The sequence below is a fragment of the Bombus bifarius genome, unplaced genomic scaffold (assembly GCF_011952205.1).
Source record: "Bombus bifarius isolate JDL3187 unplaced genomic scaffold, Bbif_JDL3187 scf7180000008169, whole genome shotgun sequence".
NCBI classification, from domain to species: Eukaryota; Metazoa; Arthropoda; class Insecta; order Hymenoptera; family Apidae; genus Bombus; species Bombus bifarius.
Window position 1 is genome coordinate 646,479 of NW_022884490.1, and position 144,179 is coordinate 790,657.

Below are 144,179 nucleotides of genomic sequence, written 5' to 3' on the forward strand. Positions count from 1 at the left end.
TGGTCCTAACAATAAATTTTAAGTACATATAACATCAAAATTTTGATTTTGTTCTTAAAAGGAATATACTTATTAACATCTTTAATACCTATAAGATTATTTAACATTAATACCTATAATATTATATACATTTTTCTGTGAAATGATTTTTAAATTGATTGATAAAATTGATGACATTGATTTTTAGTCGTTTTTATCTAGCTTACTTGTCTGTTTCTCTATCTGGTTGGTGAAATTTTGTAAGCAAAATTTCATCCACTTCCAGACCAGTTAGAAAACTGATATTTGGAATATATTTGGCGATTAATTTCGATGGCGATATATTTTAAAAAATTGACAATTTTTTTATTGGAAATCTTATCGTTCAATGTGGTTCAACGCATTATATATTGTCGGATGACATAATAATAATATACAGCCAAACTTGTGTATGTTGAGTATACGCAGAAATCATATAATGGGGTACTGCTCAATCGTTGAACCCATATCGCTGAAAATAAAAACCTGTTGGATTCATATTAGTTTTGTTGGAAAGTTTTCAGAATTTTAACACTTTCAAAAACTATTCTACTACTTTCTATTTTCTATTCGATTAGATAAATTTTGGATCCATGATTTGAGTAAAATATTTCTCCACTTTTTATCTCGTAATCATCAGACAATCGTCTTCCTTGTCTTTATTTGAAATTTCTTCATCAAAAAGATTCATCCAAGAGAACAAAGGACGCGTTGGCCGAATGGAAGATGCATCGCAAGGTTAATGCGACGAACCCGCCAGGTTTCATTTTTCGTAATTCGAGTTCCCCTGTGTATATTATTATTACATTCAATTAGCCAATGATACCTGATTAAGACTATCGTTTTCTTCCCTTTGATAGATTTTTAAATAGAAATCTGCAGTCAGGCATCATTTTCTAAATTTTTTCATTTATTTCATATCTTTACTTTTATATATATTATCTCCCACTTTGTAGCCTTTATTCGATCAGATATATTATTTAATACCCACGAATATAACGTTTGTCAAACCTAACAGTCAGTTATCGCACTTGATTAAAAAATATAAAAGATAGAAAAGGTTTCTGACAGTTGCAAAGCATCGAGAAAATCACATTTTCGCAGGAGTATTCATTCCATTGTCTTAAAATCAAATTTTCCGTATGTATCGTTTGTTCTTTCGGCAACTATCAGCGAGACAATTGTTTTAAGGTCTTGTGGCGGATGAAAAGAGAGTCATGCGTTTCGTCCCGGGACTACCGGTGGACTCGTCAGTAAGGCTATACCCGGTAGTCCCTGCCTCAGACGTGGAGGGAGTCTCGCTAGGTGCGATATTTGTATCAATCGCTCGTATATTCGACCGCTAGCGAGTTAGACAGACTCGTTGTCGTCGTAGCCCTCTAGTGTTGGCGGTTGGTACCAGCGGATCGCCCGGGAGGTGTTGCGCCGCGTTGATGCCTCGACCTGTCTGCGTCCTATTGATACCGATCCGCCACAGTTTTAATGACCCCTTAGAAACTTCTTGCTTCTCAATAAGGATTTATTATAAAATTTCCTACGGTTTGCTGAGCTCACTATGATGATGTTACCTAACGATAATTAGGGACTTTGTTGCTTTCGTTATCACTTATTGATAGGAACTACCTACCCAACCTAACCCCAACCTAACCCCAATCTAACCCCAAACTTTTAATAATATCGTATAAACGACTAAGAGAAGGGGTGGTGTTTTAATAAGTTTTACGAACGAAGGGTATGAGAGAATTTCCTTATATAAAGCAGCCTGCAAGGATCATGGTTCACAGTATCTTGAATTTGCAATATTGTGCTCTTCGAGGTGCTTCCGGTGTTTGCCAGACGTTGGGACGTTGTATCAGAGCTTTTAAGGTAACATTAGCCCTATCATTTCTATCGCGAATACATTTTCCATTTATATTTGTTCAATTTTAAAATATCTGTTTCGTGAGAACGTGGTATTTAAATATTAGAATTTTGTTTGCCTGCGTATTTCGCACTTTAAATAATTCGCAAGATAACATCTACCTTATCTCATAATGTAAAGCAAACGAAATCTAAATTACAATTATATGGGACGTCTACATGGTATTTCTATCGCGAATGAAACGATCTGGGACTTAGTTATCTGTTTAGTCTATGTTCTATCCATATTGCGTAATAAGAATACGGCCACATTTTCGTTGTTTCGTCCGCATCGATAACTCGGTTATCGCGTGCAACAATTATACGAGATCTCCTAATTTCCGACAATGGCAAAGAACATCCTTTAAAGACCGAGTTATTTTAATTCATTCGCTTATATCGATTAAGTGTTTGTAATAAAAATCAGGGACTCTAGATATTTGTGAAAAATTTCGATGAAATATAGTCGAAATGTGTTTCATTTATCGTTATCGTTACTCGTTAGTAAGAATTCTTCGAAATCGAGCATCTTGATCATACAAGTTTAACTTCGCGATAAAAATGAATCTCGAATGAACACAAAATTACTTAGTCTTTACATAATTAATAAATTACGTAAAATTATACAAGGTAGTGTTAGGGAAGTGACACATTTACACTGTACATGAGAGTGTGTGTGTAAAGGTCACAGAGGGCGTCCAGGTCTTAGTTGAGACAAAAGACTGCCGTTAGAAGATTCTGGATAGTCGGTTGGTGACAAGCGTGCGTGCAAGACGTTCTTCAGAGTATAATATAGATGTATAGCTGTTGTGTGTGAAATATAGTCAATTATTTGTATTTCCAAATCCTTGAATTTCCTTAACAGGTAGGATAGAAACGTTATTTCAAAACAGCTTTTTGGCGAGATACAGCGAGGTAAGAAAAAGCAAGAGGGAATACAATCAAGGAAATTGGACTACGTTTCTCGTGAAGCAAATTTAAGGAACCGCGTGCGGATAATAGAGCCGTCAGGATGCAAAATAATACGTAATAAATGTACTTTTATTGAAGCAAGACGAGCGAGGCTAATGATCGTCGAAACAATAAATTGCACGCGATTGTAACAAAGAATAATCTTCGATCGAGCCAGACAGATGTAACGAGAATCCTCGAGATTGTCGAAGTAACCAGGAGAGTAGAAACATTTTTGTAAAAGGAAGAAAATCAGTTGCGAAGAAAAATAGAAATGCTATTTATCTCTTAAGATATCTATCGTAAATATCTAATGTTTGTGATCGATTTCATTCAAATTACGCTATACCCGACTCTGCGACGCAAGATCCTCCATAAACAAATAAAAAAATCAATTTTTCCAAATTTTTGAATTTTATAATCAATTCATAAGCAAGGGACTCGTGGCAATTGAATTCTCACGGGAGAATCATAGACACTCCCCGATATTCCATTTATCTGAATGCGTCGAATAAGAAATACGTAAGCACCTGGTTTACTGCTAGCCAACATACTATAATTTCCGGTTTATAAGTAGAGCGTGAGTTCATCGATTCTCTGCTCTGCTTAGGGTTTCTCGTTTAAATGAATTCATATTCGGAACAGCTTAATCGGCCACCAAGTCCTTCGCTGGAATAAACGTTCCATCTGTGGCGGATAAAAAGAGAGTCATGCGTTTCGTCCCGGGACTACCGGTGGACTCGTCAGTAAGGCTATGCCCGGTAGTCCCTGCCTTAGACTTAGAGGGAGTCTCGCTAGGTGCGGTATTTCAATCGCTCGTATATTCGACCGCTAGCGAGTTAGACAGACTCGTTGTCGTCGTAGCCCTCTAGTGTTGGCGGTTGGTACCAGCGGATCGCCCGGGAGGTGTTGCGCCACGTTGATGCCTCGACTTGTCTGCGTCCTATTGATACCGATCCGCCACACAGCCTCCCCCTAGCGCTATAGCGTGACCCCAAAGCTATATAGCGCGATACAAGTTAGAGGGAATGGCTCGTCGTCGATGATGGAAGGCTGATCGTCGTGGGGACGAGATGGTTGTCTCTTTCTCTGACGTGCTGCTGGAGGTGATGCCCATGAACTATTGCAATGGCTACATTTCCTGGCTTGGTCGTCGTCTCGTATCCGGTCACCTGCTTGGCGTGTTCGTCGTCGGTGGTTGGCTCCTTCTTCTCTGACTCCTTCTCCAAAGGTACGTGTTCGTTGTCGGTGGTTACCAATGTGGCGGATGAAAAGCGTTTCGTCCGGATCCCCTGGGAGAAGATGCCTCGACCTGTCTGTGTCCTATTGATACCGATCCGCCACACATCTTATACTCGCCGTCATCGTGCAAGATCGAACAATGCGAAACACGGGGACCTGTTTCGCGTCGTTTTGATGACACGCTCGAAAATGGCTCGTTTCTATGCGACAGAGATGCTGGTCACGTCTCTTATCCACGGGACACTTAGTAGCACTTACTCTTATCTTAATGACCGGGGAAGCGGGTAGCGTTAATGGTTCCTTTAAAATTAGCACGTGGAAATGTACGAGGGTACTCTAAAATTTTTCGAAAAAACCTCACGTGACGCCGCGTGTACGTAGATGTCGGCGAACGGCCAGATAAACGACTGGTTCTTCTTCGTTCTCTTTCTTCCACGGGCCTTCCGAAGCGTTTGCAAGAGGAATCGACTTCCAGACGAGTAGCCATTAAAGCAGTTTCGATTGAGACGCGTGAATATTAAGTAAATGCACGGTAACATTCGACAGCCGTCTTTCTCCTTTCACGTTTATCATTTCGCGAGATTAACTAGTCGATTAACTAGCAGCAGTCGGTCAGCTAATTTGGAAAACGACGAATGGAATGAGTTCGTTGTGCGCGTAGTCATCGAATATTTTCAAAGTTCACCTTCCCATATCGAAGTTTCCTCGTAAATTTACAGAATCGCGTGTACGATGAGAAGTTTCGAATAAAATTCAGCGACCAAGTAGCCGGTCAGTAAATTGAATGGAGTCGCGACACGACGATTAGGATCCGGAAAGATGCATCGTAAACTGTATGCGAACATTCTGTGTATCGATTAATCAAACAGAAAGTGGAGGAAAATTTCAAAGCTCTGAAAGAACAAATCGAATAATAATAAAGAATAATCGAATAATTTGGTATAAGAAGATAAAGTATATACCGGTCGAATATCTTCTATTATTCGGTCAATCACTTTACATTATTTCTCAATAGGAAAAGCGACGAGCCAATCGTTTGTCCTACGATTAAAACGCTACGACGAAAATCGACATTATTTTCCGATAAATCATAGTAACAGCATAGTATTATGCGTATAGCGATAGAATAAAAATCCTGCGATAGCGCGGTACCTGGAAATAAATGTTGCAGAGTGGTCGTTAAACGAACAAATTAGGATGTCGATAGCAAAAGATTTAAGCGAAGATATTGCAATTAAATCTGCGCGCTTCGTAATTAAATTTCCATCGTATTCAAGTTGTCCCGTGCACACGACCACGTCCATTATACTTCGCGACGTTCCATCGGCGATTTCGTTTGCACGGGGCGAAAATTGCGCCGGCGAGTTTCACAATGGCCAATTGTTCCGTTTAATTCCTCGTTGCATCACGTGCAATACCATGTTCGATTGTAAATCGTTGCTTAAGAACTCGGCATTTTCCTTCTGTATTTCGTCGATAGCGTAAAAACGTGTGCAAAATGTCGTAAAGCGTGGTTTACGGCAATTTTCTGAGAGAAAGATAGAAAGTTACGGAAGAACGTTGCCTCGTTTCGCTAATAGACAGCCGATACCGATTCGTGAAATGAAATCTCTCTCGACGCAACTATATTTATTTCGTTGATAGCGACCACGTACGCCAATTCGTGCATTCATCAAAAAGCATTTTACAAAGTTTTCTTTCTTTCGTTTAATTTTTAATATTTCGATAATAAAAAAAAAAGAAGGATGGAACGAGAATTTCAATTGAAAACTAATTTTCTTCTCGCTCGTGTACCAGCTACGTCGCATTCGTTGCGTTATCAAAGTAAATTACGTAAAAGTAAAACAGGTGATCGCGGGCATCGAACAGTCTGGCCTATGGGACTTTAAATTGTCGGACGTGGAACGGATCGTTGATCCAACAAGTCATCCGTGACGCTTCGACTGTGTCCATTGTTTTACGTTCGCGCTCGCTGCACATCGGCGGATAAAGCTGCCTTTTCCATTGGCTGGATCGTAGAAAAAGCAACTAATTCGAATCTGCCGCCAAGAAATAAGCCCGATAGCGATCCATAGTCTATAGTAGTACGCTTTCGTTTCGATTTATGAAACGGTACAACAGTATTTGGTTTACGCGATACAGCAACTTTCGTGGCTTCGATTAAATCCGTAACGATGTCAAACTTTCATCATGTTCGTCGTATGTTTCAAAACTCATATTCGCAAGGTTCTTTCGAAAATAAGAGCGAAAAGTCCGACGAAAATAAAAGCAATTAACTATTGTACATATCGTCATTTTGAAATTCTCCGTTTTGCAGATGAAATATTTTCTCTCTATAGTTTGACGAATGTATTTTTCTGATTCTTACAGATGGGTAACGCTCGTGTTTTAATTCTGTTCATCTTGTCGCTGACCGTAATGACGGTTACGTGTCAGTCGTACCACTTCAGTATTCCTGACTGGACAAATGAAAAGACATCTATATTTAAGGAAATAGTAAATGCGATCAACAAGTATATAAGCCAATCGAATAACGTCCTTGCTAATTGCGAGCTACAGAAGCTGAAATTGCTGCTTCAAGGAAATATTAACTACCAAGTAAGCGATGTCGGAAAGGAGGAAAAATCGAGCATTGTTTAGCAACGAAATTACTCGTGAAATATTAAAACCGTGATATATTCTTGTATTTGGATAAATTTGTTGCAAATGAATATTTCTATATTTATCGCACTAGCATGAGTTTCTTAATGAACTATTTTGTATCATTAACGAAAATCTGAATTCCTTACAGCTGTTTCAGGTACCTTGCGATCTGCTTGTTTCTGGAAAAAAGGGCTTCTCTGAAAATACAATCACCGATTATTTCCATCGACAGCCTACTCCAGTTAATAACAATTACTAATTATTGATGTTATTCTTGTCGTCGTAACAGATTTTAATTAATTCCGGATTATACGTATTATCGAATAAAGAGCGACTCTAACCGAGACCTTGCGATCGCCTCTTTAATTACCTCTACCCTAATCCTTTAATTTTCTTCCTTTCGAGAAACGTAAACGCGCGATCCACGCGTGACTTACGATCCTCGAAGGCGAGGACCGAAATAATCGCAAATAATTCGTTTGCTCGATCTGAATTGGACTCGGATAAATCGTAAATAGAAATTAAGAAAAATACAAATAGAGAAAGTAGAAAAGATCAAATAACAGTCTATCACTTTAACGTGTTTGTAATTTGGCCTGCTGTGACTAACATTAAGGGTATGCTGTATTTCTGGAAACGGAACAAAATCGTGTTTTGTCTCAATACGCGATAATAAATGGAACAAACGTCAAGTCGCAAAAGATACATATTTATTTTTTTAACCAACCTGACTAACACGATCAAAAACTCGAAATGGAAACCAACCGATACCCCGCTCATTTCCAGGATGCGCTTCTAAAACGTCTTACTTTCGTCCTGTTTTATCTTGCCGAATTCTAAATTTGATTTGGTTCCGTTTCAAAGTGCGAAAAGAACGGCGATGGTGTTTGTGGAATCGAGTGTCGCTGAACTTTGCGTGACGCGCTTTTTCTTGCCTCGTCCGTGCTATTGCTTCGGTACAACTTGTCTTCCGACGATTTTCATTCGTATCTATTTCCGCTGGTTCGATTACAGCCGGTTCCTATCGTCGATCGGCATCAATTATTCAATCCCGTGTATAGTTCGCCTCCGCGCTGATATACGGCTCGATTTAAAGCGTAATCGTTCATCAATCATGGTTAACGGGCAAATTGTTTTTATTGGACCGCCAGCATATCTGGATTTGTATTAATTATCGAGTTCTCCTCGCGGGCATCCGCGGCGCATCCAGTTTTCATCGGGCCCATCCGATCGGTTAATTAAGTTTTCGCTGTCCTAATTGGACAGACGGTCAATAGGATAGATCGCGGTGGCCTGGTACTGCACGCCGTAGGGGATTTTGTCTGTCAACGGAAGATGGAGTGAAACCCTGGCGAATAGAGACACCTGCTGAGTCCATGGATTATCCCTATGGACAACTTATCTCCAACTGCAATTCACCGCCTGAATTTGGAGACTTTCTATTTTCGCTATACACCGAATACAAGATACGAAACATCGTCGCCAGGAACGAGGGGAATTACTGGTTTCGACATTACGACTGTCGAGTTCGACGATACAGGGGATCTTGTATTTTCGTTGACCAATTAAGGCTGAATATTTATTTGACATAACAGATAATAAGATTTCTTCTTTCTCTCGTGAAACGAGAAATATATACACAAGGTGGTGTCTATGTAGAGAATTTTTCAAATAAATTTCTACGTCTTTACGCGTAATATCATCTATCAAAATTTAGCTAGGCCGAAAATTTCGAATCGAAGATTTTTTGTTCCCGTCTTTCTCGAATCTGAAAATCAAAATCGATATTTCAATGAAAAATTGCGCAACCGCGAATATTCTGTTAATATCTGTGTGTCCTTTGTCGCGAAATTGATTATGAGCGTATGGTTGTTTTCCGAAGCTGACCAGCCGACGAAAGAAAGAAATAATCGATGGCTCTGTGTCAATTATTTGGCCGATTGGCGTTAATCGAAAATTTCCCCGCTAATTTTCGTGGGCGAACACGAGCCAGCGGTGCAATTAATAAAATGCAAGGCTAATTATAAATGCAAGAATAATGGCGGTTCACGTGCGAGCGTTCACATTACAGACAGGAGAGCACTCACGGTTATTAGTTGATAGCGTCAGGACGCGTATAACTATCATGCACGGGCAATGCACTTAAAACTTGGCTGTTAATCAGAAACCAATTACGGGAGGCGGGTCGAAATGAGTTTAATCGCATTAAATATTAAAGCGTCGTCACCGTACCATGGGACTGGGTGTACCAGCAACCATAGGTGACCCTCTTCCTCCAACCAGTCATGGAGCAACCACACACCGCCACGTGCCCATGCGAAACGCTTTTCTCTCTTAATACCTCTGGGAATAACCGAAGAACCCTACGCCAATGTCCTTTATAGGGTGGTGCCTGGCGTGCCTGCAATACGCATGCACGGCCACTGTATTTCCTGATAATGCTCCTTTATACGGACGCGTGTGCGTGTATAAGTACGATTCCTTCCTACTTTCCGTCTTACCGTGTATCATTTCTCTAATTTTCACTTTCCTTGAAATTTATTCCCAATTAAATTCATTCAACGATCGAACGTCTATCCCAGGAAAAGAAAATCTTTTTCACACGGGAAGCTTTAATCGCTGACATTTTTACGATAAAACGTATAAAGGTGTGTTATGTGGATTAGCGCGTAAGATCAAAAAGAAAAGAAAAGATCGATAAATACGACGGATCTGCCGGAAACAGCGGTTCTAAATCCATCTCGTGATTTGAAAGGGTGAGGAGACCGATTAACCGCTCAGCCGTTGCCACCTCTTTGAAAAGCGTGTAGCTAAAATGCGACGAATATACTCGTCGAACGTAGAGTACGCGTGACCGTTGTAATACAGAGTTGAGTCGTAACGAATCGACTGCTTTATTTTTTCATTTTCTTGAACCGACAGGGCTCATCGTGACACGAAACATCGCCATTTCTTCATGACGAGTATACTCGTCAAAAACAGCCAATTGCTGAAAATCACCGAGTCGCTGTACGAACGTGAAAGAGTCCTCTGATAACACTTGCGTTCAGATTCTTGTTCCGCGTCTCGTGCATATTTCACATCGGCTTGTTTCGCAATGGATGGCAGCGCGCGGAAATCCGGCATGATATTTCAGCGGGCTATCGCGTCGCGTTAGGAATTTTAAACTCGTGCTTGACCCGCGCCACGGAAACGAATATCAGCTATAGAAAGCGGCGTGCTGTTGTAACAGTACGCGTATAAATACATAAAATCGGGGCAATCATCCTAAATGGGAGCGCCTTCTAGTGCGTGGTAGGTCGTCTTTTTCGTGCTGTCGTCTGTCGGCTGTCGTTTGTCGCCCGACAAGGGAGCCTTCGTGGTACCGAACACGAAAAAGCGCGAAACCACGCGGGGGAAAAAACCGTTTGACGAGCCCAATTCCATCCTGACGTCGTACTCGCTCGTTGCCTTTATTATTTTCACGTTGGATGCACGGTTTTTCTCGATCCTTCAGAGGTCGTGTTAACGGTTTACGTTTCAGACGGTCGAAAGATAAGTCGTTCGGGAGTGGTTGATTTTTCGATTCCTACGACAAAATTTAATCGCAGCTATCGTTTGTGGAGCGAGGGGAAGAAAAAAGGGACACGAGCGTTCTCGATTTTTTAACACACCGCCTGTGCTCGCTCTGTCTACGATGTCGACCGCAAACGATCGGAAATAAAGACAGCGACGAAAGTTGGCCACTTTTTATGGGCAGGAAACGAACACCGTTTAGGCACAGTGTTTTAGAAAATGCTAATGACTACGAAAATTGATCGGATCTGGCGTGCAAGCCGGTTAATCGTTTTTGTAGTGGATAGAGACGATCCTGTCTCCCTCGTGTATGCTAAACGTTACGTACCTACGTGAACAGGTTGATAAAAAAGGAACAAGTTAATATCCTTCGCCAAAGGATGAAAATAAGCATGCTATGCCTACGTTATTAATCCTTAACGCTTTTGCCAATTAAACGACAGATTCGCGAACGAAGTGATAATACGATCTTCTTGTCGACAAGTCAAGACATTTTCGTTAACACGCTTCTGGCGATGAAAATGTACCGGAAGTACATTATTAGAGGCGAAACGATGTTTTTGGTGTGTTGTAAAATCGTCGAATCGATTTCCATTCATTTTTCATAAAAGTGATCAATTTCCACGAAGCTCGTCTGATCGTTTTCATCCGGGATCAGGCGTCTCCCTGGACGACCGGAAAAAAAGCGTTCTCCAACTCGGTTTCCGCGACTCCGCTAAAGCGCAATCGCAATAAATTTACGCCGGTTGCGTAAATATCCCGTGCAGCGTACTCCTCATGATTTTATAAACGCGTTTCACCCGGGTCTCGCGTATATGTGCGTGCCCGTTATGATCTATGCACAGTGTCTACCCGAAAAAAGGAAAGAGAAAGAGAGAGAGAGAGAGAAAGAGTAAAAAAAAGATGAGGTTGCATGATGAGTGATAAAAATTTCAACCCCGCTAGAGAATTTCGAGCCGTTCCGATATGCGCGACAGTCTTCTGGCAGGTTAATCTCTCGTGCCTATATCGGGATTAATGCTTTTATCCAGCATTTATTGAGCATTAAAAACTGAAGATTTGCAATTTTTATTCTTGATCGCTGCATTTTGTACACATATTGTACTGGATCGCTGTGACCCGTATCGGCTTTTTCTTTTCTTCGTTAAACTTCAAGTTTTCTATAGTAAACCTTCTGTATATTTGATTCTTGCGTTTACGATATGCAAATTTGTAATTCGTATCTCTCGTTATTAATTTTTGCGTATTCACGACGCGAAATTATATACGCGTGTATTATATATCGCGTATAAGATAAAATTGACGAAACAGGTTGATAGATTAAATGTAAACTGGGGGCAATTTTGCGAGCAATCTATTTATGTTTTATGTTTCAATTATGTTTATCTGCACACTCTTGACGGCGACGAGGTAATTAATATCTTTGGACGATTCGGAGCTGCCGACTGTCCTCTGTATTGATAACAAAGATTAACGTTTGCAAGATTCATCTTGCTTAGAACTTCATTCACATTTCAGTTTATTTATCATGCATAGCTTCGAGTCATATCCTGCGCACGTTACGTTATATCATAGTATCATCCATTGAATGTACCAGTTTTTAAGATCTGACTGGTATTCGTTTGCAAATTCAGCTTGTCGAAAGCCATTGCTTCAACGAAGCCTCGAGGTTTCCGATTAAATTTGTCTTTTATTTCCAACTTTCCTTTTCGATATTGCAAGTATCTAGTCGGTCTCGGTTATGGTATTCTATACAGTTACACGATTGTCGATCAGAAAAGAATTAATCAACTCGAACGTCGATATTAAGGAATGCTTTACCGTTCATCCAGAATTCATTGCTCTTGCTATTCTTCTTGCCAATAAATATACGTATGTATAAATAGAAGATTCTAAAGATGTAAACGCGTAACTATAAATCGTTTGTCGTAAATACCACCGATCGCATTTTACAGATGAATAATTCTCGCAACTGCTCCCTTCTTTGCGGCCAACGATACATATAGGCGGAGCTGAGGGGATGGTTTTGCAGCGTGCGTGGAAACACAGGGGAGGAAATAATTGTTGAGCATCGTATCGCCTCGCCAGGCCGAAGCTAATATTGGATTAGTTTTTAATTCGAGCCGCCCCTCCAATTTCGTCTGTAAAATACACACGAAATAACGCACGCGTACGATTGTATATGCGTATACGCGTCGCTATGTTGCTACGATTGTACATATAACGGACTATTCTATATTTCTAGCTTTGTTTGAAGTTTCTAATTTCGCAGAATTGAACCTCTTTCGCTTTATCTTTCGAATAAATTCTTTTCTTTCAGATTGGACGGGTTGTTTCGATGCGATCGAGTTTTGGAATTAACTTTGTACACGATTATTGGTAAAAATAATTTTGAATATCGTTTTTGTAATAGAAAGTGAAAGATCCATCTGGATTTTGAAAGTTTCGCGCACCGCTGTGCATCGATCATCGTAGTTACAGGTACAGTGTTTCGTTTGAGAGAGAAAATACAATTGCATATTTTAGATACATCTGTGCATGAAAGTAAATAAAATGAATTATAAAAGCTATATTTTATTCCTTACCAGGGAATTATTTTGCCTTGCAAGGGAGTTTATTTCGATCGTGCATGATATACATACATGTTAATAAGATTTATATATACAGGGTGGTTGGTAACTGGTGGTACAAGCGGAAAGGGGGCGATTCTACGCGAAAAAATAAGTCGAAAATATAGAATAAACATTTTTCCTTTGAGGCTTTGTTTTCGAGAAAATCGACTTTGAATTTTCGCTTGGTACGCGCGCACTTTATCGCGTCTCGTTATAACGGATCTCACTGTAGATCGTTGTCTCGATGGAAAAATTAAAAAAAAAAATGTTTATTCTATATTTTCTACTTCTTTTTTCTTCTTTCTGCTTGTACCGCCAGTTACCAGCCACCCTGTATATATATAAATGTATGTATAAATAGAATTGGGAATATCCTTGTATAAAGTTCAGTTGGATACAATTTTGCTGTAATTGGTAACGAAATTTTCTGATGTTTTTTCAGATTAATGTCAATTTAGTTCTCGTGTAACACTAATACCTATCGGATCTTTTGGTTTTTAAAAGAGACTTTGTGGAACCGCGTAATTGGATACCGCCGACTACGTTAAAAACTAGAAAAACCACAGGAATATCTCGGTGGACAAGATTACAGGGCGCTTGACGCACAATCATGAGAGTTTCGGAAGACAGAGTCAACGATGACCGACCGGAAACGATTCACTTTCAATTTCCTCTGTCAAGACGAAATACGTAAGGCAGTTACTACACGTTCCAGTATCGTTTAAAACGCATTTTTACTTTTCAATATACACATATATTAATATCTCTATTAAATTTACAATTCCACTTCTCTCGTATTATTTTATATCGAAATAAATTTTACTAGTAATTTATCGTTGGTTCAATAGTACCCAAGGAAAGTCATTATTTTTTAGCTCCTTTATTAATCTCAATATCTCGAGCAATTTTATTTATCCGCAGAAGGCTGTCCATTAAGATCATGCGTACAACAATACGCAACAGTTTATCATTAAAAACCACTACAGACGTTCCTCATTTATCAGACATTCTTTATTTCATCATATTCCTCAAGGAGACCAACATTCTCACGAGTATTCTCTAGGTATATCGGTGCAAGTTAAAATAGTCGTATCTGTCGTCTATATGTGTGGAGCAAATTAAAAGAAAATAAGAAATAGGGGGCGGAAAGTAAAACGTACCGGCAATTATTTTTCCGTCATAAATAATTTTCTGACGATCCACCGAGAGACGTCCTTAGCCCGGCGGACGAGTCGAAGGCTTCTTTTTTGGCGGGCATTTGTCCCCAAATAATTGGGCGGAACGGCGCGCCGCGTCTTCTCTGCAATTATAGGCAGTAAACGTGGCCACATCCGGCACTAGCAGCTCTCCTAGCTCAAGTGGGATAATTCGCTGCGGAAAGACAACGATTAGGGTGATCAGAGAGGACGAGAAACAGAGAAACAGAGAAAGAGAGATAGAGAGATAGATAGATAGATAGAGATAGAGGGGGAGAGAGAAAGAAGCAACTGTGTACGTGTTTGCTGGATATAGTTAAGGAACGACACAATGAAAATGGAGAAGAAATAAGAGAAAAATTAATGATATCGAATTTCGGAGATGTTTAATATAAGAAGGATGAAAATTTATTTAACGTTGCCGAATCAGCTTTATTACGACTCATTTGCAATGGATGAGCATTATGTGACAGCTTCGGGCGATATATAATTCCATTAACGATCGCAGATTAAAGCTGAAATAGTTTTGTTGTCGAGCGTGATTCCTGATTCGATTTATATTTCACTGACGCTCGATCGTAATTAAGTTTTCCATGATCAATGGAGCTCACTCAGCTCTATGCGATTCTTCTCTGGCGTATATCAAAAACGATAGATGGTAAACACTATCATCCGTGAAAGGTAACAACGAAACGTAACTATTTTCTTCGGCGAATTTAGGCAAACATTGACAGGACACGAAGCGGACAAACTGCACCTGTAATTCGAAGTGGAACGGTAAAACAGAAAAATGGAAAAACACGGAGATCGTATATGTTTTATAACCGAACAAAAATAGAGCCAACGTTGATCCATCGAATCGATCTGAGAAATACACAACTGCGATTCACGTGTAAGTGACAGTTCGAATTCTGTAGAAAATGAATTTCACGGAATCGTTTTTCAACGAGCGTTTGCTACTCTGTCATTTAGTGGCCACTCTCTTTTTCTCTCTCATGGTCGATTTACAACGAAATTGCACCGTTTTACCGTGCAGAGGGGTGAGAGATGTTACAATGTGAGAGCAATCCGTGACGCCTGGTAACACGCGAAACTTCCGGTTCTTTCGTAACGTCGATCCTAGGGTTCCTCGATCACGAGAAACAAACATCGTGATCGTGCAGGACCTTCTCCCTCTCACGAAACGGGTTCCATACATACAAATGATTCGTCGTAGCAGAAAACTATTCGCTCGTTCACGTTGGGTCATATAAATTTATTCTGTGCGATACAATTGAAAAAATATATACAGTCTACCTTATAAAATGTATCCAGGCGTTGAAGAAATCATGAGTCGTGTGTCGCGGGCCGGACGAGATGCGTTCAAGCGGAGAAATCTGAAGAAATCCAAGTGCCAAATGGACAGAAACGATCATCTTTTTGCGAAAAAGAACGATTTATTCGGATCATTCGTGGTTGTTTCGCTGATTATTTCTCTTATCTTACATTAACATGGTGTTACCTACGAAAATGAAACGTACGTAATCGGTATCGGCGTTGAACGATTCAACGGAGAACGGAAAATTAGACGGTAATATCATCAACAATCGTATGTTAAGAGTCGGTTGTTTAACAAATAAATTACTAAGCCAAGGATTTTCTAATATTCTATCATGTGTTCGCTTATTATGATTTCGTGAAGTTTCGTACAATCAACGTATACGCGTACCAGTTGAATCATTTTATGTATAATATATATATATGTATATGTATATGTATATGTATTACTTCTATTTGTCAATTATATACAACGTTACACGTACTTATATAACATCACATCGTTCTCTACGATCGATAATTCTACGGTTGCTCTTAACATAAATATTACGTATCTAATTAGACGGCTTACACGCTCTATTTCGACGACGAACCTTAGTGGTAGCGATATATATAGATATAATATATATGATATATATATCATATCATATATACATATATATTATACATTATATATATATATTTATTTATAACTTACAATATCTTTTCGCGATAGTACATTCTTAATTACTCTTTACGATTTTTTGTATTCCTAAGAAAATAATATTGTACAGGGTGTATGTGTTTGTATAGTTGCACAGTTGTAGGATATAGCGGTCACACGAGAAAAATGTGATAAGTCCATTCTTTGTTGATTTTTTTTCCACGTTTACGCTGTTTGATGACTAAAAGGAGAGAATTTTGACACGACGCGGTTGAAGAAGATGATGATCAGCTAGTTTGACGGATACGTATCTTCCAGAAATCGGTAGAAATAGATGGAAAATAGGATTTATGAAAGGTAAGAAATCAACAACGTGGCTGTGTTATGGAAATAAATATTTTTAGAACTTTTCGATATCGGTCCCTATAAAAAAATAGAAAATGTGACCTATAGTTTTCCCATGTGATCTTTACATACACGTACATGGTAATTTGTGCATTAGACGTAAGAAAGAATTTTTTCGCTCTTCAAGTGTTACAATTTGTAGGATTGTCTCGGTTCGAGACAGTGCGACCCGTTCCTCGGTAATTCGAATCTTTAAAAAATCGAATGTCGTTCACAATTTTCCGTGTGGCTTGGAATGGAAGCAAGACCGAGGATGTAACTTCGGTTGAAAGATAAGAAGGAAAAAAAAATGCGAGGAACGTTCATTTTCCTAACACTTAATTGAAATATAAATTCCAAACTCGATGCTACAAACAATACGCTTAAACTCATTCAGCTTTGTTCCCTTACTGCCGGATTGAAGTATTAAAAATTGACTTTCTTAATAAAGTTCTTTCCACGGTTGCTATTTTTTCTTTTTCGCTTATTTGTATGGAATAAATCGTACAATAAACGCTATTGAAGCTACCGAACTAATTTCTTTCGTACTTGACGAGAAATAACAAAAATTTGTCAAAACAAAGGCCGTGTAAAGTTTGTGACACAGAAATAAAAAAATTCATTGGGTCGAAACGCGCAAACAACGATATTGAGATTGTCGTCAACGAAAAATCAAAGGGAACGTTCTCTTCGTAAAAGCATAAAATTCTCTCGTACACCTAATATCTAATATCTTCTTCCTGTATTTGTATGATGTGTAAGTACATGTGTGCACGTCTAATGTTCGAAACAAAACGCTGTCGCCAAGTCGATCGCAGAAACGGATTAATATCGTACATACATCGTAATGTTTTTAATTACAAACTATCGCGCTAATATATACACAGATATGTCGTGCGGATCTTTCAATTAAGCTGCGTCGTTCGAAAGATGCACCGAGGAGGAGGCTTCCGGTCAATGATATTGCATTGTATACATAAATCGTGTTTTGCGACGCCTTCGATTATTGCTGCGTTAAAGTATCGGTAAGACGAAATTCTTGGATAATATAGTTTCAACTCTTTTAACGACGAGATCTTTTTGTTCTTTCCTTAATATCCTACCTTTCAATTTCTTTTTCGTCTTTAATTTCAATCGAATGCGGTTACAAAAGTTGTTTGACATTGAGGAACAGGACATCGTACGGTGTACGAGATCTCTTCGCAAGCGGAACGACGCGGACGAGATGTATACTCTAGGAAAAAATGTTAAACGAAGGTAAAAGACTACGCTGATATTCGTTAAACCTCGCCTCCTTCTACGATAGTTGCAATTTCCGAATTTTGAAATTTTTTAAAATGCGTACGTACAGCGCAAAATGCGAATCGCTAGTTAGCAGGTGGCGATGATCTAATTGTTGATATCCGATGACTGTACCATTTTTATGTTACAAAAGATAAAAACAAGATAAAAAATCTGGTCCTAAAAGGGATTAAAAAGTGTCGACGTACTGCAGAAGATGGCCATCAGCCGTCGTCGAAAGGGTTAATTCCATCGCCTATCGAAGAATTTCGCGAACTTCGGAAGCTGTCCGGATCTCACTCTTCGCCTTTCCTCTTCTCCTTTCTATGTTTCTACTTTCTTTCGGTGTCCCTGCGTATCGTGTCTGTTTGACGAGGGTAAATTTCCGCGGAGCGAGCTCACAGGGGTGGCGATGGCGAAAAAACGAGAGCAATCCGTAATTATTTAAGTTTCTTTTTTAGCTCCCTATCAGTCCCCTCGGTTCGTTAATTAAGTACGTCGATAAAATTGGCCGTCGTGACGGTAAGACGTTGATACTACCTAGAAATAGCGCAATTAAGACGACTGCTGGCCTCTGATGCTCTTTTTCGTTCGATCTCTCTGACTTCTTCTCTCTGTCAATAATGCCACGTCAAATTAGCGCACTGCGATTAGTTGTCGTTTTGGAAAATTTTTTAAATTCCCGTTACACGTGTGAGTGCGCGTGTATTTATACGACTAATAGATTCGTAATAGAGAAGAAATTGTCGCGTGTTAAACTCGAGATTGATGGAATTACAGTGACGATTCGCCTTGCCATTTTATCGTTCATATTTGATACAGGTCGATATAAATAAAGTGGAACATATTCCTGAGATCTCAGAGATTCGGTTTGAAATCGCTCGTTGCGTTTGTCGATTCTTTCTATACATTCTCAAATTGGAGCGTGTTGAACGTCACTGTGACATTTCAAAAAATATCGTGCGTTTTGATATGAAAATAAATGAAAAATATATCGTTATTCGTCGAGCTATCTACTATGAAATTTCGGAGGCTCTAATAATCTCAGTATGGTTTTCGTAATCCGCCGACTGAAGAAACGTTGTGTATAAAAGGACATTTAAACATGCGGATACAGAGATCGAACGAAAAAGGACAGGTAATATCCAACAACATTCGCGATATATATTTCCACGTTATCAACTATAATTACATTTCAAGTTTCCATCTTTCCCTCACATCAAATACTATCGTTTAACAACAAATCTTCGTTCGAAATTAAGCAAAAGCTACTCGCTCCATCGTTTCCATCGAAAACGTACTAAATCAAATTTAACAGCAAATCTCACTACAAGTTTCAAACACGTCTAAAGAAAACTGGAAGGAGACGAAGATAAAAATACGAATTGAGTAAGCTATTCCAGCCCTCTTTCTGTTAACGTTTTCAAGTGTGAACGACTGCTATTTTCGCAATAAGGCCCGGTCGCAGATGCGCGACTTTTGTCGTTGCCATCTCGCTGCGAAGTCTGCTTTGTTATTCTGTTATTCCTTCTAAAGCAATTGGCAAAACATAACAGAGATGCGAAGATAGGGTGCGCGAACGCTGCATAGAGGCTGCTCGTTCCTTGTCTAACAGCTAATAAAGCATGCACATTCGTACAGTAAATATGTAAGTGAAACACCACCGATCAACGAACGGACTGATGCATGTCTGATTAGACAAGAACAGAAAAGGCCTGTACGTGGCGTTCTCTTTCTATTCTCACATCGCACGGTTAACGCATGACTCGCGTACTTCGTCTTCGTATCTCTACGGTGGAAACGAAGAGAGACACAGTGACGTGAATAATTATAAACGCGAGCCTATTTGTAGATTTTTCATCGTATTGAAAGAAAATCGTTGATATAGTTAGAATGTAAAGCGAAACTGAATGTACAAAACTTGTGTTTTCGCCTGTGAAAAAATACAAATTCGATGCTAATTTCGTTACGTTTCCATTCAATGGATTTTTCTTTACTTTTGATTGCTACTAATTAATCCTCTAGGTACACCGTCCGCTAATTTATCGAAAGTTTCGTCTCGAGTATTCGCCTACGCTGATTTTATTTCTCTTTCCAAGTTCGCTGACGTATTCTATCGGCGACTCCTGTTGATCGTGAACTTTTCTTCCCAAAACTGCCCACAGGTTTTCGATCGGATTCCGATCGCGAACGCTGGCCATGGTAATTCGATTCTATTGCGAAATCTTGAAACCGCTTTCTCGTGCTTCGGCGTTGTCTTTTTGAAAAATCGTCTCCTGTTTCGACAATTCGCCGCGCAACGTCTCCTGATATCCAAACAGCGTTCGATTCGCCCTTTACAAGAACGAGTTTTGCTTCGCGTTTCCAGCCATGGTCAGTGGTTGTTCTTTGGAAATATCGAGGAAATAACGCGGGGAATGTACGATCGTTCGAAGCACTGCACCACGGCAACGAGACTGCAACGACAAGAGTCGCACCGGTCCTAGAAAACGTACAACTATTCTATCGTAGAAATGTGACACGACTGATACGTAACAAGTTTCACTCGGCAAGAGTCTTTGAATCCGCGTCGATTATCCTGGTTCAACAAATCGGTTCGGCTAGAGGCTGTGGTGGACCGTACGGCGAGGCCCACTGACCCACAGGATGGGTCAGAGCAGTGGGTGCTTGTTGTCTGTCTAAACTGGGAACGGTGGTTCCCGCTGGATGGTTCGGCACTGTTGCGGGATAAGCCACTTTTCCAAGCGCCTCGGCTTGAAGGGACAGCATCAACCGATTCGCTGCCTGCCTCTCGGCCTCTCTTTCTTCCGCCGTTTGCCTCCTAAAACAGATGGAAAGATTGAAAATGATCGAGCGTCCCTCGTGGAGACAACGGAAGAAAATTGTGAACGTTCGTGAAGTTCGTACAAGTATTGCACTTGGTTCTTAGCTTTAATATGAGATATCCTCGGATATTTCATACAAACTGACGCTCGTTTAACGTTATTCCTACTGCCGGAAGTATTTCACTTATTATTTTTCAGTACAACGTGGTGTTTATTGACGAGATGATGCTAAAACGCGTATTAAGCAAATTATGGAATTAACTTTTAGGAAGCTTTCAACTTGCAACTTCTTAGACTTCCAAGTTGCGAAAGGTAAACATTCTCCAGCTCCTAAATTTTCGAATATTAAATCTGCGAGCTGTCGAGTTCTCGAATTCCGAAATTCCGAAGCTTCACGGTTTGAAAAGTTTGCTGATCTTTGAAATCGTCGAATTTTTTCATACTCTCGCTGCGATATTCCCATCTTGCAACGTGTCAAGTCCTCCGAAAACGGATAAAACGGAAGATTAGGCAAAGCTTTAAAATCAAAGTTACTGTCGTTACATAGGTACATAGTGTATCGAATTATGCTTGCGAGATCCAGCCAGTTAAACGATAAGGTGGCGGGGGTTGCTGGAGTGTTGTAGAAAAGACGAAACGAGATCGGAGAAACGGCTGCGAGGAGAGCCGGGACAGTGGAAAGAGACTGGCGGTCGTTGGAGCGGAAAACAGAAGACAAACGTAATAAAGTTAATTCGATTCGTCGGTGGTGCAGCGCCAGCTCGCTCAGGGGTGGCTCGTGAGTGTCTGTTTTCTAGCACTAAGTCTATTAGGGTAGCAGAAAATGGTCGACTTGTTGGCAACGTCACTTAGGTCGAAGCTTTTATGGAAATCTTTTATTTTCTTCTTTGGAAAATTCTTGCGTAATTATCGACCAAACTCTGCTCGAACCTTACCGCGTAACAGACTCGTCTAACAAACAACGAGGATCGGAAGAATCGCGATCGAATTGCCATAATCGGCCTTTTACTCATCGTCGGTTCTCCAAGTCCCAAGTATACCTTTTACGAATTTAACCAGCCTATGGGCGATAAATTCTCCTAGCGTTGAAAGATCTTCGTTCGGCAACGAGATCTGACCGAGAATGTCCCTGAGTCTGAAAGGCGCCAGACTGGATAACGCGGCCAATCAGAGTGCCGCGATGCCGCTTCCATACGAGCCACGAAACACCGTCGTTCCATTAGAGTTAATCTCCGGTCGTCGGTAATTAAACGGTTTCGTTGTACCTTTGTTTATCTCAGCGTGGAACGATCTCAGCTTCTTCTCTTTCCTCGTTCATCTTTCCGTGGATAGAGAACGGAGGGCGTATAGAACTCCTCGGTAGCCCGTGTATCACGGAACGAGTCGGTTGAATCGGGACACAACTCGATCGGTTGTTGCACGATTAACGACTAGCACAGTCGACGATGTCGAGCAGAGATTCCAGATAACAGCACTTCTCAGCCGCAATCAACATCCGATCGAGTTCGTTTATTTTCGTCTCGTTAATACCCGCTCGATAATTGTAGGAAAGCCTTGCACTCGCGTTATCTCTCCGCGTTCTGCCAGCTTTCCAAACGATTTGCAATTTCACTCTTCTGAAAGTTATTAAATGCGTGTGATAGGATATCGGGGAAAACGAAGGAAACAGGAGCAACGGGACAGGACTCGGTACAGTTTTGACCCGAGTGGGGAGAAAGTAAATCTCGTAGTTACATTTTAGACGGCCTGATTCCGTGATATTTATCGGAGGGTTTAAGTATCAAATCGTTGAAATATTATCTCACTATTGAACGCCAGAGATACGTTTCAAAGTCGTTGCCGATACTGTTACGAATGGAACCGGGTACATTGGATTTTTTTAAAAGCTCGTCAGAGTACGTACGTTAAAAGATAATATAAAAACACGGTTGTCAAATGTTGGAGACGAAGCCTGGTGTAATTGTGATCTTGAGCGAGCAAACGAATAAATTTTTAGGGAAATTTCTGTTGTATGTTGCGTAACACGTGTTGGAGAATTTAACGAAATCGTTAAACGATCAAAAACAAATTTTAGCATCGGACCTGGTTTATTATTCTCCTAGATGTTAATTCAACAATTAATCACGAAAGAATAGATATATAATGTCCGCAAGACGATTGCGATACTTTGTACGGTAGTTGAAATTTCTCAAAACTGGTTTCCTTACGCAATCCGTGCACACCTCTAAAGACCAGTGGCAGTTAACTAACGAGTCTCCTCGTTAATTATACCGTGATTCGATCTATCAAAGATCGAAAAGTATCTCGTTAAGTTCCATCTTTTTGCTTTTGTTCCCGGATTCGCTCAAGTCCACTCGCATTTCCAGTAATTTTCTTTTATCACGTATCAATTGTCTCCTTTATATCAATTTTCTCCATACATTGGTTTCGCGGAAATTCACGAGATACAAAAATTAATGAAAAATTCCATTTGAGCTTGAGAAACATTGCAACTAAAGCGAGCAATCTTTCAGAAAATCGTCTTTTCCCAATTTTCGTATCGAACGTAAAAGAATGCAGATCGATTATCATTGTTGTCTTAGAATTAAGGGAAAATTTCAGCTAACGAAGGGTTAACGGTCGACGAACTCGATTAACGTTTGGTTTGTTCCCGTTGGAAAATCTATCCGTGGCTACGCCGTTGTTCCAGTGACAGTCGCGCCTACACCCGTGCAAGTAATTAACGCGGTTAGCAATTAATAATTGAGGGCGCCGTGCCGATTACATTTTGCAGCCCCGACGCAGCCTCGCCCCATTCACTGCGGCCGGCATAACTGTATTCTCTCGCAACCTGGGACACATTACTCTTATCGTTATCCCCCTATCGTCAAGTATAACTTTTGGCCAACACTTGGCGAACAAGTATTCTAAACTTGATTTTATCGTTCGTCGCGAATATACCGCGATACGATTAACTTTATCCGTACGCGTCTTTTCCATTTTCAGTTTCATCGGCAACGAGCAATTGCGAATCTTGTGATTAATTTCTCTGATTATTCGTCAGACGTGTGAGACCTGGAGGAACAAGTTTTCCGTACAGAATCGCACGTTGAACACCGAATCGGAGGAGAAATAAATTTGGAAAATCCGCGTATGCAGTGGATGGAGCATAAATACACAGATCCACGTGGATAATTTATCGTCGATATTCCTGAGAGCAAAGCCTCGTACGAACGAGTCTCAGTGTATATTTTCTACTTTATTTTTTTGTATAATATCGTCTGTTGCTGATTGTATCGTCAGTTACCATCGGAAATCCTGTAGCGTTCCTTATTCAATTATTTCGTATGAAATTGCGCAAATGCAAATAGCATCCCATTTAACGCGACACCTTTAGTTTAAACGATTTGAAATGTTTCTCACGTACGTTCCCTTCGATGTCGAGCAACGCGTTACGAATTGCAGATATATCGATTCCGTAGTGCGTTGTTTCTCTTAAACGGTTTTTAAGAACGTTGACTTTGAGCAAATTTCGTCGTTGCTTTCTGACACGGTCGTAAATAATTCCGTGTTCATCGTCAAACTTCGCTACACTGCCTCAGTCACTTTTACGACATCCTACGCCATAGAAACCATAGAAATAATTTTATATACATGGGAGAAATCGAAGGACTCGAAGCGATATCAACCAGTTGGCTGTTGCGACTCGTTTGAAGACACTGAAAGGCGTGTACGTAAAAGGCGTCGCAAAAAGCAAGCGACGACGAGTATACTCGTCAGACACAGAGTACGCGTGGCTGTTACGATACAGAATTAAGTTGTAACGAAACGACTGTTTTATTTTTTAATTTTACTACCGACAAGGCTCGTCGTGACGCAAAATATCGTCGTTTCTTCACCGCGAGTATACTCGTCGAATACAGCTAACTGGTTAAAGACAGTACTCGCGACGGAGGTGTTCTCGATCGGATCGACGAAAAACGATTCGTGGAAGAGGCACGAGAGCAGAATAGAAACACGGGCGTTCTTTCGTTCCGCGAGGATTTCCATCCGGAAAAGGAAACGAGTCGTTTTCGCAATGGCGCCGGTGTTCGTGTTCGTGTTCGACCGGTTACAGCCGTGATCCAACACAGGGAACGATGAATGTTTAACAAGGTGAATGGCGGTGGGACGGAGTGCGGCGGATCGAAACGATTCAAATCGCGGATTCGAGGGTTTGACACTTTAAAAGCCGTTGCAAGAAGCCCGAGGAAGAGTCTGCAACCGGACTGGTTCAATGTGAGACGACGAGGGGGTGCGATCCACCAGGAGGTGGGGAAGAGAGTTGGCAGTCAAAGCAGGGGCGGACGAGGCAGCACGATGGGGAGGATAGACTGCATTATGTACGGGACAGGGCTAAGCTGTTAGGTATCTGAATTATTGAGACCAAGTTATCTCATCTCTGCCTACAGTCATCTCGTTACTTTAAACGCAGCTGCTCGCTGGACCACGTCGCGGATGTGCTGATCCAAGGGTGGAGGAAGGAACGTGAATTTTTTCTCTTTTATGTCTCCTTTTTTCTCTTCTTTCTTCGTTTCGTTACGTCGATTCGTAATTGCAACATTATGCAATTAAATATATTTTCGCCTCTTTAGACACGGCGACCTATTCGTACGTTGAATCGACTGTTACAGATACAGCTTGTCTTTTAAATCAAAGGACAGGCGCAGGTTATCAAACTCTGCAAAGTATCCTCTCGAGGAAAGGAGAGTTTGCGTGGACCAAATCCATCAGCAGGAACGTTCAACTCGAGTCGTTGCTATTTTCTGTGCGCATTAGTAAGTTTGCTCGCTATCTCTCAGGCTCGTAAATTCGGTCACGTACAAGAATTGTCAATCGTGAATAGTTTGCGGATGGTCGAGTTAAAGGTAGTTTAGTCCGAGGAATTGCACAGTTTCAAGATATTACAACGATTCCCTATAACGAAGAGCATTGATAGAATCGGTGTTAATAGCGTTTCTTTATTCGATACGAAATTTCACTGTAATATCGTTAATTCTCTGTTGGAGGCACAACGTGTATATCTTGCTAATTAATTAAATTATCTTTGTTATTTATTTATCGATGTTAATTAAACTTAGGAAGAAACCTGTATGTCGAACGACGTTTGCTATAGTTTTTATTCAGACGGACGTCCGAACCACGTCGCTCCTCGAAATGTCCCAATTTATTCAACGGCTGTTCCGCCATATAATTCCATGTTCAAGATTAATTATGATTCGCTTGTCGTTCAGATGTAAATTTAATTTGGCGAGACATCTAGACGAATGTATCTGTCACTGCGTTACCATTTCTGAACACATTGAGACAGATAACACACATCGTCGCCGTATAAATTGAATTTCGTGCTCGTTCCTCCAACGACCACGTCGACTACGTAATAAAAAGACTTGTAAAATTTCAACTCGTACCTTTTAACGCAACTTGTTGAACGAATCGTTGAACCAGGATGGAGATCGTACGATGAAACGGAAGAAATTATTAAGAGAAGCCTATCGTATTCGCAGAAGAAAAAAAAGACAGATTCATTAAATTTCATTTCTACGGTCGGAAAACGTGTTTCATAAGGAGGATAAAAAATGTTTAATAAACGTAAAAGACTTGACCAATAGATTGGCAAGCACCAGTTACAGGACAGAACGTAAAGGATAGAGAACAAAATAATAATCGTATAAAAATACACTTTTTTTTTTTAATTACTTTTCTTCGCGGATTTTTGTCAAAAAATGAGCAATCATAAGCGACCATAGAATCTTACATTCTCTTTTATCAACGCCTTGTAAGATATTGAATTACCAGTTTCGTCGAATTCCATTTGAATTTTATCGAATTCTTCACGAAGAATCTCAAACTCTGTCCATTGAAACCGCATTCCAAGTGACGTTCCCTGCGTTCTCTCGAAAACCATCGATCATCGACAGAAAAATGACTACGAAACCCGTGAATTGAAATTCGTCTATCGATTGCGATATTTGTTTCGAATTTTTCGTTTCTTCTATTTCTGCCGTTCTCTGTCCTTCTTGTCGTAGAATAGAAATAGGAAGACACGTTACAATTCACCGTTTCGCGATCGACGATACTCGCGTTCTAGCGAGAAAGAAAATTACCATCGCCTGGTTTCCGAGTAAGAAGCGTAATTTTCATTTCTGCGCGCTTTACGACAAATGCAATATCGCTGGTAAGGACAAGAAACCGAGATCCCGATGCACAACGGCATCGAACCGTTTTTGCAGCGAGTCCTGTTATCGATCTCTTATTAGATCGTTATGAACCTTCTGAAGGCGTTCTCTTCCGCTTTTTATCGGCCGCGTTTTACATTCCTCGTTTTTACCTATTTGCCCCTTTATTGCTCTATGGCTCCTGGAACAATGCGAGAGGTAACGGCACACAAAACTCCGTGGATCGTTGGCCGTAAAACGGCGTATAAAACTCTCGCAGGAAATTTAGATCATTCGGTTGTTACACTCGATATTTTTCAAGATGAAGAATTTTATCGAGCTTGATGAAAGTAAGCGGGACGATGGCACCGGGCGTCTTGAAGTTTCGCGGTTTAATAAATCGTTCGCGTACATAAATATCGCTAGTACGCGTTCCTTCTACGGATTATTCTATAAATGTACTCATAAATATATATATATAAATGTAATAATATACTGTATTTTACGTCTATTTAATGTCTGTTGACTTCTAACCAAGATATACGCGATAATCTCTTATCCCTTTCGTCGTAAAACGAGACTTCAGAAACTCGCAATCCCATCCATCGCATATACAACAATCGTCGTTGGATAAAAAAATTTTACCGATTCGACTGTGTAACACCAGCGATCGTAAATAAATGCGCGAAATACTGAAGCTCGTTACGCGTAGAGGAAACCATACCTAAACGCAATAAAAATGTTAGAAAAAACCATTTTAAGAATGTCCCATTTTAAGAGTGTCCCATTTTAGAAATGTCCGAACTAACTAGAAACTTGAAACGACCTAGTGCACACCTTGGAATAAGTGGCGTCCTTTATCAGCAGTCTCGTTCGATGACAGATCGAGTAGAACTAAAAGGCACCAGTCCTCGATCCTTGCTGGTTCCTTCAAAACCTGCGCAGACAGAGACACCGTTGTTCGTCTAAACCCTCTAAACTACTCTCAAAGTATAGTCATCTTTCTATCCTAATACTTCCCGGAACGAGCCAAGGACACGGCAGCGGGATGCTTTTAGAAATCCTACTCGAAGAGGAGCGACTATTAAGGAAGGAAGAAGAGGAGAACGAGTCGCACCCCCGGAGAAATGCCTCTGGGCTCGTCTCGCCGCGTAGACGCCCCTGATATCGGGCGACCCGCGCCACGAACGGGCCTCGTTTTATCTAAATGACGTGTTTTCGTCCTCCGTTATCTTGAAGAGACTCCAATACACTCGACTTTCGATGCGTCCTCGCCGATACGCGGCCGCAGAACGCTGCTAACCCGCTATTAACATTCCGAGGTTTCCACCTCGCGTTTTCACTTTCGGTTCGTCTCGAACGCCGAGATTTGATAAATCGCAACACCAACATTCGGCTTCGCCTATTCGACGTGTTAGAAACCGGAAGTCAGGTAGTTTCATCGGTATCCTGCTATTTATAGCGGTACGTTTGTAGGGACAGTTTTTGGAACTGCTACGATAGACTGCAGTCTAGACTCCTTTTTCTTTCGAGGGGGGAAGGAGAGTTCAGGTCGTGCAAGGATCCAGAACGAGCAACAATTTGTCTAAGGCGTAACAATTTTCGATCGACCTGTCGACGCGCGACGTACTCATCGATCTTGGCGATACCTTTCTTAGAATTTGCTCGATGCTCTTAAGTTACCGTGTCGCTTACTCCCTGTGCATCTGAATCGCGAGCAATGGATTAGGTTCGCGTTATTTTCCTAAGAAGATAGACGCCTCTGCTAAGCGGCGAAATTGTCTGTCGGATGTTCGCAAGCAGAATTTTCAGAATCGTTCATTTCCATCAAAAAATGGATCCGACTTTCGTCTTTACAAAATATCAAAAAAGGAGAAACGTTTAGCAGTCCGGGTACGATACCTAATTCCAGCTTTTCCTTCTTTTTCCGTCTTTAATGATTTGCATGTCGAATTTGCCACTGACCTGTCTCTTTCGTCTCGGGCGATGACTCGTTTTAAAGTTCGTTTTGTACTCGGTTAAGTATAACAGAGCTACAAATACCTACGCTATGAATGTCGAGAACTCACCTCCACTTTGTCCGCCTGTTCTGAAACCAGGTTTTCACTTGCGCATCCGTCATTTTCAAAGTTTTAGCCAAGGCTGCTCGTTCGGCCGACGCCAGATACTTCTGTTTGTGAAAACGTTTCTCCAGTTCGGCGATCTGCAACCTGGTGAAGCTTGTCCTCGGCTTCTTTCTCTTCGGTGGCGTCCTGTTTTGGTATGGATGGCCGATCCTCCTTGGAAACGCTCCGGCTACTGTCGGAAACAAAAATAAGAAAGAGAAATGAAAACCAACGATAGGTAATCGGATTTCCGCATAATTAGCGTCTGGATAATCGATATTCGAATAACTGACGTTTCCTCGCGATTCGATGCTTGACATAATTTTGTATTTTAACTGACGGCGTGACACTTTAGAAATTGCTCGCAACGTTTAGCTAATAATTGCTTTATAATTTTCTTTCAATTACGAACCACTGACACTAGTAGAGTAGAAAAGAAATGTTAACGACGTATGATTTATAACGACCCTGTTACGGTTGTAAACGATAACTAAGCAAGAGAGCAAAATGTTATCGTAAAGCGTCAATAAATCCGCTTTAATGCGATTTCGTATCATAGATCAGGGACGTTCCAAAAATAGAACGAATTATGATCGATCACTCTATACAAATATAGGGAATAAGATAAAAAAACGTCGCAAAATAGCTTCGTAAAGGGAATCAATTTTTCTATATCACAATATAGCTATAGTTTCGCTCAATTTCAAATCATGCTATCGTTCAACGAATATTCTTTGTTCCGAGAGCTTTAGTTCATTAGACGAGTATAGCTCTTATCGGTTTGACAATTTTTTTAAAACGATATTTTTTCCCTATAACTGTATTTTTACGATCATAATTTCTGATTAAAATACAAACGTAAATAGGTTGAAAAATGTACATTAAGTTACCGCACAGTGCAACCTTTCCACGCGATCTAGTCTTCTTTTTAAACTCCAGTCTCAGTCATTTTGCGTTTATAAAACATTTAACAGAAATTTGCAAACGTTGTCTCCGTTCGTGTTTCGTAGTTCAACGATCGTCCGAAAGTTCCAACAACGTTCCATCGTACTTTCTTCGAAGCGCCAAATGCAAAAACACGATACTCCGATTACTTTGTAACGATATATCTCCATAAACCTATCTAAACTGCCAATGAAATAAACAGCGTACGGTTAACAAATTTCTATGGCAATTGGCAATAATTTATTGCGTATCGGTTAAGATGCTTTCTACATTATCCGACAAGATTTCACTTCGTAATAAATTATACCGAGACCTTTTATCCGTGGCACGACGTTTTCTCACCGAGGAGTAAGCCTCCGAACGAACGCACGATTCGCGAAAAGCGTCGATCTCGAAAAATGTTAAACGCCAACGCAATTGCACCGTGTAAACGGCCTGAAAGCGTATGGTCCAGGCATCGTTCCGACCAAGCAAAACAAGCGTTGAAATTCCAGGATAAAGTGGCGACGTCGAGTTACGTGGCTCCGCGCGAATTACTTACGATAGCGCGCGCGCGTGAACGCCGGGCGCAAAAGCAATGGCTCGCTCGCTTTGGGTAACGATTATAAAATCGTAAAAAGCGAGGCTTACGAGTTACACGGAACGATTTGCCGGCCGGTGCAAATTGTAACGCGATCTTTGTAGTCGGCCGTGGCAGCAGGTGCATTGCAATTCAGTGGAAGGGTATTAATAAAATTACCGTTAGACCGATAGCATCGCGCCACTTCCATTACTGGACCCGCGCAAACATACCGTCGAGCGCACGAAGGTGAAATCAAAATGAAGCTTTATCGTCCACTTATGCGAAACTAGCCGCGTAAATCGCCGCTGAAACTCGCACACGAGATTCCCGCTTATCGAAACGCCGTTCATTCTGGTTAATTATTGTACGCGTCGGTTGGATCGGAAGCAACTCGTAGAAATATCGCTTTCTTGCAGAGGTACACGCTGATTATAAGGTCTTGGTGTATTTTTAAGAAATTCTATTCCAATGTACAACGGTCGTTGCTTTCGATCGATCGGATGTGCATATTAAGCGGATGCACAGGTTCTGTCGGGTTTTCACCTTCGCTGTCAACAGCATCCACTTTTTTCAATAAATTATCATGCACTTTGCTAGAAACTTCGTGTAGTAGCTGTAGGGGTTGAGAATGTATCGGTAGATCAAATAGAGGCGAAGTACAGTAGGCAAAGTAAAGAATAAAATAAGATATAAAATAATATACAGGGTGGTAATTGGTGGTACAAGCGGAAAGGGGGTGATTCTACGCGAAAAAATAAGTCGAAAATATAGAATACAAATTTTTCGTTCGAGGCTTTGTTTTCGGGAAAATCGACTTTGAATATTCGCTCGGTACGCGTGCACTTTATCGCGTCTCGTTGGAACGGATCTCACTGTAGATCGTTGTCTCGATTGACCTTATTTTTTTAATTGTTTTAATCTAAATTTCTTAATTTTTAAATTTTTATTCTATATTTTCGACTTCTTTTGTCGCGTAGAATCACCCCCTTTCCAGTTACCAACCACCCTGTATAACTAAGTATGCGGGTAATTTGCACCTGTAGGTCGAGTTACGCGAGTAAGTCTCGAAAATAATATATTCGAAAGACAATTGGAAAACGAAGGAGAAACGTAAACGAATCTTTTAATAATCCACGATGGTGCAGAAATAAAGCTTGACGGAGGAGAAGACTGAGATCGGAGACAAGTCGATAAATCGTATATGCACGTATGCGAAATTAATCAAATTATCATCGTTCATCGGCTTGTCAGATACAAACTAGCTCGATTGAGTTGAATCGAATAATAATTCACGTCGAGTGAACGTTAGACCCGGTTTGCCGCGCGGTCGAATCACTCGAACGTGGCAAAGACGCTTTCGTACGTAATGTCTTTCGCATGGTTGATTTCCATATTGACGATCTACGACATTAATAATCCGCTATGTGTAAGATGGTTTCGTAAAATATCGTTACACAAAGAAACATCCTGTTTTATTAACGTAATATACGTTGGGCAACAGATATGCTCGAAAGCAGAGATTACCACGGACGGTAATAGCGTGATAAATAAATGACAAGTAAATAACAATAATTGGATGAAAACACGAAGCGAAAATAGCAACTATGAGGCGAAACTCAAATACAGGGTGGTTGGTAACTGGTGGTACAAGCGCAAAGGGGGTGATTCTACGAGAAAAAAGAAATCGAAAATATAGAATAAAAATTTAAAAATTAAGAAATTTAGATTAAAACAATTAAAAAAATAACGTCAATCGAGACAACGATCTACAGTGAGATCCGTCCTAACGAGACGCGATAAAGTGCACGCGTACCGACCGAAAATTCAAAGTCGATTTTCTCGAAAACAAAGCCACAAAGGAAAAATGTTTATTCTATATTTTCGACTTCTTTTTTCGCGTAGAATCACCCCCTTTCCGCTTGTACCACCAGTTACCAACCACCCTGTATATCAAGATCGATTTAGATTTACGTGTACAGTTAATACGTCACGTGCGCCTTTTTCTTCATTTCTCTTCTTTTCTTTCCTTCTTTTTTTCCCTTTGTTTTTATTATTTTGCTTCAATTTAGCTTCATTAGCGAAATTCGAATACACGCACTGGAACATTGTATCGTTTGCCGTACTTGGTTCGCTTTGAAGCGTGACTATCGACATCATTAAGCATTTATCTATCGTAGTAATAGCGCATGAATAACAGAGAGCGTATTTAATGCGATATGCATACCCGTAGATTTAATACGTCGAAACATGATACGCGGTATGTACATAGTAACGAGAATGAAGAATGTGATAAATACATTACAAGATTCCAAGTGGAAAAGTCGCTGGTCGTTTTCTTCCGATATTTTTCTCAGTTATAAATTAGAGATACTTTTCTTTGCGCGTCCATCGCAATTATCTCTTTCTCTTTATCCTACGAGCATGGCAATTTCTAGATTGAAAACGGCGTTCGGTTCTTATCACGTGTCAAGGAAGCGAAGGATGCGACGAGATGTAATTTATCGATCGATTCGTACGCGTTAGATGTGATAACAAGGAGAAGATGCCGAAGATTTTCTTCTAATGTTCACGGTTTGCGGACTAGCGTGCAAGATATGGCATATTGAACGAAATAAACCGCGGATACCAGAGGGAAAGAGCCGAACAAGCACGATAAAAGTGCCACTAAACCGAATTAGACTTGTGACACGTTTATCGAAACAGCTTTCTAGGAAAACCATTTCGACAAAGTCTTACCCCTGTTATTAGGGTAGTTATCCAGCTGAACATGGTTTACAGTTTACGCTTCATTTCTTTTCTTCTGCTCTACAAAGGATTATAAAAGAAATCTGAGATACTGCGATCATAGTGTGTTACATAGCAGGCAGATTCTTCAGATTTTTCGACCGAGAAAGTTTTTTTTTTTTGAAAATTGAGAATTTGGTCAAAAATTCTGGAAAAATTCCCAGGCATGTAATTCTTATTGTTGTGGTATTTCGGGTTTTCTGACAATTTTCTATAAGGTAGAACAAAAGAAATCAAGCGCAGACTGTAAATCGTGTTTAGGTCAACAACTGTCGTAATGATAAAGGTAGAGGGTTGAAAGTTCGTCGAAATGATTTTCCTAGCGCAAGCTCTTTCCATGGAACTATCCGCAAGTTTAATTTAAGAATGTACAAAGATATATAAAATATCCAAAGTAAAGTACTCTAATATTCAAAAGGTGAGATGAATTTCCATTTAATTTCCATTCCTCTAGACGTGTTTATAAAAGTATGAATTTGTATAAGCACTATGTACGAAACTAATAATTACTAAATCGTACGAACCTATAAATGAGATTGAATACTCTACGATTACGTAATTCGATTCTGATTATTGTTAAATACACCTGTCTCTATCTAACCATAGCAGTGGAAGATGAAATCCTTGATTAGGAAATTCGTGATATTTATAAAATATGATCTTTCGTCGAAACAGAGATGCCCAATGTCTTTCGCTTGTCTGTCCATTCGATCGTTGATGTTCCGTCCAACTATTTTTTATTCGTCGGAAAATGAAATCACGCTGGACCATAATAAAACGTCGATTCCGTGGAACTGCAGATCCGACCTCTGGAATCGCCCTAAGGCGCGCAGTAAATCAAATTATAGCGTTCACCGCGCCAATAATTTTTCATGCCAATCTTCATTCTCCTATGTAAAGTAAGCAAAAATGATTTCCAATTATCCCGCATAATCACTGTTCCCGTAATTGCAGCGGCCGTGTAGTGAAAATCATACGACAAAATCGCGTCAAATCTCTCACATTCATCGAGCATTCGTGAGGGAGAGAAGCCTGGCCCTGGTATATTCGCGGTGTGATTAAAACGAGCAATTTCATCGGTTCGATGAAAGGATCGCGTGCATCTAAACAACGTTTATCTGCGCGGAATCGTCGCGTTTTAATACGACCTTCCAAACGATCTCTGCAATTGCATTCGTCGTAAAAGGTGTCACACGAAATACCGTATACGGGCAATTATTAAAAGAGCTGATAAACTCGCAGATACAGAAGAGATAGGGACGCGTAAGCTTTCCGTAAAATCGCTCGGAATAGCTCGTATACAGGGTGATTGAAAGGTGGAAGCGAATCGCGCACACAGCGGTAGAAAATAATCCGAGCGACTTATTCGTTATCCGATAAACGTACGTGTTACACGCTTTGCTTTCTTTCGTTTCTTTAGTCGTAGCTTATGAAAATACGAATTTGCATAAACATCCGCGGTGTACGAAGTAAGGTTGACACGTTCAAATCGATTAACTCGATCCAGCTTACCATCCTTCGAACTGTTAAATATGTATAGATGTATATTGGAATAAATATGATGTAATTGAAGATTAAACGTATTGGCTTTCTCGTTTTATACATGTGTCCTGGTTATCACGTTATTTATCTATAGAATACTCTGCCACTGTTTGCTTGATTGACGTGTAATTCGGAAACACCCTGTATAGCGTGGCAGAGGGAGAACGTGGCCCAGATGTTGCTAAAATATGGAAAAGATTGCGCATTTTTACGGAATATCGCGAAAGCCACTCTTGACAACGAGTTTCCGTCACAGATACGTAATAAAGATAGCGGCCGATTAAAGCACCGATATCCTCGATTAAATCGTTACACTCCGGCGTAATAAAAGAGAATTAATAATCGAAAGTGGTAAAATGTGGCCTGCTCTTTCCACCAAATTTATTCTTTGTTTCTTTTTTATGGATGAACGGACGTAAAATGTAGCCGAATAAATAAGATAATTCGAGGAGCGTGTAAATAAAGTAATTGAAAGCGAGTACGGTGAAAGAATTTTCTATAATAATTTTAAACGTTTATTTTTATAACGACTAACGTTCCGTTATCGCGATAAATAAACCTCGATATAAACACGGATATATCAAACGCGAAATAAAATTTAATGAAAAGTGAAGATATAATTTCTCTCGTGTTGGTATTTTTGCGCTCGAGATGGCAGAACAAAAATTACGACTCTGTAAAAAGAGAAAATTATTAGTAACATCGTCCAGCCAAAAACGTAAAAAAGATACGCAATCTTCAAGTTATAACGAGTTCGTAGGAGGTTTACGAACGTTTCCAGTTAATGCAAACTAGATATCGATCGTTTCTCGCTGAAAGTTTCTGCTTTACGCAAAAAAAAAAAAAAAAAAGAAAAAAGGAAAGAAGAAGAAAATAAGTGGCGAACAACTAACTCGATCGGGACCGTTGTAGAAATTGCCAGCGACGAGATCGAAATTCGAAAATTTAGTAATTTGCATGGTAACACCGGCGCGATGGTAGATCGCAGCGGCCATTGAACATCAACGTGAGAAGCTCGGCTTTGAAATTAATGATTAGTACGATAATGATCCTAGCGGTGTTCCTACGGCGGAGAGGCAGAAAATGGCGGGACGCGGAAAATTTCCCGTGAAATTCAATTTGACACGTAACTGCTCTCTCGCAGTTTGCTCGAAACCCGAGGAATCATCGTTAAAGGGTAAACGGCCATCAGGTGGATATTATTCCATTATCCATCCCTTCTTCTCCGTCACCTAGAACGCTGTCCTTTTACCGACGCTTCAGCCCCGTCCAAAAATACGATCCGGTACGCGCAACTTCCGAACGAGACACGAAATAATCTCGTCGATAATGCCTGCTCAATTAGAATATAAATATACACAGCGGAGAGTGCTAATTGAGACACGGATTGCCCCGATGCGCGTCTCGACAGACATGATAAACTGATTTCCATAGGGGCGGAATTTATCGCAGTTATTTAAAGCAGAATTCGATCACCGATGTTCCTTTTTGTATAATCGTAACATCGAATATCAGGTATTAGTAGGAATTATTGGAATTTAATCAGAGAATCGTCATGAAAGTATTGGAATATTTCGCAAATGCTCAAACCTGAACGCTAGAATTATCAAGTTCTAAAGTACACACTAAGACAGATAGATATTAATCGTTTAGAAACATAATAATATAAAATACGATATAATATAACACGATAAAATAGTAATATAACGTATATATAGTAATATATAGTAGTATAACGTATAATGTAATAATATAACGTATATACAGTAATATATAGTAGTATAACGTATATATAGTAATATATAGTAGTATAACGTATAATATAATAATATAACGTATATATAGTAATACATAGTAATATAACGTATATATAGTAATATATAGTAATATAATGTATAATATAATAATGTAACGTATGTACAGTAATATATATTAGTATAACGTATAATATAATAATATAACGTATATATAGTAATATGTAGTAGTATAACGTATATATAGTAATATATAGTAGTATAACGTATAATAGTAATATAGGAGTAGTATGTAACTAAAAGTGACAATTAGTGTAAGAAATTAGCAATAAGAATCTAATAATCTCGTTGTAATCCAGGCAATAAGCCTAAGGTACGAATAAAATTATTATTATTACTATTGTATTATCAACCTTTTGCAAATTTCTAATCTAAATTGTATTGTAATCGTTTGTTTTTATTGTGTATCTGCTTTTTCAAACATTGCAATTTCTTTATGTCTTTATGTTTAAGTTAGAATCGTTTATGTATGATGATTGTATCACGGCTTATCTCAATCAGAGTCAATATCAATTTTATAAGAAGCACGCGTATGTTTCTAATAATCATGAGAATAATTATTGTAATTAAATAATCTTGAGTTGATTTTAGAGTACTCGCGTGTTAACGCAATTTTTCCCTACGTACTTAGAAGACATCTTTTCATTTTATTTCTAGAGCATTAGACGCTATTTTCCCTTTTGTTTTTTTTTTTTGGTTGTTAACTATCTTTTTAGTTTTACGTATTACGATCAACTTCATCCTAGTTAAAAATACTTTTTTCGTTTCTTCTAGCTTGGCTTTTTGAAATAGAATGACGAGAATTGTAGTAACTCTAAGAGAACACTTTTCCTCTTATGACAATTTTTTCCCGTAAAGAAAGTCCCAAAAAATGCTTTAAAAATCGCGTGTTGTGGCGAAATATCCCACCTATAAATATTCCCTCGTATCCAAACATAACGCAAGTTTATTCCTCAAATTTTCTAAGCGTCGAGTACTTCCGAACGAAAGTGTGTTAAATATACCGGCAATAATTTTTACGTCTCCTCCAGGACAATTTCATTTTTTATTACGGTAATATGAAAATCGATCCGGTCGAATTCCAACAATATTTCTCTTTCGACGGTATCACAAAAGTACACGGTGTTACTTTTATACGTGTGCTTAATGTGTCTCGGGGAAGAGGACGAAGCAACGAAACTTTCTTCGTTTCAAACGTACAGTTGCTACTCGACTCGCTCGGTTTTACGATCATTTCACGAATTACTTTCCATAGATACAGTCCATGGACACCGGTTAAATTACAAAAGATTCACACACACACACACACACACACACAAAAAGAAAAAAAGAACAAAAGAGGAAGGAAGACAAGCAGGCAAAGGGACAAAGTAAGTACAGTCGCTGAAAAATGATCAACCAAAGACAAAGTCTGAGCTGCTAATCGAGCTGCTATGGATGGAGAACGTAGAACTCGGCATTAAGCATAATAGACGAGGGATAATAATAAACTTCTCAAGTTCATTTCACGAAACCTAATTTCGAGCATCTATGGGAAACCGTGGGCAACTTTGGCCGATGGTAGAAGGACAAGATCATTCTTCGCGCCTTATCCAGCGTCTCGTCTCCTTTTTCAAAGGACTTTGCTCAACCATCTGACTTCTGTAACCGCTCATTGGCCTCTCACGTTCTTGTTCAACCAGCGAAACATAGCAAGATAGAGAGAAAGAGAAAGAGAGACAGACAGACAAACAGATAGACAGAGACAGACAGAAGGAGACTTTCTTGCGTCACTCTGGCTTATTAGGACGATAATCGCGTACCGGTCATTATACTCTCCGTTACATTATCATGCTGTGTACTGGCACACGGTTTGCCATCTCTCTTGTAATTCATTCGTAATTACTTTCGTAGAATAGCCGGACGCACGCACGCTACCGACGATCGTTGCTCCTACCACGATAGGGAACTTCGAATTTACGAATTGGAAAGCCAGATCGAGCCGGGACGACTTGTTACGATAAATCCGGAGGCCTAATGAGACGCTGGAAATTATCGGGGTCGAGGGAAGGATTTTTGTTGCTCGATTAATAAAAACGGGGCCCGAGCGGTTTTTCGGTGAGAAACGACTTGTTCGCTCGTTTCGTGTGTCCCTCGTCTTGTCCACCTCTTGACGCAGGTGTTGCCGATGCTCCGTGTCCTAAAAGACAGTTGTTTTCTTCACTTGTATCTCGCTGCTCAACATTTTATCGTCGTTTAAGTCCGCCACGATCCTCCACACCGTTTATGCCCCAATCTCCTTCTCCTTTTTATTAAGACGTAGAAATTTCTTAATTCGTAACTCGGAAAGCCGATAAGAGGCGAGGGAAAAGGAGAAAAGAAACGAGGACTTTTCGATATTACAAAGAACTTTTCGCATCGGACAATATCGAGACATCGATCGAGCCCCTACGTTCCTCCAGTTCCGGACAATTAAACGACGAAAGATTCGAGCATTTCGCAGGGATCGTTGTAAACATTGAGACAGCGATACGGAGAAACGTCGTACGGATACAGATACGAATCGACCTCGATGAGACCTTACGATCGGGCGACGTCGAAAGCTATTGCAGGAAGCAACTGTACGAAGGCGATCGAGATTCTGCCGAGAGGAATCGCGCGTCCGTTCGAAAGATGCAAAAGCGAAGAAAACGAGGAAGAAACAGAGGGAAAAGGGAGAACGAAGGAAGAAGAAGCGAACACGTTTGTTCGTGCGTACCAACAATAATCCGTCCGGTGTTGTTTTTCGTGGCTCCGCCGGAATATCACGTACCGAGTCTCGTCGTTAGCGTGTCTAACGACAGTCTGGCTGCTAAAACTTGTCCGATAGTTGTAGCTGACTTCGCCTTGGCAGGCCTGTTACCGCGCAATTTTGGTTAAAATACCACGACGACGAGTCTTTGCGGTCGAAGTATTTACCCTGACGATGTAACCTTACGACAGCGTTAAGTCGTAACGTGGTAACGTTCGAACGCCTCTAGAAAGCAATGGTTTTAAGCGACGACGAGAACCCATTACCAGGAATAGTAGGAAGAACGACCGAGAAAGGGAAAAGGAGAGCGAGAGCGAGAGAAAGATGAAAAAAGAAAGGAGAAAGGAAAAGGAAAATTCGCGTACGTTCGAATAAAAATATGGCAAGAAGCACGCGAACCGAGGGAAACTAGGGTTGCAGGGGGTTGACCGTAAGTTTAATCGTAAAGTTGACGGTTTATGGACATGCGTAAAATGTTCGTAAAAGACGGCCTCCGAGACAGGCTAAATTAGAGTTGATCCTTGGTCCTGGCTGAATTCTTTACACTTTGCGGTTGGCGTTAGCGAGCCTTCGATTTCTTTAAAAACGGGCTGAGGCGCGGACAGGTTTCACAGTGACGATCGAAATCTGTGAAATCGACGAGCGACGAGCTCGCGAAACGCGCTTCTGCGTTACACGTTAGCGTCATTTTACGATGGTAAAAGCGAAAGTAATAAATTTTCATTTTTCTTAATCAACGTTATAAATATTTCATAACCGAGACTGAAAATTAAACCGTATATTTACATGCATAGGTGTTACGTAACACGGTACTGCGCGTAGCTAAGTGTGTTACTCGCGAACACCTCGGAAACCACGTTTTTCTCAGATGTTTAACACTAGAACTACCGATAGCTAACGCGAAACTGTTTCTACCAAAACCAGTCAAAATGACTGGTCTTTAAAAAATACGTAACAATAGAATATTTTTATATTTATCGATTTATTACTTTCTTACAGAAGGAATTCTATGCTATGTAGTACACTTTTGGTATTATTAATCCATCTGAGATTACGATCCCTAAACGACGGTTGACACATTTATTATATAAAATTGTAGAACCAGTCATTTCGACTGGTGCGGTATTTCTAGCGTCAAACAGCCCTAAGTTACCTCGTGTTCTTGAAACGTTGTTCTTCCGTAATTAGCTATTGGCAGTGGCGCTTTTCCTTCTATCAATTAGCTCAATTGTTTCACGGGAACGAAATAATATATTTGACCTTTTGGATTCTAGTAGATCGAAAGCCGGTAAATATCGGATAATATTAGGTTAAGTAAAAAGTTCTGAGCGTTTTTCGCTAGATGTCTTTAGTGAGCCATATCTCACGATGTGCACATCGCATCGAGTCATAGTATACACCGATTTCAAGGTGATATTACGCATCAAAAAGGTTCTTTGTCAGTTTTGTGTTCGGTGAAGCCAGTTGTGTGTTACAGCGTTCGAAAATGGAGATAAAAAAAGAGAAAATTCGATACATTCTTCAGTACCACTACGACCAAGGTGAAAAGGCGGAGCAGGCGGCCAAAAAAATTTGTGCTGTTTATGGACCCAGTACAGTATCGAATGCAACAGCAAAGCGGTGGTTCCAACGATTCCGTTCTGGTAATATGGACGTCGAAGATGAGGCACGCTCTGGTAGGCCAATCGTCGAAAATGTGGATAAAATCATGGAAATCGTCGAGTCGGACCGGCATGTGAGCACTTATTCCATTGCCCAGGAACTGAAGATTAGCCAGAAAACCGTTTGGAACCATTTGCATAAGGCTGGTCTCAAGAAGAAGCTCGACGTATGGGTGCCACATGAATTGACGCAAAAGAACCTTTTGGACCGAATTGATGCCTGCGATTCTTTGTTGAGACGTAACGAAATCGACCCATTTTTGAAGCGGATGGTGACTGGCGATGAAAAATGGGTCACATACGAGAACAACAGCCGAAAAAGATCGTGGTCCAATCGCGGTGGGCCGGCCCAAACGATCGCCAAGCGTGGATTAACGGCCAAGAAGGTTTTATTGTGTGTTTGGTGGGATTGGAAGGGAATCATCCATTATGAGCTGCTCCCATCGGGGCAAACACTTAATTCGGACCTCTATTGTCAACAACTGACCAGACTGAAGCAGGCGATCGACCAGAAGCGGCCAGAATTGGCCAATAGGAAAGGTGTTGTGTTCCATCAAGACAACGCCAGGCCGCACACATCTTTAACGACGCGTCAGAAGCTCCGAGAGCTTGGCTGGGAGGTTCTATCGCATCCGCCGTACAGTCCAGACCTGGCACCAAGCGATTATCACCTTTTTAAGTTTTTGCAAAATTTTCTTGATGGTACAAAACTGGCCTCAAGAGAGGCTTGTGAAAATGAGCTGGTCAAGTTTTTTACCAATAGGGACGAGGACTTCTTCAACCGCGGAATTATGAAATTGCCTTCAAAATGGACAAAAGTAATCGAACAAAACGGCGCATATTTAATCTAAATCGAATAATCTTGACTATGTTAATTTCATCGTCGAAATAAAGCGAAAAAGCGCTCAGAACTTTTTACTTCACCTAATAATTTCCAGTTATCGTTTTCATCTTTCTTTCTTCGAAGCGCATACGAATACGTCGTCATAAAATAAAATTCAATAGACATAGCTGAGGCGAGCATCGACGCAAGGGTGTCGCGTTACATAATTGCACTGGAAGACACGAGTAATCATGTAAACGAGTACCGACTGTATCAACGTACATCGATGTTCTATTTAATGGAAATACAATGTTCCGTATTCTATGAAACCTACATACTCTGACAGACGTTGTTAATTAGAACATGTAGCATGTTCCTAGCTTACACGTATTTAGATCATACTTAATAACGAGCATAGCGTACGATAAGATCTGAATTTCAAAGTTTAATAGCTACATGAATATAAAACGCCATAATTCTTATTGCACACGCGACGCGTTCGTTCACGCGCGTCGCTCGCAACATTTACAACAGTCGTAAATGGTACTTGATAAAAATTTCAATTTCAAGGGTTATCGTCTGAATTCAACGGCGAGACGTGTACTTCGAAAGCGTAGAGAAACGGAACGCCACGAATTCTCCTGAAACGTAAAACACGAGTCAAACGACTCGCTATTAATAAGCGCTTTTCTAAACAATTCCTTTTACCAGCTACCTCCGTCGAGGTTACCGTCGTTGCAAATTACCGTGCGGGCGAAACACGCAGGCAGATTTTCGTGCTCGAAGAAGGAAGGAGGCACGTCGTAGCGCGATCATATTCAATTTTACCCGATCGTATACGAACAAGCGAGATAGGATCAACGACAAAGGAAGATAACGAGCGAGTCCTTGGAACACCGTTACTTTCGTAACCGCGATGCTAAAAATCACGCTGTCGAAACTCATCTCGTGGAACAGTGGCTGCTCTTGAAAGGTGTACGTTTATAGAAGTCCTGGAAATACGGGAAACCGTAGTCGGCGAGGTGGAGGAGCAAGAGAGGGTGGGCTCCAACCTTAAGAGTAAGTGACTCGCAGGGAAGCAAGAATGTCTTTAAAAATGTAATCAGGACAGATCGACGGATCAACGGTGAATAAAACAAAGGAGAGCGCTCGTTTTCATCCTGTTCCATCTTCGCGGACGATTCTTCCTGGAACTTGTAATGGAGGACGGCCTTGGTGAAGTTGAATTCGCAGGTCTTTCCGGTTGGTCCGATGAACAACGACAAAGGCTAAAACGAGTTTCGAAGATAAAATGCCGGGGGATTCGTATCTGCATGCGGATAGAACGAGGGTTGGACGACGTTGCCCGAGGGGTGGCCATAAAAACAAGATGGCGTCTCGTCGTGCCGCAAAATGGCCGGCATAAATAAAAAGAGGCAAGGAGCGCGCGCGCGCGCGCGATGTTCTCAGAGAAACAGTGTACGCCTTCGTACCAACGGTGAAGTTTTGTTCGCGCAACGAAGGTACTTAACTTTTACCCTGTTTCCAACAATCGTTATATTCGTCCTTCCGACATATTGCTGGTTGAAACGTTCTCGATTCGAATATTTCCAGGTATTTTGTACCTTGTCCGTTACACTTTTTTACTAAGCGATAAGCGCGATTAACGAAAAACAAGTGAAATTGGAGGCGACGATGACTCTTGTTTGATTTTTATCTCGTTTGAATTTCTACGCGGTTTTATCCTCTCTACGGTTATCGAGATTCTATTCCGAGAAAAATGTTTACTATAATACAGGGTGGTTGATAACTGGTGGTACAAGCGGAAAGGGGGTGAAAAAAGAAGTCGAAAATATAGAATAAAAATTAAAAAAAATTTTTTTTTTTAAATCTACAGTGAAATCCGTAAAGTGCACGCGTACCGAGCGAAAATTCAAAGTCGATTTTCTCGAAAACAAAGCCTTAAACGAAAAATTGTTATTCTATATTTTCGACTTCTTTTTTCGCGTAGAATCACCCTCTTTCCGCTTGTACCACCAGTTACCAACCACCCTGTATATTATAATAATTTAATAAGAAATTACGAATCTTGAAATACCTTGTTCGCGTACGTTTGAAATTTTACGTGTATACGTGTATTTTTGTAACACGGATATACCGACTCGAAGGTAGCACGTAAATAAGAAATTACGACGTTTTCTTTCTGTCATCGAACGACAGGAAAGTCGCAAAGATGAACTTATCGCATCGTACACCCGTGGTCTTCGATTACGATCCTTCTTGTTACCAGATGACGACCGGTTGCCGCTACAGGAGGCGAACAAAATTCTGATCGTTGACGGTTAACTACTTGCAGTTTCGATCGTGACGAAATATGGCGATTCTAAAAGAGCGATACCACTTAAATCGATTGCATTTCGCAAGTACGATACTTCTGATAAGGCGAGGTGAAAGGAGACTTTGCGCGTGTTCGACGAACGATAGACGTAAAAGAAGCTTAACCAGATCTCGGTTTCATCCTCGATGACCTACTGAGCTTGAGGCACAACCTTTGCCCATGCACCGACGACCAGGAATGAGTCAAGTTAAAGCCATTTGATGATGCAATGGCGAGCTGTGACACCGGGCTAGAGAAAGTCATTATTTTACCGAGCACGTTTTGCTCGGTAATAGAGTTTGCGGCCTTCAAAGTAAATTGTTTTCTGCGCACCGCGGATTCCTCGCAGTGACAGTGGTCACTGCCGTCGCTGCGAGAGAAGCCAGAAGAGTTTGAACATCGAATTCGAGTACGATTTCTTTAAAGTATCGTTTTCTTTCTTTCTTCCTTTTAATTAGATCAATTTATGAACTTTTCGATCGATAAGAACGATCCCCATTTATTTGACAAAGTCCTGCTTAAACAGCAGATTGTAGAACTTTTAACATTCACTTTCCGTCTCCACGAACTATCTCCTCGTTTCTTACGTTAATTATTCGCGTCGAAGATGTCCACTTTCGATTTTACCATATTTACCATTTGCACGCGTGCTATTTCTACGAACTATCGTTGCGTTTCTTGTTATTACAACGCGCCGTCTTACATTGTATCGTCGTATCAAATTAAAAAAGAAGAAAAGAAAAAGGTGGAAGAAAACTCATCAACGACGTCGATTCGATCAAAATGCTTTCGTAAAGGAAGAATACAATCAGTTTCAGCATCTGGTGCGCCAACCTGATATCTCTCGTTGCATCGAATTGCAAGCAGCTCTTCAGGAGCTGACAGCGAAGAAAATTGAAACGAATCCGTCGAATTCGATTCGCATCGGTTGCCGGGACAAAAATACGCTGGAGAATCCTGCTGGAACAACGGCTTGTGCAACATCCACGTACATCCACGCGCTTACCTTGGCAATCCATTTTGGACGTGTAATTTCAGGCGCAATACTATCCGCCGTATGAACCTTTACGAAGCAGCGTACATTATAAAAGGTTATCGTATTCTCGGCTCGCTTCAGTCACGGTAGCCACGTATGTATTTAGAAAACGCTTTGTTCCGATACAACGTAGTACCTACGAGCAACGTAATTGAACCAACATAACAGACGGCTAAATGGCTTTAAACGGATTCCTGGAAGACATATATCCGCCCTATAAAATTATCCTTTAGCCACCCCTCGCTTCTCGTACGCAACGTCTACGTTTGGTATACTATGCTTTTCCCTCTCTTCGTTCCTCTCTTTCTCCTTGTTCTCCTATCCATCTTCTCGCAGGCTCGTTTCTTCTTTCTCTCGCTCTTCGCTTCTCCATATGTGTATCTTGCCTCTTCTTGTTTTACGTTGCACGCCACGTAACTCGTGTTTTTACACGCGCGATCTTCCGTTCTTCGTGCGCTTAAATTTCCCAGTTTTCGTCGAAACAGTCTTAATCAGTTTCCTCAATTTTTCCACTCCTTTCACCGTGTTGTCGACTGGAAGTTACTCGTTTTTCTACTCGTAATACACATGCTTCTTCCATTTAGTTACTAACGAGACCGTAAACGTTTACGTACATTCGTATAGATATTTACGAGCGCAACTAAAAAATCCAGCCTAAACGAAGACTTGGTTCATCCTCGGTGCTCCCCGTTTAGCAGAAACACTGCGTTACTTTGCATATTTTTGCGTATTTCTCAACAAACATCTACGAAGCAGGCAAAACACCGTACGACATTTTCACCTGGTTATTCCCGTTTTCAAAGAGTCTTCGGTGCCCCGAAGAGTTTCCAGTAACTTTTATCCGACGATCCGAGTTAGCAATGAACGTAACGTCATCGCCATTTGTTCAACACTTTGAACGCTATAGCAGAGAGTAGCGGCGATTATTCGACGGATGACAGAGATTCGGATTACGTTCGATGGCTAATTCTGACTTAATCGGAGTTGGTCGTTACGTTACTGCGAGTTGCGTTTTTTAAACGTTTAACGGTACTTTTATTCATTCTCACAGCGTATTCCGTATTCTCCGAGGTAGACAGTATTGGATGGTTGATTAAAGCTTTTCAAGGAATCGCGGTTGAACGTGGAAGGCGTGCGTCGCTGATAGCGAGGCTGCGAAGCGCAGGGATAACCGCGCCGCTGTTACAGTAATGGCAGTGGCGGTGCTTTGTTAGTATATACTTAACCAGGCAAATGAAAACTAAACGTTTCCAGGAATGTAAAAGCCGATGTAGTTCCAATCGAGAAAATTGCTTAAGGGCGGCTGTAATAGCGAGAGTGTTTAGCGGTCTTTAGAATTTATTTCCACACTTCGAGGAATGTTAAAAAAAGGAAGAAAGAAAAAAAGGAGAACGCGTTTTGCAGTAGGAACGAAGTATCCGTAGGAAAGTTCTGCTTCTTCTAGATCGGGCTTCTCGCGTTGTGTCTCGTCGTATCACGCAAAAAAGGGGACAACTCGCTACAAGACAAGAACTTCTCCGCAACCTTCGAGATTCGTCGAGATTTTCGCGTTTCTATGATCCAGATGGCAGGATAAATATGAGAGAAACGCAAGTTGATCGATGTTTCAAGAACAAGAACATCGCTGTCTTCTTCTCTTCCTCTTCTTTTCTACCTCTTTTTCTATACGGGTTTCCCATGTCGCATCTTTGTGCTTATTAGCGACAACAACGCGAGCAGCGATACATCCTTCAGGAAGGAGGATTCCTTCGTCGCGGACATTTTCGCCTAAAGTCTCTTCGACGCGGTTACTCGTTGCGAGAGTCGATTTGTATTTAGAGCGATTTAAAAGGACGTGACCGATGGTAGCTTGGAGATTACGCGCGTGTGTGACCGATTCTAAAGGTCTGTTTAAATACAACTTGGCGTCGACGATCGAGGTTCCTGGTAACCTCGAAGATTCTTCGTTGATTTCCAGTGCGTACGAGAGTCTTCCCGTACGTTGTTTCAACCGAATGGCAGATTTTGTCAGAACGACGACGAATGAAAAGTTGGAACTACTGTATATAATTCATAGCCCAGAGCATTTTAAACAATTTAGCGTTTCCATCGATTTTTTTAAATTGCCCTCTGTGCAACAGCTTTTACATCGAATAGCTGTCTACACAGTAGCGCTGCATCATTGACGAAATCGTCGCTTATCGTCGATCAAGAACGATGTTTAAAAATTACCAAAAGATAAACTCCAAATCCAAATGAGTTTCTCGCTCGTGCCCGAAGGAAATGAAAGATTAACAGGGGGCGAAGTTAAGAACTTTCGAATGCGCTCTTCTGTTGGTTTGGTTCGATCGAAGGATGAAAGAAAGGATAGTAGACTCCGATGCGGCGATCATTTCTCAAACTCCTATAACTTGATATAAACCACCCTTCGACCTACGTACGAACCGCGTAGGGGCAGGAGGGTGGAGGGAGAGAAAGAGAGAGAGAGAGACGAAGCAGCAGTGCCTTGCATTATCGATATTACGAGGCGTCGATAAAAAATCGCATAAAATTAAGCAAGCCCCCACGTGCTCGCGATAAAACTCACTGCCTTTAGCCTACGAGTTTCCGCGTTACGATGGCCCTCGTGGCAATTTTCATCGATTGAACAACCTTTTAATCCGCAAGTGCCTCTCGTCTTCCGCTGACTACCGAACTGTGTACGATACATCAGACGAGAAACTACCGTACATACATTATGATACTATTATAGTACATATATAGTATGTATACGTTATAATAATTTACAATTATTGATAATACATAAATTTGGATAAAATAATTTTGTGCCTATAGGAAGGTGTTGTTCCCTTTTCTATATGTTTCCACGACGACATTCTATCGATCGTTCACTCATATCCAGTCGATAATTAGCCACGTTAATGTATACTTGATAAATCTTCGAACTCGATTTTTTCGAAAACTGAACCTTAAATGGAAGAATTTATTTCCATACTTTGTTCGTATTTTTTCACGAGGAATCGCCTCGTGCTCGTTTGTACGCGTTATTCGGCCGCACCCTGTATATATTTTGCGTCGAAGCTTTTTCATTACATTTGTTGTATATTTCGAGATTGAAAGAGAAAAGTGGAAAAGAGGGCATAGAAAGACAAAGAAAGGAGAAAGATACCTAGGAAGCGTAATATCATCTGTTAAAGATACAGGAAACACCGACAATGGTGTCCCTACCGAAAAAAAGATTGGGCTACGTGATCCCTTTAAAGTTTAGTAAAGTTAAAGTCAAAGTAAAGTAAAGTTAAAGATTATAAAAGCATGAAGAGTTGCAAAATAATTTTCCATCCTCTCGGTTATCGTATTCGAATTTTATTTAACTATGTGTATCCTATATACTGTACGAATTTTCATCATTTTCAACGTATTTTTAAAGACAATCGATCAAGACAAATTTAATATAAAAAATCGCTGCGAGTATCCACATATGAAAAATATTGCCGATTGCTTAAAATTTGTTTGATCTCGCGACGAAAATTATTAAAACGATCAACCATCAAGCGTCGGAATATCTTGACGACTTTTGCGTCATTTTTAACGAACATAGTTTTACACGCAGACAATTCCGTACTTAAGTAAACCGAATTTCATTGGAGTGGCTTTTAGCGTTCGTGCTTCTCTCGTGCTCATTTCACTTTATTCGCCTTAAATATGAGCGAAACTGTTGTATTATTCAAAGTTACCCCCCAAGATGCTGCTTCGTCGTACATATCCTAAACGTATCGTAACCGTACCGCTTGTATGTTACCTCGTGTTTATCTATACGCGAGAACGAGTTTTTCCTGTATTTTCACATTGAACGTTGGTCGACTGTTCCGAACGTATAAATTTATATTCTCTTCGTGGTCGCTATCCGATTTCAGTTTACAGAATAATATTTCCTTTATTTTATTATTAGAACAATCTTCGTCCTTCGCCTCAGCACCACTTCCTGCTTACATCATATTTCATAGAATAACAATATTACAATAATATGTATCAAACGCGTTTGAACGAAGAAACAAATATGTTTTTTTATTTTTTCTATTTAACTATCCAGGAGATGGTTATTTCTCCTGATATTTGCGAAAAATGTCCTCTACGTTACGTACGTATGGAAAATTAAAAAATTAATGGGAAATGGAAATTATAAACTACGCTATGTATGTAGATTAAATCGTATAAACTGTAAACTGTGTAAATTGTACAGTGCTAAAAACGATGAGAAAAAATTCATACGAACGTACACCGTATCGATCTTCGTTTATGAGACACGACAAACTTTACAAACCGTTTGTGGACTGTTGAAAATGTCGGGATACGAAGGTTCGGAGCTGAACAAGCTCTCTGGACAAATTCGAGAAACACCAGGAATCATTCAGAGCGTAACCGGATCGACGACGAGACGTCTACAGGCTTGCCTTGAAACGCAAAGTGATCGTTCTGAGCATCTTCTGTAATCTAATTAGATAAGAGAAAATCAAAACAGGAAATTCGTTACATCTGGCAAACGCAGATACGACATACGCTTACGCGAACTTTTTCATTGTTTACTAGGCGTACGATCAGCTTTCCAAGCGGGTCGCACGTATTCTGTTACACCTTGTATATATAAATTATAACGCATTCCCATGCAATTTCATAATTCGGAATTAATAATCATAATCATAACTCGAAATTTCATAATTCCGTAACTGTTACGATACGAGGCGTAAATAGCAAAGAGAAGAAGGCAGGACGAAATCGTTAAACCCAAATGCTCTACTTCGATCCTTTCGAGTCATTACTCCTTATTACAGATAAAAAAATTCTACCAAATGTCCAAATTGGACAAATTGTGAATGTGAAATTTTAAATAAAAAAAAAAAATTACTCCTTATACTCACTTCCTTATAGAACGACCAGTTTTCCACGAACACGGACCTGTAAACGTTAACGTCCATATGGCTGGAAATCCGGAAATTTGCCAGCATCTGAACCTGAATCGCGCGAGACCATCAAATAACTCCCATCGCCCTGTTGCGATTTGTGCGGCGAATTTCAGTCAGAATTTGTTCCGACGTACGCCACTATCCATATATTATATCGGGAAAGAAGTGGAAGTGAAAACGATGAACCGCTCCTCCGGGGATTGTTAAGGGCGCGAGAAGGAAAGGCGAATCGGATCTGCGTACATCATTGATCGATCCGGCCTGTGCACGAATAATCTATACTGTTATGATGGGTTGCAGGGTGGCACGGATCGGGGTCTAGCGAAATTTACTCTGACGTTGGCGAAGACCTGCCGGCAAATCCCGCGATTTCTCCAGGGACACCGAAAAATCGCGAATGATATGGCAGAAAGCACGCGTTGCCGATGCCTGGGTGAACCGGCACGCGGTGTTCGCGCAACCGTTCGCAGTGCCGTTTTTTTCAGCGAATGGTCATCGTGATCGAAAGATACGCGACGATGCGTTCTTTTTTGTTCTACTTCGCTCTGCTCTGCTTTGTTTCATTTTTCTTTTTTCTTTACGATTGGAAATAATTTTTGACGTCGAATTCCAGGGAAAAGTTGAATTTAATTTCAGATAATTCGTTGATGATCGAAGAGCGTTCGTAGAAAAGCGCCGAGGAGCAAGTTTCTCGGGAGGAAAAAAGAAAGCTCGTGTTTCGTGTGTGCAAAAGCGAAAGAGACGACGAATAAAATTTTGTTGACGCTTTCTAATATCTTTCTCTGTAGAGACGATGTCGTAACACCATCTTCCAACGTTATCGACAAATATTTTTGAAGGGAAATTGCACTTGAATTCTACGCTATAGTATTCTCATCAGTACGTAGAACATTTCTCTAGAAAAAGTCAAGGTTTTTCAATTTTTCCGCTTACAGCGTTTTCTACGGTCACTCTTCGATTATCTTTCGACATCAGTGAAGGATTTCTTTTACGAATAGCTGGAACAGAAAATTGTTAATTTCAAGCTTTCGGACTTTTAAAAATGAGGCTTTTCTCCCGATTTCTCGTATATTTCGTGATCGAAGAACGAGATTCTCCCTTCGTTTTCAGCTCCCAAGTGACCATCGATCGATCCTTAATTTATTATAGCGAAGAATATCTCGACGGCATACGTTTCGAATACATTTCGTGTGCGTAGAATTGAAGGCGAGTGGCAATGGTTGTACGTATTTGACACAGTTATGGAAAATGAGGCTTTCAGATATGTTTATTCATAGTTATATTCGCATTTGATAACATTACACCTACATGCCATAGTAATTGATAATGCTCTATACCTAATGTATTGGACAAAATTGTGCAGTTCCTATCCGTCAAGAACAACTACGATATCATAAAACAATTTCCAAGTCATCGCTTAGGAATAGATAAAGAAACTTTGTATCATTGCCAGGCGGTACGAACTTTCCAACTCCTTCGCACAAAAGAGCGAAATTTCCAAGGAAATTTCCGAGACAATTCGCGAATAGGTGAAACGACACGATTTTAAATATAAGCTGAATATCGTTATCGATTCCGCAGCCGCGTAATAATATTTTTCTAGCCTGAATCTCATCCAGCAAAGTGGGAAGCATTTTCTAGTAGCGTAGAAAACATCTTCGTCCCGAGATATAATCGATCGAATATAAGCCGAATATAAACATCGAGTATGCTATCTACAGCAAAGTATGCCGACTATAACAAAGCATCGTTTAAGTATCGTACAAAGGCAAATCGCAAAATTATTTATCATCGTCCAAGCTTAGCTCTTAGCCAGCCAAAGATTCCAAAATCGAAACGAATGTACTTTCTTCGGACGCACATCGTGTCGCGCAAGATCTCCGTAAATAAACGCGGAAAACAGAGGCGACAGATATCGGCGCGATGCGAAGAAGCTCGAGCGAATGTCACCGACGAAGGAGGCGAGAGAACGTCCAAACGTTCTGCTGCAAGCGGAATCATCGTGAGACTTTAGCCAAGGTGAATGGCTCGTCGCGCTAATTGTCTGCAGCAAAATTAAACTGAAGTCACGTTAATTATGTAACGCCCCGGTCTCCGAGCCCGGCTACGTACGGCTCGTTCTGGTGGAAACAGGGTGATGATGGACGAGCATAGCCGACTTTCCGGGGGCTGCCAAGCTCGAGCAGCGAAATCCCTAACTCAACGCTAACTCGATCAGTCAACGCCCACCGTGGCGTTGCCCGGCACTAATCTGCCTCCAGATTAATTACTACGTAATACCGGTTTGAATAATTATCGTTTCTAGGGCAACCCAGACCTGGCTCTCTATGGGCGCACCTGACGTCCTTACTCTATTGCCGCTTTAGCGGTTTCACGGATCCGGATTGTTTCTCATGTTTCGCTGGCGAATCAAGAGGAATCTTATTAGCCGCTTGAAGGAAAAATTACCTTCGTTTCAGCCTGCTTGATGCCAAGTGGTTACCGTACCGGCGGCATTGTGCAATCGTTGACACGGAAGGTTGACGATCGAATATTTTCAGAGATTCTTGGATCTCCAACTTTCGCTATGATTAGATGACACACTTGTGATTCTGTTTGTTCGAAGCGATTCGAGCAACGTCTGATCGTCGCATAAAGGGCTGTTGATCGCGATAATGACTAATGTAATCTTAGGAATAAAGTAACGCGAAGCGCAGTATGAAATTCTAATTTTACATAAATCAAAGTATTTTTATATGTGATAACTGTCACGCTAATAGAATTTATAGTACGCGTTCGTTTTTAATTGATGGAACAGAATGTAGGAAAAGTCCAAGTTCCCTAAAGGAAATGCATCTTTTTCATCGTCTATAGAAGTATACGAAAGTGTAGCGATTCGCTAAATAATTATTCACTTATTAACAGCGGTAATTGGACTAACTGTGTTTATAGAATACGTGTAATTGCAGTCGCTGATATCTTATCGGAAGATGTGAAAATAAAAAATAGATAAATAAACAAATAAATAAAGCTTGTAGAAGTGGAACGAGGAAAATTTTCTAGAAAATTTATCATGTTACTATAGAGGTATGTAGGTATACGAAAATATAGAAAATTGTAAGTAAATATGGTGAAAATATCGAGTGGCTGCAATTTATTTCGAAATTTGTCTCTTGCACGAGAGAAATATAATTGAGCAACATTAAAGTACTGACATTTAACAGAGAACAGGTGAGTATCGAGAGAGAAGCATTCGGATTTCGGTAAATGATTCGTGTAGGCGACGCAGCGGAAGCAAATTCCACCTGTAATTACGGTATTCGTTCTCGCATTCGAGTGAGTAAAGCACGTGAAAGTCTGGCATGTTTACACCCTTACAAGTGCGTAATGAGTTACCAGAACTCAGGCGAATTGCGTTCGAAAAAAAAAAAAAGAAAATCCGGCTGATTAAGTCTCGACATTTGCTTCGCGTGATGGACGACGAAGGGAAAATTTATTCTTTCAAAGTGTACCGATTATTCGTTACAAAGCCGATTTTCTAGAAAAATGGCATCGTTCGCATATTTGTAAAAAAAGAAAAAAAATATATCAAATATGACATAGTGAAATTTGTCTACTATAGAAAAGTTAATGTTATGGAAACGCAGTTCGACAAAGTAAACTCTTAGCGCTGATATTTTAGTGTCTTTAAAGCTTCGATATTAATATTTTAACAAAGTGACATTGAAAAAAAAAACGTTTTAGCGAAGAAAAATTTTGCTTAAAAACCAAATATCGATTGCAGCGCATCGACGATGACGTAGATACGTTTTATTTATTTTTCTCTCTGATATTTACTACATCATTATCACTGTAAAAGCTTCTAGTACATTTTTCATGCTATTGTGAATCGTGTAAAAATGAAATAACATAAAATGGACTTTATCTGTTCTAGATCAAAGTATCGTACAGGTCAGTAGTTTTTCGTGTTAAACGAGACTCAAGAAATGAAATGGTTGTCTAATAACACCGAAGCAAGCAGGTTGCTCAAGTAGAAATTACGCGAATACTGGGAAACATTTTTCCGGCCCATGGCCAATGTTGCGAAGAAACGTACAGCCGCACCGACGCAAGAAACTTCAAATCCACGACTACCGTACCTCATCTTGTCAAAGAAAAACACGACTTCTGTGTACTACTACGTTATTTCCGCCTTGTAGCTCATTCTTTTGCAACAACACAATGGAAATTTTTCTTGTTACATCGAAATCCTTTCTATCTTAACGGTACGTTTTAACATATTTCGTTCCAGTCGTGCGAAAATATCTACGTACGTTTGTCCGGGTTATCACGTAATCACGTAGATCACGTAAAATTAGATACGCCTGTTTATCTCGATGCTCTTACCAGATACCTGGTGTGGTAATTGTCATCGTTCAGCGTTTAAAGGCAGAATGTCAATGATCAACGTCGTTTCCGGCGAGTAGGTACTTTTCCACAGTAATTTGTCTAAATTGAAAACATTCGAAATACGATTATTCTCATAGCGGTTAAGCAAATCTCGTACAATGCGAACGCGTTAGCTCAGCACCTGTCTGAATTCAGTTTTTAATCTTCTCTCTTTAAAGAACCAATAACATCGAACCGAGAATACACAACGAATGATCGACCACGTCAATTTTATTTATATTTATTACAATTTATTTGCCCTGGAAACCGCGGTACGTGAAACAACGCGATGCTAAATCTTTGCAAAATATGTGCTTTCGCACATTTTCCAACGGCGTTTATCCAAATCATTCGCCGGGAACCTCTCAGCCCGTCGAACTTACCTCGTTTTCGTCATTCTAAAAGGTACAGCGAATCCGTGGCTCGCTGATGACCAGACCGCGAATCTTTATGCAAATTCGTACTTCCGAGAACGCGACTGAGAAAGTAGGACCACGATGGAAGATCGTTTTACCCAGCGAACGTAATAGAAAGCAGGCACCGTGTACCTTGGACGCGTCACGCATTGTTTCGCGTTACGTGCATTTCGCACTTGCGAGGTCCGAGTTTCCTGTTAAATGCGTGAAAATCCGCGGCCTGTCGACGATTACCGTGGCGATCGACTTGTCGAACGATTTGCTGGCGACAAGCTGGAGAACCGAGGGGAGCACGTTGCGCGATGGATCGAAAGCGGTGAAAACGCCCGGGACCATCGGTAGTAAGTAGAAGGCCGCGTAGAAGGGACACCGAGCTAAAAGAGAGTAAAATGGACGTCCTGAGGATCGCCTGGGGCAGAAGATAACCGGGTACCGGGAACAGAGAAAAAAGACATCGCGTGACCGAAACCTGAAAACCAGAATCCCGCTGCCGTTACAGCCGCCACGAACGCCTCGGCCCCCATACTTCTTCGATGAAATCGAAGTCCAGCCACGAATGTGTACGAATTCTATCGCGTGCGTGTATACATGTCGTGAATGTGGTGTGTCGTTTTTAATTTTCGACCAAACTCTATCGGTAGCCGCACGGACATTCGGCTACCGAATTGGAACTCCCACAGCAAGGACCGAGGGAACAGAGCAGCGAGATCTCCAAGGCTCCACTATTTTCTCTGACCTTTCTGCTTTTTTCATTCATTTTGTTTCTGTCGGTGTTGGATCGCTCGTTGATGGAAATGATACTGGTTGATCATTACGAGGGATGATAAATCCCCGGGGATGTTGTCGTTTCTTCGAACTTGCAAGAAATTCCTACCTTAAATGTCACTTTTCGCTGTATTTTTCTACGAGTTTTTCAGACGGAGCATATTTTCTTCTTCTTCTTCTTTCTCTTTCCGAGTAGCTATTCAGCTGGAAAATTACGTAAATCGATTAAGAAAGGTTTAACCAGTTTCTTAATTTAGCTTCACGGATGTCTCATGGGATTAGGTCGTGGAGCGCGTAAACAAATACAAGCGACCACGAGTATACTCGTCAGAGGCGATTAACTGGTCAAGATGGAAGTTTAATCAAGTTTTTACGAGTACACGATTCAGTGGCGTTATTTGGCCAAATGTTCACCGATTAATCGTCTCTCTGATAATCGCAGTCAATTATCGCGTTCGGTACGAAATCAGCGAACGTGCCGATATTTACGCACGCACGTTGATAAATAAATAAATTGTACGCGTTACAGGTAGACGCTGTTACACGTATAATTCCTAAGTTTCACGTGGCGTAATTACGTAGAACGTCATCTTGCCTGTGTTACAATTTTTCCTTCCGTGTCCGAAAGGAATCTCCGTTTGAAAAATGACTTAGTTAACAGGTTAAATAACGCATTAACCATGCTGTCAGCAAACGCTTTCGACAGCCACGCATTCTTTCGGACCAGATAAAACGAACACCTAACCTGTTCGTGAATATATCGTTTTAATAAATTATCCAAGTTACCGCGTGTTTTACGTTCAATCGTTGTTAATCGATTCCGAGAACGGAGAAATCTACACCGAGCTGGCGTCCGGATGGAAAGCTAGGGGTCTCTAATGGTAATTGTTGATTCTGTCGCCGATTCCACGAATAATACAAGAAACAAGAGAATTATGGTATATAGAAACACAATGACAATTGCCAGTTTCTTTTTTAAATCTGCTTACTCTGTCTCTGAATTAAACAAATTTATTATCTTACCGTTATTTATGTACGCGTAATGAAACACGTACGATGGCAATGTTATCGGAAAGTTATAAACGGTGATCTAAAATGATGGTTGCGTGTTACAAAAGGAAACTGAAACACACGATGTTCATACATGCAATAACACGATGATACACCGAATGCAGCAGCAGGTCTAAGAAATCACGCAGCAGAAACTGGTTGTGCAACATTTGTAAACGTGTATTCAAATTTACATATAGTTAGGCTGTTTTGGACCAGTTCCTTATCAAATTCACCAGTGACTCACGCTAATATCGAATTTCCCATGATTTTACGAACTGTTATCTGTATAAGAAAAATTCGACGCAGCTTTGCCAAACCATCGTCGTCCTCGTATTCTTTTAATCCGAGGCGTATGAACCGTCAGGATCGACGATTTCAGCTTAAAAATTCCTTTTAAATAAAATTCTTCGTTCCATATAGACGCAAAACTTTCAACGCTGGTGTCAGCTCTTCGATACGCGATACGTTAATATTCGAAGAAAATAACGCGCGTATTTTCCACGTGACAAACAGAGAAACAATTCCTTTCGCGCTATAAGATATCTTCGTGTCTCTAAAGCCAAATCGCTACGACTGTTTACAGCTTTGAAACCATTTTATCGCTATAATAACCATAGCCGAACTGGTCGTTCCTCGAAGATTGGGAAGCGTTCGATTATCAAAAAATCGAAAAACCAATATATATGTTGGAGACGATATTTGCAGGTGGCAACGTTTTCATCCTACTGTGGCTTAAACTCGATTCAGCTTTTTGCCTGGGAGAAGCAAATTGTTGCACCTTTTATGGCTACGAGTCGGCCAACACCGAAGATGCACTCACACCTAACGTGGCTCGAAACATCTACTTTGGAGATTCACGAATAACATGCGATTTATCTTATTCCGCGTATCCCAGTGACGTACGCGCAACTATACGTTTATATATGTTGCGAGCTATTCGATCGTACAAACGTTAAACGACGATCTTCGTTATGGGTAAAATCGGATCAAAAGCACTTGAGATTTTATCTTTCTTTCCTTCGATTGGAAAAAAAAGTTCCAAGTTGGAAAAAATCTAGGTTTTATACGATGAATATTGGAATATTTCATGTCTGTACAAAATGTTTTAAATTCGAACGAATTAAGCTAAAGCGGGATTTATTTTTTATTTTCTATCTTTTTCTTGCTGAATAATTTCACATTGTAATACTTTGATATTGATAGGATTAAATCGAGGTACGTATTGCCATGTATTTTTCCTCTAAACGTCTTCTTCTCGCTGAATTCTTTTCTTGAAACGTTTCAGTATCCTTTCCTATCCTTCCCTTGCGCTTCTTAATAATTGCAATTGTTATTTCTCTGAAAAATTGCAAACCTCTTCGATATCAAGCTGGTTAATATTTTATATTTCTTTTCAAAATAGATTGTACAACTTCGCTATTGCTTCATTTATGCTCGTGTATTATAAATTAATCCGAAAATGGAATTCGTGTATACTCACGATGGGAATTTCTTAAATGTATAATGAACCCGAAGGTCCTAGCAGTGTCAAGAATAGATGCTTCTTATGTTACGTTGATACTTTATTAAAGAACGATAATTCCCCTCCGTTTAAATTTGCTATTTCGAGTTTCTAATTTCTTTGAAATTTATTCACATTTTCATCGCCGAAACGATTCCTTTTATCCCGTGTTACTCGTTTAATCAGCCAGTAATCGGAAATTCTACGACCACGTAATTTTTATTTGATTCGAGAAAGAATCTCTCAAAAATGCTTGGAACGTTCGTGGAACGAGGGCGCATTACCGATGGAAATTAAAATTTCCAGAAAATACTGCAGAGGTAATCGTTTACTTAAAAGCTAATGAAATTCGTACTTTTGTTTATAATATCGAAACGGATAATTCCATACGCGTCGATTGCACCTTGATATCTCAAAACGAGGAAATTTAATGAATTATCATAACCGTCAGAATCGACGCTCACGTTTGTCGTTTCGATGAAAAGTCACTGGCGCGTCTCAATATCATATAAACGTAGAAGCGTAATATATTTTCTTGTTTTTCGATTTGAGACTCAAACCGAAGAAATAAAATCGTAGATGTAACGATCGGAGGTTCGATTTCTATTCATTCGTTGTTTGTCCAATTGAACAAATTCGTCTTGGCCCGTCGATTATTTTTTCGATTTGCTCCTTGAAAACGTGGAATATTATACGCGATGCTGGAACTGCTGCGAGCAGCGTGTATATACCAGTTGGAACCATGAAATTTCCGTAAGAGCCGGCCGATGAAAGGTAACAAAATTCCAAGTAAAAAAGAGCCGAAGGACAGGGAACGATGAACGAGATAAAGTGAAATTTCACCTCGATACACAAGTTGCATTTATACGATCCTGTTTCTACACACTGGCGCCCCAGAGCGTTCAGTTTTACACTGCCGTTGCCCGCAGGGTCGAAGAGTTTTGACTTACAATTAGAGAAACCATCCTGTCAAATCGGCAAGATTGTTTCTCTGAACGTAAATTGCCTTGTGCGGCCGCTAACCACCCAACTGTTCGCTCGGCTCCGTATAATCCCGACAAAATTTTATAGAACAACTTTTACGATAATTGCTCCGAAAACGTTTTGAACGCCTGAAATTTTCCGTAACCGTGAACCTGATGTAGAATTAAGGGCTGAAATGTCAAGAACTAGAAGAAGGCGAGCCGCTACATTTTTCACACACATTTTCAAGCCGCTTTGTACCGGCTTCGTGAGAGAGACGATCGGTGCGTTAAAAATCGAGCAACGAAACGACGATACTGTTTCGTCCAAGTGGACAAAAATCTGTCGGAATGATAAACATTTTACGAACGCCCGTTACGCTAGAAAAAATAGTAACGGCGGAAATATTAGGCGAATCCTTGAGATTCTTTCTCGTGATTGTAATACTAAAAGAAGAGAAAGAGAAGAAAATAGTATTACAAAAATGTTTAAACGAAACATATTAAAGCAACGTCGACGTTCAGAAGCCAGATGAATATGAAAAGTACCATTTCTGTTAGTTGAATATTAAAGTATCTTATTAACCGCTTGACTTACGACTAAATTAAACGAAATTTTCCCAATGAATTTTACTTTTATTATTAATGCTGTTTTAATTTCGCCTGAGTTTCCATACAAATTTGAAAGACAGCCACGTGATTTTGTTACGTGATCGTACGGTTTGGCATACGTAGAAACGTTTGATACGTCAATGATTTCGAAAATGAATCGTCTTACTCGCAAAATGTCCGATATATACTACGAGAATTAATAACGACGATAGGAATACTCGAAAAGTCATGTGAATCGGTTATTGATAATGACCGCGATAATTTAAACGAGTCTGATAAATTCTCCCTCTTTTCCCATAGTCGCGCTATTAAACCGTAGAATTACGTCGATACCGTTAGATTTTGACGCAGCGACGATAGCTTTCGCGATGTCAAGCGGACCAAGGGAATAATTTCTTTCCCACGTTTCAATGGAAAAATCGTCGATCGACACCGTTCGATACCCACGATCGCCAACATTCGATTGTCCCGTTCGCTGTAGTTTAAGGCACACGTGCAAGCGAAATGGATCAACTGAACGTACGACGAGGTAGAATTATTTAGCTACAGTGCGAAGAATTTGCCTTGCAATTAGGCGAAAACAAACGATATTAACGAAACTTAACTGATTCAGCTAATCTTATCTTAGATACCGTGAAGTTGAAGCAGCCAGGCATTTTATTCCTCCGGTAAAATGCCGGAGAAACGGATCGTCGTTGAACATTTGACTTGCTTATGTTTCAGCCATTCGCAATAATATCGCGTATCTAAAATCGACAGGTTTTTAAAAATGGTATTCGTCTCGTTAGATTATTAATACTTTTCGTATCTGCTACGTAGACAAATGTGTACGTAGTCTCTTCCTACAGTGTGTTGGAAATAGTCGTCTATCCTAGTCCATTTGTATTATATGTAAACTGTATAGATAGAAATTTACAGGGAACTAAGACGCGGAAGAACGTAGAACGTGCAAAAACATAGAAAGTAGCCAAATAAGATTGTGGTTGGAACATTTATTCGCTATATTCAAGTTTCTTTAACTCTGTTGCAATGAGAAGACCAACTTGTATAAATACCCACTCGGTTTATTATCTAATTGTATCTATCCGTTGGTCGCTCGTGTCAAATGCCTTGTCTCGTAAATTCATTTTTAACGCCGACCTTACCAGGCGCGATCCAACGACCGGTTACAAAATTCAATTAAAAATTGCGCGCTCCTTGTTATTTCTTTCGTCCGTGCAACTTCATGTAAATCCTTATATCGTTCGATTAATCAATTTCTCAATGTTTGTTAATATAAGAATTTACGTGAAGTTAGACGAACGAAAGAAATAACAAGGAATTTTTAATTCAATTTTGAAACCGGTCGTTCCACCGAGCCTGGTAAGGTTAACGTTAATTCCCTCGAAACTTTCTTTTGTTCGCGCTGTAGATAAACTGGACGTACAACTGCGTCTAGTTTTAGCCACCGTGTCCAATTTCTAGGCCATTCTAGGCTGAAATAAACAAATAGACACGTACTGGTAACTTGGAGAGCACACGACGTTACAAACGGTTAATAATCCAAGCATCCAAACCTAACATCTCGCTCGTCCATTTCATTTCAGCGATATCGAAATGTCAGCAAAAGGAAGAACGGCCGGGCATTCCACCAAAGGCATCCATCGAACTCGATTTCTCGTTATCGTCCGAACCGGGCGTTCGAATTAACTAACGCGTCTCGTTAGCGGAAACGGTCGTTAGATAAAAGGCAACGGTTCGTTGCTCGGCGACTGGTTCCCGTGGCGCGTTACCTTTCAGCGAAGTCACGGAGACGGTGGTCCGCGCGAGAAAGCGAGAAAAAAGGAATCGCCAGGGTTTATCGAGCGGGTTCGAAGTAACGCGAAGACTTCAACTTGTCTGCACGCCATTAAAATGTCATAGCGACGACCGCGCATACACGAGATACTTCTATACGCTGCTTAAGTATATAAACGTATATTCTCTACGTGTGTGTACGTACGTATATACACGTACGTACATATTCGACGATTCGGATACGGCTAATCGTAACGACGGGGTCGATTGAATAATTCCCGCGGTGAGATTCATAATTGATATCGACTACACGAGGATTAGCCATCATCCTAACGATGTTCAGCCACCTACGCGTTCGACCGGCTGGTGGTCTCAAGATACACGAGTCCAATTAGAGAAAGTCATATCCCGAGCAGAGACGCCGATTCCTACGATCTACGTGTACCAGCATCGTGTCTTCTATATTCGGCTACATTTCGACACTCCGTTCGCTGCTTTCCTCGAATCCACAGGGATCGGAATTAATAATAAGCCAGGATTTTCCTAAGTGTATGAATCGTACGGATATCGCGCTTCTTTATTGATGACGTATCTGGATGCAATGTACGAGCTGGAGAGAATTGCATCTGGGCGGAGCAGAAAGTTTCTTGCATTTTCTATGACCAACCGCTACATATTTCAGTACGTGGCATAATTACAAGTATATATCGAAAGGTCGCTTCTGGTAGAAATCCAGTCGTCTTCTATCGGAATTCGAGTGAACCTTATGACTGAGAAAAAGGATCAAAGAACGAGATCGATGAATTATTCGGCAAACTCGCACGTTCGTTTCGTCTCTGCTCCTGCTATGGTCCTCGAATTGTTGCGCTTTAATATCTTAGCGAGCGTTTTCTACGATACGAAATTACATGAAATTTGCAAGAGTTCGATAAGTCGCGGAAATTTCCGAATTTTTCCTATACACTGAAATACCTTACGCGCAACGATCGGCAATCGGCGAGGCGCGTAATTCGCGCGAGTAGTTAGTTTTACGCGAAGAGACTGGAAACGAAAGTAGCGACAAGATAACGCGGGTAATAAGCAGCTGCTGTATCAGTCGTTTTTAACTAATTGGTATAGATAGGAAATTAGCGAATTTTACTTTCGCGTATTGCATTTTTGCGTCGTTTGATCGTTCGGAAGTAGACTTGCCGAGGTTCTAGAGAAACTCAATTGGATTTCCGTCCGAATGGCAAGATCATTCTTCAGTGAAATGTAAAATTAGAAACAGATGTATCGAATTATGTGCGGAAGAATGTTCTTTTCTATTTCTAAGGGAATATCGAAATATTAGGAGAACCGCTGTAAAAGTTATTTTTATGAGAACTCGCATTGTTATTTAAAAGGTGCACTTCATCGTTCGAATATTGCACCGAGAATTACTTTGTTTGAAAATTGCCTCGAGAACAAAGATTCCTGCTTTGAAAATAAAAACTCTTTTTATCTTTATACAAACATGAAACCTAACGTTGTAACGTCTTTATTTTGATAGAACAAAATGGATCATACGTAATTCGATAAAATAATATAAAACGGGAAATATTGTGCACCTATTATTTCCTTATAAAACGAAAGAAACTTTTCCGACGACCTAATATAATATTTTCTTCATTTCTCTATACTACGGTACTTTATTTTGAATATTTTACACATTTCTTCCTTTACTATAAGTACTCTGTACATTTTTGCATGTTTTCTATAATAATAATTTATAACAGTAACGAGTTATTTAATTTTCTTCTCAGATTGCTCTACGGCTAAGTACAACCATCCGATATATAAATATTTGCATCTTTAAATACGTCAGATACTTTAACCGAGGGATCCAACAAACGAAAGTCACGTGAAATTCAAGCGACGTCGTCATTTTGAGGAATCGTTTCGTGGAATCCTTAAAGAACGATTAGCTAAATTAACGTTAAAACCAACCGTAGGCTCCTGTATTATCCGCGATGAGGTGGAAATCGTCATTGCACGCATTGACATCTCCGTTATCTTGCGTCCACGATCGCCGAGCACCGTGGAGAAACCGCAGTTCGCTAGGAACGAAGCTATTTCTCTTTTGCATCAAGGTGCACAGAGTGGTAAAATCGCGTAACTAGAGAGTAATAATGCTATTGTTACAATCAGAAAATGCGGTTGACGAAGAAAAATCAAGGTCCGTGGCAGCAATTGGCAGCTCGTCGCGCCGAGAATGGCACTGTTCGTCGTTTGCCAGATTTCTGGCCTACGATTTTGTATCTATCGCAAAGTCGAGGCAATTAATAACGACGTTTCGGCGATAGGAAATTTACTCATCTGTGGCAAATTAAATTATCCGAAGCAGGCAATAACGATACAAAAATATATTTCGAATTGGTAATTAAACGAGTGTCGTTTTAGAGAGAAACGTAGCATAGATTCGGTGACGTTTATAAAGTGGAACGAGATTCAATTTCATCCGTGACATGTTTCTACATTTAGCTTATTTTAGTGGAAATAAATTCTCGTTTTGTAGATACGAAATATTCACTGCAGATACAAAAGGTATATATAAGTACATTATGTAAGATAAATGAGAACACGTACCGATTAAAAGATTTAAACGAGAGAAGTACGTATTTAGACGTTAATAGAAGTTAACAGGGGGGAGGGGGCTGGGGACATAATATTTAGAGATAGAATTTAATTGGAACACCTATAATTTTAATTACGTCGTTTTATGCGCTATTATCGCCTTTCATGTTTGTTTCCAGCCTGATAAAAACGTCCAGCTTATTTCCGTTGTTTAAAGCCCAGATTAAATGACGTGAACTGATAATACTCGTGACACGAGTGCTTCAGCATAATAGCGGTGTAGCTCTCGTTATCGATTTCTCAAGAAAATCAAGCTGCTCAGAAATATTCGATATTGGCGAATACTCGGTGTAAAAGTGGGTGTATCGTGTCCCTTTTAATACTTTAAAAATATGAAGATACTTTATCGTTACATCATACGTTAAAATTGTCTTGAACACGTATGTGGTATAGGTTTGTAATAAGATCGAAGATACACCGCTATTACTTCGAGTGACAGAAAATGAAATTAATTCGTCCGAAAGACGTCTACGCGTCGATTAAGAACAAACACAGTTGTTAAATAGTAGATAATATTATTTCTTCTTTGGGGGAACGTTTGATTACTCCCTTTACGCGCAAGCATTTTTCGATATTCTAGTGGCATCCCGCTGAAAGGGAAGGTAAATAGAACTCGGAATAGCGACGATCGTTGAGAACCGAATCGATACAAAGATCAGAGTTGATGGAAGTAATTGAAAATTAAAAAGTTTCGACGCTAAAAACTGCCATACAGCTTTTACAAAGATCAAAAAATAAGATCAGAAAGATACACAGTCGCCACTTTCGATTTAAACAGCGACTGTTGACAATTTTAATACCCACGCGTTACTAATGTCACTGTCAAACGCAACGTATTAACATTCTTTGCGAAGAAGGATATCGTCCATCTGGAAGGAAAAAGACGTTTGAAACTAATCCGTGATAAAAGAATTCTACGATTCTGAAGACACTGAACGACGATCGATACACCTAACGTGTTGTACGTCGCTTTGACGCGTTACGCGCCTCCTATCAACGATCGATGATCGACATTCGAAAGAAGAAGAATTCCGATGGAAAAGCAAACTTCTCGACCGACGAACGAGTAAAATCAAAATTCTAGAGAATATCGTGTCGTTGCCTCTGTTTGCCAATCGGATGATTTAACACGACACGTCGACTAATCCCCGGAATTCCATTGGGAACCGTAAATTTCCGACTCCACAGTCCCCTTACCTGCGAGCCTATCCTTGAGGTGTGGGTGTCCCTGAAGCGGATGTGCGGCCAGGTTTGCCAACAAGCTTGCCCTGTGAAGACCGGCCGCCGCCGCTTGTTGTTGACTATGCTGAAGAGCTTGTAAACTCCAAGGTGGTATCAACGCCTGTGCCGGCAGTGCACCCGTTGCCGTCCCATTAGCACCGGGTGGTCGATGAGCAGGAACCCTTATTACGCCTCCGCCGGTGTATATGAGACCGGATCCGGTCGGGAAAAGTCTGAACGGCGCCAATAGATCCGCCGCGCTCGTGCAATGAACCGACGACGTTGAATTCATCTGCGTCTCCGGTGTACTTCCGGTGTCGTCGTCGTCCTTCTCCGACAATTTTTCTTCCATCTCGTGACCCCAGGATCCTCTGCCATCGTCCAAGGTCATCGACGAGCCCCCGTTATTGTTGCCCTCCTCCCAAGACCATTTCCTCTCCTTATCGCTGTCCAGATCTTCCGACGAAGGACTCTTGGGATTCTGCGGTCGATTTTCGCCCAGCAGACGGCTTATACTGAACGGGTGACTCCTGGGTGACTCGTTTTGCAACGTTCTCGAACTGGTTTGGCTGGGAGGCGGGGAATTCGAGTATTCCGAGTGCTCCAGCCGACGATTGTCGGTGGCGTAATTACGCGGACTGCAACTTCCGGAGTCGGAGTCATCCACGTTGATCTCCTCCGTCGCGTCCACGTCGCTGTCGCCGTGAACCGACATGATCCTCTCGGCCGTATCGACGATGATCCTGCTGGCTAGATGGTTGGAAAGTCTGGGAAACTTATAGCTCACCGGAAGCTGCTTCGAATACTCATCCTGCGCCGCTCCGTCAGTTATCCGTGCTCGGCGTATCGAACTGTCGTTTTGGACGCGAAGCTTCCGCGTTACGAAACTCGATATCCGTGGTGCAGTGGCACTCGAATTGTCGACTAGCTACGCGTTACAAAGTTTTCACTCGTACGGTTGAAATCGACGGATCGATGCACTTTCATCCGTCGTTCGGGCTATCGCGTACTCCGGTTCGCCTGACGGCCATGTTGTCCGTGTACGCGGGCTCCGAGTACTTGTCAATGTCAAAACTTACGACACGGATAAACTTCACTCGCAGAACACCGTTGACGTTCGGCCGTTTTCATCCACGTTATAGTCAACTGGGCACCAGATCACACCGATAGTCAGTCCGCGACACTTTTAGTCCCGCTACCGTTCGCCTCGCTGTCTTAACACACTTGGACGCTAAAAACCCTCAGAGTCAGCTGTTCGTGGAACGCAGGAATAAACGAAAAATCACAGAGCGCGGTCCCGCTGAGACGAACGTTGCGGCGACTGCCTGGACCTTCGATCTGCTCGGTACCCTCGGTCCATCGGAAATCACGCGGTCGACGAATCACGGGGGAGAGAAAAGACGGATCGATCGTGAGATCTAAGAGGAAAAGAAAGAAAAGAAAAGATAGCGAAGAAGACGTAGGTAGGGTGGAACGGAGGCAGAAAGACGAGCAGAGAGTAGCTCACGTGGTGCTCGAAAGGGCTGTGTTTTCCGTACACGGAACTCGGTCCGTGGTGAGTTGGGACGTGAATCCAGGTCGGTCGCGACGAGAGAGACGGGACGTTGTGAGGGAACCAGAGAAACCAAATGATTCATCCCTACCACGGTTCTGCGACGACTCGAGCCACGACCCCGCGTCCCGACGCGTGGTATCGCCTACCACGACGCCGTGGTCCAATCGTGTTCCAGCAGGTTCCGCCTACCTGTTCGCCGATTGGGCAGCGTTAAATTGATACCTATTTAACATTTGAGCAGAATGTTGCAGGCGATCGCCTTTTTCTCCTATATTATTTATTGCCCGATCGTCGTGCCTCCTTTTTTCTCTCCTACTCCCGATTCCTCGTCGTTTCTTCGTCCCACCGCGGCACAGGGTACCACCGTTGCGCGTTCCTTCTCTCCTTCGTCCTTCGTCCTTCTTGCCGCCCCTTCCTCGGCCTCCGCGCCTTTTCTTCCAACGTGCACCTCCGCCGCCCGTGTTCCCTCGTCTCGCTGCAGAAACGTGCCGCGCAGCGTTCAAGAAGCGGAGGGACTTAATTACGACGAATATCCTTTTGGTCCCCTCCACGCCTTCCCCTCGACGCCTCTTCCACCCATTCTTCCCTTTTTTCCTCTTCGTTCCACCTTTTCTCCTCGCCGTTCTTCCCAACGATCCCTTCTCGTCCTTCGCTGCTCGCGCTCTCTCGCAGCTTTCCTCCACCGCCTTCTTCTGCTCGCGGCCACGACGCTTTTATCGCGCTGTTGCGATGGAGTTCGCCCCGTGTTGTGCAGCTAGGTATGCGCAGCTCGCAGAATGCAGCCTAAAGCATCGAGCAAAAGGCCAGCCACGCCAATTCCCCCCTCGGCCTTCCGGCACGGAGCACCGAACAACCCGATGCTCGAGGCTCGAGGCCAACTCTACGTTCGCATTCGCGTCTTCTTCTCCAACCAGAAAGTTGAGCGAACAGGCCCCGGCTCTTTCGCACGCTCTTCGATTTATCCGATGATCCGTTCGATGAAACACGATGGCGTCGCAGATTTCCAATTAGACAGTCGAGTCCGCCGCTCCACGCGTATTTACGCGCAGCTGCGTTTCGCGGACCTGATCGCCCTACGTTTCGTTGCACGAGCGAGCGAACGAAGGCAAGTTGGGATTTCGAAGAGAGTCGAGCTGGCATTTAGAGAGTAGAGAGACGAAGACGAATGATCGTTAGGTAATTTTCAGAAGGTGCGTGAGAAACGTTACTATAGGAATTTTCTTAAAAAGCGTAGGAGGAAGGTCGTAAAACTCAAGTCGAACGAAGATAGTTCCTTATATGATTCTTATAATGATTCTTATTTTAGCTTGTACTTGGATTTGACTTAGGCTTTGATCAATTATGTGGAGGTAGCTGGAAGAAGACTAAAAGTAAAGAAAACTATACCTATGGATATGGGAGGACACATCGCGTTGGATATCATCGGCGCGTTTTGCACAGTTGAACGAGAAAATAGCGCTTTTACAAAATTCCTGACACTTTCCACCTATCTGCTGGATCAGTACGAATAGCGAAGGATCTTCGTTACTCGTTTGATGATAATTTTGTATCTACCAACCTACTTGCATCGTCGATGGCGCGGCACTGGAGAGACAACTTAAAATAATGGAGATGCGAAGAGGAAGGAGAAGTGAAAACTTGCTGCCGTTGTATGACAATAATAGAAATAAATAGGATTTTTTGCAGAGTATTCTTTTTCTATGGATCGAAATAGCATAAGAGTATACTTAAGTGGTCGGCTAATCGAATTTTATTTCAATTTCCACGTGACTCTTGAAACGTTATTTTTCAGTGAACCGGTCGACGTTACGAGTAAAAAAGAAGTTTGTTCGTTATTGATCGATAGTTTCTACAACCTGACGAAAGTATTGGTGTCTCCTGTAGTCGCACGACGCGCAGCCACCTCCTTATATACGAGCCAATTTAAAATGGTGACCGTCTACAAACTCGCCCCGCCATTTTCCCTGTCTTATCGAACGACTTTATCACTTCGCAAGCCGAAGCGTGGCTTATTAAACCGTGTACTTTGATTGGATCTTCGCTAAACTCGGGCAAAATTAAAACCAAAAGGAAACGACGCGTCCCGGCTACGTAGAAAATTGGACAAATTTCACTGAATCTATGAAAACAATAATCTGCGTACGAATAATCGTATGGATAGTTACGTTAAACGGTAGAATTTATTATCGTAACGTAATTCTTCGTTCGTGTACCTATATACTGCCGTCTAATCTCGATCCGGAAGAGACAGAAGAATCAGAACGCGAATGTCTTCTATCGCGATACACAAATGTCTTAAGAAATAAAATCACGAGGACTCTTTTTGTTTCTTTCGTTTAAGCGTACCATCTCGTCATCGAAATTCCAACTATTAATATTATGTATTTCTAAGGGAATATCGAAATAGTAGGAGAACCAGTGAAAAAGTTACTTTTACGAGAACTCGAAATGTTATTTAAACGTGCATTTCATCGTTCGAATATTGCACCGAGAATTACTTCGTTTGAAAATTGTTTCGAGAACAAAGATCCCTGTATTGAGAATAAAAATTCTTTTACACCGATGAACAGCTGCGAATGTTTATACAGACTCGTATTTTCATAATCACAACTGACGAAACAGATACGATACTTTTCCCATATTATTAGGCTGCCCGAAAAGTGTCTTTCTTTTACAGACACGTCTTTTACAACGACGCATCTTTATACAAACATGAAACCTAATTTCTCAAACATTGCGATTTTTATTTTGATAAAACAAAATGGATCCTACGTAATTCGATAGAATAATATAAAACGGAAAATGTCGTGCGTCCGTTATTTCCTTATGAAACGAAAGAAATTTTTCACACGACCTAATACTAAAAAATAAGATTCGAACGAAAGGGAAGAAATTATTTTCTTTTTGCTTTTGTACAGCGTATTAATTTTTCATTTCCAAGGCAAACCCATACTAAGCGAACAACCTATCCATTTAAAATAAATCAAACAGTTGACACGGTTTCGTATCGCGTCGATGGTCAAACGAGCAAAACGCATCAGACGAATACGCTTCGTTTCGTAGAAACAGTAATTTCGATTGGCAATTCATTTGAGGGGTAATCGACGAACAGTGTGCCGTTGCGCAATAAACATTGCGGTACTGGCGGTAATGGCAACGAAATAATTTGCCGCACACATAGTGACGAAACGACGACTTAAGTCTTACCTTCTCGCCTTTTGCATTGCCGTTTCTTTTCTAATGGCCGAGGCCGCACATTATTACGCAGTTTCAACGCGTATATACCATTCAAAGAGGTTTCTACCTACGTATTTCGCGTTATTTACAGCATCGTCGAACGTTCTATGAAATACGGTAAAACACGAATCGATCGTATAAGATAACGATCTGTTGTCGATTATCAATTATTTTCTAAATTGTACGTTAATTCTATGTAGATTTGTAAAACTAGGAAGTATCTACCTAGGGAAATTGGATTGGAAACTGGGATTAGAAACGCAGAGTTTAAAACTAACTTGAATATTATAGTTGAATTCTTTTCGTATTCGCTTCCTTACATCGGCCGAAAGAAACTTCGATATTGTACGAGGTAACGCGATGTAATTTACAAGTTGTATCTACGTACGTTCTTAAATTTTCAGTTGATTCGCGCGTGATTATATCGTTGCACGTTACACCGTAAATAGTCGATTATTTACAAAATAAGAAGAACGATCGATTGGAACAATTATTTTCAGCACTGGCAGCTGTATCGTTTTCTGGACATTTCTCCTGGCAAAGAGCGAACGTTTTACTTGGCGTGCATTTGTAAAAATAGGAAAATCGATGATAAAATATCGTAGCGTCAGTTGTACGATATATTATAAATTGCATAACATTTTCCGCAGTCAATCGAATTATCGTTCAATTTGATTTTACGAAACGGTATTCAAATGAACGACTCGATCGATTATTCAGGAATCGCTTTCAAGTAATAACACTCTATTTCGATAAAGCATCGTTGGTTGTTCATTCGAAATGACACTTTGCAATACTGTTCCGTGCGATGAAAAGCGAACGCGAACAGCGGGGACGGAAGGTGTAAACACGTTTCAACAACGATACTAAGAATCGACGAGCTACTTTACCCTTCGGGAAATGGATATCGTCACCCGCGCGGTGAGCATTAAAAATATGCAGAAGTGGCAATTCGACCGCAACGTAAACGTTTCGAAGTAACGCCGTCGTAAAAAAATAAAAGGAAAAAAAAGAGAAGAAAAAGGAGACGGGGAACGCAGTTATATGTACCGCGATCGATTTATCATCGCCAATGAAGCAATTTAATTTCTCTAATATGCGCGACTAGTTTAAAAAGTTCGCTTAAAATAAAGTACAATAAAACAAAAACAAACTACTTAAAATCGATAAGAAGATTTTCCACCTATTCTTTATCCGAGCCACCAAAATCTTTCTTACATCACATTGCTAATTTATGCAAATCAAATTACTGCGGCGAAACGCGGCTTTCGCATTTACCGAACACAAACGCAGAACAATCGTTCCATACTCGACGTTCGACGTTCGTATTCGGCTCTTGCACTCGGCGATCTCTGGAAGACTTCTCGATCTATCATCTACCCTCGTGTTTATCTTAACGTAATTTGTCTAACGAATCAACGACTGATCAGGCGACTGCATGCACAGCGCCTATCAGAACCGGCAAAAATAACGACCACTTAACGAAACGCCGATCTTCGTATCCGGCGAGCAGAAAGCTGTGCGAAAGGCGAACAGAGGCCTGGTACGAATGCAGCTAAAACTGGCGAGCGCCACTAATTCAACTTCGTAGAATGTTTTATTGGCATGGACGACGATCGCGAAAGAAAGGGAGGGAAGGGACAGGGAGGATGGAAAATTATAGACAAACAAGCAGTTCGATTTACATTGATTCGTGCGTTCAGAGATTAATGGGGTTCCGTGGGCGGTTGCGAATTATGCAAGGAAGCCGGCTTACTCGCGCCAACCTCTCCTCTGTGAAGCCCAACGTTTGTTCCCTCTGGAGGGCAAAGCGAGGCCCATCCTCCTCCCAACTCGATCCGTTCCGATCGAGAGGATCAATTTGGATGTCAGACGTCCGCGTGTCACTTAGGCGTTTTCACCGACGCCGGAATAATTCATTCCACCCTTTTGGAAACGCTTACAAATCCTGCGATAGCGTCGCGACAGAGACGGCAACAGAGTGCGACGAAAAGGTTAGATAGCGGGGCGAACACAGAGGGAGAAAGAGGGAAATCAAGGGGTTTGACCGGGGCTGTCCTGTTGCTGGATGAAAGACGCGACGACGTGGAAAACCAGCTGTATGCGTGCCCTCTCCAAAAGGGTTATTTTTTATTCACAACACCCGGAGTTTTAAGCCCGGAAACGTGGGAGTGATTCGCGCAATAATCGCTGTGTTTTCGCCGTGCCGTGGGACGCGGTATGCGATGAAAGAATTTTGCACGAGTTACAGGCAGAAGGAACGTTGCGCGGCACAGTTTTGCGAACGAGTTCGATATCCCAGATATTATATATATATCTGTATAATTGATGGGTGAATATAATACGAGAATTCGAAGATAGGGTAGAATCGATAAACGTTGGAAGACAGATTTGTCAGTACTTTTGTTCCAAACGCATCTTCGTTCTCCTGTCTCTTTTATAAACGAAGAAGTCCGGAGGATACGTTGAAAACTTACATAAACGTACAGAGTTCGAAACGTTACGTTTAACTCTAGCAGGAATGAGTTTTATTAAAATAGAATGGACGTTGAATTAAACCTAAAGCAATTCCAATTTATTCGCGGTGTAATCTGCTTAAGTCTCCGTGAAAATTATAGACGCGTACTATTTACGAAGATTTTTCAAAGAACATTGACGCGAGTATCGTTGTGTCTAAAAAAAAAAAAAGAAAAAATATCGACGCACACAAAAATTAATACGAACAAGTACACGCGCGTATTAATTTTTCGATAAAACTCTACAGCGTTCGTAACGCGTAACGAAAAATTGATCCGTTTGTTTGTTAACTCTAGAATCCACCTACAGTGATTTCATCTTGTAAATTCGTCGCTGCTCGGAAAAAAAAGTTAATTGCAGGAAAATCTTTCGAAGTCTCCCTGTTGGTACGTATTGGTCCCTCGTGGCCCGGAGACGCTCGTTACACGTTTTTGTAATCGTCTGCTGCGCTTGCATACACGTACACTTCTCCCCGTTGTCCTTTGATTCAAGTTCGCATTACGTAGAGAGAATATTTATCTCGCAACGGAACACTGGCAATAGTAAATAATTGATTAGATCGAAAGAGGGTGCACGCCGGCGTGCGTACCCGCTGCATCAATGGGAAACTGTACAACGACAGAAGGGAAAACCACCGACGACCGGTGCATCAATGAGAAACTGATAGGTAGGTGCTTTATATCGATGACCCTGACGCGTTGTTTCGATGAGAGAAAAATATAAATTCACTTTGGTCTTATCGCGACCGGCACGATATCTATTCCATTCAATTCTACCTAATCTTTAGCCAAAATACAACATTTTCAAACACGTCGAACACTGGAGAAGCTACGTACGTACATATGTAAATATTTTTAGGGCCCGCGTGACCTTTTGCGGGGTTCCAAAAATTTTGCGGGGCCTGAATACACATTCAAATCCTACACTTAAATTTTACAAGGAGAAATTATTTCTTTACAAATGCTGTTACATATTTTATATTTTTTATAAGACGAATAAATAATTATACAATCCAATAATAATATTAAATAATTTTTCTCGCTTTTTCCGACGCCAAATCTTTGATAACATCATCAAAATTTGCTACTTCACTTTCTATTGACAGAATAGCCAAAGATGAAAATCTCTCTTGGCTCATCGATGATCGCAGATAATTTTCGTAGACCGTCCTGGCCCTGTGTATTTTCATAAATATTCGTCGATATCGCGAAGAAAAATATCCACTGGGATGTTCTGTAGTATCGAGGAATCGTTTCAACAGTGGATTCTGCGCATGAAAATAATAGAAAGAATTTGTCTAAACGTACGCTCTGTTCGACCTTGTTCACGAGTTATAGCGAGCTCTACATTGGAATCATTCTATCGAAAGATGCAAGTAGTTATGCAACTAATTAGATGAATTAATTGATTAGATGCAACTAATTTCACATAAGTCACGATGTGCAAGCAACGACTAGAGAAACGGACGGAGTAAAGCGATGAACGATAAATCGTTTCCAGTTTTGTGTTCCGATACAAACAGGTCATTTTGAATGGCCTCTCGCAAAGATACGCAGATACAGTTTGTTTAAGAAGAAAGTCGCTATAACTCGAAAATAAGATCGAATAGGGTATACGTTCAGTATTTAATCTGATCATTCGTATCGATATTCGCGTTCGCAAAAATACGCACGAGAAAAGTATCTTCGCCGTTCTATCATCCGAAAATTTCCTCGTCCGAACGTTCCTGTTTTCCGCAATTAATTTGAGTGACCGAAGTCCCACCGCAGTATCTTACTTCTCCATTCTACCACTTAACGTAACACGTCGCTCGACAAAAAATTAGTTTACAGACTCGTCAGTTGTTCGCCTCCACGGGAAGAAGAACAAAAATCCACCGATTCTTTTACACGTTGAACAAAGACGACGTTCGCGAGCAACATCCAACGCATGTCGATGTTAATCAAAAGCCGCTCGCCTCTTCTCTCTCTCTCTCTCTCTCGATGAACTCGACCAGCCCCCAGCATCAAGGGCATAATCAAGGAACGTAGCCCCCTTTCCTGGGAGGGGGCGGTCACAGCCGAAACGTGATACGAAACAGAGACATCAATTTCGTTACAGCGCGCCCATGTGAGAACTGGTGACTGCACGACACCTACGTCCTACGCGAAAATGTTATGATTCTCGGTCGTCGATCCCCGGGGAGTTGAGAGGGTTGCCGATGGTCGCAGCAAAAGGGAGAGCAGACGCTTTGTCGCTCTCGCAAGGTTCATGGAGCGAACAACCACTTGACGAGCGGCGTGTGGTCGACTCGAACGATTGGCTTGTTGTGAAATTGTATATCGGCGAGGGGCCACGATGGATCTGTCTATGGTAGCGCAAGTGTTACAAGCTCGTTACCGGCACGCTCTTCGTGTAAATCCGGTTGCCACGGGTCTCGGTTACAGGTTGCAGGGACGAAAAGACCGGGACAGGAAAAAAGGGAATTATCGCGTCGGTGCAACTGTCGCGACGAGAACTCCGCCATGAGAAGGTCGAGCAGCGGATGATTAATTTGACGTAGAAGGGATGAAAGGATGTTGCACCGCGCGAATTTGCCATGTTGCACGATGTGAAACACGTGGCAATGAACGGCGCGTGTGCGTGAACCGAGCGGTTCGAGGGATTTTCATTGTGCGAGGGATTTCTTGCGCTTGTACGTGTCGAACAGGATATCGCGATTGTATGGTGATGCGAAGAAAGAATCTTGGAAGGATGTAAAAATGATGTACCAGAGGATGACAATGGACTGCATGTAAGAAGGCGAAGGAATAACTCTGAACAAGTGCTTGTTACGGCTATGAATCCATTGAGAAGCAAGCAGCGGAATAATTTGCGGGAATTGCGCGAACGTAACATTATCGAAAGACGTAAATTTGCTTGTCGTTTTGTCAACGTACGAAAAATCTGTTAGGATAGTAAACGCTTTAAAAAATCGAAGTTCGCTGTAAGAACGTGAGAAATTGGAATAATCACAGTAGCTACTAGAAATATTGTTCCAATCCAGTTTCTTCCATTAGGACCATTATAAAGACCACAACGTTTGACAGATTAGGTTTTACGTTTGTATAAAAATACATTGTTGTAAAAGGCGTGTTCGTAAAAGAGACACTGTCGAAGCAATCTAATACTTCAGTTTCTTCCATCTTCGAGAAACTATAAAATTTAACGAAAGGAGAAACAGTAAAAATACGTTCACTCGAAGATGTTAATCCACCTGTGAGATTCCTTTTCGCAACTGTAATGTTACAGAATGGACAAAAAAATGGCAAATGAAGTGTTGCGTTGCAAGCAACATCGACCGAATGAACGAGATTAGTAAAAATAAATTGCGCTATTACGATATCCTCTTATTTACCGCTACCATTTTATCGCGATATTCTACTTTCACTGGCCGACCAATTGGCCACAAACTGTATAAATTATGTTTTTCATGCTACTGTTTAAAAGAAAACTGTTTATACAATTACAGGCGGTTCGCGATCTGGAATTTTCAGTCTTAACAGGCGCTTTTGATTTACGGGTGATTATTTTTCGCAACAGGCTTTACGAGTTCTCTGCCGGCCTGCAATAACTCCTGGCTATAATCGCGATAGAAACCCTTCAAGAAATCGTTCTCTTAGGCAATAAGCAATTTAGCAAAGTACGAAGTAATTCGGTTCGGACAATTTTCGCAATCCACGATCTTTTAATGTTGGAATCTAGCACGCTTTGCGGAAAGCTGGCGAACGAAAAGAACGCGCGAATCCGAAATGCTTCGCAGCATCGTATTACCATTACGTGAAATTTTACTACGTTTAAGCGTCACGTGTTTCTGAGTCATGCACAGAACGCTTTGAAACAAGCGCCGAGGAAAAGAAATTTTGATTTCTCTCGGGTAAATAATATCAAGCACACGATACAACTCCGATCGGCTTCGTAATAATAATACGAATTTTCACAGAACTTTGAGTATCGTATCGCGTGATTCGTCATGGAAAGATATTGCTTCAAATTCGATACCGTGCGATAGAGATAACGATAAAATTATTTTTAACCACACATATTGCACATTGCGACAAAAATTTGTATAACGTAGCAGATGCCGTTTAAACGTATAGCCGAGGAAAAATAGGAACGACAGCTAGAAAATATAAAATCGATAGTGTGTATTAATCTTTCCACAGATGGGAAGATTCCAGACACTTTAGCCACGTGTCTCGTAAAATAACATCCCTTTAAAGTTGAAAAGATCCAACTTTATGTTTGTTCAACGCTATAGCGTCGAATGTAAACGTACAAAGGTATCGTTAGAATATTATTTACCCTCTTTCACACGATCTTTCTTCTTCAAAATATATCGCACCCCCTTCGATCTGCCTCGTAACTAACGATATTTCTCAAAATCTAAAAATGGACGAGCTTACCATCGAATATTTGCAAGCCGATGCGAGAGATTCGTGCTTCTAAATCAAAATTGCACTTGAAATTTTCAAAGCTCTTTAACGCTTCACCCTCGTCGATTAATCGGCAACAAATCAATTAAAGTAACTTGGATTTAGTCGCGCGACGAGCCTAAAATAGAGAAAGTTAATTTTACCGTTCCGAAGAACGTTGATGGACAATGACGCGCGATAGAAAAGCTCTTTTGACACGGTTTTATTTCCCCTAAAAGATTCAACCGTAACAGGGCCAGGTACACCGCGGAGGAATGGAAAATCGACGTATCTCTGAATTATCCTGCGCAGACTATACGACAAATGGAAGGAAGTTTTCCTTCTCCCCGCGGATTTCCGATCCAGATTTCCAGATCGGATGCGGAACTTTAAAGTTCCTCGGCGAGCCGAGGATCGCCCTGAAGGGGCTCCTATAAGATCCTACGAGTTTGTGACGGTCGGCGAATATGTTCGTAAAACATTCAAAGAAAAAGTTTTATGCCAAGAAGACGGTGGGAGATAGGTCTCATATACAGGAAGAGATATCGCGTTTGAGGTTTCCGGTTGATCGAATCAACTGCGATGCTGTTATCCACCTTTCTTTGCGATCCACAGAGGAGCACGGATAAATTTTCATGCCGATGGAAATTAAAAAAGAAAAGCTGTCTGGTACGTTGTTTGTAGCGAAGATCGAGGAATTCGTCGAGTCTTCGAGCAGATACAGTACGAAGTGATTCGAATATTTCTGAAATTCTAGAAATGAATTAAACGAAGTTCGATAGATCTCTCAGATTCAAGTGTCTCGAATCGGACAAAGAAAAAATGTTGTATAAAGAATGTTGTATAAAATTCTTGAAGAATGTTCGAGAATTGGACAAGAAGGATAGATAGACATAGAAGGAAAATTACGCATCTTGTCTCTTTTAGATTCACGCTGCAGCGAGAAAATTTATCGTTTATTCGATACGTCGACGATCACCGATGGTACTCGGAACCAGCTGAAACTTGGGGATGAAATCGAGTGGAGGGCTACACGTGCGTGACGAAAGCTATCAGAGCGCTTAAAATCGCTATAGAAACGTAAACGAGTAAAGAAAATAAGCGAAGTAACAACTTGACTAATGAATTAACCGACACTAAAATATTGACTACGAGAGACGTCAAACTTGGTGTTTGAGAAACCAGACAAGAAGAGAAGAACTATGAAAAGTAAAAGAAATGAATAAAAACTAAAGCAAACGTCGATCGAAGATATCCAATCCCAAAGAGATGCTGCAAGAACGAACTCGGCTAACGAATTAATCTTTCCCGGTGAACTCTTTCTCAGGCAGGAAACGATAAGCTCGTACTTCTTACGAACACCTCTGTGTTCTGGCATTGTTCCCGCAACCGTATGAAACCGGTGAGATTGTACGGGAGCCTGCCGTGGAAAGTCTATGTATAGACAGGGTGCAGTATCGGTGGCGCAACACCGCATACAAATATACCGAGGCCAGGCCGACCAGGGTGAAACATTTATTTAGTGCCAAGGGATTTTCCAAATGGAGGGAAAGTGGCAGCAAGAACACAGTGGGGGCCTGGATAACTTGGTTAGCTGGTAGACTTTCGATCTGTATTCTGTCTACCGAGGAGTTTATCACCGACCGCATTCCCTTCCGCCCCCAAACGGCCGTTGTTATCGTTCGCGATACCGGGACGTTCGAGCAGCTCGCATGCTCCGCGTCGATTTCTTTTCGCGATTTATCCACGGACCACCGCTCTCGTTCAGTAACAGTTCAGCCTTTAATGGTCTTTAGCTGGCAGGCTTAGTTCGACCAATGAGGACGTCTCGTTATGAAAATGAAATTTCTAAAAATTGTTACGGCCGACGTGTAATTGAACGAAGGTAACGAGCGGAATTTGTACGAAGTTTTTGGTAATCGGTGACACGTTAAAATTGATAAATCGGTAATTAGAAAAAGGTATTCCGATAGCTACGTGAGCATATGGTAAAGCGTAGTATTCGTTTCCAAAAATTGAACCCGTGGAAGCTTTATTTCGGTAATATCGCTGCAGCAATGTGACTAGAATCTGTTACGCTCTGAATGAAAATCGGAGGATGATCATAGTCTCTCTTTGTAAATATTGAAATTGTCAGTTTCTCGCGAAAGCAAGCTACCGATCGTCGTTTCGTAGCGAATAGATAAAGATGAAGATCTGTTATCGCGAAAGAATACAAAAGAATTGGCGACGAAAGGATCGTAGGTATCGTTGAAAAACCATCAACAGATTTATCAGAAATCAAACATTCTTACGCTAAATTACCGAGGTGAAAAAATCCTAATCAGCTATCAGGATATCAGTATGGAATTATACTAGCAGCGCGATGTAATGATTATCGCATTAACGACTTCCAGTTGTACACGCTACCGTATGTGTAATTTACGGTAATTAGCGGCAAGATAATTAAATGAAAAAAGTATCCCAGTCGTTCGTCACGGAGTGTGAATGAACAAAGTGAGAATGACTTTGTTCTTCTCATACCTTGCCTAGATTTCCTATTGTATTCCATTATTTTGATACGAACGCGGATAAGAACGTAGCTACGTGAATAAAGAATAGCACGAACAAGCTGTTATCTTTCCCATCTGCCGTAGATGCGCATAAATTTACCTACATTGATATTTAAAAGGATATTTAAAATAGAAGACACTGACAAGAAAAAAATCGTTTACAAAATTTTACCTGCATTGAAAGTTTCATTTTCGTTTACAAAATCAGATTATAAATTTTTCATTGATTACGCGATATCCTACGAATCGAGATCGACGGAGAAACAAAGCAAAAAAAAAAAAGAATATTTATAATTTGTATCACACCGTCGCTTTGTGATTTATACGCTCATGATTTTTTGATTGATTAAGAGCAAGTTCAAGCTGAGACGCGTAAAAGACGCTGTAAGAAGATAAAAGAATGCTTAATTCCCGCCGGCAAGCTGTCCGTGTAGAAACGACTTATTCCCCTCCTTCTTAATCATTATACCATAGCCGTTTATCCAAGCGAGGTAATTGCATTACTTCTGATCGAATTTAATTTTCTTATCCACCATTTTTAATTAAAATTTCTATTTAACGAGAAATGCTGTATTTCTTCTTCTTATTTTGTTTCTATCGTTATAAAGATTATTTTTTAATATTCGAATTGTCAATCGTATACAGCTGAATATATTTTCTATAGGAAACGCGTATACGTTTATATCGTATAATGTATGGATATCGATAATTTTAGAGAAACGGATTAGAAATGCAACGTTCGACTGCAAAGTTATATTAACAAGCGGATAAATGTTTCGGATAACTTAACTCGCGACGTAGCGCGTATAAGTAACGTGGGTATAAATACGTTGGCGTTCTCGAGATACGATGGAATTAATCCGTTATGGTGGATTTATAACGCGGCACCCCTTTCTACGGAGTACATGCTTCGTTCTCCTAAATCACCCACAAAAAGTCTTATTCGGTTGGCTGTTCATCAAATCGTATCGTAATTAATTAAAGTCTTAACTCGATGGCGTAATTCTGCAAATAAGGGGGCGAGTTTTAAGAAGCTACGAAAAATGTTAGAAAAAGAAAGATTTTGGAAATATAGAAATTGGCAAGTGAATTTCAGAAATAAATTCCTCCGGTGTAATAATTATCAAATGTTCATATTTGATCGCACGTTTTATATCTTGTTCCACCGAGTTGTTACTAGTTGCGCGCTAAATCTCCTTGTGACGCAATTTTCAAAAAAATGTTCACGTTACTGTTTTACATTAAATTCGCTGTTAATGCTCGAACACAAAATTTTCACAAATATTTCCTATTTTCTATATTCGTCGGTGTACTCGGTTCCGGTCGCTAATTTCTCGAAACGTTCGAAAAACGCGATGAAAACGGTCGGAGAAAGAAATTATCGAGCAACGATATTTGAGAATTAATATTTGGTGCGAGAGCAATCGGCGATAGCTGCGGCTGAGAATGGAATATCAGAAAATATGATGGCGATAGCGAACAAACGTGCGGGGCGAAAGAACGAGCCCAAGACTTAATAGAAATACAATAGAGCCTATCCAGAGGGTGGCTACCCTCCCTAGGCGGCAGTTTGCCTCGGAAAATAAATCAAACTCCAATACGCTAAGTGGTTACGGGTGACGTAAACCAGACTTCTGCCGAGACTAGGATACAGCCATGTCCCGAGATTAAATTCTATTTAATTTCGAGCTCCATGAAATTCACTCGAGGACGTGCCAGCGTACTTCTCTTTTATAGGAAATCGGATTAACGACGGTAGTCCACGAAAATTACTATTAGGCAGGTATATCTTGTAACACTATTGTCACGTCGCTTCACTTACAGATTGTCCATTCCTCACACACGAAACTCAAGTATTTTGAACAATTTTAATCGTCTCTGTTGTTAACTTGAAATTCATAGTTTTAATAGTCTTTTTTAGTTAAAGCTGATAATACGATTAACTCTTTGTCGAAGGAGATAAACCATATTAGCTATCAATATAATTTCTATAGTAAATTCGATCTTCTTTCATGCGTTAACGAAAGAAGCGTCAATGTACAGATTAAGAAAAATAAATTGGGATTATTATTAGAATTAAATGAACAAAAAAAAAACAACGAAATATATTAGAAATGAAATTCTAATCTTTCAAATAATAATCCTAATATTCCAAAAATCCTACAGATAGATATATTTATCGATTCAATAATATTTCAAACAATTCCAAATTTTTCAGATATTCTTCGGTACATGTTTGTATAGCTATTTCGAATAGGAATACCTACGGCACAATTTTTATTAAATACTAATGGCTATATTTACGATTTCTTCGAAGATACTTCCGACTATTAATGACACGAATGATTTGCGGCAATCCTTTAGAAGATCGTGAATTTCCTTGGGAAATTGGTATTTTTATGAAAGCCGTTTCTTTTCGTTTCTCTACCGCACAGATTGAAAAATAAAATTATTGCCTTCTTATTTCGATCCACACTAGTGGGGCAGCGATCGTCCAGGGACCCACGACTGCAGAAGGGACGAGCGCTTTTTAGTGGACGTAAAAATGGCTACGGCCGATTAAATAATCGATGAAGAAAATGTGGGGATGTGATTTCGTCTTTAAAAAATCGACCCCTTTATTGTCGCAGATGGAAACAGTGTATATTTAATGCTACACTATACGTATACGTATACAGTGTTGTTTTTTAAATCCTATCTATTACATAACGTTAGGCAGGTAACATAGATTTTCGAAAATATTTCCCCTTCGTTAAGCGTAAAACGACTCGCGCAAATGAAACGTTCGCGAGATATCTGTTCACGTTCTTTTGATCGCTTTGCATTAGTTACCTGATCACAAATTAGATAAATACCAAACTAGATAAATCAATGACAAATACATTAAAAAAATGAAAATACAATTAAAGGTAATTAAAATGCTCGATATTCTCAAAAGCTCGTTCGACCAAATGTTTCTGAAGGTTCTAAGAAAAATATTCAACGTACGATAGAAAGTAAATCCTCTCTCTCTCTGCAGATGATGAAGTAAAAAATCGGTTATCTACATTTAACAACGTCGTTTCAAGTTTGACCAATCGCAACTTGTTTTCCTTTCGAAGAGTATTTTACGAGTGTTTCGCTCGACCTCTCTTCAAAGCAGTGCCATCGGGGATTTCCAGGTGGCGGCCATGTTTTCATTATACCGCACAATGTCCGGTACTCGATCACACTGCCTTTCCGTTTCTCTCTCTATTCGTTTCGCTCCCCTCCTTTCCCCGGCCATCCGACTAGTTGTTCCACCTTTTGCAAAAGCAGTGATATTTCAACGGGTATGCGTTCCACGTTCAACCTCGCCCCAGTCAGCAACAACTCCAATTTCATTATTGCGAGTCTCTCGGGTCAGGGACAGTACCGTAAGCATTATGGGTCTACAAACGCAATAACAACGACAACGCTCGCTTTCCGTCATCCTGCATCATGACTTTTCATCCGTCTAATCGTCATGACGTTTAAAGTACTCGCAAGATCTCACGTTTTGAACGAACCTTAGCAACGGTGGAATATCAGCGTTATATCATGAGAACAGAATATTATCGTTAATTTCTATTATTAGCTCGTTAAGGAACAAGCTATTAGATAACGTACAGTATCAGACTACCGTACAACGCGGTTAATACGCTACGCGCTGTATAATATGAATTCGCGTTATAGAAAATCGTGTTGTAGGGGAATTTTTTTAGATAATACGATTACTGGAAATTTGGATTTAAATATCACGTATAAGAAGAAAACTGGCAGAGGAAGAAACTGGCAATGATATTGAAATACGTGGATCGATCTTCGCCATAGTTGATCTGTTATATCCGTGCGACTAACGCGCGTGTTCGTACCAGTTCCACCATCGCCATCAGGCAACTTTATCGAACACTGTAACTGTCAATTGCTCCCAGAGATATTGGAATTTCTTACTCGATTTCCATGTCGTCTCTCTTCTTCACTCTGTTTTACAAACTCCAATCCGCCAGATATTTCTCCGCTCGATCAAACGCTCTTTTCTTCGTCTTTCTGCCCTGTTATCTTCGTTTCCTTCGTTTAATAATAATAAAATGGAAAAAGAATCATCGCCTCAGAGTAGAAAGATTTCGATGGATCTCGTTCTTCCAGCGATTAAATAACAATTTCCTAACTAACGGTCGTTAATTCCACCGACATTCGCCGACGTCTAATCGAAGTACGGCATCGTGTTGGCCGGTTCTAAAATAGCCGCCATGAATCTTGTGTGACGGTGGAATGAAACATCGGCACGCATGATCGTAACACCTCGACCAATATACGTCCGAGGATTCTTATTGGACAGTAAAACTGCCAATTGTCTCAAAAGCTCGGACCCAGTCCCGATAATGAGGGATTAAATATTAAGGCGCGTATTCTGGCCGCGCGCACGCTCAATGTTCCTTTGTTTTACGGTGATACGTGACCAGAAAGCAAGATGGCGAGACCGAGCATCTAACGCGATTAGGCCCGTGGCCTTTCTTTTTCTACGGCGCACCGAGCTTACGATGGTTACGCTCCTCCAAGCTTGGATACGATACCATCGGGGATGAAGGAGTTTGCGGAAGGTTCCGCGACCGAGGAAATCACTGTCGAGGCACGCGTTTCCTCGTGATTTCACCGAATAAAGCGAGACTTAACGTTGATCTTACCAGGCCCGATTCAAAATTTAACTTAAAATTCCACGTTCGTTGTTATTTCGTTCGTTCGTCTAACTTTATGTAAATTCTCATATTAACAGAAAATTGAGAAATTGATCTAGCGGATAATATAAGAATTTACATAAAATAAGAAAGAAATAAGAAGAAATAAGAAGAGACCGGGCCTGGTAAGATTAGCGTTAACGACGATCGAGTCAAAATTGGAGTTTACGTAGCTGTTCGTAATTTGTAGGCTTTAGAAAAAATATACGAACGTTTTCTCGTAGATTATCTTTGCAAAATGCATTACGTGGCTGAATGTAAATCTAATATAGCAGATAGAAAGGCTTTGAAGAATTAGTAAGTAAAATAAACGAACGTGATAAATTCTCGAAAAGTAATTTTTCATCGATGAAAGGATGTCTCCGTGGCTACCGATTTAACGAATATCTCGTATCATAAAAGCTTGTTGCTGCTTCGTAAGAATGAGAGAAGCGAGCGGATAGGAAGCTCGGATTAAACATCGTTGGTTCGCGATACATGGAATCTGTATGAAAAAATTTCCATCGAAAGAAACGTACGTAGCTTCTATTTGGTCGTCTCAAATCATTCCTATCATAAAGATAAATTCTTCTCTGAAAAACCTAGCCACGTCTTAAGCGATTTCCAGGCAAACAACGATATCATTTTTCCATTAGCGTGAAGTCTAGCCGCAAGGAAGAACGACAAACGTTCGTCTCGTTTACTCGACTACGAAAGCCACGCCATGACTATCGCAAGAGGTCGGTGAGGGATGAAGAGGAGAACGAAGAGGAGGAAGAAGAGGAAGAGAAAGAAGATGTTACAGAAACACCAAAGTAGAAAGGAGAAGAAAACGAAGAAGAAGAAGAAAGGGGAAACGTCGAGCGTTTCTCACGTCCGTTTTAGGCGGAGCGCACAATGCGATTCTCATGAAGAATGCAGAGTCGACAAGGATAGCGGCTCATTCGTATTAGGCCAACAACGGGGCCGCGCGGCAACGAGCACTCTTAAATAATTCACAAATTCCTCGTGTCGACATCGATTTTCAGAAGTCGTAAAAGAGAGCAACGAGCATGAAACGCGAGAACGCGTGTAAAAGAGCCGGGACGGAAATTAAGAAAGAAGGAAGCGGGTAGAGGCGCGTGCAACAGTATCAACAAAGGATAGAACATGTTAATCCGCGTTTCAACAAAAATCCCGACTAGAACGATCTCTAGAATCTCTTTTCCTTCCTTCCTATCTTCTCTCCTTCCTTTCTCCTCGCCCTTCTCTTTTTCTCTTCCTTTCCTTCATCCTTCGTTCAATTTCCTCCCTGTTGCCATTTTGATGCAGGCACCGCCTCCCTCGTACCCCGACTCCGACTATCTCTCAGAGAGAAGGTGAAATAGCAGGCCGGAATGAAAAAGCAACGAAACGCAGACGGGTTTAATAGCGAAGGACGACTAAAGTTGTGCCCGATTATTCGCCCGGCTACGTATCAAGCAACTTTAATACCGGCTGCAAGCGGGTACCTAAAACGTTTGCGTCGACTCACGAAATTACCCGTGAACGGACGCAACCCCCTACTTTCAATCCGAAACTGAAATCCGCGTGGCCGCGGAACCAAGCGATTTCGTCTGATCATAAGTTGGAATAATTAACCTCGCGTTACCGGCGAATTATATTCGCCAGGGCCGAAGAACCGTACAAAAGCGATGAGATACGGTGATCGCGGTGGAGGGTACGTTTAAATATTCAACGGTTGCAATAAGCGGCGCTGACATAAAGTTCCAGCGAAATGAAATTTAACCGAAAAACCGATTGCCCCGGGCGGATTGCTTTTCGCTCGTTTTTGCCTGCGATCCATTATTCAGCATCGATTTTAAATCAACGATAGTACCTATATGTTATATTCGGGACGAGGCAGAGGCGCGAGCGATCGGCAAAATAAAACGTTATCGCGTTTCATACTACGACGAGATCTTTTTATCGATTCAACAGCTAACGCCTGGGTCTTCTCACGCTGTGGTTTATCGATTACGCGGTTTAACGAGTGACAAATTTCGGCTTACGTACAGACATCGGATTCTGTTGCGCGAACGACAGTATTTCCAGTTTCATTGGACCGGCTGAATTTAAAAAATTAATCTGTAAAATTGTGTTGTCTTGTCGTGGGCATCGAGTTTGTCTCTTTTATCCCTGAGAATTTATTAGCATCTAGATACTTCTGTTTGTTGATATTACGTACACGCATACTTGCGAGTTTTACGTTACTTTTTAACGCTACGGTTACGGACGGATTTCGATTGAATCAAATCGACGCAGAAATAGGCATAGAAAATTAGGACGCTTTGAAGAAAATGAATTTCGATATATATTCGTCTCGTTAAATGGATAAAAATCAGTAGAAATGGTAAAAGAAAAATATAAATCGGTTCGTGTAATTCTCCTGAAGTGAAGTACAAAATGCGTCAAAATCACACGCCCCGTAAAACTAGCGTTAAAATACTCTTGTTTAAATAAACCGAAGATTATTGTTATACCGTATAGCGTAGATATTTAAAAATCGCTGTTCTCTTCCTTAGGAATAACCAACCAAGCGAAGTCTATTACGGAGTTGAGCACGTAGAGGGTGGAATGATGCGTCATTACGGAAAGTAATCGCCGCAATGGCACTGAATGTGCCATAAAAATATTTCTCAGATTACCGCAGCTTTACCAATACATTTTACAATTCGCTACCGTAAGATACTTGACACACATATCTCAACGAGAATAACTATGATATTTTCCACGTTACTTTCCCACGCTTTCCTCTGCGTAATAATATTTAATTTCGCCTTAATATTTAATTAAGCAATAAATTGGAATTTCTATTTCAGTCGTTTCGAAATCATAATTCAGAACGTCCAATCTTAGATAGGTTCGTATTTATATTAGTGAGATGGATATTAAACGTGTCGATTTGTTTAATAAAGAGACAAGTGATACAATTGTAATGGTCGATTATAGTACAAAAATAGTGTACACTGGTCGTAATCGTGGCTCGCTCGAAACAATTCAATTAATCCTCTACTCGCTAATTACTCTATTATTAGACTGTCCTAGAGACCACGTTCGTCTATTTATAACTACAGTTTAAATGTGACTCCGGTTGATGATTACAAGTAACGGCAATATTTTGTCCGGAGTTTGTTTACCTTTGAACCTAACAAACCAAAACAACGTCGGTATTCCAAGGCACAATAATACGAGACTCTGCCGATTCAAATCTTCTGTTGACGCTACGTTAGATTGTCCCAAAGGTTCCTTTCGTTTCACAAGGAAATAACAGATGCACAACATTTTTTATTTTACATTATTTTATTACGGTTAGCTTGAATAGACTGCCCTGTCACTATGTGTCTGTTATTTCCTTACAAAACGAAAGAAACTATTGAAACAACCTAACGATATAATCAGATAAACGTTCTGGATAATAACTAAATTCTGCTGAAATACGTTAGAACCATATTAGAAGATACTTAACCACCTACAATTATCCGTATTACGACCGCTGGTTAACACGATGATTAAAATACAAAAAGCCACGGCTATCTGGCAAGGAAAGAACACGCGGGACGCTTCTACGAAACGCGGATTTCCACCGCGACGTAAAAAATTCACAACGATCAGAGAGAAAGACCAAGACAGAGAGAGAAAGAGAGAGAGAGAGCAACCACGATGCCGACCGACGATCATCGAGAGCCAGCCTCTTCTATATAACGAAGCGAATTTATCTTGTCAAGTATCCCAGTCGCTAATGAACGCCGTTTTCACGATCTCACGATCGGAACGCCAGCCCGTGAAACGTCGAACGCTCTCTGGCCGTAATTCGAAAATTATTCGACGAAGAACGCATAGAGAGAAGGCTCGGTGAACTGAGCCAGGACAAACGAGGCGCGGAACAACTTCAGGGCGGAGACAAAGGGGAGAGACGACGCGAACCAAGAAACACTACGCGCGTAATCGCGTGCGTTCACGTGTCGAAATGGCCGGTGTACGCGTGCATAAAGATGACGCGTCGCAAGTACGAGCGAGACGCGACGGCAAACGGTGGGTGAACGAAAAGAGATAGAGAAAGGGCAGACGGCGAAGAGCAAAAGAGACAAAGACAGAGACAGAGATAGGGAGAAACGTAGAGAGAGAGAGAGAGAGGGAACAAGAGGAACGAAGCAGGAGAGTACTAAGCTAGAAACTCATTACAGTTGCTCCGCCCATGCTGTTCGACGAACCACCGACCAATCGGATACTGGCGTATCGTAATCGCGCCTGCACGGTTAATCTCAGCATCGCGTCCAAGTATACCCGTGTATAGTCCAAGTAGTCCTATTGCCATAGTCTAACGGCTGCATGTGTTATTACGGCTCGCTGCACCTACGTATGTGTGTACGTACACGAGGTTCGAAAGGGCACAAAGCTCATTTACGAACGAGCCGAGTCACAGACACCCTTTCGGATCGCTTCGGCTCACAAGCTCTTGGTTTTCGGTCCTGTTCGGCCGACCCTTACGAGATCTCGCTGTCGCCAACTGCATGTACACGTAACCGAAAGCCAGATCTTTACTTTGCAGTGTTAACTGCGGTCCAGCGACTGGAGTTTACGAATCGGCCAGGTATGCAAGAACGCACGAACGATGTTACTCTCGAGAGATGTCACTTGCAAATTTAAATGTTCGATTTAAATTTGCGATTGGCGTATCTCGAGAAATTGGACATTTACGACGTAGAAGGTTTGCCACGTGAAGGCCAAGGTGAAGTTACATCCGCGTAACCCTTTACGAAGGTGTTTTCGGGGTTCGACGAATAAGAAGGAGAAAGAGAAGACATTTTTATCGCGACTAGACGCGTACGCAATGAGAGTAAAAAAGAAATGACGAGCACGTTTGTTGGCTATGAAATGGTAGTAAATAAAAGGTGCTGGAAGAACGTTCGGACGAAGTGTCTTTCATAAAACCAGGGCAACTTTCATAAGGAATAAAAAGTTCGCATGATTCACGAACGCGTAATTGTAAAAATGCTGTTTTACTTAATAGATACCAATTTCGTAGTAGCCAGGTACAGAATTAGACGAAAGAATACGGTAATACTTTCCGGACGTTACCTCGCAGTACGAACAGAACGTTAAATTAAATCTGTCGTTGACAATTTTATCGTTAGCTGCACGTTTCTTAATCGTATTTCTTAATTCTAGCGTTTTTCCATCGTAATAGGTTTTTAAGATTACAAAAGTATATAAACTAATGTAATTCGAGTTTCTGATCGGAGAATTTATGTTGCTCGTGCCCCGTAACATTTAGATACTCGCTCTCGCGTTTCATTAAATTCGTTCGATCGAATTACGAAAGGGATAGAAAATGTGAATTGTTTTCCACGTCGTTCGTAATAAGCGCAGGCCATCATTACGGACCAAATAATCGTATATTTCTGACGATTCAATCTGATCATGAAAAGGCTGCGAGTACTGGCGGCTTAATCGGTAAATATGTTTTCGATTAGTTCCCTGCGCGCCTGCAAAGACCCTCCAACACCGTACAATTTCGGAGGGTTCTCGCAACCTATTCTGCACAACGCATTACACGTCGATCGAACCTAATGACCTGTTGCGGCTTTATTGTATCGTTCTATCGATATCGCAGTCTCCAAGTCATAATGTCGAATCATCTCGTAGCGTGTTTTCACGATAAAAACCGAATCGCACCGGTACGAAAAGTATGCAAACGAAAAGTACGCTCATCATCATCATGATGTTGTTAGAAAGTTAGAGAATTGGAACGAAGCTGAATTAAATAAATAAGAATTACAGCAATTTCGCGAACACGGCCGAGGTAATGAATGAAACTTGATCAAACGTAATACGAACTTGCGCCTCCTTATGAAAGATAGCGAACGACAAGGAAGTTCCCTAAAATTTCCACAACTTATCCCATTTGTACAAGGATAAAGCACCCCATAAAAGTTTTCGGGAGGCGTTTGACTTCCGGGAGAAAAAACTTGCACGACGTTTAAGCGGTAGTTAATAACGCACTTAAATATTCCATCGTAAAGCATAAAAGAAATTGGTCTTTTTTTTCAAGTTTTTTTATTGTTCCAGGCGACTTTCATGCTTCTTCGCTGTGTAATAACCTGGTAATAAAGGGAATAACTTTGCGCTGGGATCAAATTAGTCATGGAAATTCTGAAAAGTTCCTGAGAACCCGTAGCATTAGGTGCCTAATCGATATCGACTAATTGTAAGGTTCGAGTAAATTTCGCCATATTCTTACCTATTGTTACACATACGTATACAGTGTGGTTGGTAACTGGTGGTACAAGCGGAAAGGGGGTGATTCTACGCGAAAAAGGAAGTCGAAAATATAGAATAAAAATTTTTTTTTCATTTTTCCATCGAGACAACGATCTACAGTGAGATCCGTTATAACGAGACGCGATAAAGTGCGCGCGTACCGAGCGAAAATTCAAAGTCGATTTTCTCGAAAACAAAGCCTCGAACGAAAAGTTTTTATTCTATGTTTTCGACTTCTTTTTCGACCACCAGTTACCAACCACCCTGTATATACATATATAAGTATAGGTAAGAATTTTTAAACAACAAAATGGAACACATCGTAATTATCATGGAAACGATATTTCAGATATCAGCGCAATGCGTGAACGATAAGTAATTCGAACGATGCGATATTTTTTCGAACGATCTGACAATGAAATTTGAACGATTATTCAAGTAACCAGAAAGACGCGATTTACGTGCATTTATCTTTCATATCGTTCGATTTCGATACTTATCGTTGATATCAATTTATTTTCAATATTCTATATTTACAAGACAGGAAAAGGATTGAAGAAATTTATCCACAGCGATATTATGAAATTTTAAGAATCAAAGTAAGCAATGATATAACACGGTTGTTTTCGCGTAAACTGCTTTCACTCGTGTTGTTTATAGTTCGCGTTACCTATAACGCTGTCGGAAGCGGAGCGAAACAAAAATCCGAAAACATATCCTCGCGAGGAAAAATGAAAAAAAGAAAAAGCTGAAACGTTTCTCCTGAAAAACGAGACGCTAATTGTATTTAAAGCTTTCGTGTGTAAAATATTCGTCAGGCCGAACACGTAGATACGTCTGTCTCGTACAATTCGAGTATGCCAGTCCTCGTTTTTCGAGAGTCGCCAAGTGAAACAAACGAACTGACAAGGAGAAAAATTCGACCATTACTCACTGGTCTGCCAATACTCAATGGATCGCCTGAGTAATTAACGACGATCAATGGTTTTAAATTTTGAAAAAAAAAAAAACGGGTAACATTCGTGCACCGAACATCGGATCCTTTTTAAGAAGAAGAATCGATAAAAAATGAAATGCTGTTTGAACTAATCTTTCGAATGATCAATGTTGATAGCTTAATACGATACTTAGTCAATTAAATGTATTTTAAATATCTTTTCAATTAAATAGACATTTATTTGCACAGTCTTCTCTATTAGCGATAAGGACTAGAGATTAGTAAACAAATAAAAATTGAGATAATAAATGTTGAATAAATATGAATGGAAGATAAATAGGAAATAAACGAGATATTTTATTTCTCTATTTTTATACTGGTTTTAATTTTGTTATTAAATTCTGAACAAATAATATAGGAATTTAAATAACACTATGCCCGCAACACTGTCTTTTAAAAAATGTTATTTATCAAAGGCCAAAACAAGCAACAATTTCATTAAATGTGCTTATGTGTGTACGCTTTTGTGTTGGTACTCGCCATTATTTCTTGGTAAATGATTGAGAAATTGAAATATTCCTTGATAGTTGTAGTCCTGCATATCTCAGCATAAGCGTCAATGCCAAGAGAAGTATAAAAGAAGAAACAATCACCAGAATCTCATTCTATTACAATTACGAGAATAGGTGGTATTGCTTAAACGACCTTCGTACCAAATGAATCATACATCGTGGAATTATAGTAATAACGTTGGTGCTAATTATTATAACGATTAATTGTCGCAGCAATCGGCGATAAAATATTTTTTACGATTAAAAAGCAAATTGATAATTCGATATCAGGAAAGAATATCAATTTCTGATGATCGTCGGTAACTTTTACCTCGCAGAATACCTAAATGAACATGATTTCGATCAACTTGTATTTATCAGTGTTATGTACAAAAATGTATGAAATTAACGATATGTGTGTAATCTTAAAGTACATTAATTAACGTTCCATGAGAAGGGCAAGTAATTCCCACTCTTTTGTAACAATTGATAAAATAAAATAAAGCTTAGAGACAATCTTTTAAAAGAAGCTTAAAGTTAAGCTCCAAATGCTCTTAAAAGTAACTATGTAACATAAATTTCATGCTTCTGTCGACGTTCATGTTACGATCAGTTTATAACAATTCCTCGTTATCTCGTTCGAATCGCACGATCCTTACAACGAAGTATACAAAAGTATGTAGAAATAAAGCAGACTTCGTTAGAATCTTGCAAGAAAGGTATAAGTGTCCTAACACGCGTTTGCGACCAACGAAATACGCGGGTCTCGTTGCCAAAAATCGATGAGTGCGTAAGGAGAATCGAAGAGAGGAGATGCCAATGGTTCAGCGCAAAGAGAGGCGGCTCAACGAAAAGGCAAAAGGAGACAGACCGGTGACGAAACGGTTGCGGATAAAAAGGGTGACTCGTGCCATTAACCAGTCGGCTGTTGCGACCTGCTCGAAAAGCGTGTACCTAAAGCGTGTCGCGAAGAGTACGCGATGACGAATATACTCGTCGAACACGGAGTGTGCGTGGCTGTCATAACACGGAATTAAGTTGCAACGAAACGACTGTTTTATTTTTTCCTTCTTTACGCACGACGAGTATACTCGTCGTAATACGAAACATCGCCGTTTCTTCATGACGAGTATATTCGTCGTAATACGAAACATCGCCGTTTCTTCATGACGAGTATATTCGTCGTAATACGAAACATCACCGTTTCTTCATGACGAGTATATTCGTCGTAATACAAGATATCGCCGTTTCTTCATGACGAGTATATTCGTCGTAATACAAGATATCGCCGTTTCTTCATGACGAGTATATTCGTCGTAATACAAGATATCGCCGTTTCTTCATGACGAGTATACTCGTCAAAAACGGCTAACCAGTTAAACGCTTGGAATCGGTTCGGTCGGTGCGGATCAGTTTTCGGCGACCGGTCCGCCGTGCACTTCCACGGCGAACGATGCCGTGGCACAAAAGAAGGGGTGCCAAGGGGAGCGCGTGGAGGTGGTTGCCGCGCCTTCGGAGAGCGGCAAGAACGACGAAAAGAAAAAAGATCGAGTCGGAAAGAACGATACACCGCGTCGGCGAGGAAAGAACGAGAGAGGAAGAGGGGCCACTCGTACACGCTGAAATTGCCCAGCCATTAACGATACTACGTTATTACGCTCGTCCTTTTTTGCACCGCAGCCTCCGCTCGCTCGCGCGCACAAACTGGCGGCCATCTTGGAATATAGGATCAAGAAGGAGGACGGGGACGGCGGCAACGACGATTTCGCGCTGTCCCTGTCCCGTTCCGGACCGGACGATGAATCAATCCGATCAATGCGAATCGATCGGCCGTACGACCAGAAACGGTAGAAGTGAGCGACTGAGTCAAAGTCGCCTACCAAGTTTAGCATTGTTCTCGAGTAAAGGATAAGACACATTTCTATAAAGGGCGAAGAAAAAGGCGTTCTATTTCGGGTGTTTCGTCACAGTGAGAGCTCCATTTGACTGCGTGTCGCAACTTATCCGGAAACATGCAGTTTATACAGTCGAACAATGGTCGAAGTATTCATTTGTACGAAGCTTTGGTTTTAACGCTCGATTAAATGAACTTTTGCTGATTGAATTCATTTATCCGAACGCCAGCTCCCACCTGTCTCGATAGTGGTACGTACAGCTTGATTCGTAAGTATCGAGATAGTTGCGAAAAAATGACATGAAGATCGAAAAGCAACATGATTCGTATCATCTTTAATTCTTAAGCAAAGTGAGGTGTAAACACTTTTGCATAAGTACGTAGATGGATTTAACTAAGGTAAGATATAACTTTCTGCTGTTTTCCTTTTCTTTTTTTTTTCTAACAAAATAATAATGAACAAACAAGAGAGAGAGAGAGGGAGTAAAATCATATTTTCACTCGACATCGCGTTAAGATGTTCGTCTTTCTCGTTAGAGTTATACGCAGGATGTTGAACAGAAACTTCGGACACGCATATATCCACGCACGTATTTACACTAGCTGCAAGCAGAGAAAATGAAAAAGAAATAATGAAAATGGCAGACATCAATTACTTTGGCCCAATCGACTCGGTTCGACTAGAGAGTAACGAATTGAATATAAATCGATATTTTATGCAAAACCGCGTGACATCGATATCAATGGAAATACACGAGCAACGATTGAATTAGCAAAATGTATATCCAGTCTTCGTCCCGCTTTCGAATTCCATTGGTTCGAGAAAAGGTTTGTACTCGTACAACGGTACATGGTTCGCGTTACGATACAAAAGGTCGTAAAAAAACGTATGCGATCGTTGCATCGCATAAATATTCCATTTTAATGTAATACACGGAAAATTCATAAAATGAATTATATATGAAAATAACGTATAACATAAAGATCTACAGAATTAGCGATAAGCTTGGATTTTCTATTTAAATTATTAACTATTTAATTTATTAACGATTTAAATTACTATCTAAATAGATATACAACCGTTAGATAGATAGATAGATAGATCTCTAATTAGATACGTAGTGATTATAATATCAAAGTGACACAGAACCGATGCAACCAGAAATTATTTAATTACGACACACAGAGTGCAACCAATTTCAATTGATCGTGCGTCGAACTTTTAAGCCACTTCTCGTAAAAATAAAATTACGCAAGAACCAGCCTCGAGTATCAATCACAGGTGAACACGGCTTATCAGCCGTGAATTATTAACTGTTGGATCTTATATGTCGGTCAGAAGGGAGCGTTATCGTGCGTTTCAACGCCCTTTACAAGAAGAACAGACGATTCCATCGTAGATTCGAAGTATATTATTAGTCATTACCTATAATCTCCAGAGTTGGTCGCTGCCATCTCGTATCGATAGTCATTTCGTACCGACTTTTGACCCGAGTCAAGGCTATAATCAAACGTAAATCGTGTCCAGCTCTTTTTACGGAACGTTTAAAGACCAAATGAGACCGCACCGATTGCCGATATTTCTCGGCATTGTATTTGTCTCTACTCTCGTCGTTTCACCATCCACGTTTGCAGTGCTAATCTTCCCGAGACCGCCATTTCCAGTCATTAAATTGTTTTCGACCTCCATCTCGCTTCGTGTCTTGACTTCTGACCCCTGACCGCACACACATACAACAGAGCTACGTAGCGCACATGTACGTTTTAACCAAACGCGTCCGCCAAAAACGAGTACAGGTCGTTTCATCGGATTCAGTCGAGAAATCAACGATTTAACGATCAATTTTTATGAAAGATGAAACGCTCAAAGCGTATGGACATATTATACAGGGTGTCTGAAGAGGTCGGGACAAAGCGTACGCTACGTATCGTTAGGGTCGAGTAAAGGGAAACAAGAAGTTGATAGAAGCTCGTGTCCGAAAATGTTTAATGAAAGGGTTATAAAAGGGTTCAAAGATTTGCGGGAAAGTTATCCTTACGACTCGCTCTTACGCAGAATCGCAGCAGACAGACACAGGTGTATTTACTGCTACCCTGTTAACTGCGGAGTTTGGTTTCGAAGATACCTTACAGGGTGCACAGGTAAAATCAAGCAACGACGAGTATACACGTCGACCGTGGTGTAAATATGCTCCTATTATAAATTTAACGAAGAAAAGGTAAAACAAAACGAGGAAGAATTACGTTTTAATTCGATAAAAAATTAACAATTCGTTGTTATTGAAAACTTAGAAATTGTCAAAAAATAATAAAGTAAAGTACACAAAAGAAGAACATGTTTTTGTACTTGACCTCGTTAATAAGTTTCGTTCCGATCTCTTCGGACACCCTGTATACGTGGATAAAAAAATTCTTCATTAAATGATAGAATTTTGAAAGAAGCGTATAAACGAATAGAATCCATATTTTGCGATAGTCGCACGTATGTAGCTAGCTTTGTATTATTTTCGCGATTATTATTATCATAGTAGCAATTTAATCATTGCTGTATAGTACTTTATAGTACTTCATAGTACTTTTTGAAATGAAAAAGTGATACAGATGGGTGTATCTACTAAATATTAAATAGATCGTTATCGCCTTGTAAAGAGTTTATAATTATCTTTTTATATGATACGATCTTAAATCTCGTGTATCACAAAAATACGAAATATCACTTAATCGTTCCTTGTGTAACGACTACTGCATAAATTCCATACGCTGACAATCTTGGACAATCCTCGAGTAAATATTGTCTGATTTTATCTCCTTAGGAAATTCAGTATCTATGTGTCTCCACATGTTCAAAAATAGATGATAAAAACCCGTGATACGATAGACGTAAAGACAAATATCAGAACACGTGGAAAGTATCGTTGCGCGATAATTAACCAACCATTTAATAATATTACAAATCGCAAGTTGTAGCTTATGAATTTTATATATTTATATATATATTTTATATATTTTACAAATAGAGTGATGACGTAGCTTGTAATTTTCGAAAGCAGAAACGATTAAATTAACTGTTAATTACAAGTCGTCTGGTCCCCAAAATTGTGAAATTATGAAACACGAAGGTTTGTAATCTACAACGTGCAACGTTAATGTTATGAGTAAAGAATTGTGCAAGAGAAGCCTGGTAGTTTATTTCTCAAGTTATCTGTTATATGCGCAATGCGTTAATATCGTTTTGTTGCACGTTATGTGTCATTATAATCTGTGAATTTTACGTCATTCCTCTAGACAATTTCGCTGCAAGTGAACATTTTAATTTCTGATAAAAATAATCAGTTCTTCCGTCGTCATAAAAAGTACCGTATCTCTCTGTTATTTGAGAATGCTCGTAAAATAAGATTTAATAACGTCGACTCACTAGAACAATTTGTTGCAACTGTGTTTATTCGCAACAAGCGGATCGCAATCCAAAATCTTATTTACGTATCTCCACGGCTGTCTATAAACTTAAACGACTATAAACTTGTGATATCGCGATAATTACATATCTCCATATCTTTCATAGAATCATTCGCTGCATGAGAATAAATTAAGCGAATTAAATCGGAGACATTTTTAAAAACGATCTCGTCTCTTTCAAAATTCCCCTAAATATCATTGCCTTAAAGAAAAAAAAAACTTCTCAAAACTGAGCCAGATACAAACTGCCGCTCGGTCACTGAATTATCTAAATTCCTACATTAAAAAATGATCAATTAAATTTCATGCCCGATCTTGCAAAGCCCCAGAGCCAGCGCTGGAGCATCCACAGCCGAGATTCCTCGAAGAACGGTGGAACGTTTATTCGTTTAGATTTTCGTACGATGAACGGTCGATATCTGTCCGGTGTTCGATTTAAATTTTCAATCAGCCGATGAACATTCCACGTGCAGAAGACGAGTCCACCGTGAGTCAACTGGCCCGAGGAGCCGATAAGATTCATGCATAAAAACGGATCTGGTTTACGAGAATGCTCGTCGTCTAGAACACGATTATTAAAACGTGCCGCCAGCTCGTAGAGCCCAATAAAGGAAACGCAGTTCCCGGCCTTCTCGGAACCTTAAATTAAAACCGCTCTCGTTGTTTTGCGATCGGAAAAGGATCCCCGATCGGTGCCGAGGACTTGAGAGCGTTCCGGTGTCGTTCGCAATCGGGGGCATAAAGTGTCCGCATAAAGCAAAGTCCAGCGTAGACACCGAACCACCAGGTAAGGATACGCTCGAAAAGGTGCCCCACGTCCTCTGACCATTCGGGGAAATCCATCGTTCGAGAAAAATCGGATTTTTCGAAACGCGAACCAATGTTCTTGGCCTACGAACTAGAACGGAAATAATGAATGCGAGATAAGGTGGGAGGGGACTCGGCCAGAGAAAAATTTAATAGGAGAAAAAAAAACCATGTAACGAGTATGTGGAAGCGTGGAAAATTTTCCTAGGCCTTTATTGCGCTTCTTATATAACAAGGAAGATATCGAGAAATTTATTGTGAAACTATATTGAAACTATCGGTGACGTCATGTGGAAAGATTTATCGTTGTTTCATAAATTAGAAATGTTTTTATTGTATGTATCTATTATCTTATTGCGGTAGACAGAATCGTAATGGAAAGAGTACAGAGTAACGTAGAGTTATAGGAAGCACGAAGAATTGGGGCGAAATTTTATGGAACTAAGCCTATAGATCTGAAGAAAGTGGTTAGAAAAAAGATTTAACGTTGATGTAAGACGTATAGATGAGGAGTGGTGGAAGTATGCGAGATTTTCCTAGCTTTTAACTTTAGCCTTTATTTTCTGTAGATATATCTTGAGACTTATTGCGACATTATTGGAAAACAAAAGCGATTGTAAAACTATCAGTGGTATATTACAAGACTTTTATCATTGTTTCGTTAACCACGGATGTTTTCGTTGCAGCAAAGATAAGAATATTATCATAATATAAAAATATAAAGCTTGATATAAAAGTTCATGGAAAGTATATATAAGAAATTGAAGAGAAATTTTTTTCTGGAGCTAAGTGCGTTAGATAAGAACAGTGATTATTCAAATTGCAAGAGTTAAAAGTGTTTCCTTTTTTTCGCGAATTTGATAGACTTGCCAAAATTAGATTCAGATTCAATCGCTTACTTATCTTGCTATACGTAAAACAAATGTAATTAATAAAGGGTATTACTATATTAAGACAGAAGTAGAACTTCTATTATGTTAAATTTACAGACGTATTAATGGTAAACAAATATTTCTTAAAACCTCTTCGTCTCAGTGTTTCATTTTTCTTAATAAAACTTCTGTACATTTTCCATAGTTATGGAATTAATCTTGTTACGCTCCGAACGTTTGTGTAATGCCTGTTTCCATTTCCTTTAACTCTACGCGTGTTCTCATTGGAAATCAATCGTCAGTGGTTGCTACGGGTTTGTACGACTTTAAATGGCTGATCCAACTTCTATAATGCAATTTCAATGTTGGTAGTCGACTACAGAACACTATAAATGCCTATCTCTGGCAAGTCCGCTAACTGATAACGTATCTAACGCTTTACAATCGCGTTTTCTTGGGTATTTATTATCAGTACCAATGAAAACACAAAAACATCGTCGAGATTAATCGTTCAGAAACCAGAAGGCTAACGAGTTTAAATCTTCGTTAAATTGTGACAACAATGGATGATTTGTTTCGAAGCGTGTTGTAAGTATCTCTTTATAATTTTAAGAAATCTTTTAACTATAGGTAATTTCGATATTTGTCAACGTTGTTGTAAATTATCAAATGTTGCGTGTATCGTACCCAAAAGAATGAGGTTAGAGTTTATACTAAACTGATCATTTAATATAATTTCTATCGAAAAAGAATGTGACGAGTTTCCCCGTTAGATGATAAATTCAATAGTTCTGTATTAATTTACAAAATTCGAGTATTAGAATTTCTTTCAAAATTTGATTTCCAAGCAAGGATGAAAAACATAGTGGCCGCTCCTGCCCACAAGGAGAAAACATTATCAGGTAGACAGACGGCGTGCGGTCCTGCAGGGTTTTAATTCGAATAAATCCAAGTTGACGAGGAGGCGGCCTTTTAAAATTCCAATGATAACAGACCGGATCTTTGAAGCTCGTCAACGACGTAACATCTACCGTGCTATCTTTCTCTATTCTCTATTTTCTAACCTATTCCTCTACGCGAAACATTGATCTTACTTAAATACAACAGAATACCGAAATTTTCGCAACAACAAAAAACTGAATCATTAGTATACAAATTAATTCCTTCTCGCTCCGTTTTGGATTATTTTACACATTTTTTCAAAATAATTTTTAAATTTTCTTTAGTAAATGTCTTGATATTTTGAAGTCTTTAATGTAATTTATTATTCCTTTTCATATTTTAGGGCAGTTTATTTCAATGTAAAATTATATTTTGACCTTGCTTTATTTTTCAATACTTAAAATTGATTAATTCAATGAATTTAATTCAAAAGTAATGAAATTAACCTAATTCGTCATAATTTAGTTATTGTTGAAACTTGAAGAGCTTAGGTCGTTAGGATCATTGACACTAGCTAACATATAAATAGTCTTTGACCACATAATTGATCGGAAATTGGAAATTACATCGAAAATAATAATTCCTTCTTATCATTTTAGAAATAACCATTCATTTACGAAATATTTAACCCTTTTAAGCTAATCCATTGTCAGAGTCACATTGTATTACGAAGAATTTTATTATTTCATACTATTATAGAAAATTATTATTTATATTCTTCTTTTTAAAAACTATTGTTGTTTACACATGTTACTTTATAACTAATAATATAAAAGTTCCAGTAAGAATTAATATCATTTGAAACTGACAGTACATTCATAATATAATGTGTACAATGTTTTTATATAATCTGTAACATCTATTTAATATTAAAGGACAAATAATTTAGAAATACATTTGATATACTTTACTTTCTTTTAATATTTAAATGACCTATTGCTTGTAATATTCAATTCATAATAAAGAAATAACCTATATATTAATACAAACATTATCTAAAATTTATTATATAAATAACATCTGATTCTGCGTATTTAAAAAAGAAAGACGTTAGTACGTTAGTAATCCTAACTCACCAATACCCATGTAGTGTCGAATAAACGGTGGAAGATTCCCTGTTGAAAGAAAATACATTGCTTTCTGCATAAATAAACTTTTCAAGATATTAAAATAATTCACAAATAAACAATTATTTATCCTAACCGATAAACTCCCGCTGAAACTTTATACGACATGGCGCTAATACGATGATATTTGGAACTAAAGAATATAAATCAAAATAAAGTTAGTATTTACGTCGTAGTATTATATTAACGTAAATATCCAAAATTTAAATTTCGAACTTAATATAAAAATGTTTATAATAAATTTAATTTTCTTTGATATTACGTTTTCGTAATAAAAGTAATATTCCTTGATTATGTATATGTTTAAACTCTTAAAAAATGATTAAGGTAGACATTATCATGTTTGTTATATAATTTTATAGAAATAAATTATTTCATTTTGATAACATTTAATAACTTTATTATAAATTCGAAAAATAGATATCAATAGAGAGTGCAGACATTACATAAAGTGCTTTATATATAGTGCTTAGAGGTCGCTAACGTACGTATAAAGAAAATGCATATAACAGGTTTCTACTTGAGCAACGTTGTTTTCTCTCTATACCTTTATATTCAATGTTCTTTCAAATTAAACTTTTCAACTAAGGAGTGTATAAGACACTTCAAACTTTGCAATTAGATATTTAAAATTGATAATTTTTCCAATGTTAATTATGTAATTACGTTTATAATATAAATCTAAATTTAACATTTGATATTACTTTTATTATTGACATTAAAATTTATTTAACGAGACAAAACTTTTCAAAAATGATGATATAAATGAGATAGTTAACATACTTTGATATATTAGTGACAAATATTGACGAATGTACGTACATAAACATATGTTTTTACGCATGCAGCTGTATTAAATCCAGTCGCAATTTATACACATGTGAACCTTCATTATCTAAATCTAGTTTTACATCCTTTGTGATAAACTTAATAATTCTGCAAGAACTAACAAGAAAATATGTATGTATACATATATGTATTCGAGAGTGTAAATACTTTAAATGATAAGAATTTAAATTTCTGAATACATATTCACATTGTTTTATAGCGCCATCTATAAAGATGAACCGAATATACCGAAAGGTCACATCGTCACACGTAGAAATATTGTTCCATTCTTAATCAGAAGACTCTATAAGACTTGTGCATATGTGAATACATTATGTTAGTGTGCATTACGTACGTATGTATTTAATAAAGGCAATATTATGATGTATCTACAGTTTGGTATCAGTTGCGCGTATAAAACCATTGGAGTAATATTTACTTCAAACTTTTGTAATATTTATTTAATAATGTGAAGTACTTTAATCGATGTTGAATGTTCCGTTCGCATTCATTATTTTTTCAAGAAACAGAATCTGATAAATCACTCGACTGTTTTTTTACACAACTGAAAAATGTAACGTATAACAGTTTTATTGTTTATATTTTTACTTTATTATATATAAGTTTGTCAGATAGTATTTATTTTATACCTTGCATATTTATAAAGTAACATAATATAGATTACAGTGGAAAATGCTTTTAAAGGAATTCAAATTCGTTTAAAGGTACAGATGTAGAATTTAAAAATAACACGTTACCTCGCCCATTATTCGCATGCAATTATATAAAAAGATAAATGCAATAAATTAATTAATTAAATGTTTACTTTATCATGTCAATTCATCCGTGCAATTAAAAGTCACAATATCGTATTTTCGCACGTATATAAATTATACATATTACGTTATAATAGTTGTGCAGTAGAATCATTTTTCGTAATTAACTATGACGATATTCAAATAGTTTATTTAATAATTTAGTAATAATACACATTACGTAATTTCATTGGTTCTTTGATGTATGTATAGCTAGTAAATTATAGTTAGGTAAGATAAGTATCATTAATCACAGGTACGATCATTAGAGTAGAAAAAATTTAATTCGTAATACAAGATAATTAAATATTTGCTACAATGAAATATTTAATTGAGAAATTGTTTAAATATGAAAATTAATGAATGAAAAGATAAGAATTGTAATGATAATAAAAATTATACTCTCCTATTGAATTAAATATAAATATTTGTTTAAACAATACAGAAAAATATAAAGTAGTTTCTAAATATCATAAATTTTATTTACTATTTTGATAAAACTTAAAAAATATTGTATGTGATTAAGTGATAAATATATATTTAGGATTAATTTGCAGAGATTTGTATATCAAATTGCATTTTATGTAATTAACAATTTCTATTTACTTGTACAAGATTATATTGCTATGTATATAATACAATATATTAATTGCTGAGACTAAAAAATATTAACTTTTTTATATTAATTTAAATTTTTTGTATATATTGCTTTTAATATCATGAATGTAAAGATTGACCTCTATATAAAAATAACAAAATATTTGTATTAATCACTTTGAAAAATAATAAATTTATTTATGAAAAACAGTTTCAGTAGATGCATCAATTCCGTAAGGTTTAAAAAATAGCACAAGGCTTTCTCTTATTGAGTCCTTGTACATTCAACAAAAGGATAAATATGTGAATAGAATATAATCTACTTATAAAGTACCTAACCACGTTGAACTATAAATATTAAATATACAATACATGTATTGTATATCTATATTTATATTCTCAATCTCTTGTACAGATATAGATGTACATGTAACTTTCGTTTAGGTATTTAGATGCAGAATTATCTAACATATGACTATATAACTACTACAGATAATAAAATTAATTTTAATGTGTTATATTATCAATAATAAAATATAATTACAATATAGTTCCAATATCGAAATAATTAATTAATGCAATTAAGTTTTTTTTGATAAAAATAGCAAAAGTAAATCTTGTATTCAATATATATCCATAGGTCACATTTTTTATTTCTTTACTTTAAATATTTGTACACAATTACATAATTTTTATAAAATATTCTGTCTTTTTACAGAAAAATCTGCAGAAATACTCTTTAATAAAGCAATTTAAGTAAAATCATCCACATTATAAGAGAATGTACTTAAGAAATTTGTTCTATCAATTATAGCCAACAGTTATTGAAGGGATATAAATGTCTGTTTTGTCAAACTCAACAAAGCAAGTGTTACAAAGTCCATCACCTCTTTCAATGGAAAAACAAGATGTACATACAACAGTAAGTAATAAAATAATTTGTTGAATATTTATGTAAAGATTATACATACACGCATATCTTTTTATATTAAATGTAAAATAAAATACTTATCTGAATTTTTATTTGGTTTATTATATTGAAATCAGTTCAAAATTATAAAATATAAAATTTGTTGTGTATTGCATTTCAACTAAGATCTAATGAATATATTAAATTATATTTCAATTCAATTATATTTTATAAATTTGCATTTCATTGCATATCTGATTTCAGTCAGTGGAAAATCTGATATTCAGCTATATCATACACAACATTAAATTGTGTATTTCAGAAGAAACAAGAAAAAAAGGTTGGGAGCGATGGTTTATCAAATACACAAAGAGTATGGACAAGCTTGGTATCAGGTGCTATTGCAGGAGCATTAGCAAAAACTACAATAGCACCTCTAGATCGCACGAAAATAAACTTCCAAATCTCAAATCAACCATTTTCGGCAAAAGCGGCGGTCAGATTTTTAGTAAATACTCTTAAAACAGAAGGTTTATTAAGTTTGTGGCGTGGGAATAGTGCAACTATGGTTAGAATAGTTCCATATTCTGCTGTTCAATTCACAGCCCATGAGCAATGGAAAAGGATTCTGGGAATAAATGGGTCGGAAAGGTAAAACAGAAAAATTATAATTAAATTAAAACAGCATGAATATATGTATAGGATATAATATAACCACATAGTGCTTAATGTCATATTTTTAAATATAATTAATTTTTTAAACTAATCTACAAATCTTTTGCAAATTTTACAACTATGCTAAATTTTATTAGTAATATATTTGCAATGACATATACAAAAACTTTTTTGTTCTTTATAGAGAAAAACCTGGACTAAACTTTCTTGCTGGTTCATTAGCGGGTATAACATCACAAGGCACAACTTACCCCCTGGATTTGATGAGAGCAAGAATGGCTGTGACACAAAAGGCTGAATATAAAACATTGCGACAAATTTTTGTACGCATTTACGTGGAAGAAGGAATATTGGCCTATTACCGTGGCTTTACTGCAACGTTACTTGGTGTCATTCCTTATGCTGGTTGCAGTTTCTTCACCTATGATCTACTCAGGAACTTATTAAATGGTAAGTCAATTCTTTTACAGGCTTATTCTACGTCGTGACAGTGCTTACGCGCAGAAAAAAAATCGTGATTTATACGAACGAGAGTGGCTCGTGTATGATCGTAAAGCAGGGTACCCGTGGGGCACATCGGGGCTGTTTCCCGATATTGGGACAGTACTTACTTTAATAGCGACGCTTGTTGAGACAAGTCCGATGGCGGTGTTTTTCAAGTACGTGCTTCATGTTCGATGATGGCTACATGTCGATGAACAGTGCACACGGTGGCTATTCCTGGCTTCTCGACATCACTGATTTGCGGCGCCATTGCCGGAATGGTTGCTCAGACTAGCAGCTACCCTTTGGACATCGTACGGAGAAGAATGCAGACCTCAGCAATCCATGGCCCGATGAACAGCCAGCATTATCACACAATTACCTCAACTGTCACAAAAATTTACAAGTGAGTTTAAGATTGTTGCTCTTACATAATTTTTAGTTTTGCCTAAAAATTACTAACATCAAATTGAATTCTAATATAATTTCATAAGAATTACAATTATAAGTGTGATATTCGTGTTATTTAAAATATAGAATATATGTTTACAAATGTAGTAAACTGATATCTGTATAAAGTAATAAAAATTGTTGCATAAATAAGTAAATTTGATTGCATTGTAAACAAAAATGTTTTATATATGATCTTTTATCATTTTCAGAGAAGAAGGTATAATGGCCTTCTATAAAGGATTGAGCATGAATTGGGTGAAAGGCCCAATTGCTGTAGGAATTAGTTTTGCAACACATGATTCAATCCGTGATGCGTTAAGAAAACTCATAATTTCTGAAAATACTTCATCAAAAACATAAAAAGCAACAAAAGTAGCTAATTATATATTAACATAGGGCATCTAATTAGAAAAACAAGTAAATATATTTTTATCTGCTAAACAGCTCTTTGAAATACAGAATTTGTGGTAGACTTGCGCTCAAAGTTTGTTATAATATTCTATTGTTAATAACAGTTATGTACTAATAGAGTTTGTACAGAAATCTGTCAAATATCTTGTGTACACGTATATATTTATGATCATGTAAAAGAATTGTAAAATATATCAAAGAACATATTCAAAAAACAGAAGATGCTAGTACAAATTGTTAATGTAGATATTGTTAACTGAAGTGTTATAAAAACTGTTAAACTGCTAAAAATGCATGTCTCATATAGGCATATACTATAAATCACTAAAAAATGAAATTATATATTACGCAAGTATTAACATTTAGTTTATTTGCAATATGAGCAAATAGCGTCAATGCAATTGCCCTAACAAGTTTGTTCTTTCATCTATAATAAAAAGAATAAACGTATCTTTTCTCAATTTCAAATAACTTCAAATAACTTTAAGAAATACAACATCTACATTTTTTCGCATTAAACTACAGATATGTGTAATACGTACAATCGTTAATGTAATAGTAAATGAATGATAACTCTATTAACTAAATAGTAATACATACTAAATTTGTGTATAGTATTGCAGCATTCTATTAACATCAACTGAGTTGTGACAATAATTTCGTAAATATAATGTGCAATATATACGTATGTGTATTAATAAATAGCACAATTATTTATAAAGGAGCAAATTAATGGAAAAATTATTTGTACCTCATGTCTCTTTTATAAAATGATTTATAATTATCTTGTATGTTTATATTGCTCCAACTTATTTTAATACTATGTACATCTAACTTGAAGTGTGTGTGTATAAAACACTGTTGTTTGATTTAATCTTAGTGGCTTAATAAAATAAGTTTAAGAATTACGTTTTTCTTTAAGTAGATTTTTCATTAAATTGTTTAACATAATGCGTTAATTAATACTTTTGTAATAGATATATTGGATACTATAATATATAATATTTTATTTTTATTAAAATATATTATAATTTGAATAAAACGCTTTACTCAAACACTTAATAAGTACTATTCTAGTACTATTCTAGTACTATTAGTAATAATTATTATCAATAATAAGAAGGAAGAGAATAATATAATAGATGATGAAATGAACAATAAAATTTACAAATATTTAATATGTAAAATAGTGCTGAATAAGTCTATTATTATCTTAAATAAACAAAATAATGTTTACAAAAAAATATTTTATTAAAATTTGACTAGTCTCGTAATTCTGAACAGATATTACTTCGTTTGTAGATTTTGCTTCTAATTATCAGTCAATTGTTTAAGATATAAAAATGTAAAATAGAACACTGTTATTATATATATTACAAATGGTTATTAATTTCTGTGAAAAAGCTTTAACATCCAGTTTTTACTGCTTTAATAAAGCAGAATATAATTAAAAAATTTTTAATCTATTTTTCCTGTAAAAAACTTTGTACAATAACACAATATTATTTTGGTTTAGTTTCTTGGTCATTCACATATCTTATATAAATTTCTCTCTCATCATTTCCACCTGGTGGAATTTCAGCTTCATTCAAATATGATACTCCTATGGCAAGCACAGAACCATCATGACTAAAACTAAGTGCAGCAACACCAGCATTATATCTGTGAAACTGACATAAACGTTTTTTGTTAAAACCATCCCAAATATTTACATAACCATCTGAACCACCAGTTGCAAATGTATTATAAGTTGAATGAAAACTAATAGCATTCACTGGATATATGTGCTCCACATTGTTTTCCTTTATCCTATGACATTTAAAAGCATATTTCTTTTTCTGTGCTTCTGGTGTTGTATCAAGGTATTCAACAGCAACACGGCCCTCTATACTACTAAGAACATATCCCTAAAAGTTATTAAGAATTAGACATATATAAAATCTAATATTAATATTAAATTAAAACAAAACAGTATTTATACAATCTTTAAATTTATCTTTTTTTAAATATCAAACCTACCTGTTCATTAGGAAAACCTTTAATACAACGTGTCTGGTACTTCAAACTGCTTTCACGTCTTTGAAACATACCAGCCATATTTCTCAGATCCCAAATACAAACTTTGCGTTTAGCTGTACCTACTACAAATTTATCTCCGCATACAGACAAGGCAAGAACGACATCAGGTTGTAAATAACTACCTACACAAGTGGGTGTTCTGGGATCCCAAAGTTTCACTGCTGCATCCCACCCACCAGTTAATATTGCATTTACTGCAGCACAATATTCAATTTTCCTAATTGGTTTATCATGTGTTCCCATAACTGATTCTATAAAGGGATTTTTATTATGATTTTTCTACATTATATTGAACATGAATAAAGATAAAAATATAGAAGTGTTAATACCAGTATTACTATTGATATCATACATCTTTAATGTATTTCCTAAACCACCACTATAAGCATGAACAGCATCCTGTTAAAGAAACATTCTTTATTATGCTAGTTCTAAAAATAGAAATTTTTATAATAATTGAGAAATATTCAATGTGAAATATAATAATGCATAATATATTTAAATATATAGAATTTTCTTCTTTTATTCCTGCATACATTTTTCTTATCATATAAATACTTTCAATTTGTTGTGTATCTTTGTATTTTAAATATTATATTTTATCCAATCCTCCTTTTTGCTTCAAATATACAAATATAACATATCGTTAGATATTACTATAATACTTTCCAACTTGTTTATCTTATGAATATATAAAAATTTATAAAGCACAAGGATATTTGATAAATTTGTAATTACCTGAAATGCAACATCTAAAACTGGCAAATCATGATTATATTTTAATCTCATAGTATTTGCATGAATGTCATACAGCCGCACTGTACTGTCCCAAGAGGAAACAAGAAGGAATTGTGTTGAATTAGGTCCAAATTCTACTGCTGAAATTGCATCAGTTGGCGGAGATTTTATTTTAAACTCTGTCCGAGATTCCATTCTTAAAAGAAAAAGAAATTTATGAAAAATATATATACAAAATAATGTAAACTAAACATAACCTGCAAACAATAAACCATTCAATTACATTTTAGAAAACTATTATTACTCTTAATAATCGATTTATAATATACTTATTTTCAATATCAATATAAATTTTTATATTTTTAACTATTAGTTAAACACTAGTTAAAAACTTATTTAAATGGAACCTAAATATCAGAAACGAAAATACAGACATTCACTTTCATACATAACATAAAAGAGAACACTTTAATATACGTTGCTGAACTTAATTATGAATAGAAATGTATACAAGAAAAATTCGAAAATATAATTCTATTTGATTGTGCTATTTAAGAATGTATTATGTAAAAGCAACTATTATTCAATTTTAATTAGCGACTTAAAAAATGTATATGTGTATGGAACATTCGGCAAACGTTTGAATCTCAGGAAGTACTGATAGCTCCATATTTCTCTTCGTATTATTTCCGGAACACATGGTCGTTTTCTAACCCTCTTAATGTGCATTCGCTTCTTGTAATAGTTATATAGAAATAGTGAGTGGAATATAACTTAAGAAAACCATGGTAAGTTAATGTTTTAATTAAATTAATTGTCCTTAATTAATTTTAATAATTAATATATCTTTCTCAAAATTATTTGTACTTTTTACGAAAAAATATTTTAAGTTTAATGTAGTATTACTGAATGTAATAATTATATTCAAAATATAATTGTTAATAAAACTAGAGTAAATCTTCATATTATTTATATTAAAAAGTATGAATCATAAAAAAACAATAAGTTTCGATAGATATTTGATACAAATATGATAAAAAAAATTTACTTAAAAGAGTACAGAGATATAGAAATTCTTGAAGTTTCTTCAATGAATTGTGTGTTTTTAGTTTTTATATTATAAGAATATATAACATACGTGTACTATATAACATAAACTATTAAACATGTCATTTTTATAACAGATATTTGTATAAATACACTTGTATAATAGATTTTTTTCACATGTGAATTCAGTTCTTTTTTAATATATTTATTATAAAATATTTAAATAATAAAATATAAAATGTTTTATTAATCTTTCACCTATAATTCTATCAATTGTGGAGTTCTGTTTTGAACAATTTATATATATATATATATTTTGTAATTTTAACTGTACATAAAAATTTTTTGTTTCAGTCGAAGCTTTTTGTTTTATTTGAGCATGCTGCTGGCTATGCCATTTTTTCTGTCAAGGAATTTGAAGAGGTAGGAATGTTACTGCCTCAAGTTGAAGCATCTGTCACAGATTTGTCTCGTTTTCATTCAGTTGTAAAACTAGTTGCATTTTCACCTTTTAAAACTGCTTTAGCAGCTCTAGAAAATATAAATAGTGTCTCTGAAGGAATTGTTCCAGAAGATTTACAGTTATTTATAGACTCATGTATACCAAAATCTGGAAAGAAAAACAAAGTTGTGCTTGGAGTAGCGGATCCAAAACTCGGAGCTAGCATTACTGAAGCACTAGATATAAAGTGTGATCATATTGGTGCCATACCAGAAATTATTAGAGGGATAAGGTTTCATTTTCATAATTTAGTGAAAGGTTTCACTGCTAAAAGTTCTGGAATTGCACAACTTGGACTTGGTCATAGTTATTCGAGAGCTAAAGTTAAATTCAATGTCAATCGTGTGGATAATATGATTATACAAAGCATAGCTCTGTTAGACCAATTGGACAAAGATGTCAATACATTTAGTATGCGAATAAGGTAATTATTTAAAAAGAGCATAAGTCAACTTAATTTTTAAATTCGTACATATAAGGTATCCCATTATACTTTCAAAGTTTATTAATTACATATGTATTACTTACAGGGAATGGTACAGTTATCATTTTCCAGAGCTTGTAAAAATAGTTCCTGAGAATTATATGTATGCCAAAGTTGCAAAATTAATAAAAAACCGAAAAGAACTTACAAATGAAAAGTTAGAAGCTTTGGAAGAAATTGTTATGGACAGCGCCAAAGCTCAAGCAATTATTGATGCATCCAAATCATCTATGGGAATGGATATCAGTCCTGTTGATCTTCTTAATATCGAAATGTTTGCAGCACGTGTTATTGCTTTGGCTGATTACAGAAAACAATTAGCAGAATATTTAAGTTCTAAAATGGCAGGAGTTGCGCCAAATTTAGCTACGTTAATAGGTGACCAAGTAGGAGCCAGATTAATAGCACATGCTGGATCTCTTACAAATTTAGCCAAATATCCTGCCTCTACTGTACAAATATTGGGGGCGGAAAAGGCCTTATTTAGGGCTTTAAAAACTAGAGGTAATACTCCAAAATATGGTCTATTATTCCATTCAACTTTTATAGGACGTGCAGGTACAAAAAATAAGGGTAGAATTTCAAGATATCTTGCAAATAAATGTTCCATAGCATCAAGAATTGATTGCTTTACTGATACACCAACTAAAGTATTTGGTGAAAAATTACGACAACAAGTAGAGGATAGATTGAAATTTTATGAAACTGGAGAAGTACCTAAGAAAAATATAGACGTAATGAAAGAAGCTTTAGAAGAAGCTGCACAAGTGATTGCAAGTATGGAACAAGAATCGTCTAAAAAGAAAAAGAAGAAAGATAAAAAGAGAAAAAGTGAGATTTTAGAGAATGGAAAGGAAAACGGATTTGTCGAAAATGGAGTACAAGAAGAAACTGAAGAGCCAGTAAAGAAAAAGAAAAAAAAGAAATCAAAAAGTATAAATGAAAATGAATGAAAACTTATATATTACTTTTATGTAATTATAATGATATAATTGTTATAATCAGATTTCCTTATTCATATCACTGTAAATTATAAGTTGAATTGAAATGTTCAGTTAAATGTTTTGTCTCTTAAAAAAACTAGCAAAAGATTTAGCAATTCATCATTTACTTCATTTTTAATTGTATATTCTTATTATAAAATTACATTAAAAGAGAGAATTGACGATTAGGTTTATAATTTATAGACATATTTTCCATATATTGCATATATTGATCCCCTGATTTTCTTTAAAGATATGTATTATTTTATAAAGAAAAAAAACTGTAAAATATAATCTTTTATAACATAAATTACATATATATATATGTAGTATATATTATGTTTCCATTATATTTTAATTTCCTGTATCTTTATTTTAGTATATATAATATTAGGAATAAATTTATATGTATATATATACTACATTACAATATATTTAAGTTTTTCTTAAATAAAATTAAACAATAAACTAATTAAATCCTGGAAACTGATATATGTATAATTCAAGTAAAGTTCAAGGACCAATTTTTATAATTGATATAATTATATATTTTTAATGTGATGTTATATTTAATTCATTATTTTTTTCAGTTAAGTAGAATTAATTCTTCATACATTGTAAAAACAGTATTAGTGTTTGTCTATTATGTTTGTCCAACTTATTGCTAATTCTATGTATACTGAACAAACTATTATTTTTCATAAATTATGTCAATAGATATCTCAAATAATTCTTTAATTTACGCTTAAGAAATATATCTTAAAATCTTTTTATGTTTTCTCTTTTAAAATAAACATATAAACATAAAATAAAATTATACTTTAAAAAAATCTTTAAATTATACTATCGTAAAAAACTTATTAAGGAACGAAGATATATATCTGTGAAAGTAATTATAAAAGTGCATAATAAAAGATAATTAAATATAAAGAACTCCATATACAAAATGGTCAAAATCAAATTTTATATCAAGAATGAATAAAAATACAATTTGGAGCAAAATATTAAAGTAGGCAGGATGATAAATTGGACAGTTCAAACATAAGGAAGAGGTACATTATGTTAAAAATGAAAAAAAAAATAGTTAACAATTCATATTAACACCAGCACCAATGAGCATTTAATAACGATAAAATTGTGATGTAAGTATAAATACTGGAATTAATAATTACAATTACCGCGACTACTGTAAACAATATTCAGTCAAAAATCGACAAGTGAGCTATTGGTTTTCATTCGTATGTATATACCGTACGTGTATAATATAAATGACGTAATAACTGTCCTGAATTTCACCAGAGGAACAATAATTTTCAAGTCTGTAATATCTTTACATAAAATCGTAAGGCATATGTAAGTAGCCATATATTCTACACGCGCGATTAATATTGATATGTACCAGTACGTGTACGTATTGCTTAATAGTTTCAATTTAGTATTTCATATTTTAAATGTTCTTTGATATTAAATGCAACTTTATAGATATACATGTGTGTACAATATTTAACAATAAAAACTATTTTTAAGTTAATTTAAATTAGCCGATAGCTGTAATTCATTTCATAGATATACAGCAGAACATTGCTAATTTTATACAACTTTATTTGTAACAAACAATATAATGAAGTTATTAAGTTATATTCGTAAAACGTACAATGAACAATATCATCGCGCGCAAGTAGCATAAAAATATAATACATACGTAAATAGGAATTAGTAACATGTATTTCAATAAAATGATATTTTTACTTCCTATTTTTCAAATTTAGATTCAATAAAATTTTATATAACGATTTCCCAATATTCTGTGTACAAATTTATAAAATTTATTTGCTAACAAAAAAAGGTTTATTTTACTTCCATGACCTTCATTTTCATCCAATTTGACTTTACAAAGGCCTCTGTAATTCTAGACTGTAATCATGCCTCTCTATATTAATATTCACATGGTTCAACTGATGGTAATGCCGTTCTTATTTATATTGACTATAATTGTTTATATTTGTACAATAATACATATATATATATATGTATATTAACACATACATATGTATGTATATTTTAATACTTTAAAAATATATTCCCATCTACGTCAAATAGTACGCTTTATATAAAATACACAAATAATGGAAAATGTAAAGGATCATTTTTCCCTTACAAGATTCAGTCTCTGATATTCGCATAGAAGCCTGTAAGTTAATTCCACATCAACTTTATAAGATGACTTGAACGAAATTTGATAACGCAATAATAAAATTCTAATACAGATGGAATACTTTCAACCACATGGAATAAGTTTTTGAGGGGCACCTGTTCTATAGATACTAATATATAGAGTAGTATATAAGCAATAGATTATCTAAATCATTCATTCCAAAACATATGTAAATATAAAATCCCACTTTGCTGCAAATTCTGAAATATTTTATGAATTTAATTTATTCAATAAATAACAGACAAATATAATATCTAATATATCGAAATATATAACTGTGAAATAAAAATTTAGCTACATCAAATATATGTGTAATATACATCACATATATATCATAGTAAATAAAACCAACAAATACAGCATGCAAACAATTTTTCCAACATTCTCTCACGAATAAATATTTCAATATCTAAACATTCTATAACAAATTATTCTAAGATATATTTCAGTATCATGCAGCAAAGATATATCAAATCACTGATAATAAACAGCATACATAAAATTAAACGATTCTTAATAATCTATTAACTAATCCCTAATTATTAATAATTATCTGTTTTCCTTTATAATCCCATGAACAATAATCTTAAAAGATATGCATTTCTTCATTGTTAAGTAACAAAGAACTAAGGAAATGCTATTTAATTAATTACTTTCTTTACCTATTTTACAAAAATTGTAGAATATCATTATTCAATCACAAAGATGATTAAATTTTTTATAACTATATAATTACGTAACTACAAAGTCCTTAAATATTTTACAATGGACCATAAACATATAATATTATTGAATCATCATGCTGAGTGGAGCGCTTTTGAAACGCAAAAAATGTCCCAATGCGCTGATTTGTGCTTCTTTCAAAGACAATAAAACTTCGTATCCTGCATTACACTTTCATGTACATATCTAATTTTTGTAATACTAATATTATAATACTAATTTTATATCATTCTCTTTAGTGCAAAACTAATTATTGTAGGGAAGCACTTATTATTAGCAACGTTATTGCATCTGTTTTGTTTTTCGTAGACGAATTAGTTAGTATAGTTATAATAGAAAAGTGAAACCATTCTTACATTTTAAATCGCCAATGTAAATACAGTTTTTTAAAATTAGCACTAATTCTGTTCTCTACATTCAACCCCTGTTAAAGCATATTCTGTTCTTTAATTTAAAGAATTTAAACAGAATGCTTTATACTTGCATTTTCTCGAGTATATATACTCTATAATTCACTTTCATGCATACGTTAATTATGATACATTATGTAAGGCATAATCTTGATTCGTTCAATTTACATTATGTATAAAAGATAAGACAAGTCTGCCTGATTTGTTCCCACACGATTTGCAAGTAACATAAATATTCATCAAAAAAGTACAACATTCGTATTATGGAATGTTACTTGGGGGAACAGATATAATCTAGAATTATTAGTTTAACAAATATATCTATAGAGCTGCTCTGAATGTTAGATTAATCACGTATTTTATGTACCACTCATCGTGATCATATGCAATTTAGTTTTCAATAAATTGTAATTTCTATTGTACTTTTAAGTAAAATAATTGTAATGAAATTCATGACAAAATATAGACAAACCATTTAACTTAAAATGTATGAAATCCAGAAATTGAAATACTTCTTTTTTTGACTGCTTGTGAACACATGATTATGCAATATATATTTCATTGACCATTTTGTTTTGACATTTACAATATGCAATTGTTTACAGTTGCACCCTGTATAATTAGACTGCTTTGCCCAGAAAATAGAAAATTTATCTCCGTTTTTATTAAATAAATAGATTGTTTACAACAAGCCTTGGTTGTTTTTAATTCCAAGTTATTTCATGTATGCCTTCTGCTTTTGCTAATATTAGTTTTTATTTATTAAAAAGGTTTCATTGAAATGCAGGAAAAAATGCTGGATTTACATGTTGTTGTTTCTGTTGTTGCGGTTGAATCATTGGTGATGTATATCCCATTGGTGTTGCTAAAATAATCATATTTACTGATAACATGTTTATTTTTATGAATCTTTCTCAAAATATATTTTACTATACATTATAAATTGTCATATACCAAAATTTTAGAGATTAACAGAGAGGTTCAGCTGTTTCATATATATATACAACACTTCATTTATATATATTTATAATATTTATAGTTATGAAAATGTTTTATAATAACACTGAAAGAGACAATATAATAGATACTATCACTGTATATTTGATGAAAGGTATTGATACTAATACTATATATATATATATATGATACTGTTCTAATCATAAAGTCAATTAAAAAAATAAGTTTTACATATAAGTTACTTACTCATAAGTTTGGTTTGATGTTGTGGACTATTGCTTGCTAATTGATTCATTGTTGGTGCTGGTCCTGTTTGTTTAACTTTACTTCCCATTATATTATCAAGATCTATATTTAATCCTGAACCAGCCCATGTAGAACCAACTTGTATGGAGGCATTATTTGATGTTTGATTTTTGGAATTAGTAGATGTAGGAGTAAGAAGATTTGTAACTGGCGATAATCCAATAGTTCCTGAATATAACAATTGTTTTAGTTTTAGTAATATGTCTACTTAATATTTTATTTTATTATCACATTTACATATAATTAACTTATTAAATAATAAAATAGATTAAAATCGTTAGAAGTTAGTAATAGATAAAAATATTTGTATCTTGTTTATTTAATGCATAATATTAAATTATTACAATATTGTCGAAAAAATCAATTATGAAAAATTATATAAAATATATAGTGTGACATAAATTACATTTCTTAAATAATAGCTTAATTCTCATTCACAAGTAATGTATAACAGAGCAAATAAAAAAGTTATGTTCATTATACAAATTAATGTTTTACCTTATACATTGTACTCGTAATGACATGCAAAATATATAATTTTTAAAAAACGTTTGTATAAATATAATGTTTAAATCTTATTAATAACTATGTATTGAATGTCGAACCTATAATAGAATCAATCAAAGACACTACTTGAGTACCTAAACTCCTACATTCTTTGTCATGATCACCATTGATTATATTTTGAGATAGATCTAAAAGCCACAATCGTATTTCAATAATGGTTTCAAATAATTCATTTATAATCGTATATTTTGGTATTGCAATAATTACAGCTGCAATATTTTCTATCACTGCGATTCTAACTTTTGCTTGATCATGGAATCTCAGAATCCATGATAATTCTAATATTTCTTTACCCATTTTAGGGGCTAATAAACAATTCTGTGCTGCTATCATTATAGTAGACAAAGTTTTCAAAAATCGAATTAGTAAAATATTTTCTTGATCTGTGAAAATTTGTAACCCACTGTTCAAACAAGTATCTTGTTTACCAAAGCCATGAAGTAATGGATAAAAAAATGAAGATGCAACGTTTCCAAATTTATTCTTAAATGTTTTGAGTGCTTTTGTACTATGAGCGTATCTTTTTGTATTTGATTCAATTCTTCTATCAACAATTTCCTGCCAATTTTTCATTTGATCTTCCGACTTTGCAAAGTCATCAAAGTCATCACTGTATAATATCTTGTATTGTTGACTTTTCTCTGTATTAATGAAAAGTGACACTTTGTTCGAAGTTTCTCTTGTTCTCTGTTTTATTTTAGGCTCGTTAATTGTATCTTCCTTATTCTCGTGAATTGAAATAGTTGATAATCTTCTTGCTGATTCTGCCAATATATCAAGGAAAAATAATCGTTGATTTACAGAATATTTATCTACTGGCAAATAAAACTGCTCGCATAAATATTTAGCACATTCTTTGGGATAGACAGTCATTATAGCTACACAAGCTTTGAATGTTAATAATTCAAAATTTTCTACATAACAGGATTCTTTAAGTGTAACAAGAAGTTCTAATAATTCAATTGCAAAAGATACATCATCATTTGGTAATTGTGATAATATAAGTTCTTCACAAACTTCTAAGGACTCTGAAAAAACATCTGGATTTGAAGAACTTTTTTCATTTACTAAATTATCACGTAGATCCCGCAAGTATGCTGGTCGTAATTTTTCACTAGCTTTTGTATCATGAGACATATCATATGGTACTAAATCGTCGTCACTATCCAATTCTGCATCACTTTTAATATTGTTTTTATCTTTTGCAAAATCTTCCAAGATTTGTTTACTGAACACAGTCGGTACGTTTGAACTTGCTATAACCGTGATTTGCTCAGCTTTATTATTATCTACTACTTTTGTACTTAGTTTAGGTAAAACATTACATTCAACACCTAATTCATACAATTTCTTATCACCCAATGTGTTAAACTCAATATCTTTAACAATTAGTTTACCCTTTTTAATATCTTCTTCCTTCTTTACGTTTTTTGTTCCCAAAGCTAAGTTTTTTAAAGATTGTACTAAATCTATTACTTCGCCAGGCATATTATTATATTCGAAAGAAAGCTTTGGTGCAGTATCTGACTCAGATAATTCGTCAGTGAAAATTTCACCAACGGACATCCCTATTGCTCTTAAAATAATATGTGTAGATTCGAGATGAATAGATATACCAGAGAACAATAATCTTTGAATATTATCTTTATCATCCTTGCTTAAATAACTTTTAGATTTTCTTACGCACGTAATAATTAATTTCGTAATATATTTATGTTGCTCTATAGAGGTATGATTTAAAGCACTTTTATCACCCCATACATCTAAAAGTTTCATAAGTAATTCGATCAAAATACCATTTTTATCTAAAAATTGTGCTAGGTATGAGATTAAATTTATTACTAAACTGTCATCATTATAATAACACATTAAAGGAATTTTCGTTGTTAATGTATATTTCCAATTTGAATTTAATAATACATCACCAAAAATTTTATGGACTCCAAGATTTACATCGCAATGTTTCAAAAATAGTACAGCTACTGGTTCTATGCTAGATGTATCTAGAATTTCTAGTATATTTTGAATGAAATCTCGTTCATTATTTTTATTTTCAAAACACCATTCTGCTAAAATATTAGTAAATGATAATAAATTCTCTGACTTTGTAGTGATTATCAGTTTACTAATTAAAACTGAGAGTAATTTTAATTCTGATTTGATATCATAATGTAGTCCAATATTTATGAAGGATATTGCACGAGCAATATGGAAGCTTATAATTTTAAGATATGTTTGAGGTAGAAAACTATCAAATATTTTATCTTTCAATTTATTAGCTACGCGATTAGGCAACGAGATTAAAATTTGCACCACATTTCGCCATGTTTCATTAAATTCTTCTTCTTGAATCACGTTGCGAGTTCGATATTTGCATGCATTTACTATTGCGGAAAACAAAGAATCACTTTTCACTAATTGTTCCAAAATTATTGAAATGATAAAAATGTTTCTCTCATTTTCTGTTTCTTTCAAAGCAAAAACTAAAGCAATCAAAGACTCGGCTAATATTGGTAATGTAGCACCATCAATAATCATCAATTGCTTAAGTACTGGATCTAAAATATTTCCTTGTAATGGCCAATTATGATCGAATTTTTCGATAATTTCTTCTAAAATTTTTCCATGTAACATAGAATCAATTTCTGGATAAAAATCGAGATTGCAGTAGTTTTGTGGAGTAAGTGGACCCGGTAAAAATTTAATATATTCAGAAATATATGATTTCAGCTTTTCCAAGTTATTATGACTTTTGATAGGACCCATGGAACACAATTCTTCCAAAAGTCGAATTGCAGCACATTTTGAAAGATTTTCAGCTGAAGTGATGCTTTTTTCCACCTTGGTTGCTGCAAGGAAAGACTTTCTTGGGGACATTACATTATCTTCAAATATATCTTCAATACTAAAGCATACGCAAAATTTTGCAACAAAAATTCATAATTTCCTCCAAATTAAAAAATTTATGGATAAATAGCAATAAAAAGAGCAATAAAAAAGAAAATGTATAAAAATATTGTTTTCTAAATAAAGATTTACAGATATCTTGATTTCATGATAAGGTAATACTAAAGTGTATTCATCAAAATTTAAAGTACATTGTTAATATTACTAAATCATAAAATCATAGTTGCATTTAAATTAGTAAGTAATGTATATTTACCTCCATGGCTAGCTGTGGCAGGTGTTGAATTCATGTTTAAAAAGAGATTAGTATTGTTGGTATTATTTACCCGCCTATCCATAGAGCCAGTAGTCAAAGAATTTAAGCTATCTAAGTCCGATAAAAGATCTGAATTTGAAGCTGCTATAAAATAATCATTTTGTATTAAAATAATTAAATATTTATTAGCGTGTAATAACTCAATGTTATTGAATGATTGTGTATAATGTACCTGTATTATTGTTCAATGATTGCTGGTTATTAAGTATTTGTGGTTGTAAAGTATCAAGTAGATTACTACTCATACTAGAACTTTGGGGAAGTGTATTTGTAGAAGGCATAGTTGTAAAAGAAGTGCTTAATGATTGGGCATTGATAAACATCGCATTATTTACATTATCTGTTACTGAACTATTAATATTTGGTATTGTTGCGCCTATTAAATTTACTTGTGTCTGTGGCAGTTGTGGCTGCGCTGGGGGATTAGATATTGTAACAGAAGAGTTAAAAGCTGATGTAAAATCTGCAAATTCATCGCTATTATCTTTCGTTTTTACTGTAGGACTGCCAAATGCACTAGTAAAATCCCCAAAATCTGTATTTGCATTTTGAGTTTGTACACTAGGTTGAGTATTTGCTCTTGGATTAAAATCATCATCATCATCGACAGCTGATTTGGTATTATTCTCATTTTGAGCATCAAAAATATCATTTAGAATATCATTTTTATTCTTCTGTTTAGTAGATAAAGAACTATTTTGTGATCCAGATATACCATTCTGTAAATTTAAGTTAGAATTTTCAACATAAATTGTTATAAAATCAGTAATCTCTTTTATCTAACACTTTTTTACTTACATTAGATTGTTCTCTTCCATAATTTGCTGCAGCCCCTAAATCTACCTTTTTAATAGTTCTTGTCACTCTTGCTGGAGAAGCATTTGTTGAAGTTGTAGATGTAATAGCTTTATTAACGCGATCCATGCTATCCATTGTATCCCTGTATTCTCTTCCTCCTCTTTTTGGACTGGGATGAACATCATTATCAGAATCTTCTCTTTCACCGTCATCGCTATTACAAAAAGATGAAAATAAACAATATTAAAGATATTTGATTATTATTAATGAAAACATAAAACTTTATATTCACCTATTATTTGTATCCTCAAAACCTTTTCCTCTACTGTCTCGATCCCAATCATTATATGAATCAGTATTAGTTTTATCCCATTTTAACCTATCTGTCCATCTATCCCCACCACCAAATCTCATACCCATTGCTTCACTTGATAAACCTACATATTTATCTTTATTTTTCTTAGCTTTTTTTCTTTCTTCCCTTAATTTATCATCATCCTGAATAAAATCAATCAATTCTCTGACTTTATGCCTAATATTAATCCCCTGATCTTTTCCAAATTCATCGATACATGTATAATTTTCTAAAGATCTGAGGTCATAAATATGTTCTCTAGATGATGTGACCACTCGTTCTGACCCATTGCGAACTAGGTAATTCAATAACAAAAGAGACTGAAAATAAGAAAATAGAATTAATTAATTAAATAAAGGTACTAGCAAAAATTTTACAAAAATAAAAGAAATATATAAACATTGATGTAACATATCATTGGATATTACTGAATATTAATAAGATTGTATTATTAATAGTTATATATTTTTTTACTTTTATTTATTTATAATAAAATTTTCATTAAACCTTTCATATAATTTTTGTTGATAAAATACCTATATATTTATTAACATAACACGAATTAAATATGTATATATAACAGAAACGGATTTACCTTGTACGTTCGGCGCCAATTCCGTTTATTTTCTTGCAACATCCTTTTCCACAGCATGGACATTACCTCAGGAAATTGCTCATATGTGAATGTAGCCTGAGCCAGTTCTTGCATCATTGCACCTAAAGTAATAACATGCGGTAGAATTAATTTTACCACATGTCGAACTTCAACAATGGATAAAATTATTAAAAAGTCGGCAGAATTGTTTAATAGAGTTTAGCATAAGAAACTTTAATAAGTCTTGAAACAATAACTAACGAAATAATTAATAAGAAACAAAAATTATATTTACCAGTAAACATAAAGTTAATATTCGTAATTTTAGTTACACATTTATTGCATGAAAAAATGCGCAAGTGATAACTGTCAAATACAGAAGTGTATAAAATCCAATTTTTATGCAATTATTTTTGAGTACCTTACTTTTGCATAATGAAAGTGAATTTTAAATATATAACAATTAATAATGTAATATATGACAATTAATATAAATTGTTAAAGATGAAATTGCAATTGCCAATATAATTAATTAATTTTTTATTCAATTATTAAGAATCAAAAGTTATGTAATATTATTAGCATTTTCAGTATTTAGAACAAAAGTAATTTTACTTATTATTTTTTATTTAACGAAAATACCGATTTATGTATATCTTACAGAATTCCTTGTGCATAAAAATACTATACTGTCAGCAAAAATAACATTGGATCAATAACTATCATTTTGCCTTCATAACATTAAGCATTCACCATCGCATTATAACGTACAACTTGTACAATATGTTTGGACAAATGTAATTTAAACATTTACAACTCCATAATAATTGACAAATATTTGTTTAAATATTTCTTTAAACATAAAAATTTATACCGGTTGGGCCCCAAGCATCGTCATTTGTTGCCTCTCGAACTTTGGCTTCTGTTTCCGTGTAATTCATAACTACATTAGTCCTGTAATATCATTTTTATTTTCATTAGTACAAATATATACAATAACGTATATATTTTATGATGTATTAATAGTTTCAAATAGATCGTATGAGATATTACAATATACAATATATGATAATACTATTAATTCTAAAGTAAAATTACTTTCACTGTGTTCACGTGGATTGTATGAACACCTGTTAATTGCGCAATATTTTTACGCCTTTGCTTGCATACAATACTTTTGTTTTTAACTTTCAGTAACATATGTTTCATGGTACGGAATTCCGATATTTGTATTGTGAAAAAAGATTGTTTTCATGAAATTCAACTCTTTGTTGCAAATGAAATTGATCAAATCAAGATACATTCTTTTACGCAAGACAATTTTGTATGCTATTAAAATGCGCGAAGTACACATGACATATATATATGTATATATATATATATATATATATATATATACACACACAAAAAAGACCATACCAATTTTTACGATTGAATTTTTAGTGTCGCGATCGTTATCGAAGTATACAGTTATACATCCAAAATGTTATCTTACTTTTATTTATCTTCTTCTGAACTTCTTCTGAACAAGAAATGATAGTGCAGTTTAAATTTCTCGCGTTCATTTTGAAATCGAAAGTTCTATTACAGGTGAAAACGATCTATCTTATCATGTTTTTGTTGTATACATAGAAAGTATCAAAACGACAGGTACAGAAGGACATTGAGCACAAACATTCGATTATGTAATACTTTTGTCGAGACTTAAAAATATCTACATAAAAAGATATCTATCCTTTTTTTTATAAACTCTTATTTTTATTTTAAAGTATTAAGTAAAATGTGATATATCTATAAATGATAAAAATGAAAAGCGGTTATCAATAAAAAAATACTCTAGTTTACAAGTAAGCATTATGATTTGTTTTTAACAACTCATTCATTATTATTATTAATATTTAAAAAGTATTTAACATAATAATCTGGCAAAAAACCGAAGGAATAATAAGCACATTTTTTACTGTAATAAATAACTTTACTATTCCTATAGACTTAATAATTGAACTTGCACACATGTCCTCTGTTTAATAATAAAAATAATGAAGAACATGAGTTGCCTGGTATTTAAAAAATTAACTGTTCATCATGAGTAATAACAGTCGTGTTTGGAATCAGACATCTTCGCGTATATAGTTATATACAGTTACAGGTTACATTTGTATTCAGAAAGAGCTGTTAGAGATAATAGTGTCCTTCCGCTTCTCGATTTTCACAGATCGTGAAGAATCTCACGTTTTCGATCGTGATACCATGAGCGAAACTACGTGTAGTTATCATTTCAAAGAAATAATAAATTCAAGCGGTAACTACGTATTAAGAACTACGCTTTGGTGTTGTTTTAAAAGCAATAGAAGTGAAAGAATCAAAGGATAGCATAAAATAAAAACGGATAAATACTAGTAGTGTTTGAGAACCATTAACCGATTCAACACTATGATCATGTACATGGAATGTAATAAGAATTGGTGTAAGAACAATACTTGTATTTCGTAGTTACACAGGAAAAAGGAAAGGAAAAGAAATGTAATGTTCGTGACGAAGTAAATTTCTTATACTTTCAATTTTTTATGAATATTTTACACGCGCATTGAATACAACTACACGAAAGCGAAACTTAACGATGTGAAGATCATACACAAGAATCTGATATTGTTTTGAACAGAAGAAACTAAAAAAATTACAAATTAACATAATAATAAGTAATCTAGAATATAATCTTCGAAGTTTTTGCAAAACTTTTTTATCGATATTCGGTAACAGTTTTTATGCATTTGAAAATAGACATAACGGACAATAATTAATGTATATGCAATTCGTGATGTATTTCTGTTGTTATAAATATTAATTACTATTATTGATAGATATTATAGATCATTTTTTACCGAAGAAAACTGGTACTTTATCAATATCTCATTTCCTTCCTCTTAAAATATGCAAGACTTTCTCAACGGGTAGTCTTGCTTATCATGGAGTGTAACCTGTTCGTGAGCTTGTGTGGACAGCTTATCGTCTAATTCCAGTCGCTATTGTAGTAAAACATTGTTCTTTTTGTTCGTACGTTCTTATCAAGTGAAAAAAAGGAACAATTCTAATAATATTAAAAATTTTAAATATCTTTTAAAACACAAAAATACAAGAGTAGAAAATAAGGAAAAAAAAATAATTACAGATGGTATCTTCGTGCAAATTTATCGTATAATACAAAAATAGATATATTATGTAATTAGAGTTACACCAATGCAATTTATCGTAATACATTTCCTAAAAGATTGCAATTTACATCCGAAAATATATGATGCTTTACATTAACATGATAACAAGATATATAAATAAAAAGATGTTTATGAAAGCTAGCAAATTTTATAAAAAGTATAACAAGGACAGTAATAATAAAAAAAAGTATCAGATAAACGAACGCTATCGTATTATTCGTATTATGAATGAAACGTATAATGTAATTTATTTCATCCTTTTATAGTAACATTATTTTCATCAATTCTATGCAATTTGTTATTATTTGACGTGAAAGTTTATATTCGACCAAGTAAATAAACGTTTTTTTGCAATCTATCTAAGTATACGATATATCAATCTACTATGAAGGCTCATGAGTAAAACTTGTTCGAAAATAAGTGCAGACAATCTTTTATTTATCTTCCGTGAATACCAGATTAAACGAGAAAAGAAAGAATTAAACAGGTTCCACATTCATACGCATGAATGATGCGTTAAACAATGTAATCGAAGTGACTATCAGTGACAGCAACATTAGGGATAAATGAAAAATCGTGCAGCGTATTGAAGGAAGTAGAGTGGAATGCGTTGAAAAAAGTAAAAGCAAGGTTAGATCGCGTGTAACTGACTTAATTGTACTTACGCCTTATCCATTAATTCCCGCACTTTCCACATGTTCATCATCGTGCTTTATACTCCTCACTGAATATAATACGCGTTTTCCGCGTGAAAACTACGTAACTTACACTGATAAATGTTTACCAGCTGTTTTTCGAAGCATTTGATATTGCAACGGCGACGGCGAACGAACGTCACCAGGCGGTGGCCATGTTATCCCTTCCACGTTCCATTCAACTCGTCACAGGTGTTTTACGTCTGCCAACCTTGCTTTTCGTTATCACAAGTTTTTCTACATAACATTCTTATTCTTTCTAAAATATTATCTAGCAATCGGTAACCAAAGAAATCACGGAGAATCGTTTAAACTTTAAACAATCGAAAAGAATTAATTTCTATTCGAGCCGATGAATCAGAAAACATGTTTACCTTGACAAAAAAGATGTATAAGTCACCGATTAATATAATTCGGTTAATGTATCAACTATAAATCGTTTAATGGTTGTATTTAATTATTTAAAATAGGATTGTCGTCCTTTATTCTGATATGCTTACGTTGTGTTTAAATATAAGATTTATTTTGGGCTATTGCCAACTGATTATTTAAAAGTTGACAATTACTGATTCTGATAACACTTGTAATATCATTAAATTGAAAAAATATGAAAAGGTATTTGAAATAAAATTAACATTTACTATTTAAATTTCCAAAACATTTAATACCAACTGCCTTTTTTTCCTAAATGAAAAAAAGATTAAATTACAGTTATTCCATTGACATTATAATATTAACATTTTTATATTCTTATTCCACACATAGCCAAAAAAAAATATTTTCAAACTTTCCTAAATCTTTTTATCAAAATATTTTTCAAAAGACATATACATACATTGGATTGTTTTAACATAATATTATTGCGATGTGATATAAATATTGAATTATCATAAAAGATTCATTGAAAATAATAGCCTTTAATTGTAAATATGTACGTATACAATACGTAATTCTTTGTTTTAAAATTTGTTATATGTCTTTGATATTTAATCACACTTCCTTTTTTAGTATTTTTAGAAGTACCAAAATTTGAGCAAGAAATCATCTCTATCATAAAAGATTAAATAGTGTTTATATTAACAATATATGTATTAAAAAATATATTTCATTAAATCATTCAATTTTCGGCTACTGCTTATCTTTACAAAGTGAAATTGTGTTGTATTATTTATAAATATCAAGGGATAAATTAAATATACATATAATACCTGTCTATTTTTTGTATATACCACTAGATGGTGCTAAGAAATAGATTTAGTTTTGTCTTACTATAAAACCATTACTACTTTGCGGTAAATATCGTGTAGTTGGATTGGTTGAATGGATACGTAAAAGAAATACGAATGAACGAAGATACTATTACGTTATGATTTGTCTTTTATATTGATTAATTATTGTAATTATTTTATAAAAGATGATTTGTATATACATGAACATGTTATTTATAATGAAACAGAAGTCATTCAGTCAGAATGAAAGTAACCGCCGTTAACGAAACGGCAACGAACGTGTGTATACAATTTAAAGATGTCAGAACGTGTTTAAATTGTCGTTATTGTGGAATTGACAATGGAAGATTTTAACGATGGTGTGGATGGTAAATTGGCTTTTAGAATGCGAAAAGTCAATCCAGAACAATTTCACACTCTCGTCAAAATGCATCTATCTTTTGAATTGGACCTCAATACTGAGGAGTAAGATAATTAATGTTATTAAAGTTTGAATTTAGAAGTTGATTTTACAATTTGGTACTCTGTTTGTTTATATAAAATAAAATCTATAAACTTTTTAATTTATTGTTATGTATATATATACAGCAATGATTGCATCAATGAAAAGACAAAGTTGAAAAAGTGGGGTCTCTTAAGCTTCTCAAAGAAACCTAAGTCAACAATTAATTTACAAAAAGGAGTCGAAGGTGCTAGCTTATCTGAAGATGGAATAAATCAAGTAAAACAGTTGATAGAATATTTATCTAAAGAACAAAGTAAGTAAAAATATAATGCAGTATACTGTATACATTTATATTGTTTGGAAAATGTCTAAATAATTTGTTTTTCCTTTATTTCCATGTTGAACAAATTTTAAGATATTATACAAGAAGGTATATTTCGACGTACTGGTAAGTTAACAAGGCAACAAGATTTAAAAACTGCATTGTATCAAGGCATTCCATTGAATCTTAATGATGGCCGATACAGTGTACATGATTGTGCATCAGTATTAAAAGGATTTTTGGCTGAATTACCAGAGCCATTGTTATCAGATTTGCATTATCCTGCACATTGTCAAATTGCTGGTAAGAAATTAACTAAATTATACTTGATTTTTTTATTGTCATAGTTTATTTTAAGGTCTACTTTTATTGATTTTAGAGTTATGTAGTTCTGATTTAAGTGGGAATGATGCAAGGTTATTAAGATCTCTGCAACTACTTTTATTACTTCTACCATCTATAAACAGAGTTTTACTTAAGTATGTCTTGAATCTTCTGAATAAAACAGCTAGTTTTGAATCTAATAATAAAATGAACTGTGATAGCCTTGCTACACTTTTTACACCACACTTAATGTGTCCAAGAAAATTATCACCAGAAGCTTTACATATCAATTCTCAAAATTTATCATGTTTAGTTGCCTTCATGATTAAAAAAGAAAATGAACTGTTTGAAATTCCACCAAAACTAGCTACAGATATCAGAGCATATTGGGTAGAGCAAGAAAGAAAATTACTAAGCCCTAAAAATATAGATGTAAGTTTTTCTTTTCTCTTTCCAAAATTGTTAAATACCTAATAACTTGTAATTATCTTTTATTACAGTTAAATGAATCTATACCAGATACAACAGGTACAGCGCACACAGTATTCAGTTTTGTGGATCATAAATTAACAGCAAAGGCAAATTCTACGCAAGATACTCAGGCAGCATTAGCACAACTGTATGCTCACATACAAGCTATGCCAGAGTCAGCTAAAAAACGTAGGCTTGTAAAACAATTTAATAAAGAAAATGGTCAAGGTACACCAAGACAAGTTAAACATTTTCGAACTAAAAGTCTTGGAGATTCAATTAAAAAACACATATTCCAGAAAAAGATTTTGGGGCATAAAAAATTTGATATTAATATAGGTTGTAATATCACTAGATCAAATAGTGAAGAAAATATATTGTCATCGGTAAGATATACATATATAGAATAAAATATTTTTTATAGCCAATACTTCTTAAGTTCATAACAGCACACTAATTTTATAACATATAATTATACTTATAATAGCACTCCATGATTAATATATTTTATTTGCATGTTTTTAACTACACAGAATCTAGAAAAATCATTACTTCAAACAAAAGTATTACTTAGCAAATCAGATGATGAGCTTAGCATGGAAAATTATGATACAAATAATGATAGCCTTCTTCATACTAAACATATTAGTAATAGTACTGGTAGTCTTAATACTCCCACATTAAGGAGTTATAAAGACAAGAGGAAGGCTATATTGATGAAATTTGTAAATATAAACGAGGAACAAATAGTTCAATATCATGATTGGAATATAAATAAATCTGATAAAGGATCATATATAGATGAATCTATAAATTCAAAGTCAAGTAACGCGAACATATCTTTGCAAGATTCTAACAAGGAATTAAGAGGGGAGAATAATACTGCAATTAACACTGGTAGACAACTCAGTGAACCACCAGATATGTATTCTTCTCAGAGTACTTTGTATGAAACAAGTCAAAATGAATTATATAGACAAAGTTCAGAACCTACATTTTCAGTGTCAGAAGCAACTCATACAGAAATGATATCTATAGCTAAGTATAGCGAAGAGAACAAGAAAGCAGTGGAACATTCAAAAATGGAATCACACTCTGATAATGCATGTGTTCATTTGTCTCCTATTGTGAAGAATAGACTTTGGAATGTATATGTTGCCCACACATCAACGCCATCAAATTTATTACGCAAAAGCTTAGTTACTAATGACTACATGTTAACTCCTATTACTAACAATGATAAGAGCATGAGCCCAATTACGCAAAGTGCTACTAAAATGACAAAAGCTATGCAGGTATGAATTTATAATATTATCCCTAATATCATTATTTTATATGTTTCTTTTTACCATTGTTTACTTTCTTTATAATTTATATATATGTCGGAGATGTAGGGATAACGGGCCTTTCTTTTGGAATTTTGGGAAGATTCTCAATACTTTGGGTTAAACTGTTTGTTTAAGCTAATCATTATAGTATTATAACAGTGGACTTGAGGTTAAGGTGACACTACTGGTCACCGAACGTAGCCACGGTCATAGGATGAACGTAGTAGTACTAATGTTGAAGGACACACGTTGTATTAACAAACAAGTCCCGACGGCTCTACGCGAATCAGCCTAGTAATGGTGCCTGGAATTTTGTTGATAACCCTGATCAATATGCAATTGACAAGTGTGGTCGTGTCAGTCTTTTATTCGTATGATTACCTTGGAGAGTTGATTCACAACGTCAGTCTGTCAGTCAAAAAGATACCGTACGTCATAGCAAACGTCATTTCAAGTATAGCTAAAATCCAAATATACAAAAAGTTATCCCGTTGACCGTGGATTCGTTAAACCTGAGAAACATTGTTATTTAAGAGAAACTTTTACGTTATACAGTTAAACCTTGTTTAAATAACACCTGTACATATCATTGTAAATAAAAACCTCTTTCAACAACTACAATGGCATGTCCTAATGAAGAAACACAACGCGCCCCAAGAACCAGCGCCAACCCGACAAACCCGACATATATAATTGTGAATTTACTACAAATTCAAACTAGCAATATTCTATATTAATTACAGGAAACAATGATGACACCCCGATCTAGAAAACCAGTAATGATGGTTTCTGGATCAAACCTATGTAATCTCGCTTCTGTCAATAATAGTTGGAATCAACAGAGTAATAACATACATGGTCCAAACCTTGATGTTATTGGTCCAATAAATTGTACTTCAATTCTAGAAGAATCTCAAAAGCCCAATAACACAGACAGCGAAATTGTATACAACGAAGTTATTGACTTGGAAGATAAAGAAAATTTAAACAAAAATACGACAGAGAAAAGAAGATTTGTTACATCAATTACCGATGACTATTACACAATCAAACAACAAAGTACAATGTCTATAACAAGCACATTTAGGGAATATTTATTGTCTAGAAGTGTGTTAACTGCTAGTCCTGTTGATCTCAGTTTTTCGTCGCGTACTGGAGACTTCGAACAATCAGAATCCGACTTAAATATTTTAAATAAGGATGGCCTTTCTGAAAGCTTACTTTGTTGTTTAAATGGAAATCAACCTGAATCTGATACTTCTGGTATTGCATCTGGTAGTACTAATAGCGCGAATTCGTCGGAAAAGAATGAGGAAGTGGCAAGTTCGCCAAGAAAACGAGCAACTAGTTTACAGCGTAATGATTCTAAGAAATCAATAAAAGAATCTAGAAAATTAAGAAACATACAAGGACAAGGTTTCAGAAATAAACAATTAAGCGAATCAACATTAAATTCTGTAAAAATAAAAGACACATTTCAAGAAACTTCATTTTGACAAAGTGATATAATCACGATATATACCAAAATCAACGTGTTTAAACGTATTATGACATTAATAATATATTGATTTCTATACATATCTTTATGCACACTTTTTCGTTTTAATAATACCTTTTACTTTGAAAAGAGATATTAATATAAAAACTTATGATATCAATAGGTTTGCTTATGAACGGTATGAAAACAAAATTTTAAAGTTTACTTTCATTATATAACTCTATTTTTTAAAACTTCCATTACTTCTGTATTTCTATAATAAAGATTAAAATATATCGACATGTGATACATTCAAATTCATAATATACAGTGAATAGTTTTGTACTATTTCATTTAATTTATGTACTTTCTTAAAGTTTATATATTATATATTTTGCTAAATTATTCATTATATATGAATAAACTCTTTTGCATAAAGTACATTGACTATAGATACACTTAAATTTCATATTAAACTTTCAATAAATTACGTAACTATATAAGTTTGTGAAATTTGATAACACTACTACTTTCAGTGTACTTTTTAATATATAGCATTAATAATAATTCAATTATTATACAGGGTGGTTGGTAACTGGTTGTACAAGAGGAAAGGGGGTGATTCTACGCAAAAAAAGAAGTCGAAAATATAGAATAAAAATTTTTCGTTTGAAGCTGTGTTTTCGAGAAAATCGACTTTGAATTTTCGCTCGGTACGCGTGCACTTATCACGTCTCGTTATAACGGATCTCACATACATGAGGTCTTTTATAGATAATAAAAAATAGGATACAATGACTGTAAACTCATTTTATTAATATATTTATATATATAATACATTTGTTGATATATGTAGTACAATATAATATATATATATTGTACAGATTTAAATAATTCATTCCATATCATTAATTGTTAAACATAATACCATATTTAGTATTATATAAACAAATATAGGAAAAAAACTCTAATTGCCAAAAAATTGTAAAATATGAAATATTTTATCTCGCATTATCTACTTATGATTTGAGAATTAGGTTTTATATATATATATGGATTTTCTAAATAAAATATTTTGGATCATAATGTGGATTTACATTTTTAAAGAAATATATTCTGTAAATTTATTAAACATGTAATATATAAATTTTATACACATGACTTTTATATTGAATCAAATCTTTATATTGTGTATTCGTCTTTATTTTTAGTTTGAAATACAAGGGAATTATTGAAACAAGAATTCTTTATACAAAGCAAGATATGTAAAACTGATCATAGAAAAATATATATGTAATTACTAGAAATCTGTAAATGTAATCAATATGTTCATTTATGTATTTAATATAGTCAGTAAAAGACTATCTATTAATTATAATAGATTTCTATTTAAATATAATTTTTGTATATAGTAGAAGTTTGAAGATTTTTAAAAGTACAATACAATTATAGTGGATACATATTCCACACTAAATACGGGGTTAATGTAATAAAACTAAAACTATATAAATTCTTATATTATTGACATCTCATATGTCAAATTTGAATTGTACTATTATATCATAGTTTTATAAAGAAATTGTAGGATATACATTATTATTATTCTATTGTAGGATATAATTATTCTTTTTATCTTCACAATTATGTGATATATTCACATCTCACAAGTTGTCCCCTTTAAATATTATCAGAAAGAAAGTGAAGTGTAACATGTATCACATGTTTCAGAATTATGTGAAGATGTTGATGATAAAGTATTGGTAGTCAAGGATGTGGATATGGGTCAGAACATGTCATCATGACCCATATCTGGAATATATGATAAACCTCGTTCCTTCAGAGTTTTATTTATTAGTCGTTTCTGGTCTTGTTTTAATTCTTGCTCTCGTCTTTGTGCATCCAAGATATCATCAACAGATACTTCAGTCAATGGTAAATCTCTTTCTTTGTCTCTGTCCTATAATAAGAATTATATTGTTTTGTTAAGAAGTCTAATATATGTTTTTTTAAATAAAAGATTTTTATATAACGACATTACTATTTCTCCCAAAAGGACAACATTTTCTCCTCTGACAATAAAAATTCCTCTTGGGATGTCTCCATATTCTTTGCCAACATGAATTCTTTCAATTGTACGATGAAGTACAATATTAGCAAATTGATCAACACTTCTAAGATATCCAATTAAAGTTCTGCCATCTCTTAGTAAAACCATAAGTTTTTCTAGACCAGAATTATATATAATATATCATAGTAATGAAAATAACTTTTATCAAAGTAGAGATTAAAATAAACAAAATGTATTATATTTTATCAAAAATTTCATCATTTGCGAAGGTTTAAAAAGATATACATATGAATAATACAGCTCTAGATTTAATTAATACAATTTCCCGTGATAAAAGAAAACATTTGTATTACACTGTATAATAATTTGCTTTTATAAATATAGCGATTATAAAAATTATTAATTAAAGAATAAAGTGTAATAACACACTGATATAACCTAACAAATGTACAATTGTAACATAATTACGTACTGTCAAGTTCTTCGAGAAGAGATGCCGTCCCTGGCAAAATGTTCATTTTGCAATTTCTCCTATTTCTGATATATAGAAATAATTTTCAAATTAAAACAAATAAAAATCTTCTATGTCAGCTTAACCTGTAGTGAGATATAAAATTAAAATCATTTCGTTTGTTCGTCAATAATCACTTGAATTATGTTAACTTGTTGTTATCGAATTAATATTATCGGTAAATTTATTTAGTTATCAAACTAAAATAATTTAATTATAATCATCACTCCTTTCACATTTACTTAAAAGATCCACGCAAATCGATATATGTATTTTGGTGAATTTTATTTTGTGTGTATGGCGAGGTAAAATGTGTTATTGATTTGAATTCATTGTAAATTAAGAAAATAATACAAACAATATTATGGTATTATTATTAGCCTTTCATAGTAGTAGGATTACATAAATAAATGATTGTATTAATATAAGAAAGATCAAAATAATATATATAATATATTTGTATAAAGTTTCATTTCTATACGATGATAATCATTCTATATACGTACATACTACTACTCGTCCAATTATGGATATTTTTTTTTAAATTGCTTATTATATAAAGTATTATTTAAAGTTTAATACAATTATTATATAAAGTAATACTTACTTTAAAATATGTCGATTTTAACATATAGCCTTAAATTTGATAAAAAAGCGCTAGTAAACATTTGAGTGAATACTTGCATGCATACATAATTTCTTTTATACATCATTCATAATAACTTTTGATATTTTATAGTTTTGATCCATAATATTTTAATACCTTCAAAAATATACAATTTCATATATTTGAAATAATAATAGCAATGTATATACGTAACAAATAATACCTATAATTTATAGATTTCGTACCGACATATATATAAGAACATAACCTTTAATACAATGAAGCAAAAACGTTTTTGGCAATTTTTACCATTTATGATACTTGTTATAGGAGGTACATTTTTTATTCAGGAATTTGTAAGCCTAAAGTATGTACTTTAATGCTACAATCTTAAATTTTTTATTGTATAATTTAATGTTATTAACTAAATTATTTTCATTTCTTCAGATATAAGTATCCAAAAGTTACATCCCACGATTTGAAAATAGAAACTAAAAAACGAGGTATTGAAATGAAAAAAAGTCGTACTCTTGAAGAGGAATATAAGCTAATAGAAGTAAGTAAACCGATTATTTTTATTAAATAAAATACCTATATATTAAATATTTGAAAAATTCCATTTTTACTAATTTGAGAATTGTACTATTTTTAAACTTTTTATATGAAAATAGGGTAATTTCAACACAAAAACGTGTTATAATTTCTTGTTTATTAATATATTGGAAAATTCCTTCATATCCTTAAATGTCTATTAACAGTTAATAATCATTACAGAAAATAATCAAATTTTAACTATTCTTTTTGAGAGTAACAAACTGTATCCTTATACACATTTAAGGAATTTATGACAAATTGACACAAAAGTAAATTTACGATTTTATCCTTTTATTTTAAGTTATGTTAATTATACACAGCAACTGTATGTGTGTTAAAATTAGGAACAAGGATATACATTTTTATTCACAAATAAAAAATGCAAATAAGATTGATGACAAATATGATCAAGCTTAGTATATAAAACACATGAATTACATGTGTTATGTTTATAGAAACAACTGACTAATATTAAAATTACATTATACAAATTTAATAAATAAATATATCAAGTTGTATTAATATATTAAATAGTTGTAGAAAACTTTATACTTTGTTATGATACATATATTATATACAAATTACATTATATGGTATACACAAATTTATATGAAATAATCAGTAAGTCATAATTACATTTAGCTTGATATTTCTAGACCTTGGATATTGATAATTGGGAAAACGTTCGTATACCACGACCATGGGAGGATTCAAGTATGACAAACAAATGAAATTGTAAAAAGAATTTACTTAAAAAAAAATATATGTACATTGTATGTATATAAAAGTATATTTATAACAAATTGTTATCTATATTATATTATAGTTACGATAAAATCTGTATTAAAATCTCTTGAGTATTCTTCATACATATCTTTTTTGCAGTAATTAATAAGTTAAAAATTATTACAAAAAATGTAGCACAGCACACATTTGTTTTACAATTAGTAACTTTAATGTGTTAATGAATGTAATACTATAAACGAACAGTATAGTTAGTTAAATTAGAAAAAAAAGTTTCAAAATTTTGACATATTAAACTTACTTTTTTTTTCAAACCCATACATACTTAATAAACTTTGTTGCCTTTGTACTGGTGATTGTAACTGTTGGCTTCGCCGTGTACCGTTTGTCGTGTTCATTTTACTTTTTAGAACCTGTGTGTGTGAAAGAGAGAGAAAGAGAGTGAGATACAAAATGTTGAAATATACAATTGTGTAGAGATGCGCATATCGTCTCGAGTATCAGTTTGGGACGGGACGAAAAAAGTTCGGGCGATATACCTCTACGCACAACTATAAAATAACATATATGTGATTTGTGTTCATACTAAAAATTAATCAGTAGTTAAAGCAACTATGCAAATATTCTTGATTATTTTCTAATATTACCTTTTTCCAACTTTAATAAACATTTGCGTTGTTTTAATCTGATTTAATGTCACTTCTTAGTTTCTATGAATTATCGCTTATAAAATGATACTTACTGTGCGAAAATTTGAAGAACTTCTACTTTTGTTTTGTTTTATTTTATTACTTGTTTGTGTGGATATTTTTGTATCAGACCACGTGAATAAACTATTTGAAGTATTTATATCTTCTTGTCGAATTAAGAAGTCGGAATCTATGTTAAATTCCAACGTTGTCAATGAAGTATTTAAATTGTGTAATTCGTTTTTATTAGCATTTTTTGCAATATTTTCATCCATTGAAACATCTAAATGTGATGTTCCTAAATCACAATTAGAAGTGTTTAAGGGTTCAATATTTTTGCACTCATTTGATGCATTTGTAATTGGTGCTTTATGCTCTTCATCAATATCCATACGATCATCCTTCCCCACTTCCTCATTTAACATTAAAAGTTTTAAATTAATATTGTTTGTGTGGTTATTTTTATTTACTTCCATGTTTTCTTTTTTTAATGAAATTTCATTTGAGTTCATAATTTCATTATCTATTGGAGTATAATTTTCGTGAGTATTATCCTTAACAAAGAATTTACTTTCTGTAACAGTTCCTTCATCTATAATTGTTCGCCTGATACGCATATTCCTTCCGTTTATTCGACTTTTACTAGAAGATAAAAGGCTTGGAGAAGTTTTGATACTAGATGAACGTTTTGAAAATAAATTTTGTTTTCTAATTAAAACAGGAGATACTTTATCTTCGCTAGGAGTAAGACTACTTGTATCTAGATTATTTTCAATATCCATTGTATTTGTAGATTTATATATATCTAAAATTTCCTTTTGATTTAGTTGTTCGTGTTCTGTAATAATTATATAATCATTTATCTTTTGCCAGCTTTTTAAGTTATACTTAGATATATTCAATTATTTATCTTTATATTTATACAATAACTATTATACTATTGTTTATAATAATATAAAAATAAATTTCATACCAGAACTATCTTGCTGTTTTACAAAAATAGATCTTCTTAAACGATTTGTCTGAAGAATTGCTTCTGAATTAACAGTACACCAATCTGTTAGCTTCTTTCCTTGACAAGTGTCTTGCAATTGATTTTGTACTAATTTATATTCTTTTGACCAAATACTAATATGTTGAGATAGTCCTGCTTTCTGTGTCCAAATGTTGCATTTATTAACTTTATTCTAGAAAATTCCAAATTTGATGATATTCAACGTTTTATTAATACTTATCATACATATTTATATATTTAATATCTGACACGTCTAATGTTTATTCTTATGTTAACAAGAAAATTATGCTCTCTGAAATAATTTTATTGACAATATTTACCTTTATTTTATCAGGATTAAAATTATGAAGTGTTTTTAGAGTAAAAGGATCACAGTTTCCAAGTGCAAGCTGCAATGCAATATCTGGATCTATTTCTAGACCGGCATAATATAATTGTTCTTCTGTTACATCAGATGTAGGTGGATTTAAACGAACTTGTTTCCTTTTTAAAGGACAAAACACTAACTGATGCTTGAAAGTGATAACTGCCAATGTAAATGAATCTCTATACTCTTTTGTAACAACTAAAGATTTCATATTTAAGTAAGATCCTAAACGAGTTAAAGCCTATGAAAATAAATATATATTTATACTTAAGTATTTTATCCTCAAATTAAAAAAATTTGTAGATATACATGTAAAAATATTTACTTTGTGTATATCACAGTCTTTATTTAGTTTTATAAACTTTCGTGCTTTATTTAACCCAATACCAGGAAGAGATGGTAAGTAATCACAGCCTGATAGAATACACATATAGCAGAAGTCATCCATATTAAAATGTTTAGAAGGTATTTCCATTGCAAGATGTAATTGTTCTTGGTCAACTAAAAGACCATTACCAGTTAAATCCATTTTGAACAATACCTGCAATATAAAATGTGTGAAGTAAATGTATTTTTGAAATTTAGGATATCACATAAAATCATATATATTTATTTATTTTTATACTTAAATCAATTATAAGTGTATAAAATCAATTATATAAAATTTTTGAAAATATTTCAATCATATAGGAAAAATACGAACCTTTTTACAACCAAATAGTATTAAATCACTATCTTCGGTGATAACAACATCAGCAATTCCATTGATGTTAAGATATGCTAACTGTGCATCTGCTTCATATGGTGCTACAATACAATCAATATTCATTTCATGGCATTGTTTGATCAACTCTAAAGCCATTTCATGTGTAACATCTATGGACCTTCTCAATAAATTTCTTCCCTCTGCATGTTGTCCCATCTGCATTAGTTCAATACCTTTGCGACGATTTGCCTGTCTATTTCTATATAAGCACATGAATATATTATATTAAAGAAACTGAATATTACATTATCTCATAGTGTATTAGATTTATCTATAAATACATAAATATATTGAAAACTATGAATGATGTAAAAAATGTTTTAAATGAGCGTTGTAAGATACCAAGAGGAATATATTATACAAAGTTTACGAACAAATTATTTATTAAACATATAATGTTGGTAAAAAGTATAGAATGTAAAAAACAATGGTTAAATATTATTTTTGTAATTTTCCATATTGTGATGCTTTTAATATATAATTTAAATTCATTCGAAACATTTTGCAGTTATTTTCATGTCTCTGAATAAACTAAACAATGCAGTTAATGATATCTTCTGTTCAACTGAATTATTATATATCTATGCGGACAATTATAATACTAAGTTTCAAAAATACTTATTATAACAATTTAATTATTAATTCAAATTAATTCAATTTTTTAATATATTTAATTACAATGTTAAACTATCCGTATTAAATAAACATGTAAAATTAATAAATTTTGTAATTTAACATTAATTATCATTTTAAAAATTTCCTAAATTTTATAGAATTTTTATTTCAAATATTCAAAAGAGACTTAATTCTACATACTCTCGTCGTTTTACTTCGGTTTGTGCTTTAGCAGGCAAATGTCTTCCATCAAATACAAGTATTGGTCTTATTTTATAAGATAACAACATATGTATAAACTTCATACAATAATGAACATATCTGAAATAGAATTATAATTAAACAATTACTTGTGTCAGTAAACAATATAGTTAAACAATGTAAATTTTCTTACGCGTCTGTTGGATGTCCCATTGACAGTTTATCAGCACAAGAAAATACGCCTTTATGCAACCAACAATAAGAATCAATAGCAACAGTACCACCGGAAAATTGTTCAACATTTATTCTTTTAGAGGCTTTTTCTAAAAATGGAAGTAAACCAGTGATACCCATTTTTCACTTTAAATACAATAACATCCAACAGTCATGTACACCCGAGTATTACTGACAGAACCGTTCTTGACATTGCCGCCAAAGTTCCCGCTAATTAACGAGTGACGATTTTAGTTCCGGAAATAATATGTTACTAGATATGTAACTTACTAGTCAGAACAATTTCTTGCGAAGAAAATAAAAATATATTAAATTTTATGCATTCTGCCTTTTATAAAGCGAAATGGTGTAATTAATTATAAAATATATAAATTTTGTGGAAGGTATTGCATGTGTATAAAAAATAATTTATGGTAACGTAAAAGTAATATATTGTTAATAAAATACATCCTATTTTTTCAATATATTTTCAATTTTACATTTTCTATATTATTTTAATAATCACACCTAAGCATGTTATTTTAATTCTTGGAAATATACAGTACATATGGAGCAAATATTTCATACTAAATTTATTTATTTTTGTGCAATTATTTTGAACTATATCGTAAAACTACGTTTAAATTACATTGATATTTTATGATAATTTTCTATACCTTATAATAATATGTAAATGGTTAGTAATGATTTACGTGAATCCATTTTAAAAGTAGAACTTTATTAATAAATTCAATAATACTTATTACTAATCTTGATATGTACTCATCGTAAAATAAGCTATGTAAATATATATATAATGAATAACATAATAGATGTAATGTTTTCTCATAAAATGATAAAGAGTAATTTATAAATATATTTATGTATATGTATTTCAATTATTATTATGAAATCGTTAACTATGAAATATACTGCCATCTATCGTTTATTATTGTGATTCGATATATTTAAATTGTGTTTATCTTTTTTTTTAAATCGTATGACATCAGGGGAAGTTTCAAACTTTCGGAGAAACTGTCGGATTAAATTTGAAATTAAAAATAGTACAATATAAATATGGAATATATTTTGATGCTGCATACTCCTTCCTATTTCGATATGTATATAAATGGATAGATAGAGATGTGTATGCGTGATTTGTGAAACGAACCTTACAATGGAATTCCACTTATACGAACACCATTTATTATAACAAAATCTATATAGTGCCCAATTAAATGAACTCCTGCCAATTTAATTTGCTTATCTGAACGTAAATTCCTATTATATGAGCGAAAAATCATAGGTAGTGGGGAGAAACAGTGAACTCCTATTATATGAACTCCAGTTATGTTATGAGTATGAGCTGTTTGTCCCCCGATGAGTTCACATAGATGAAGTTCTACTATATAATTTAATGGTAGGTTAATAATTATTTTATGATTTGGTTGTTTAATTTTCTATACATAATGAAAAATTATAATAAAAGATTTTATTATTTTCAAATTATTAGTTCTTTAATTTCGAGTAGAATAACTCGCATATGATATCATTATTAGATATCGTTATTATCTTGTTACAGATATAATTCACTTTGCAACATATTTATTGCGCAACGTAAAAATAATGAAAGGCTAACATTATACTTTTTAATGATTTATTTCTCACGCAAATCATTAATACATATAAATTTGTACAGCTAATTTCTTGTACATATTGTAAACTACTATTTTCAAATACACTTTTTAGGTTAATGTACAAACCTATGTTATTCGATTAAATACGTATATTTTAATTGTTCAAAGAATTTCTTCGTCTTTTTATTATTAATTGACTTCAACAGGCTAAATTGATTAATTTGATAATTAAGATTTATTTAATTAAATAATATTCATTATATTAATGTTAATAATGATCAATAAAGCAATATATTTTAAAATACCTTTGCCAGATTTCTAAAATTGTTACAAAATCTGAGTTATATTGCTATTTACTTTTTTTTTTTAGTTTTTAAGAATTTTATTCAGTACTTATGTTAAATATTATATGTAATATAATTATAGATCTACCATACTTTATAACATATAAAAAAGACAATGAAAGGATGCCATGGATGAACACAACAATGATCCTTATGAACAACAGCTTTACGCTGTGTTTCAAAGTTGTTTAACAAAAGGAGAAACTGAACTACAAGAGGATAACTGGTTCAGTTTATGCCATAAGTTACACCTGACGGAACAGAGTGAAGAATTAAAATCATGCATTCAACAACATAAACAAGAAAAGCAATCTATATCATTCCAAGAATTTAGAGCTGCTTTATTAACTCTATTAGGCAAGACACAAGATTCAGTTACACAGACAGAAAAAGATAATATAATAGAATCACAAAATGACGCAAATCCACATGTTGTAGATAATAAATTACCACCTAATAATTCTAGCTCTAATGTAGATTTTTTAAATGGAAAAACAGGTAATTACAATGCTTACATTACTTGTTATCTTTTTTTATGTTTTAATGTGTTTATGTGTTATTAATTTTTAGGCGTGGCAGTGGATGAGAATAGACTAAAATGTTTATGGGAAAAAATAAATACCTGTTTGAAAGAAAATGTAGATTCTGCAACAATCTTTTTTATATCTAATTGTTTAGGAATCCCAGCTCTTCCGAAACAAGTATGTTTCTACAAGTATATTACAAACAATACAAATATGTTACTACACATATGTATGTTAAAATAATATATGGGTATTTGTGTAACAAAAATCTCGCGGATCAGTATACATTTAACACGTATATATATATATGTAAAATAAGGAGCTCTATCAATTACTTTCATAATCAATAGTTTACTATAATTAAAATTTTTTGTTACATTCATTTCTCTAATATAAAAATATATAATTTAAAGTGACATATAAAATATTATTTTGCACAGATATCACAGTGCATTTTTGAAAAACTTGATCAGAATTGTGATGGATTAATTAATTTGGATGAATTTCTTGTTATATTTCAAAATAAGGCAATGGAAGATCAATTAACACTAGATAAGAATAAACAGTCTACGAATGAACTAACTAAATTGGATTTTAGAAAACGAAACTATGATATACATGCTTCTCGCAAAACTAGGTACTACGTCATAATTATCAATGTTAATATAACTTTCATTGTTATGCTTTTCTTATTACAATTTTATTATTTTATGAAATTTTTATTGAATATTTTATTTCTATTTGTTAAATAATAGTTTTACAAGGAATAATACTTTTCTGGATACATGGAAACTTTCAAATATTACAAGTACATCGTTATTAACGGATGGAAATTTTAAAACATCTGATATTTCTTTAACTGACTTAACAAGTAGTTTATGTGATGAATTGAAAAATTTTAATGACTCATTAGGTCACTCTGCCATTCGATCTCATATAATGTTATTACGAGATGTTCTTATACTATATCAAGAAGAATTACACAGTTTAAAGTAAGTACTATAACTTACATAAATAAATATTTTAAACAGAAAAAATTTAATTAATGAAAATGTTCTTACATTTTTAGCCTCGTAATAGAGAATATAAATGGTGAGAAGGAAAAGCTGCGTGTTGATATCATAGAAGCTAATGAACGAGCAAACACTCTTGCGCAAGAGATTGATGAGCAACATGTTCGACAAGAAGAAATTGTTCAAAATTTACGAAAACAAATTGAACAACGACATGCTGAAACTATACAAGATCTTTCAAACCAATTGAGTTCTGAGCGAGAAATGGGTGCTAGTGTTTTGAAATCAA

At 36.3% G+C, this 144,179-nt stretch overlaps 11 protein-coding genes across 19 annotated transcripts in view; 6 read left to right on the forward strand and 5 right to left on the reverse strand.

Moving 5' to 3' along the window:
• Positions 1-1,730: 1,730 nt before the first annotated feature.
• LOC117209299 (pro-corazonin-like) lies at positions 1,731-7,091 on the forward strand. Its single transcript, XM_033451137.1, has 3 exons — positions 1,731-1,884; positions 6,481-6,708; positions 6,902-7,091. The coding sequence occupies exons 1-3, from the start codon at positions 1,753-1,755 to the stop codon at positions 7,010-7,012; spliced, it is 471 nt and encodes a 156-aa protein (XP_033307028.1). The 5' UTR covers positions 1,731-1,752; the 3' UTR covers positions 7,013-7,091.
• Positions 7,092-15,350: 8,259 nt separating this feature from the next.
• Positions 15,351-66,163, reverse strand: LOC117209309 (homeobox protein MSX-2). Its single transcript, XM_033451164.1, has 3 exons — positions 65,425-66,163; positions 28,812-29,040; positions 15,351-20,562 (listed from the first exon to the last, which is right to left on the reverse strand). Exons 1-3 carry the CDS (start codon positions 66,161-66,163, stop codon positions 20,325-20,327), a joined length of 1,206 nt encoding a protein of 401 aa, XP_033307055.1. The 3' UTR covers positions 15,351-20,324.
• A 33,410-nt stretch (positions 66,164-99,573) lies between these two features.
• Positions 99,574-107,218, forward strand: LOC117209274 (mitochondrial coenzyme A transporter SLC25A42). Of its 3 annotated transcripts, none has more exons than XM_033451075.1 (6): positions 99,574-99,844; positions 104,284-104,487; positions 104,798-105,126; positions 105,335-105,600; positions 105,853-106,039; positions 106,296-107,218. In XM_033451075.1, exons 2-6 carry the CDS (start codon positions 104,404-104,406, stop codon positions 106,444-106,446), a joined length of 1,017 nt encoding a protein of 338 aa, XP_033306966.1. In that variant the 5' UTR covers positions 99,574-99,844; positions 104,284-104,403; the 3' UTR covers positions 106,447-107,218. The 3 variants fall into 3 exon arrangements, with proteins under 3 accessions (XP_033306966.1, XP_033306965.1, XP_033306964.1); XM_033451074.1 differs by lacking the exon at positions 99,574-99,844 and adding an exon at positions 102,378-102,504; XM_033451073.1 differs by lacking the exon at positions 99,574-99,844 and adding an exon at positions 102,393-102,727.
• Positions 107,219-107,648: 430 nt separating this feature from the next.
• LOC117209275 (mitotic checkpoint protein BUB3) lies at positions 107,649-109,915 on the reverse strand. Its single transcript, XM_033451076.1, has 5 exons — positions 109,598-109,915; positions 109,315-109,510; positions 108,906-108,975; positions 108,517-108,827; positions 107,649-108,404 (listed from the first exon to the last, which is right to left on the reverse strand). The coding sequence occupies exons 2-5, from the start codon at positions 109,507-109,509 to the stop codon at positions 108,000-108,002; spliced, it is 981 nt and encodes a 326-aa protein (XP_033306967.1). The 5' UTR covers position 109,510; positions 109,598-109,915; the 3' UTR covers positions 107,649-107,999.
• A 72-nt stretch (positions 109,916-109,987) lies between these two features.
• On the forward strand, positions 109,988-112,518 carry LOC117209273 (nucleolar protein 56). Its single transcript, XM_033451072.1, has 3 exons — positions 109,988-110,102; positions 110,716-111,287; positions 111,394-112,518. The coding sequence occupies exons 1-3, from the start codon at positions 110,100-110,102 to the stop codon at positions 112,298-112,300; spliced, it is 1,482 nt and encodes a 493-aa protein (XP_033306963.1). The 5' UTR covers positions 109,988-110,099; the 3' UTR covers positions 112,301-112,518.
• A 4,724-nt stretch (positions 112,519-117,242) lies between these two features.
• On the reverse strand, positions 117,243-126,592 carry LOC117209266 (telomere length regulation protein TEL2 homolog). Of its 4 annotated transcripts, none has more exons than XM_033451063.1 (8): positions 126,357-126,592; positions 123,354-123,433; positions 122,480-122,601; positions 121,822-122,204; positions 121,530-121,743; positions 120,904-121,450; positions 120,672-120,812; positions 117,243-120,357 (listed from the first exon to the last, which is right to left on the reverse strand). In XM_033451063.1, the coding sequence occupies exons 1-8, from the start codon at positions 126,395-126,397 to the stop codon at positions 117,527-117,529; spliced, it is 4,359 nt and encodes a 1,452-aa protein (XP_033306954.1). In that variant the 5' UTR covers positions 126,398-126,592; the 3' UTR covers positions 117,243-117,526. The 4 variants fall into 4 exon arrangements, with proteins under 4 accessions (XP_033306954.1, XP_033306953.1, XP_033306956.1 ...); XM_033451062.1 differs by having other exon boundaries at positions 120,672-120,815; XM_033451065.1 differs by lacking the exon at positions 126,357-126,592 and adding an exon at positions 124,537-124,875 and having other exon boundaries at positions 120,672-120,815.
• Positions 126,593-127,658: 1,066 nt separating this feature from the next.
• LOC117209297 lies at positions 127,659-132,085 on the forward strand. The gene is made up of 7 exons (XM_033451131.1): positions 127,659-128,080; positions 128,204-128,373; positions 128,476-128,685; positions 128,762-129,138; positions 129,207-129,563; positions 129,711-130,472; positions 131,249-132,085. Exons 1-7 carry the CDS (start codon positions 127,956-127,958, stop codon positions 131,999-132,001), a joined length of 2,754 nt encoding a protein of 917 aa, XP_033307022.1. The 5' UTR covers positions 127,659-127,955; the 3' UTR covers positions 132,002-132,085.
• A 1,078-nt stretch (positions 132,086-133,163) lies between these two features.
• Positions 133,164-134,963, reverse strand: LOC117209295 (U6 snRNA-associated Sm-like protein LSm1). The gene is made up of 3 exons (XM_033451128.1): positions 134,523-134,963; positions 134,021-134,205; positions 133,164-133,939 (listed from the first exon to the last, which is right to left on the reverse strand). The coding sequence occupies exons 1-3, from the start codon at positions 134,566-134,568 to the stop codon at positions 133,766-133,768; spliced, it is 405 nt and encodes a 134-aa protein (XP_033307019.1). The 5' UTR covers positions 134,569-134,963; the 3' UTR covers positions 133,164-133,765.
• LOC117209296 (cytochrome c oxidase assembly protein COX16 homolog, mitochondrial) lies at positions 134,848-136,631 on the forward strand. 2 transcript variants are annotated; one of them, XM_033451129.1, is made up of 4 exons: positions 134,848-134,866; positions 135,405-135,535; positions 135,616-135,724; positions 136,405-136,614. In XM_033451129.1, the coding sequence occupies exons 2-4, from the start codon at positions 135,447-135,449 to the stop codon at positions 136,480-136,482; spliced, it is 276 nt and encodes a 91-aa protein (XP_033307020.1). In that variant the 5' UTR covers positions 134,848-134,866; positions 135,405-135,446; the 3' UTR covers positions 136,483-136,614. The 2 variants fall into 2 exon arrangements, with proteins under 2 accessions (XP_033307020.1, XP_033307021.1); XM_033451130.1 differs by lacking the exon at positions 134,848-134,866 and having other exon boundaries at positions 135,349-135,535; positions 136,419-136,631.
• Positions 136,632-136,650: 19 nt separating this feature from the next.
• On the reverse strand, positions 136,651-140,756 carry LOC117209294 (exonuclease 1). 2 transcript variants are annotated; one of them, XM_033451126.1, is made up of 8 exons: positions 140,353-140,756; positions 140,160-140,279; positions 139,281-139,542; positions 138,903-139,118; positions 138,531-138,818; positions 138,169-138,382; positions 137,249-138,033; positions 136,651-136,919 (listed from the first exon to the last, which is right to left on the reverse strand). In XM_033451126.1, the coding sequence occupies exons 1-8, from the start codon at positions 140,511-140,513 to the stop codon at positions 136,782-136,784; spliced, it is 2,184 nt and encodes a 727-aa protein (XP_033307017.1). In that variant the 5' UTR covers positions 140,514-140,756; the 3' UTR covers positions 136,651-136,781. The 2 variants fall into 2 exon arrangements, with proteins under 2 accessions (XP_033307017.1, XP_033307018.1); XM_033451127.1 differs by having other exon boundaries at positions 136,782-136,919; positions 138,169-138,349; positions 140,353-140,513.
• Positions 140,757-141,492: 736 nt separating this feature from the next.
• LOC117209283 (blastoderm-specific protein 25D) overlaps positions 141,493-144,179 on the forward strand; it is an 8,310-nt gene continuing 5,623 nt past the window's right edge. Inside the window, exons 1-6 of one of the 2 annotated variants that reach the window (XM_033451105.1) lie at positions 141,493-141,792; positions 142,436-142,851; positions 142,924-143,054; positions 143,318-143,514; positions 143,633-143,869; positions 143,947-144,179. The exon at positions 143,947-144,179 is cut by the window's right edge and continues 188 nt beyond it. In XM_033451105.1, the coding sequence (XP_033306996.1) occupies positions 142,482-142,851; positions 142,924-143,054; positions 143,318-143,514; positions 143,633-143,869; positions 143,947-144,179 (1,168 nt within the window). In that variant the 5' untranslated portion in view covers positions 141,493-141,792; positions 142,436-142,481. The remainder of the gene's footprint in view (positions 141,793-142,435; positions 142,852-142,923; positions 143,055-143,317; positions 143,515-143,632; positions 143,870-143,946) is intronic. The other variant, XM_033451104.1, reaches the window with a different exon arrangement.

What these genes read in the sequence shown, in the direction of transcription:
- LOC117209299 (XM_033451137.1), top strand. Translation starts at nt 1,753, where the DNA reads ATGAGAGAATTTCCTTATATAAAGCAGCCTGCAAGGATCATGGTTCAC. An exon ending in GTTGTATCAGAGCTTTTAAG is followed by an intron (nt 1,885 to 6,480) that starts GTAACATTAGCC and finishes TGATTCTTACAG; the next exon opens with ATGGGTAACGCTCGTGTTTT. An exon ending in AAGGAAATATTAACTACCAA is followed by an intron (nt 6,709 to 6,901) that starts GTAAGCGATGTC and finishes AATTCCTTACAG; the next exon opens with CTGTTTCAGGTACCTTGCGA.
- LOC117209309 (XM_033451164.1), bottom strand. Translation starts at nt 66,163, where the DNA reads ATGTCGGTTCACGGCGACAGCGACGTGGACGCGACGGAGGAGATCAAC. An exon ending in CCTCAAGGATAGGCTCGCAG is followed by an intron (nt 29,041 to 65,424) that starts GTAAGGGGACTG and finishes TGTTTCCGACAG; the next exon opens with TAGCCGGAGCGTTTCCAAGG. An exon ending in AACAGGCGGACAAAGTGGAG is followed by an intron (nt 20,563 to 28,811) that starts GTGAGTTCTCGA and finishes CATCTGTTTTAG; the next exon opens with GAGGCAAACGGCGGAAGAAA.
- LOC117209274 (XM_033451075.1), top strand. Translation starts at nt 104,404, where the DNA reads ATGTCTGTTTTGTCAAACTCAACAAAGCAAGTGTTACAAAGTCCATCA. An exon ending in AACAAGATGTACATACAACA is followed by an intron (nt 104,488 to 104,797) that starts GTAAGTAATAAA and finishes TGTGTATTTCAG; the next exon opens with AAGAAACAAGAAAAAAAGGT. An exon ending in ACTCAGGAACTTATTAAATG is followed by an intron (nt 105,601 to 105,852) that starts GTAAGTCAATTC and finishes GTCGATGAACAG; the next exon opens with TGCACACGGTGGCTATTCCT.
- LOC117209275 (XM_033451076.1), bottom strand. Translation starts at nt 109,509, where the DNA reads ATGGAATCTCGGACAGAGTTTAAAATAAAATCTCCGCCAACTGATGCA. An exon ending in TTTTAGATGTTGCATTTCAG is followed by an intron (nt 108,976 to 109,314) that starts GTAATTACAAAT and finishes TTTCTTTAACAG; the next exon opens with GATGCTGTTCATGCTTATAG. An exon ending in AAGGTTTTCCTAATGAACAG is followed by an intron (nt 108,405 to 108,516) that starts GTAGGTTTGATA and finishes AATAACTTTTAG; the next exon opens with GGATATGTTCTTAGTAGTAT.
- LOC117209273 (XM_033451072.1), top strand. An exon ending in ACATTTAGTATGCGAATAAG is followed by an intron (nt 111,288 to 111,393) that starts GTAATTATTTAA and finishes TATTACTTACAG; the next exon opens with GGAATGGTACAGTTATCATT.
- LOC117209266 (XM_033451062.1), bottom strand. Translation starts at nt 126,397, where the DNA reads ATGATGAACATGTGGAAAGTGCGGGAATTAATGGATAAGGC. An exon ending in CGATGCTTGGGGCCCAACCG is followed by an intron (nt 122,602 to 123,353) that starts GTATAAATTTTT and finishes TTATTACTTTAG; the next exon opens with GTGCAATGATGCAAGAACTG. An exon ending in ATGGAAGAGAACAATCTAAT is followed by an intron (nt 121,451 to 121,529) that starts GTAAGTAAAAAA and finishes TTAAATTTACAG; the next exon opens with AATGGTATATCTGGATCACA.
- LOC117209297 (XM_033451131.1), top strand. Translation starts at nt 127,956, where the DNA reads ATGGAAGATTTTAACGATGGTGTGGATGGTAAATTGGCTTTTAGAATG. An exon ending in TTGGACCTCAATACTGAGGA is followed by an intron (nt 128,081 to 128,203) that starts GTAAGATAATTA and finishes ATATATATACAG; the next exon opens with CAATGATTGCATCAATGAAA. An exon ending in AAGAAAATATATTGTCATCG is followed by an intron (nt 129,564 to 129,710) that starts GTAAGATATACA and finishes TTAACTACACAG; the next exon opens with AATCTAGAAAAATCATTACT.
- LOC117209295 (XM_033451128.1), bottom strand. Translation starts at nt 134,568, where the DNA reads ATGAACATTTTGCCAGGGACGGCATCTCTTCTCGAAGAACTTGACA. An exon ending in TCTTCTCGAAGAACTTGACA is followed by an intron (nt 134,206 to 134,522) that starts GTACGTAATTAT and finishes ATTCTGGTCTAG; the next exon opens with AAAAACTTATGGTTTTACTA. An exon ending in TTGTCCTTTTGGGAGAAATA is followed by an intron (nt 133,940 to 134,020) that starts GTAATGTCGTTA and finishes TTCTTATTATAG; the next exon opens with GACAGAGACAAAGAAAGAGA.
- LOC117209296 (XM_033451129.1), top strand. Translation starts at nt 135,447, where the DNA reads ATGAAGCAAAAACGTTTTTGGCAATTTTTACCATTTATGATACTTGTT. An exon ending in CAGGAATTTGTAAGCCTAAA is followed by an intron (nt 135,536 to 135,615) that starts GTATGTACTTTA and finishes TCATTTCTTCAG; the next exon opens with ATATAAGTATCCAAAAGTTA. An exon ending in AGGAATATAAGCTAATAGAA is followed by an intron (nt 135,725 to 136,404) that starts GTAAGTAAACCG and finishes AATTACATTTAG; the next exon opens with CTTGATATTTCTAGACCTTG.
- LOC117209294 (XM_033451126.1), bottom strand. Translation starts at nt 140,513, where the DNA reads ATGGGTATCACTGGTTTACTTCCATTTTTAGAAAAAGCCTCTAAAAGA. An exon ending in ACCGAAGTAAAACGACGAGA is followed by an intron (nt 139,543 to 140,159) that starts GTATGTAGAATT and finishes GTGCTTATATAG; the next exon opens with AAATAGACAGGCAAATCGTC. An exon ending in AAGACTGTGATATACACAAA is followed by an intron (nt 138,819 to 138,902) that starts GTAAATATTTTT and finishes TTATTTTCATAG; the next exon opens with GCTTTAACTCGTTTAGGATC.